Source organism: Bos indicus, chromosome 18, assembly GCF_029378745.1.
Source record: "Bos indicus isolate NIAB-ARS_2022 breed Sahiwal x Tharparkar chromosome 18, NIAB-ARS_B.indTharparkar_mat_pri_1.0, whole genome shotgun sequence".
Lineage (NCBI taxonomy): Eukaryota > Metazoa > Chordata > Mammalia > Artiodactyla > Bovidae > Bos > Bos indicus.
This window is the reverse complement of record NC_091777.1, coordinates 64,267,165-64,391,756: the sequence shown is the minus strand read 5'-3', so window position 1 is coordinate 64,391,756 and position 124,592 is coordinate 64,267,165. Positions and strand designations below refer to the sequence as shown.

At 42.4% G+C, this 124,592-nt stretch overlaps 5 protein-coding genes and 3 pseudogenes across 5 annotated transcripts; all 8 read right to left on the bottom strand.

The window, feature by feature from the left end:
- Positions 1-8,164: 8,164 nt before the first annotated feature.
- LOC109572054 (vomeronasal type-1 receptor 4-like) lies at positions 8,165-9,073 on the bottom strand. Its single transcript, XM_019978593.2, has one exon. It carries the CDS (start codon positions 9,071-9,073, stop codon positions 8,165-8,167), a length of 909 nt encoding a protein of 302 aa, XP_019834152.2.
- Positions 9,074-16,440: 7,367 nt separating this feature from the next.
- Positions 16,441-17,375, bottom strand: LOC109571866 (vomeronasal type-1 receptor 1-like). The gene has a single exon (XM_019978381.2). The coding sequence runs from the start codon at positions 17,365-17,367 to the stop codon at positions 16,441-16,443; it is 927 nt and encodes a 308-aa protein (XP_019833940.2). The 5' UTR covers positions 17,368-17,375.
- An 11,150-nt stretch (positions 17,376-28,525) lies between these two features.
- LOC109572055 (vomeronasal type-1 receptor 4-like) lies at positions 28,526-33,248 on the bottom strand. Its single transcript, XM_019978594.2, has 2 exons — positions 33,142-33,248; positions 28,526-29,420 (listed from the first exon to the last, which is right to left on the bottom strand). The coding sequence occupies exons 1-2, from the start codon at positions 33,246-33,248 to the stop codon at positions 28,526-28,528; spliced, it is 1,002 nt and encodes a 333-aa protein (XP_019834153.2).
- Positions 33,249-41,406: 8,158 nt separating this feature from the next.
- On the bottom strand, positions 41,407-46,575 carry LOC139177009 (vomeronasal type-1 receptor 4-like; annotated as a pseudogene).
- Positions 46,576-53,065: 6,490 nt separating this feature from the next.
- On the bottom strand, positions 53,066-54,467 carry LOC139177370 (vomeronasal type-1 receptor 4-like). The gene has a single exon (XM_070772458.1). It carries the CDS (start codon positions 54,254-54,256, stop codon positions 53,246-53,248), a length of 1,011 nt encoding a protein of 336 aa, XP_070628559.1. The 5' UTR covers positions 54,257-54,467; the 3' UTR covers positions 53,066-53,245.
- Positions 54,468-70,097: 15,630 nt separating this feature from the next.
- On the bottom strand, positions 70,098-71,078 carry LOC109571865 (vomeronasal type-1 receptor 4-like). The gene has a single exon (XM_019978380.2). It carries the CDS (start codon positions 71,076-71,078, stop codon positions 70,098-70,100), a length of 981 nt encoding a protein of 326 aa, XP_019833939.2.
- A 13,652-nt stretch (positions 71,079-84,730) lies between these two features.
- On the bottom strand, positions 84,731-85,638 carry LOC109571867 (vomeronasal type-1 receptor 4-like; annotated as a pseudogene).
- A 17,530-nt stretch (positions 85,639-103,168) lies between these two features.
- On the bottom strand, positions 103,169-109,631 carry LOC139177008 (vomeronasal type-1 receptor 4-like; annotated as a pseudogene).
- Between the last annotated feature and the right edge of the window lie 14,961 nt (positions 109,632-124,592).

The window sequence follows — 124,592 nt, the reverse complement described above, 5'->3', positions numbered from 1 at the left end:
TTTCATTGGAGGATAGTTGTGTTACAATGTTGTAACACATGTTTTTATTGGAGTATGGCTGTGTTGCATTGTGTGCTTTACAATATTATTTAGTTTCATCTGTACAACAAAGTGATTCACTTATATGTATACTTATCCCCTCTTTTCTTCACCTTTAGGTCACCACTGAGCATTGAGTAGAGTTCCCTGTGCTATACAGTAGGTTCTCATCAGCTATCTATTTTACACATCGTAGTGTATACAAGTCAAACTAATAGTATTACTCAAAAGTACGGAATCATTATTTTACCCATGAAACCGACATAACATTATATCAGTTGTATTCCAATTTGAAAAACTGCAAAAACAAAAGTTGGACACTATCTTATACAAAAATGATCTGAACTGGATCACCAGCGAGGTCCCCCAAACAAGTCTTAACAGATTTAAGACTGAAATCCCATCAAGTGTCTTTTCTAACCCCCTGATATGAAACTAGATGCCAATAACAGCAGGAAAGTCAGAAAATTCACAGATACGTGGAGATGAACAACCACCTCTACAGCAAACAGAGGTCAAAGAAAAATCCAAAAGGAAATAAAAGACCTTGAGACAAGAGTGAGTGGAAACATAGCAAACAGAAGGTTATGGGATTCAGCACAAGTTGTTCTAAGACGGACGTTTTCATAACAGATGACTGCATTAAGAAAAAAGATTCTAGTAATCAAGCTAACTTTTTACCACAAGGATCAATAGCAACCAAAAACCAGCAAAATATCACCACCACCCCTTCCCCCGCCCCCCAAAACCAAACCGAAAACTAAGGAAAAGTTAATGGATACAAGGAAATAAAAAAGAACAGAGTGGAAATAAATGAAATAGAGACCAGAAAAACAATAGAAAAGACCAAGGAAACCACCAGCTGGCGTTTGGAAAGATGAACATTCGCCTTGTCCCTGAGCACCTGCAGCAACGTGAGGAGAAACAGTGACTTTGGGCACCTAAGGCGTTTCTAACCTCACGGCCGACCTCGCTCCTTTTCCCACCACAGCGGCGGTATTACTTCCGCTCAAAGCAGGAAGCGCGTCCTGGCCTCCCCTCCCAGCTCCTAGTCGCCCCTCTTCCCGCCACTTCAACGGTCTGGTCCTTCAGGCTCAGCCTCCTGGCTCCACCTGCTGAGAATCACCTCAGGAGCCCCTTCAGTCACCATGACTGACTCGCTCTCTTCAAGATGAAATTCTTACCTTTTTGTTCCTTTCCTCCTCTCCCCTATCTCTTCCTGATAAATCGTGAGCTCTCAGAAACAAGAAATACTCTCCCGGCAGATGCAGCTGTCGCTGACGAGCACCGTGGCTCCCGGCCAGCCTCTCCTTCAGCTGTGGCTCGTGCTGGAGCTTCTGTGTGCAGGCACCACCTCCGATTTTGCTAGAGTTTACCCGGACAAGGACCTAAACACGTACCATGCTCTCGCGACAGTTCCGAGACTCTTACCCCTGCTCTCGCGACAGTTCCTGGAAAGAGGACTTGTGCACATGCTCCTGCTCTCGCGATAGTTCCTGAGGCACAGGCCTGTTCAGACACCTCTGATCTCGCTGTAGCTCCTGGGGCTTGGAGATGGACAAGTCCCCCTGATATCCCGGCAGCCTGAGGAAAGACCCCGGACAGGTGAGTGGACTGTGGGTCCTGCCCTGCACGACCGTACGGCGACTTCTACCTACGCTGTGTCCCGTCCAGCCTCCTTCAGGCTGTGGTGGCCCATCCTGGGGGTTCCCTGAACCTGGCCCTCCTAATGCGACTGCTCCGTGAGTCCTATGGAACTGTATCAGTAGAAGCCCTGACATGAATCTCAACGCACAGTAATTCCTCATAGGATCCTCCGGAAGCCCCCTCATGTCTCCCTACATCACAGCTCCCAGAGACTCCTGTTCGTGCCTGTCCTTTCATCCTCTTGCACCTCTCCTTCTACACACATGGCCCCTGACCTTCCTGTGAGGCTGGGTATTCTGGGGTGAGAGGTGTGGTCAAATCCACCGGATGTACATATCCTGGGAGACACAGAAATCAACCCCACAGGTGAGGTGCCTCCCTGACACCAACAGTCATGATCAGAAGGACACACCTTCCCCCACACAGTCCATGATCCCCAGCCCCACACGGTCACACACGGGGGACGCCACCACAGCCAGAGTCAGAAACTAACTCACAGCAGGTGCTGACAGGGCTCTGCTTTCAGGAAACACCATTAAAGGCAGTTCTGTCTCTTTTGCTCCTGAGCACTTTTTGCTACCCTAACTTTCTCATATAGGTTTTTTTTTTTTTTTTTACCTTCTGTGAGTAAAAATGCTTACAATGCAGTGGTAGCAGCAGGAATTAATTCTGTTGTGTTGACAGAGGAGTAGGTAACTCATCACAGGTGAGCCCTGAAATCAGAGCTGGTGTGTAGCCCAGTGCTGAGGGAGAGCTGGGAATGAGCTGCTTAGAGGCACAATCTGTGGCAACGGGACTCAAGGAGCCTGGAGTACGGTCCCAGGTGCAGATACACTGAGAAAGGGGGCAGGGGGACTCCTTCCCCTGCAAGCATAGGACTGTGAGGTCTGCTACAATGAGCAGTGAAAGTGGAAGTCACTCAGTCGTGTCCATCTCGTTTGGACCCCATGGACTATACAGCCTGTGAAATTCTCCAGGCCAGAGTACTGGAGTGGGTGACCATCCCTTCTCCAGGGCATCTTCCCAACCTAGGGATCGAATTCAGGTCTCCAACATTGCAGGCAGATTCTGTACCAGCTGAGCTAACAAGGGAGCCCACAATGAGCAGAGTACTTGTTAACAACAGGGAGGAGCTTGGTGATGGGATCATCCAAGGCTTGGCACACATTCCAGAGAGACCACATCCCTCCTCTCATCTTTAGAGACACCAGGGCACAGGGATCTGCGGTGGACCACCCAGCTCTGCTCTGGCCTGAGACACTCCTGGGCTCACAGCCACCCTCCTTCCAGCAGAGCATGGATGTGGACGCTCAAGTGAGGCCATGTTGCCCCTGTCCTGCCCACTGTGAGTTAAGTCTTAAATCCCTCTCCTGCTGGAGGCAACGTCTCTCCCAGTCTTTGCCCTGAGATTGAATAGAAGGATGCGCTCACCTGGCTGGTCTTTGCTTCAGAGCTCTGTGCAGGGACGTGTCACTCAAGATGAGCCCCAAGCACCTGAGGTCATGGTTATAGGGACGGTGTTTGTAGCCTTGGTCTCTCCACAGAGATTCCATTATCACGCCACCTGCTGTGTGGGTGACACTGACTGCATGGGGAGTCTGGGGCGTTCCCAGTGAGGAGCAAATGTTATCCCCAGTGTAAATCATCTTCCTTCTTGAGAGATTAAGGACAGCTTTTCGGAATCAATGAAAAGATCTGAATGGGCAGTCAAATAGCTGGCAGAAAACTTTTTTCTGAATTCCCTGTGGAAAATGGTAGTTCAGAATCACAGTTGTCATCGGGTACTATAGGATCGCTTGAAGGTGCATCAAACTTTTTTTTCTTTTACCACACTTCCAACTGGTCTTATTCCTCCAGGTATTTTCTTTATATATAGGCAGGTGTTTACCAATTCGGTTTTGGTACAGGGTCTTTGAGAAGCTTTAATTCACATACCATATAACTCACCCATTTAAAGTATACCGCTCAGTGGTCTTACTTTATTCATAGAGTGGTCTTGGCTGTTGTTTGGTCTCTAAGTCTTGTTGGACTCTTTGCGACCCCTCTGGTTGTAACCCTACAGGCCCTTCTGTCCATGGGATTTCCCAGACAAGAATACTGGAGTGGGTTGCCATTTCCTTCTCCAGGGGATCTTCCCTACCCAGGAGTAAAATCTATGTCTCCTAGTTTAGCTGGTGGATTCTTTACCACTGTGCCACCAGGGAAGCCTTTTGTGGTCTTTACCACACTCATTTTAGGAAATTTTTATCAACCTGGAAAAAAAGCCCAAATCCTATTTTATTCTTTTTTCAGATTTTTACAATTAAACTATATATTTTATATTGGAGTATAGCCAATTAACCATGTTGTCACTGTTTCAGGTGGACAGCAAAGGAGCTCAGGTGTATATATATATATATATATGTGTGTGTGTGTGTGTGTGTGTGTGTGTATATATAAATATATATATCCTTTTTCCTCCAAACTGCCCTCCCATTCAGCCCCCCATGTAACACTCAATGCATTTTCATGTCTCCAAAATAATGAGCATCATCACTGGATCCCGAGTCTAGTATTCCTATGACTTTCTATAAGAAATTTTGGGTGATCTCCTTGCAAGTCCAGTGGTTAGGATTCTACACTTCCAATGCAGAGGGTGCAGTTTCGATCCCTGGTTGGGCAACCAAGTTCCTACATGTCAAAGAGCCAAAAAATTTTTTTTTCTGGTCTAAGAAGTATTTATTACTCTCACGTACAGAAAGCTCAATAGCGTACATTTAGCCCAGTTTGGTGGCCTGTTCTTTGACCCTCGCCTTTTCTACCTTGCTAACGGGAGCCACTGATGTGGGACCCAGGACACGGCCTCCCCAGTGATGGTGGGTCTCATGATATCTGTCATTGTAACAGGTGCTGACAGCTTCCACCAGCTCAGCCAAAGTGGCCTTGTCGTCCAAGCTGACTTGTGTAAAGGCAACGGTAGTACAGGTCTTCTTGTGCACTAGACGCCCTGGCCTGGCCTTGCCTTGGACCACCATCTTTTTTTATTATTAATATTGTTAAAAATTTTAATTGGAGGATAATTGCTTAAAAATGTTGTGTTGGTTTCTGCCATATGACAACATGAATCAGCTATATGTATATATATATCCCCTCTGTCTTGAGCCTCCTTGCCCACCCCATCCCACCCCTCTATGTCCTCAAACAGCACCGAGTTTACCTCCCTGTGCTCTATAGCAGCTTCCAGCTAGCTATCTATTTACACATAGTGTTGTGTATATTTCAGTGCCACCCTTTCAATACATCCCATGCTGGCCTTCCCCCCACTGTATCTACAAGTCTGTTCTCTACCTCTGCGTCTCTATGCCTGCCTGGCAAATAGGTTCATATGGCATTTTTCTAGATTCCATATATTGCGTTAATATATGATATTTGTTGTTCTCTCTCTGATTAACTTCACTGTGTATAACAGGCTCTAGGTTCATCCACCTGAGTTCATCTGACTCACATTAGAGAGCCCCATTCTTACTGTGCCCAATGAGCAGGAGGGCCACCAGTTCTGGGCCACACAGTAGGTTATCTTGTTTATGTCTAGTAGTGTGAAAAATGAAGTAGAGTTGAAGTTACTTCTATTCAATTATTTTAAAGATAAAAATAGTTCATAGGCAGTTAATTCCTTATTGTTTAAGAGGAGGTTGTCTATCACTAAATATACTTCTACTATTGATCACATTTGATTACCTTTTATACACTTTAATAGGAAAACTAGGAAGTAAAGTTATGATATTTTTAGATAAATAGATATTGAAATAATCCACTCATAGTAGAACTACTTAAAAGTCAAAGGGCCTTCTTCACTCAGAAGACAAATTGTACCAAAGAAAAAAAAACACTTACAAAAAAGAACTGCAAGCATTGGAAAAGGCAATCACATTGACACTTGCATAAACTCTGCATTCTCTTCATTTCTTATTTTGTATAAGGCACAACTATCTCATGACAGCTAAAACCATAGCATTACTTGTCAGTAATAATGTATATAGATACAATACTGGGGGATCCTTACATGATGACCAAAAGATCACTGAAAGATAGTTATACATTAACACCTTAAATTTAAAAATAGGACTTAATAAATAACAGACTAAAAGGAAGGCAAAAAAATAGAAAAAAACAAATTAGACAAATAGAAACAAATCTCAAATTCACAAAATGCAATGATGAAAACTATATATGCAAGTGACGAATAAAAAAGAATGCAGCTACTAGTCTTTCCTTCAGCTCACACCATCCATCTAATCGACTAAATTTATTGAGAGTCTACCATGTAAACAATCCATATATAAAGGATAAGCAAGCCATTGACCAGCACTGATTTTCCGTGTAACACTACAGCATATTGGAGAAATAGAAGTGAAATAAAGTTACACAATAGAAAAACACAGTATAGAAAAACATATTCTCCATTTTCATGTGTATTACCTTTATCTCAGAAGTCAAATCTCCACCACACAGGAATAATATTTATGGAGATCAATATTGGATTATGTGCCAGTGTGTGTCCAGTATTAGCCGCAACACACAAGGATAAAATTTGGTGAAACTCTTGAAATGTTCCTAAAGAAAGCAGATTTTCTACAGACAGCTGCATTGGTCAAGGGTGAAATGGTTTCCTTAGTAATGCTTTGTACATTTCTCAAGCTGATAATTCGTGGAATGACTTTCAGATCTCCTAAGGCATCTCTGGAATTAAATGAACCTTCTCAGCTCATTGGGAATTATGTAGAAATTTGGTGTTGAGTCCAACCAGTCCATTCTGAAGGAGATCAGCCTTGGGATTTCTTTGGAAGGAATGATGCTAAAGCTGAAACTCCAGTACTCTGGCCACCTCATGCAAAGAGTTGACTCATTGGAAAAGACTCTGATGCTGGGAGGGATTGGGGGCAAGAGGAGAAGGGGACGCCAGAGGATGAGATGGCTGGATGGCATCACTGACTCCATGGACGTGAGTCTGGGTGAACTCCGGGAGTTGGTGATGGACAGGAAGGCCTGGCGTGCTGTGATTCATGGGGTCGCAAAGAGTCGGACACGACTGAGTGACTGGTCTGATCTGACAGACATCAAAAGGTATCAACTTCTAATTATAAAATAAGTCAAGGGGATGTGATGAACCACATGGTGAATATAATCAATTATATTTCATTGCATATGTCGCTTCAGTCATGTCCGACTCCTTCTCAATACTTTAGACCATAGCCTGCCAGGCTCCTTTGTCCTTCTAATTCTCCAGGCAACAATACTGGATTGGATTTCTGTACCCTCCTCCAGGGGATCTTCCTGACCCAGGGATTGATCCCACATCTCCTGCATTGGCAGGTGGGTTCTTTACCTGTAGCACCACCTGGGAAGCCCAGCATGTATGAGAATCAAACACTACAAAAAAACCAAGAACATGGCATCTGGTCCCATCACTTCATGGCAAATAGAAGGGGGAAAATGGAAACAGTGACAGATTTTATTTTCTTGGGCTCCAGAATCACTGTGTATGGTGACTGCAGCCATGAAATGAAAAGACTGAATGAAAAGCTATGATAGGTCAAGACAGTATATTAAAAAGCAGAGACATCACTTTGCTGACAAAGGTTCAGATCATCAAAGCTATGGTTTTTCCAGTAGTCATGTATGGATGTGAGAGCTAGACCAAAAAGAAGGCTGAGCAATTAAGAATTGATGCTTTTGAACTGTGGTGTTGGGACTTGAGAGTCCCTTGAACTGCAAGGGAATCTAATTATTCAATCCTAAAGGAAATCAACCCTGAGTATTCATTGGGAGGACTGATACTGAAGCTGAAGCTCCAATACTTTGGCACCTGATGCAAGGAGCCGAATCATTGGAAAAGACCTTGATGCTGGGAAACACTGAAGACAAAAGGAGAAGGGAGTGACAGAGGATGCAATGGTTTAATAGCATCACACTCAGTGGACTTGAATTTTGAGCAAACTCCGGGAGATGGTGAAGGACAGGGGAGCCTGGTGTGCTGCAGTCCATGGGGTCGCAAAGAGTTGGATACAACTTAATGACTGAAGAACAACAACAAGAGAGTCAACCTTCAAAGTTCTCATCACAGGGACTTCCCTGGTGGTTAACACTTGAATCTTCCACTGCAGGGGGTCCTGATGTGATCCTTGGTTTTGGAACGAAGATCCCGTGTGCCCCACAGCCAAATAATTAAAAAACTAAATAGAATCAATAAACATGGCAAAGTTCATATCACAAGAAAGAAAGTCGTATTGTCTGTGAAGGTGCAGGGATGTACTAGACTTACGATGATCATTCTGTAACATAAATAAATGCCCATTCTTTGTGTTGTCTATCTGAAACTAATGCAAGGTTATGTGTGAATCATACCTCAAAAAAATGGATACTGAGTGCTTACAGAATAATTTTGATTATTGAAAGTGACTACTAGATATTTAGCACTTTAACCATATATTCTAACAAGTCAAGAGCAGAACCTAGGAGTTCTAGGATCTCTAAGAAGCAGCAGGAAAGGGGAAATGGTGGGAAAACAGGAACCCAAAACATTAGAGGTCTGTATCAACCATAAACGAATATCAAAGAAGGCTGCAATATAAAAAGACAGAATAGAATTTAGGAAGTAGAAGGTGACGAAGGTGACCACCAGCATCAGGATGGTGTGGGCGGCTCTGGTCTCCGGGGTGCATCTGTGGTGCCCAGTGGGGGTGTGAATATACTGCACCCTCTGGCAGTGTCTGAGCAGGAGAAGCACCATGGAGCCACTGGACCAGACCATGAGGCCAATAAACATGGCATCAGAGATGGACCACAAATAGCTCGTACGTATTTCAGTAGGTAAGGGTGAACAGAACCACGTGTCTTTGGTATCAGTATAGTTGTGCATGTTCTGTGGACTAGTGATTTTCAGAGGAACAGGGATGTACATTAAGAAACTGAGCATCCAGCAGGTGCAGCAGGAAGGACCAATGACCTTGGGGGCCCTTCCTCTGAGCACCACCCACTCCAATCTCCTGGAGGTAAGAGTGAAGGACTGATATGTGCTCAGGACGCAGGTGGAGCACAGGGCGGTGCTGCGAGCCATTTTCTGTAAGTAATACACAAACTTACATCCAAGCCTGGACAGAGGATTCCTTGGAATAAAAGCTGCCATTGTGTGGGGAATGCCAGGGGACAGAAGAACCAAGAGATTGGCAACCGCCATGTGGGTATGAATCATGTCTGTGGGTCTCTGGCTTTGGCCAATCAAGACTGGAGAGATGCTGTGGAAGAAAAGGATGACATTGACCAGGGACCCTATCACCATCTGTATAAGATACGTGATTTGGAGAGCAGCCTCACTTGTGGTTCTCAGGGCGTCTTTGTGAAAAAACATGGAGAGGATGTCAAGAGTGTCCTGGAGCAGAAAGAAGGCTATGGCGGTGCTGGTGACATCAGCTGTCTTATAGAACTAGTACTGCACAAGGATTTCCATATTTTATTTTTCCTGGAAAAAAAAAAAAAGAACCTCACAGTCTAGAGAATTACTTTACCAGGATAAAATAATCCAGACACCAGTTAAAGCATTCACCATTATTTATTTGGTTTTGCTTTGTATTTACTTTTACATCCTGATGTTCACTCTCCATGCAGGGTCTACAAAGTGATGGTTATATCTATTTTGTTCAACAGCATTGTTGATTTAGTTCACCCATTTTTGTCATTATTCACAGAAATAGAAAAAAAAAATCCCCAAATTGTATGCAACCATAAAATACTCCCAAATACTCTAAACATCTTGTGAGAGAAGAACAAAACATCGAGCTTCCTCATTTCAAAATATATGTCAAATCTATGGTAACAGAAACAGTATGGTATAGGCATAAAAACAGATCAGTGGGACAGAATAGAGAGCGCAGAAATAAATGTATGCTCCTTTGGCTAATCAGTCACAAAGGCACTAAGGATACATAATTGTAAAAGGATAGTTTCTTTAATAAGTGATGTTTGGAAAATTGGAAATCCACATCTAAAGATACCTTAAAATTCTGACCAGAAGAAAAAAATTGTGACTATGTATATCATAGATTTTAATTAGACACACTGTGATCAACTGCAATACATGCAAACAGTGAATCATTATTTTGTACCCATAAAACTGACATAACGTTATGTCAATTATATCTCACTTTCAAACACTGAAAAAGACTGGGCGCTATTTTACATCACACACAGAAATGATCTGAACTGGATTAAGATTTGGATGTAAGATGTGAAGCCATGAAATTCCCAGAGGAAAGAAGTAAGCTCCCTGACATTAGTCTTGGTCACAATGGTTTGGATTTGACAACAACAGCAAAGGTAAGTGAGTGGTGCAGCACGTAAGAGCCTCCTCAGAGCAAAGGAAATCATGAAAATGCAGCTATACAATAGGAGACAATATTAGCAAACCACACACCCAGTAATGAGTGAATATCCAATCTGGGCAGATCCCCAAATAATCCAGTTTGAAACAGGCAGAGGAGGGTCAAAGGCTCAGAGTTTATACCCGGTAGTCACTTAATGGCTCACCAGCAAGGAATTCGCCTGCAATGCAGGAGCTGAGGAGACGCAGTTTCAAGCCCTGGTGCAGGAAGACCCCCTGGAGGAGGAAAGGGCCACACACTCCAGTACTCTTGCCTGGAAAAAATTCCATGGACAGAGGAGCCCTGTGAGATCATTTGTGACATGGCCTTAAGAGTGCTCCTTGGAACTTCCTTGGTGGTCTAGTGGTTAAGAATCTGCCTGACAAGGCAGAGGACATGAGTTTGATCCCTGGTTCGGGAGGATCCCACATGACTTGGGGCAACTAAGCCCGAGTGCCACAACTCTGAGCCCACACCCTAGAGCCGGGAGCTTGAACTACCAAAGCCCGCACACCCTAGAGCCCAAGCTCCACAACAAGAGAAGCCACCGCAGTGAGAAGCCTGTGCATTGCAGTTAGAGAGTAGCCTCTACTCGCAACGAGAGAAAGCCTGCACGCTGCAACAAAGACCCAGTGCAGACAAAAATAAATAAAGGAATCAACAAATATTTTTAAAAATTACAAAGGGCTCCATTATTGTCCCCAGGATTATTCTTCAAACCACTGACACCCATTCTCTTATGTGGACACTTTTCCATTTGATGAAGCCCATAAATTAGGTTTTTCCTCAATTATATACCTCAGCTAAATAGGATGGATTTCTTTTTAACAGCAAGGCCCTCAAACATGCTTTTAAGAACTGGACTTTACTGTTTTTTAATGGTATCTCAGATTGAACTTAGAGCTTTCCACTTACCTTTTTTTTTTTCAAGTCAGTTCTTGCAAGATACTTTTATATCTTTTTTTCTTTTCTTTTCAGGAGATAGTTTTGAAGGGTATAAAGGAAATGTAAAGGGGTCTGGTTGATGGCTGAAAGAGAGTGAGAATTTTAAAAAGTCACCAGAGCAGACTGAAGAGCTCTGAGGACTGGAATTTAATTCTACTGGCATGGGGAGTGCCACAATCATATATAACATTGAAAAGCATGAACTTGGGACTATGTGGACAGTGAGTGGGGAGGCAGAGATACCTGGGAAGATGCTGCGACCATGAGGCAAGAGGTAGCTGTGGTCTTTACCAGAGCAATGGCAGAGACATGGGGATAAAGGATGGACTAAATCTGGGGGATGTAATATACAGCAGAATGACTATAGTTAATAATACTGTTTTGCATATTTGAAAATTGTGAAGAAAGTACATTTTTAAATCCTCCTCACAAGAAAAACATTGTAATTGTATATGGTGATGGATATTAACTAGGCTTATATAGTGATCATTTCATAATGCATACAAATATTGAATGATTATGTTGTATACTTGAAACTAGCACATGTTATATATCAGGTATACCTCAATATAAAAAAATGGACTAGGAATGGCTTCAGAAAGTGGAAAGGGCAGGACATGGAGACTGGATGGGAGGATGAAGAGTCAAAGTGGGGGCCCAGATTTCCAGGCTAGGGGGATGGAGGCATCAACCCTAAGATGGCAGGCATAAGAAATATAGCTGGGGCAAGGGTGAGAAGTATATGTTAGTTTTTTGAATAAATTGTTTAATTATAGAATATATTATTATTGTACAAATGTCAACACAAAAGAATTAAAATTCCTCTATTCTCCCTCTCCCCCCCAAAATGGGCAAAGGACCTGAACAGACATTTTTCCAAAGAAGACATACAAAGAGTTAAAAGGTGCATGGACAGGAGTTCAGTATCTCTAGTCGTCAGATCAAAATTACAATGAGATAACATCTCTCACCTGTTAGTCTGTCTGTTCTCCAAAATCCAAAAGGCAACACACTGGCAAGGAGGTTGAGAGAAAAAAATACTTTACACACTGTTGGGAATGTAAACTGGTACATCCTCGTGGAAAACGTTATGGCAGTTCCTCAGAAGTTAAAACCAGAACTCCCATACCAGCCAGCAGTCACACTTCTAGGATAGATCGAAGGAAAAGAAACCACGATCAGGAAAAGACACCTGCACTCCATGTTCACTGGTACATTGTTATGACAGCCAAGACGTGGAAACACCCCAAGGGTGTACTGATAGGAGAATAGATAAGGAAGCTGTGGTGCATTATACAGTGGAATATTTTTTCATTCAAGTGTTGTTGCTTTACAATGTTACATTACATTCTCCTGTACAGCAACGTGAATCAGCTATACATATATACTTACCCACTCCTTATTAGATTTCCCTCCCATTTAGGTCACCACAGAGCACTGAGTAGAGTTCTCTGTGCTACACTGTAGCTTCTCATTGTCATTTTATACATAGGGGTTGGAGAAGGAAATGGCAACCCACTACAGTATTTTTGCCTGGGAAATCCCGTGGATGGAGGAACGTGGCGGGCTGCAGTCCATGGGGTAACAAAGAGTCAGACACGACTGAGCGACTGCACGGTAACAGCAGCTGCTCAAGTTAAAAAGGCTGAGGACGTTTTGCCATTCAGTTAGAGAGGGGAAGACATGAGCCACACTGACATACATAACACAAATGCAGAATCTCAATGGAATACCATGACAGAAATGCCGGAGCCAACTGCAGCCCATGAAGGAACATGTGAAGGTTGTTACAGGGCGGCCTTTCTCTCTGTGTTTCTGTTTGTGTGTGTATGTGTCTGTCACTGGATCTTATTTCAGGACTTTCAGGTTCTAACCGAAACCCTGCACATCAATTTATCTCACCTTACTCACATCCAGCACTAACCAATTAGGTTCGAGGACGTCACTAGAACCTTTTATACAAGATTGAGAAGCCTGGGGCTCTGCTCATACAGGGCTTGGCACAGATTCCACAGTGACCCCCTCCCTCTTCCCCTCATTGTCAGGGACCCCAGGACACAGGGATTTTCAGTGAACTCACAGCTCTGATCCCCCTCAGATACACACCAAAGCACATTCCCACCTTCCACTTGCCAGCCAGGGCATGGACAGGGCAGCTGAGGATAAGGCAGGGGAGCACCTATCCTGCCCAAGGCGCTGACCACACAGCTCTGAGCTCCTCTCCTGCTGAGAGCCGGCTCTCCTGTTTCCTGCCCTGAGACTGAACACAAGGGAGCACTCACCTGCCTGCACTTGGTGCCACACTCTGCAGGGAAGTGTCAGTCAGGATGGGCCCCAGTTATAGGGGTAGGGTCCCTGGGCCCGCTCTCCCCACAGAGGAGCCATTATCATGTCATCTGGAGCGGAGGTGACACTGTCTGCATGGAGAGTCTGGGGCGTCTCCAGTGAGGGGCAGATCTTACCCCCAGTGCTCGTCACCCTCACCCACGCCTGGGGACTACTGACAACTCCTGGCAATTACTGAGAAAGTCCACATGGGCAGCTGAGCAGAGGGCAGGGAGAGTTTTCTGAGTTCCCTGTGAGAGAACCCAAGTTTACAGTGAAAGTCATAGCTGGGGGAGGGACACTCACAGAGCACCTGGGCTGCCTTCACTGTGTCTCCCATTGGGCATTTTCCCTCATGGTCTCACTTTTCCAAACTCTTCCAAAATGTATTCTCACTGATCATCAGCATGGGATCTGGATGCTGGGCTTTCTCCTGAGTTTAAGTTTCACAACACTTTCTACATATGATCTTGGTCTGTTTAATCTGGAAAATAATCTCTTTGAAGCCGGTGTTTCACTCCTCACAGTCCTCGGGTCTCCCTCGTGTCCACATGACTCTATAAGGAGATTATAATTTATTCTAAGTCACCCATGGATCCCCCTCCTAGAGATTCTCACTGCACCACCAGCCTGTCTCTAGGTTCTGAGCCATTTGAATTGGATAGGAGATAAAATAGACTGTCAGGAGACAAAGAACACTACATAATGAACAGGGGACAAGTGATCAGTTGAAGAAAAAGATATAATAATTTTAAATATATATGCACCAACATTTATTGTTGTTCAGTTGCTATGTAGTGTTTGACTCTTTGCGACCCTATGAACTACAGCACATCAAGGCTTCCTTGTCCTTTGATATCTCCCAGAGTTTGCTCAAGTTCAAGTTCCATTGAGTTGGTGATGTCATCCAACTGTCTCATCCTCTGTTGTCCCCTTCTCCTCCTGCCCTCAATCTTTTGCAGCATCAGGGTCTTTTCCATTGAGTTGGCTCTTCCCATCAGGAGGACAAAGTATTGTACCTTCAGCTTCAGCATCAGTCCTTCTGATGAATATTCAGGGTTCATTTCCTTTAGGATGGACTGGTTTGCACTCTCTGCTGTCACAGGGACTCTCAAGAGTCTTCTTCAGCACAAGAATTCAAGCATCAGTTCTTCACAGGAGCACCTCAAAATATAAGTCAAATATTGATAGACATAAAAGGAGAAATCAACAGAAGCACAATCATAGGAGGGGATTTCAACTTTCCACTTACATCAGTAAATAGATCACCCAGGCAGAAAATGAAGGAAGCACAGACTGAAAATAACACATTAGACCTTAGAGTCTGTAGTTGGTAGATATTGAGCATCCATACAAAATCAGCAGATTACACAATGTCTTCAATGGCATGTAGGTTGTTCTACAGGAGGTTCACAGGCTGGGTCATAAAGCAAGCCTCAGTAAAGTTAAGGAAATGGAAATGATCTCAAAAGTCTTTTCCAATTGCAATGCTATGAGACAAGAATCAAATACAAGGAAAAACCTGAAGAAAAAAAAAAAAAAACACGTGGAGACTAAACAACATGCTAGTGAAAACCCAGTGGTTTGCTGAAGAAATCAAGGAGGAAATTAAAAATCCTAGAGACAAATGAAAATGAAAGCATCATGACTCAAAACCTGTGGGAAGCAGCAAAAACAGTTCTAAAAGGGAAGTTTATACAGATACTAGCCACAAAACTAGGGGAAAAAAACCTCAGCTAAACAACCTAATATTACACCTAATGCAACTTGAGAAAGAAGGACAGCAAAACCCAAAGTTAAAAAGAAAGAAATCATAAAGATCACAGCAGAAATAAATAAAATGGAGAGAAAAATAAGTGATAGAGGAGATCAGTGAAACTGAAAGCTTCTTCCTTGGAAAGATAAACAAAATGGATTACCTTTTAGCCAGACTCGTTACAAATAAAAGGGAGAGATCTCAATCAATAAAATCCAAAAAGAGAAATGAGAAAGTACAACCAACACCCCAGAAGTACACAAAATCTTAAGAGACCACTTGGGTCTATAAAATGGAAAACATGGAAGAAATGGACAAATCCTTAGAAAGGTACAACTTTCCAAGGCTGAACCAGGAAGAAATAGAAAATATAAACTGATCAAATACCACAACGTCCAAAGAAAAGGCAAAATAAAACACAGGAATAGTAAGATAAGACAAACAGAAAATAAACCCCAAGTTGCTGTTTGCAAGGATGAAAATGAAATATTCAAGGGACAAATATGGAGACGAAATCCTCTAGGCTGTCCTTCCAATTATTGTTCCGCCTAAACAATAAAATTTAATGACGGTTGACTATATAAAGAAAATCCAGGTTTAAAGCAGAAGGTAATATAGAAACGACCTTCTTCACTTTTCAGATTTCTTATCTTCACTAGGAATAACATCTCCTTGCACCATGGATTAATATTTAATGAGACCAATAACTGAATTATGGGCTAATATATGCCAGGTATTACCCACAACTAATGGCGATAAAGTTTGTGGAAACTCTTGAAATGATCCACAAGAAAGGAGTATTCTTTCAGAAAGCTGCCATGGTCAAGGGTGAATGGTTTCCTCAATAATGACCTGTGTCTTTTCTGAGCAGATACTTTCATGAATTGACTTTCAGATCCCCCAAGTTAGCACCTGCATTAAATTAACCTTCTTTGTTCATTGGATTTTACACACAAATGTCAACAGGCATCTACAGCTTGTTACAAAATAAATAAGTCATGGGAATGGGATGTCCAGCATGGTGACTACAGTTGATCATACAGAATGGCATTGTTGGAAAATGCTGAAGGATTCAAACTTTAAGTTCTCATCACAAGAAAGCATTTGTACCATGTATAGGGAGGGATGCATAGATGGTAAAGGAGAATTGTGGTGACGATTTTGCAACAAATACAAGTATCCATATGATGTAATATTACTTATTTATTATGACTAATGTTACTTATTCAATATGACTCAATTAAAAAACTTGGTACTGATTAGTTACAGGATAATTTCTGTTATAATTCAAACTGTCTGCTAAATACAATAAATTTAAAGTGAGAACTTTAGTCATACCTGCTGACAACTCAAAGAGCAGATCCTAGAAGTTCTAGGATCCCTGAGGAGCAGCAGGAAGGGAGAAACGGTGGGAAAACAGGAAAGCAAGACATCAGAGGTCTGTATCAACCATTGTCGAAAATCAAAAAAGGCATTGATATAAAAAGCAAGAATAGAAGTTGCCACATAGAAGGTGACAAAGGTGACCACCAGCATCAGGGTGGTGTGGGCGGCTCTGGTCTCCGGCGGGCGTCTGTGGTGCCCAGTGGGGGTGTGGATATACTGCACCCTCTGGCGGTGTCTGTGCAGGAGAAGCACCATGGAGCCACAAGACCAGATCATGAGACCAATAAACGCAGCATCCGAGGTGGACCACAGGACAACAATCTCTGCACTGGGACTTGAGGATGAGCAGAACCAATCGCCCTGTGCATCAGTATAATTGTGTCTTTTCGGTGATGCAGTGATTTTCACAGGGACATAAATGTACATTAAAACACTGAATATCCAACAGGTGCAGCAGAAAGAACGTGTGAGCCTGGGGGCTCTTCCCCTGAGCAGTGACCTCCCTTCTCTCCCAGGGGTGAGAATGAAGGACTGATAGGTGCTCAGGACACAGGTGGAGCACAGGGCGGTGCTGTGAGCCACTTTCTGTAAATAGTACACACATTTACACCCAAGAGGAGACAGGGGCTTCCTTGAAGTGAAAGCTGCCATTGTGTGGGGGATCCCCGAGGAGAGAAGAACCAAAAGGTTGGCCACAGCTATGTGGGTGAGAATCGTGTCTGTGGGTCTCTTCTTGTGTCCAAACAAGATAGGAGAGATGTGGTAGAAAAAAAGAAGGACATTGGCCAGAGACCCAACTCCCATCTGTAAAAGATACATGGTTTTCAGAGCTGCCTGGCTTGCAGTCACACGGACGTCTTTCTCAAAAGACATGGAGTGGCTGTCAGAGTGGCCTGGAGCAGAGGAGAGGCTGTGCGGCGATGACATCAACAGTCTTCTTACAGAACCAACTAGGAAAGGGGGTCTCACCCGTCAACTCTCTTGAGAAAAAAAGATGCTGTCATACTCCAGAGAAATTGTTTCACCTGGAGACCATACATTTGACATTAGTCATACCTTTCACCATCACAAACTTTTATTACTCCTATTGACTCATGTATTCCTGTTCTCCAGACGTGTGTGAGCAAGGTCCATGAAGATAGGGACCATGTCTGTCTCGCTCAACAACATTGTTGAGCCATAATAATTTTTAAAATATATAACAAGTATATGAATAAGTGACAGGAGATAAAGACAAACTCTACCCCTTTAGAAAGATGACCCCTTTTGCAAGATGACCCCTCCATGGTCATCTTGCATATTACAAGAATGTATCGGGTGATGCCACCAACATGGCAACACAGGAGGCTCCTTCCTCCCACGGACACAGCAAAAACACTTACACATGGATCAATTCCTTTGAGAGAAATGCAGAATGACTTGTACACATCGGATGACTTAGAAATCACCCCACGTCAAAATGGGTGGGAAATTCTGGGACACCTGCTCACGATGAACCCCACCCCCAGCACAGAGCCTCCAAACCACAATGAAACCCCCAATGCCTTGCTTCTCTATCAAGGATCTGAACCTCATACCAGCACCCTAACTTTTTTTTATTAATTTATCTTAATTGAAGGCTAATTACTTTACAATATTGTGGTGGTTTTTTGTATGCACTGACATGAATCAGCCCAGGGGGTACACGTGGTCCCATCCTGAACCCCCCTCCCCTCAGGCCTGTCCCAGTGCACCGGCTTTGAGTGCCCTGTTTCATGCATCGAACTTGGACTGGTCATGTCTTTCACATATGCTAATATCCATATTTCAATGCTATTCTCTCAAATCATCCCACCCTCGCCTTCTCCCACAGAGTCCAAAAGTCTGTTCTTTACATCTGTGTCTCTTTTGCTTTCTTGCATACAGGGTTGTTGTTACCATCTTTCTAAATTCCATATATATGTGTTAGTATACCGTATTGGTGTTTTTCTTTCTGACTTACTTCACTCTGTACAACAGGCTCCAGTTTCATCCACCTCATTAGAACTGATTCAAATGCGTTATTTTTAATAGCTGAGTAATATTGCATTCTGTGTATGTACCACAGCTTTCTTACCCATTCATCTGCCGATGGACATCTAGGTTGCTTCCATGTCCTACCTATTGTAAACAGTGCTGCAGTGAACTTCAAGGTACACGTGTCTCTTTCCCTTCTTGTTTCCTCAGTGTGTATACCCAGCAGTGGCATTGTTGGGTTTTATGGCAGTTCTATTTCCAGTTTTTTAAGGAATCACCACACTGTTCTCCATAGTGGCTGTACTAGTTTGCATTCCCACCAACAGTGTAAGAGGGTTCCCTTTTCTCCACACCCTCTCCAGCATTTATTGTTTGTAGACTTTTTGATAGCAGCCATTGACCGGCATGAGATGGTACCTCATTGTGGTTTTGATTTGCATTTCTCTGATAATGAGCAATGTTGAGCATTTTAACTTTAAGGCTGGCATCAGAGGAAGAGGCCCTCTGATCACTTAGTTCTGGTAGCCAATGCGGATGGGCATTGCTGAGACCCACAGGACCAAGAAAACAAAAGAGCAGTGGTGAAATGGACCTACTGGCCCTCCCCATGGCCTCATCCCAGGCTCAGTGCAGCAGGAATGGGCTGGGACACCCAGCACCTCATCTGAGCTGGATGGAACGCACTAGCCACTGCTGCCTGGAGCTCTGGCTTCTAACCCTGCATCCAGCGGCTGACTGGGATGCTCTTGGGGACTGAAGGAGCAAGTGGACACTGTTTCCACAGTCTCCCTCTGGCTTGATCCAAACATAAAACCAAACCTCCAGCATCTGCCTGGAAAGGGCCTATCCACACATCTTAGGCCCCAACCTTTGTGGCTGACCCCCAAAGTGTGGACCCTCCAATCACCTCGCCCCAACAATCAAGGGTACTCAGCCTACTGGAGTCCCACAGGACTATGTAATACAAAAAAATCAGTTTTCACTGGTCACACATAGATCTAAAGAGCAGGGATGGAAAAGACAGTTCAAGGAAATGGAAAAGAATGTAGGAGTAACTGTAGTCGTCTCAGATAAAATAGACTGTAAGCCAAAACATGTAACAAGAGACAAAGGAAGCCATTCCATAACCACAAACTTATCAATTCATCAAGGAAATAGAACACTGTAAATGTCTGTAAGCCCAAACTGGGAGCACTTCAATATATTAAGCACCTGTTAACAGAAATCAAAGGGAAAATAGACAATCATACAATAGTAATATGGACATCAATTCCATACTCTCAGCAATAGAACAATCGTATAGAAAGTCTATAAAGAATCATTGGATTTAAACTACATATGAGATCAGATGTACTTAACCATCCAACAGCAGCAGAAAACAGTCTTCTCAACTGTACGTGGACCATTCTCCGTGCGAGTCGTAACATATTTGAGAAGACTGAACTCATTTCAGGCATCTTTTCCAACCACACTGATATGAAACTTCAAAACAATTGTTAGATGGAAATAGGATAAATCACTAACATGTGGAGATTACACTTCATGGATGAAATGAAAAATCAAAAAGGAAAAAGTTTTCAGAGAAATCAAAGTGCAAATACAAGATAACAAAACTTGTGGAGAGCAGTTTAAGAGCTGAACTGATAGTGATGAATGTCTATATGAACAAGGAAGAAAGGTCTCAAATAAACAGAATAGCCTTGTGCCTCAAGGAAGTATAAAAAAACCATGAATTCAGCCCAAAGGAAAGAAAATGTGAGGTTCACAGCAGAAATATTGGCATAATTGAGAGGCGTTGTGAATTTGGTTCCAGACCACAGCAATAAAGTCAATGTCACAAAAAAGTGGATTGTACACATTTTTGGCTTCCCAGTGCACATAAAGCTTATATTTGAGATTGCAGTCACCATCTTGGTGCATGGACAAGCCTCCTATATAAGTTCTCACTCAACCTCAGAGCACCTAAATGATAAAGCAAACACTACCAGCCCAAAAGTGAGAAACACGGTCACCGTGGGGCACTGCAATACCTCCACTTTCATCAGACAGAAAATGAAAACATGAAAACGTTGGACCAAGCTACACATTAGAACAGTTGAAACTTATAACCTGACCCATCTACCTATGAGCAGCAAAATACACATTCTTCTCAAGAGCACAGAACATTCACCAGATCAGAGCATGTGTTCAAACCCAAACAGGTCTTTTTAAAAAAGCCTTTATTGAATTTCTTATAATATTGCTTCTTTTTTTTACGTTTTTTTTTTGGGGGGGGGCTGAGAGGCTTGGGGAATCGTAACTCCTCGATTGGGGGTCAAACCTGCATCCCCTGCATTGGAAGGTGAAGTCTTTTTTTTTTTTAATTTTATTTTATTTTTAAACTTTACAATATTGTATTAGTTTTGCCAAATATCGAAATGAATCTGCCACAGGTATACCTGTGTTCCCCATCCTGAACCCTCTAGTGGACCATCAGGGAAGTCCCCCAGACAAGTCTTTAACAGATTTAAGACTGAAATCACATAAAGTATCTTTTCCAAACACAGTGATATGAAACAAGTCGCCAATAACAGCAGGAGAGCTGGAACATTCACAGATAGGTGGAGATGAACAACCACTCCAGAGCAAACTGTGGTCACAGAAAAATCCAAAGACATTTTTGGACAACCATGAATGGAAGCACACAAACAAATTTCTGGGATTCAACACAAGCTTCTCTAAGAGAGATGTGTTCACAACAAATGCCTAGATTAAGGAAAAGGAGATTCTAATAATCAAGCTAACTTTTTACCACAAGGAACCAAACAAGACAAAACCCAAACTAAGGCAAAAGTTAGCAACTACAAGGAAATAAGAAAGAACGGAGTGGAAATAAAAGAAATAAGGGCCAGAAAAGCAATACACCCATGGCTGATTCATGTCAATGTATGGCAAAAACCACCACAATATTGTAAAGCAATTAGCCTTCAATTAAAATAAATACATTATTTAAAAAAGATTAAAGAGAAAAACAATAGAAAAGACCAAGGAAACCACGAGCTGGCGTTTGGAAAGATGAACATTCACCTTGTCACTGAGCACCAGCAGCAACGTGAGGAGGAAACAGTGACTTCAGGCACCTAAGGTGTTTCTAACCCCATGGCTGCCCTCGCTCCTTTTCCCACCAGAGTGGCGGCATTCCTTCCCCTCAAAGCAGGAAAAGTGTTCTGGCCTCACCTCCCAACTCCTAGTCGCCTGTCTTCCTGGAGCCCCTCTTCCCGCCGCCCCAGTGAATTAACTCCAGGCTCAGCCTCCTGGCTCCACTAGCTCAGAATCACCTCAGGAGCCTCTGCACCCACAGGTGCGTGGGGACTCGACTGGGAAGGTCACTCTCTCCATGTAACAGGACCAGCTGGAAGCAACCTTTCTTAGAAAAAAAGCAGAGAACGCTGAAGCCCTATTTTTCAGCCCCTTTTCTGATGACAGAGCTCTGCTTTCACAAAACATATTTTAAAGGCAGTTGTGTCTCTCTTTTGCTCCTGAGCACTCCTTGCTACACTGGTTTCCTTGTACTGTCTTGGTTTTCTTTCCTTTTTTTACTTCTGTGAATAAAAATGCTTACAATACAGTGGAAGCACCAGGAGTTAATTCTGTTGTGTTGACAGAGGAGTGTGTAACTCATCACAGGTGAGCCCTGAAGTCAGAGCTGGTGTGTAGCCCTGTGGTGAGGGAGAGTCGAGAATGAGCTGCTTAGAGGCATCATCATGAGCTGTGGGCAACGGGACTAAAGAAGCCTGATTAAGGTCCCGGGTGAAGATGATCTGAGAAAGGGGGCAGGGGGACTCCTTCCCCTGCAAGCATAGATCTGTGAGGTCTGCTACAATGACCAGAGTCTTTATTAACAACAGGGAGGAGCTCAGTGACTAGATCATCCAAGACTTGGCACACATTCCAGAGACCCCATCCCTCCTCTCATCTTTAGAGACTCCAGGGCACAGGGATCTGCAGTGGACAACTCGGCTGTGCTCCCAGCCTGAGACACTCCTGGGCTCACAGCCATGCTCCACCCGGCAGAGCATGGATGTGGATGCTCAAGTGAGGCCGTGTTGCCCCTGTCCTGCCCAGTGTGAGTTAAGTCTTAAGTCCCTCTCCTGCTGGAGGCAACATCTCTCCCAGTCTTTGCCCTGAGATTGAACAGAAGGAAGCACTCACCTGGCTGGCCTTTGCTTCAGAGCTCTGTGCAGGGACGTGTCACTCAATATGCGCGCCGAGCACCTGAGGTCACGGTTATAGGGATGGTGTTTGTAGCCTTGGTCTCTCCACAGAGATTCCATTATCATGTCACCTGCTGTGAGGGTGACTGACTGCATGGGGAGTCTGGAGCATTTCCAGCGAGGAGCGAATGTTATCCCCAGTGTAAATCATCCTTCTTCTTGGGTGATTAAGGACAACTTTTGGCGATCAGTGAAAAGACCAGATGGGAAGCCAAATATCTGGCAGAAAACTTTTCTGTATTCCTTGTGGGAAAAGGGAATTCAGAATCAAAGTTGTCATTGGGTATTATAGGGACACTTTAAGGTGCATCAATAACTTTTTTAAACTGTACTTGTAATTGGGGTTATTCCTCAAAGCATTATATATATTTGTTCTTTTGTCAGGCTTTAATAAATTTTATTTTGGCAACAGTTCTTTGAGATTTAATTCGCATCCCATATACCTTATCCATTTAAAGTATGCCATCAATGATCTTAGTTTATTCAGAGCTGTGGTCTCTGTTGTTGCTGTTTAGTGGCTAAGGCATGTTCGACTCTTTGAGACCCCATGGACTCTAGCCAGCCAGGCTCCTCTCCACGGGACTTCCCAGGCAAGAATACTGGAGTGGGTTGCCATTTCCTCCTCCAGGGGTTCTTCCCAACCCAGAGATCGAACCCACACGTCTTGCACTGCAGGCGGAATCTTACCATTGAGCCACCAGGGAAGCCCGTTGTGGTCTCTGCTGCACTCAGTTTTAGGAAATTTTCATCAATGTGAAAAGAAAGCCCATATCCATTTTTTTGTTTGTTTGTTTCAGATGTTTTATTAAACTGTTTATTTTGTATTGAAGTGTAGCCAGTTAACAGTGCTGTGACAGTTTCAGGTGGACAGCACAGGGATGCAGGCACACCTACTGCATTCATCAATTGTCCCTCAACTCCCCTCCCATCCAGGCTGCCGCATAACACGCAATGCATTTTCATGTCTCCACAATGATGAGCATCACCACTGGATCCTAGGTGTAGTGTGCCTATGACTTTACTTACAAAGTTCTGAGGGACTTCCCTGGCAATCCAGTGTTAGGACTCTGAGCTTCCAGTGCAGGAGGCCGAATTTCCATCCCCGCTTGGAGAGCTAAGATTCCATATGTCACGCAGCCAAAAAAAAGTTTCTTGGTTGGGGGTGGGGCAAAAGAAGTATTTATCACTCCCATGTATGGAAAATTCAATAGTGCACATTCAGCCCAGTTTGGGAACCTGTTTTTGACCCTCACCTTTTCCAGCCTGGCAGTGGGAGCCACTGATTTTGGACCCAGGACACGGCCTCCCCAGTGATGCAGTATGTGTCGCTGTAATTGATCCTGACAGCTTCCACCGGCTCAGCCAGAGCACCCTTGTGTTCCAAGCTGATGTGTGTGAAGGCGGCAGTGGTGCACGTCTTCCTGTAGACCAGACTTCCTAGCCTGACCTTCCCCTTCAGCCCCCATCTATTTTTCTTTAATTAATGTATTTATTTTAATTGGAGGCTAATTACAATATTGTACTGGTTTTGCTACACATTAACATGAATCAGCCATGGGTGTACATGTGTCCCCCATCCTGAATCCTCATCCCACCTCCCTCCCCATCCCATCCCTCAGGGTCATCCCAGTGCACCAGCCCTGAGCACCCTGTCTCATGCATTGAACCTGGACAGGCGTTCTGTTTCACATATAGTAATATACATGTTTCAATGCTGTTCTCTCAAATCACCCCACCCTTGCCTTCTCCCACAGAGTCCAAAAGTCTGTTCTTTACATCTGTGTCTCTTTTGCTGTCTTGCATATAGGGTCATCATTAACATCTTTCTAAATTCCGTATATATGTTTTAATATACTGTATTGGTGTTTTTCTTTCTGAATGACTTCACGCTGTATAACAGGCTCCAGTTTCATCCACCTGATTAGAACTGATTCAAATGCATTTTTAGTAGCGGAAATGGCAACCCACTCCAGTGTTCTTGCCTGGAGAATCCCAGGGATGGGAGAGCATGATGGGCTGCCATCTATTGGGTCACACAGAGTCGGACACGACTGAAGTGATTTAGCAGCAGTGGCAGCAGCAACAATAAACTGTGGAAAATTCTGAAAGAGATGGGAATACCAGACCAGCTGATTTGCCTCTTGAGAAATCTGTATGCAGGTCAGGAAGCAACAGTTAGAACTGGACATGGAACAGACTGGTTCCAAATAGGAAAAGGAGTACGTCAAGGCTGGATATTGTCACCCTGCTTATTTAACTTCTATGCAGAGTACATCATGAGAAACGCTGGGCTGGAAGAAGCACAAGCTGGAATCAAGATTGCCGGGAGAAATATCAATACCTCCAATATGCAGATGACACCACCCTTATGGAAGAAAGTGAAGAGAACTAAAAAACCTCTTGGTGAAAGAGGAGAGTGAAAAAGTTGGCTTAAAACTCAACATTCAGAAAACTAAGATCATGGCATCTGGTCCCATCAATTCACGGCAAATAGATGGGGAAACAGTGGAAACAGGATCAGACTTCATTTTGGGGGGTTCCAAAATCATGGCAGATGGTGACTGCAGCCATGAAATTAAAAGACGCTTACTCCTTGAAAGGAAAGTTATGAACAACCTAGATAGCATATTGAAAAGCAGAGACATTACTTTGCCAACAAAGGTCCGTCTAGTCAAGGCTATGGTTTTTCCTGTGGTCATGTATGAATGTGAGAGTTGGACTGTGAAGAAGGCTGAGCACCGAAGAATTGATGCTTTTGAACTGTGGTGTTGGAGAAGACTCTTGAGAGTCCCTTGGACTGCAAGGAGATCCAACCAGTTCATCTAAAGGAGGTCAGTCCTGGGTGTTTATTGGAAGGACTGATGCTGAAGCTGAAACTCAAGTAATTTGGCCAACTCATGCGAAGAGTTGATGTATTGGAAAAGACCCTGATGCTGGGAGGGATTGGGGGCAGGAGGAGAAGGGGACAACAGAGGATGAGATGGCTGGATGGCATCACCGACTCGATGGACTTGAGTTTGGGTGGACTCCAGGAGTTGGTGATGGACAGGGAGGCCTGGCGTGCTGCAGTTCATGGGGTTGCAAAGAGTCAGACACGACTGAGTGACTGAAGTGAACTGAACTGAACTGAATATCCCATTGTGTATATGTACCACAGCTTTCTCATCCATTCATCTGCCGCTGGACATCTAGGTTGCTTCCTTGGCCACTGAAGGATAAGTGCTTCATAGTGTTGTGTTGGTTTCTGCTGTACAGCAGTGTGAGTCAGACATAGGTATGTGTGTCCCTCCCTCGTGAGCCTCCTTCCCTCCTCCCCCTCCCCAACCCCGCTGCTCCGGGTCATCGCAGAGCACCAAGCTGAGCTCCCTGCGCTGTACAGCAGCTTTAGCCATCTGACACATGGGCATGCACAGATGTCTGTGCCACTCTCTCAGTCCGCCCACCTTCCCCATCCCCTGCTCGCCCACAAGTCTGCTCTCTACGTCTGCCACTCTATTCCTGCCCTGAAACAGGCTCATCTGTACCATGTTTCAAGATTCCATGTATATGTGTTAATACACGATGTTTCCTTCTCTCTTTCTGACTTACTTCACTCTGTACAACAGGCTCTAGGTTCATCCACCTCAGTTCAGCTGACTCACGTTCGGGAATCCCTATCTTACTGTACTTGGTGGGGAGGGCTACCGCCAGCTCTGCGCTATTTATACAGTAGGTCCTTATTAGTTATCTACTTGAATACAGCAGTGTGAAAAATGAAGTCGATTTGAAATTGCTTCCAATGAATTATATTAAAAATAAATATAAGTCAGAGGCATTTAACTCATTAATGTTTAAAAGGAGATTATCTATCACTAAGTATACTTTTATTATTGGTCACATTTTATTACCTTTTCATACACTTTAATAGGAAAAACGGTAAGTAAAATAATGGTACTTTTAGATAAACATTGAAATAATTCACTCATATTAAAACAAATTCCATAAAAGTTAAAGGAAATTCTTCACACAAAAGGTAAGTTACACCAAAGAGGAAAAAACTTAAAAAAAAAAAAAAAGAACTAGGAGCATTGGAAAGCATAATCATATAGATATATAATCATAAACTATACCTCCTCATTGCTTTTTTGTTATAAGACACAACCAGTTCATGACAGAAAACTCATAGCATTAATTGTCAATAACAACATATGCCTGCATGCTACGTTGCTTCAGTCATGTCCAACTCTTTGTGACCTACTGAACTGCAGCCCACCATGGGATTCTCCAGGCAAGAATACTGGAATGGGCTGTTGTGCCCTCCTCCAGGAGATCTTCCCCACCCAGCGATCGAACCTGCATCTCTTACATCTCTTGCATTGGCAGGTGGTTTTGAAATAGATACACTACTTGGGAATCCATACATGATGGCTGAAACATCACTGAAAAATAGCTATACCTTAAATTTTAAAAATGGGACTTAAATAATTACACTCTAAAAGGACGGCAAAAAAAAAAAAAAAAAAAAAAAAAAGGCAGAAAAAATAGATTGGACAAATAGAAACAAACCTCAGGTCGCAAAATGCAATCAAGAAAACTATATATTCAAGGAACAGAGTTTTTAAAAAAAAGCAACTTCTGGTCTGTCCTTCAGATTACATGATTCATCCAATCAATTAAGTTTATTGAGGCTCCATCATGTAAACAATCCAGGTTTAAAGGAGAAGCAAGCCATTGAACAACATGGATTTTCTGGGTAACACTACAGCATACTGGAGAGTCAACAGTGAAATAAAGTTACAGGTAATATGGAAGAACACATTCTCTATTTTCATGTGTGTTATCTTCATCTGAGAAGTCCAACCTCCACCCACGCAAGACTGATATTTACGGAGACCTATATTGGCTTGTGTGCCACTGTGTCAGGTATCAGCCACAACACATGGAGAGAAAGTTTGTGGAAACTCTTGAAATGATCCTGAGAAAGGAGGTTTCTTTCAGATGGCTGCATTGGTCAAGACGGAAATCGTTTCCTCAATAATGGTTTGTAGGTTTTTCGAGCAGTTAATTTCATGGATGGATTTTCAGCTCTCCTAAGGCATTGCTGGCATCCAGTGAACGTTCTCAATTCAATGGAGTTTATGTAGAAATGTGGTATTGAGTGCTCAGCTGCTCATGCGTGTCCGACTCTTTGCACTCCCACGGACAGAGGAGCCTGGTAGGCTACAGTCCATGGGATTTTTCAGGCAAGAATACTGGAGTGCATTGCCATTTCCTTCTCCAAGGTATTGAGTGGAAACATCAAAAGGTATCAACTTCTAGATATAGAATAAACAAGTCAAGGGAGTGTAGTGTACCTCATGGTGAATATAGTCAGTTATATTCATTGCATACTTGAAAAATTCTAAGAGACTTGACCTTCCAAGTTCTTCTGATGGGGACTTCCCTGGCAGTCCAGTGGTTAAGACTTCAGGCTTCCACGCAGGGGTACAGGTTCAATCCCTGGTCTGGGAACTAAGATCCCACATGTTGCCCAGCCAAGTAATAACCAAAAACTAACTAAATAAATGTGGCAAAATTCAGATGACAAGAAAATAATTTGTATCATCTGTGAAGGTGGAGAGATGGTAACTAGACTTCCTGTGATCATTTTGGATACAAATATCATTCATTATGTCCTCTATATGAAATTAATATAATTGTACATCAATTAACAGATTATAATACTGAGGACTTAGAGAATAGTTACAATTATTATGGAAGGTGTCTACTAGATATTTAACACTTTATCCGTTCATTCTAACAACTCAAGAGCAGAACCTTGGAGTTCTAGCATCCCTCAGAAGCAGCAGGAGTGGGGAAATAGTGGGGAAACAAGAAGACAAGACATGCGAGACCTGGAGCAACCACAGGCGAAAATCTAAAGAGGCACTGATATGGAAAACAAAACTGTAATTCAGCAGGTAGAAGACAACGAAGGTGACCATCAGCATCAGGATGGTGTGGGTGGCTCTGGTCTCTGGGGGGCATCTGTGGTGTCCAGTGGGGGTGTGGATATACTGCACCCTCTGGTGGTGTCTGTGCAGGAGAAGCACCATGGAGCCACTGGACCAGACCATGAGGGTAATAAACATGGCATCTGAGAAGGACCACAAGTAACCTAAGCCTATGACATTACCTGAGACTGAGCAGAACCAATTGTCTTGGGAATCAGTATAGTTATGTGTGTCCTGAGGACCAGTGATTTTCACAGGAAGGTAGATGTACATTAAGAGACTGAACATCCAGCAGGTGCAGCATGAAGGACCAGTGACCTTGGGGACCCTTCCTCTGAGCACCACCCACTGCGCTCTCCTGGGGGTGAGAGTGAAGGACTGATAGGTGCTCAGGACACAAGTGGAGCACAGGGTGGTGCCGAGAGCCACTCTCTGTACATAAAACACAAACTTACACCCGAGACCTGAAAGGGGCTTCCTCAAAACAAAAGCAGCCATTGTGTAGGCAACCCCAGAGGACAGAAGAAACAAAAGGTTGGACAGGGCCATGTGGCTGAGAATGGTGTGTGGAGGTCTCTGGTTGTGGCCCAGCAAGACTGGAGAGATGTTGTGGAACAAAAGGATGACATTGGCCAGAGACCCAACTCCTATCTGTGTCAGATACGTGGTTTTCAGGGCTGCCTGGATTATGGTTCTCAGGGCATCTCTGTGAAAAGACATGGACAGGACTTCAGAGTGGTCTGGAGCAGACAGGAGACTCTGCAGACAGAGACACGAGCAGTCTTCTTACGCAACTAACAATGGACAAGGATTCCCACATTTTATTTCTCCTGAAAAGAGAAGACACTGTCATAGTCCAGAGAAGTGACTTTAATGGGATAACATGTTCCTGATACCAGTTAAGCCTCCACCATTATTATTTTATATTTTTTAATTTACTTTTATTTAAATTTTTTAAATTGAGGGCTAATTGCTTTACAACGTTTTCATAGTTTCTGCTGTAGAACAATGTGAATCAGATATAAGTATACATATATATATATATATCTCCCCTCCCTCTTGAGCCTCCCCCATCTCCCAGGTGTGCCCCTCAAGGTCACGACAGAGCACCAAGCTGAGCTCCCCATGTTATACAACAGCTTTCTATTTGCCTTTATATCCTGATCTCCTATCTCCATGTAAGGTCTGTCTATCAACTTTGGAAACATGTCTTCCTTCTTTAGCAACATTGTTGGCTTAGTTCAACCATGTTCAATGTCATTATTCTCAGAAACAGAAAAAAAAGTCCACCCAAATTTGTAGTCAATCAAAAAATACCCAAACAGTACCATACTATCTTCATGACTGTGGCTTTGTAGTAGAGCCTGAAGTCAGGCAGCTTGATTTCTCCAGTTCCATTCTTCTTTCTCAAGATAGCTTTGGCTATTCGAGGTTTTTTGTATTTCCATACAAATTGTGAAATTATTTGTTTTAGTTCTGTGAAGAAAACCATTGGTAGCTTGATAGGGATTGCATTGAATCTATAAATTGCTTTGGGTAGTATACTCATTTTCACTGTATTGATTCTTGCAATCCATGAACATAGTATATTTCTCCATCTATTAGTGTCCGCTTTGATTTGTTTTACCAGTGTTTTATAGTTTGCTATATATAGGTCTTTAGTTTTTTAGGTAGATACATTCCTAAGTATTTTATTCTTTTCATTGCAATGGTGAATGGAATTGTTTCCTTAATGTCTCTTTCTGTTTTCTCATTATTAGTGTATAGGAATGCAAGGGATTTCTGTGTGTTGGTTTTATATCCTGCAACTTTACTATATTCATTTATTACTTCTAGTAGTTTTCTGGTGGAGTCTTTAGGGTTTTCTCTGTAGAGGATCATGTCATCTGCAAACAGTGAGAGTTTTACTTCTTCTTTTCCAATTTGGATTCCTTTTATTTCTTTTTCTGCTCTGATTGCTGTGGCCAGAACTTCCAAAACTATGTTGAATAGTAATGGTGAAAGTGGGCACCCTTGTCTTGTTCCTAACTTTAGAGGAAATGCTTTCAATTTTTCACCATTGAGGATAATGTTTGCTGTGGGTTTGTCGTATATAGCTTTTATTATGTTGAGGTATGTTCCTTCTATTCCTGCTTTCTGGAGAGATTTTATCATAAGTGGATGTTGAATTTTGTCAAAGGCTTTCTCTGCATCTATTGAGATAATCATATGGTTTTTATTTTTCAATTTGTTAATGTGGTGTATTACATAGATTGATTTGTGGATATTGAAGAATCCTTGCATCCCTGGGATAAAGCCCACTTGGTCATGGTGTATGATCTTTTTAATGTGTTGTTGGATTCTGATTGCTAGAATTTTGTTAAGGATTTTTGCATCTATGTTCATCAGTGATATTGGCCTCTAGTTTTCCTTTTTTGTGGCATCTTTGTCAGGTTTTGGTATTAGGGTGATGGTGGCTTCATATATAGATCAATGGAACAAAATAGAAAGCCCAGAGATAAATCCACATACATATGGACATCTTATCTTTGACAAAGGAGGCAAGAATATACAATGGATTAAAGACAGTCTCTTTAACAAGGGGTGCTGGGAAAACTGGTCAACCACTTGTAACAGAATGAAACTAGAGCACCTTCTAACACCATACACAAAAATAAACTCAAAACGGATTAAAGATCTAAACATAAGAACAGAAACTATAAAACTCCTAGAGGAGAACATAGGCAAAACACTCTCCAACATACATCACAGCAGGATCCTCTATGACCCACCTCGCAGAATATTCGAAATAAAAGCAATAATAAACAAATGGGACCTAATTAAACTTAAAAGCTTCTGCACAACAAAGGAAACTATAAGCAAGGTGAAAAGACAGCCTTCAGAATGGGAGAAAATAATAGCAAATGAAGCAACAGAAAAACAACTAATCTCAAAAATAGACAAGCAACTCCTACAGCTCAATTCCAGAAAAACAAATGACCCAATCAAAAAATGGGCCAAAGAACTAAATAGACATTTCTCCAAAGAAAACATACAGATGGCTAACAAACACATGAAAAGATGCTCAACATCACTCATTATCAGAGAAATGCAAATCCAAACGACTATGAGGTACCATTTTACACCAGTGAGAATGGCTGTGATCCAAAAGTCTACAAGTAATAAATGCTGGAGAGGGTGTGGAGAAAAGGGAACCCTCTTACACTGTTGGTGGGAATGCAAACTAGTACAGCCACTCTGGAGAACAGTGTGGAGATTCCTTAAAAAACTGGAAATAGAACTGCCTTATGATCCAGCAATCCCACTGCTGGGCATACACACTGAGGAAACCAGAAGGGAAAGAGACACGTGTACCCCAATGTTCATCGCAGCACTGTTTATAATAGCCAGGACATGGAAGCACCCTAGATGTCCATCAGCAGATGAATGGATAAGAAAGCTGTGGGACATATACACAATGGTCTATCACTCAGCCATTAAAAAGAATACATTTGAATCAGTTCTAATGAGGTGGATGAAACTGAAGCCTATTATACAGAGTGAAGTAAGCCAGAAAGAAAAACACCAATACAGTATACTAACGCATATATATGGAATTTAGAAAGATGGTAACAATAACCCTGTATACAAGACAGCAAAAGAGACACTGATGTATAGAACAGTCATTTGGACTCTGTGGGAGAGGAGAGGGTGGATGATGTGGGACAAAGGCATTGAAATATATATAATATCATATATGAAATGAGTCTCCAGTCCAGGTTCGATGCACGATACTGGATGCTTGGGGCTGGTGCACTGGGACGACCCAAAGGGATGGTATAGGGAGGAGTTGGGACGAGGGTTCAGGATGGGGAACACATGTATACCTGTGGCAGATTCATTTTGATATATGGCAAAACCAATACAATATTGTAAAGTTAAATAAAATTAAATTTAAAAAAAAAGAAAAAAAATACACAAACAGTGAAAGAATCTTGAGAAAGAACAACAAAGCATGAAACTTCTTTATTTCATATTGTATGTCAAATTTATAGTAAGAGAAACACATATGGGCATTTAAACAGACAGATCAATGGACCAGAATAAAGAGGCAGAAACAAACCCAAGCTCCAGTGGCTAATAAGTTTTGACAGTGGCACTAAGAATAATATAATAGAAAAAGGATAGTTTCTTCAACAAGTGCTATTTGGAAAACTGAACATCCACATCTAAAGACTGAAACTGGTAGTCACAAACCTTCCAAATTCTGACTGAATGAAAAAAATGTAATGCATGTATAATAGGTGTTAACAGATTAGAATTACTGTAACCACCTGGCAACATAGACAGACACTGAATCATTATTTTGTACACATGAAACTCATATAATGTTATATCAGTTATGTCTCAATTTTAAAAACTACAAGAAAAGCTGCAGACTACCTTACATCACACACAAAAATGGTCTCAACTGGGCTAAGACTGGAATGTAAGAGCTGAAACCATGAAACTCTGAGAGGAAAGAAGTGAGCTCCTTGACATCGGTCTTGGTCATGACGGCTTGAATTTAACAACAAAAGCAAAGGTAAGCGAATGGGAGTGTATCACATAAGACCTCTGCAGAGCAAAGGAAAGCATGAAGAGGCAGCTATGCAACAGGAGACAATATTAGCAATCCACACACCCAGTAATGAGTGAACATCCAAAATGTAAAAGGAATTTCTGGAAAACCCAAAACCCAGCTTAAAATGTACAAAGGACTCCAGTAGACATTTGTCCAAAGACAGCAAACCAAGGGCTAAAAAGGTTCATGGCCAGGTGCTCAGGATCTCTAGTCATCAGATCAAAATCCCAATGTGATAGCGTCTCTCACCTGTTCGTGTCTGTTCCCCAAAAGACAAGAGGGAGCAAATTGGCAGGGATGTTGAGAAAAAGGCACACTTATGCACTGTTGGTGGGAACATGAACAGGTACAGCCTCTGCAGAAAACGTTAAAATTCCTGAGAAACTAGAACCAGATGTGCCATGTGACCAGCAGTCCTGCTTCTAGTGTGTATACAAGGGGGTGAAATCAGATCTCGGAGCAATGTCTGGACCCCTATGTTCATTGCTGCCTGTTACCACAAGAGCCAAGACCCAGAAACAACCCAAGCGCTCACTGAAAGATGAATCGCTTAGGGAGCCAAGGAGCATCATACGGTGGAATATAACTCAGTTTTTCAAAGGTGGAAATCCTTCCTTTTGCAACAGCATGGATAAAACTCGAGGACACTTCGGTGTGTGAAATATCCAGACATAGATATTTGCCATTCCCTTCTCCATTTCTGTCAATTATAGGTAGAATTATAAAAAAAAAAAATTAGTCTCATAGAAACAGAGTCGAATGGTGGTTGCCTGGGAACTGGGGTTGGGGGAAATGGGAAAAGATGGTAAAGGGATACAGTCTTTCAGTTATAAGGTGAACAAGGTCTGAGGGCTAATGTAGAACCCGGTGACCACAGGTTATGACACCTAATATGTGAGGTGATGTATGCATAAGTTCATTCAACTGTGGACTCCTTCAGAAGGTGTACATGTATTAAATCATGATGCACATTTTAGATCCACTGCAATTTCAGTAATCAATTATGGTACATCACCTCTTTCCTCTTAGACTGAGCATTTGCTGGGGTGAGTGATGTGGTCATAGCTACTGTTTGTCCATTGTGTGGAACACACACAAAGATCACCCCACAGGGCAAGTGCCTCCCTGAAACCAACAGATATCACCCAGAATTGCAGGACACACCTGCCCCCACCCGACCCATGAGCACCAGCTGCAAACAGTCACACACGGGGGCTCACCACCATAGCTAGAGTCAGAAATGAACCCACAGAAGGGGCCCTTGTGATGAGACAGGGACACACATTCCAGTGCCTGCCACCCCCAGGGGCCTCTCTGCACCCACAGGTGTGGGTGGACCAGCCTGGGCATGGAAGTGTCCATGAATTTGGACAGGGACTGAAAAAAAGTTATGTCTGACTCTTGGTGACCCCATGAACTGTAGCCCTCCAGGGTCCTCTCTCCATGGCATTCTCCAGGCAAGAATTCTGGAGAGGGCAGCTATTTCCTTCTCCAGAGGACTTTCTTGACCCAGGGATGGAATCTGGGTCTCCTGCTTTGCGGGTAGTTTCTTTACCATCTGAGTCACCAGGGAAGCCCAATTTGGACAAGGTGGGAATCCTATTCACAAAGGGCCTCCCACTTAATATAAGCACCTCCAAAGGCTCTTCTCCTAACACCCTTGTCTTTAAGATATAAGATTTCAGCATATGAATATTTGTGGGACACAAACATCAATTTGTGGCATGGCCCAAGGTATATTTCAATGTATTTCTGAATATAAAACATTGAATTATCACAGAGGGTACTCCTTCAATTCCTAATTCCAATCTTTTAAAAATCTAACAATGCTTGTTTTCTAACATTTACATTACTATGCCAGATTGGAAAGTTAACTGAATTCCGTCTCAATACAAATTCTGTTTTCTTTTCCCTGCTGCTCATGGTAATAAGGCTGAGGGCATTTTGACATTCAGTTAGAGAGGGGAAGACATGAGCCACACTGACACACATAACATAAAACACAGAGAGAGTCATGAAAGGCAAATCATGGCAGAAAATACAGAGATGACCTCATCCAGTGAAGGAGAATGTCAGTATTGTTACAGGGCAGCTTTTCCCTCTGTATTTCTGTTTGTATGTGTATGTGTCTGTCACTGAATCTTATTTCAGGAATTTCAGTTTCTAATCCAAACTCTTGCACATCAACCTATTCCATGATATTCACACCCAACCCTAATCAATTAGGTCCAAGGTCAGTAGACACTTTTATGCAATATTGAGAAGCCCGCAGCTCTGGTCATACAGGACTTGGCAGAGATTCCACAGTGAACCCCTCCCTCTTGCCCTCATTGTTAGGGACGCCAGGACACACGGGTCTTCAGTGAACTCACAGCTCTGGTCCCACTCAGATACACACCCCAGTACATTCCCTGCTTCCACCTGCCATCCAGGGCATGGACGGGGCAGCTCAGGACAAGGCAGGGGAACACCTGTCCTGCCCAAGATGCTGACAACACAGTTCTGAGCCCCTCTCCTGCTGAGAACCAGCTCTCCTGTTTCCTGCGTTGAGACTGAACACAAGGGAGCACTCACCTGCCTGCACTTGGTGCCACACTCTGTGCAGGGAAGTGTCAGTCAGGATGGGCCCCAGTTATAGGGACAGGGTCCCTGGGCCCGCTGTCCCCACAGAGGAGCCATTATCATGTCATCTAGAGCGGAGGTGACACTGTCTGCATGGAGAGTCTGGGGCGTCTCCAGTGAGGGGCAGATCTTACCCCCAGTGCTCATCACCCTCACCCATGTCTGCGGACTAATGACAACTCCTGGCAATTACTGAGAAGGTCTACGTGAGCAGCTGAGCAGAGGGCAGGGAGAGTTTTCTGAGTTCCCTGTGGGAGAGCCCAAGTTTACAGTGAAAGTAATAGCTGGGGGAGGGACACTCACAGAGCACCGGGGCTCCCTTCACTGTGTCTCCCGTTGGGCATTTTCCCTCATGGTCTCACTTTTCCAAACTGTTCCAAATTGTGTTCACACTGATCATCAGCATGGGATCTGGAAGCTGGGCTTTCTCCTGAGTTGAAGTTCCACAGCCCTTTCTATTTATGGCCTCAGGTCTGTTTAACCTGGAAAATGCCCCCTTTGAAGCAGAGTTTCCCTTCTCAGAATCCTCATGTCTCCATTCTGTGCACATGACTCTGAAGGACTTTGTCATTTGCTCCGCGTCACCCACAGACCACCTCTTTGAGTCTGTCATTGGATCACAAGCCTGCCCTTGTGTTACAGTCCATTAGCTCTGGCAAGATGCACTCTGGGACATGCAGACAGGGGTTGGGGAAAAGAATTTATTAAAATTGTATTAGGGAGAAAATGTTAGAATTCTTTAATTTCATCTGTGGATGACCAATTGCTAGTTGGAAGTTTAACTTGATAATTGGATGTTTGATACCTGATCCATTAGGTAGGTAGTTGGCCTGGTGTTTCTCCTGGGGGACCATGGAGCAGAAGGGACACCATCCACCCTCCCCATCAGGTGCCTTCTCTGGAGAATTGGTGCATGAAGGCAGCGGACACGTCTGCATTTCATAAACAAGGGGTTTCCAAGATAACCCTGGTAGATAGAACATCTTCTGCTTCTTCAAAAAATAATATTTATTTTGGCTGCACGAGGCTTCTGGTGCTGTGCACAGCCCTTCTCTAATTGTGGAGAGCGGGGGCCACTGTCTAGTTGCAGTGCGTGGGCTCTTCATTCTGACTTCTCTTACTGGGGAGCCCGGGCTCTAGGACACAGTGGCTAAGTAGTTGTGGCACAAGGTTAGTTGCTTTGTGGCGTGTGGAATCCTCCCAGGCCAGAGATGGAACCCATGTCCCCTGCACTGGCAAGCGGATTCTTAACCACTGGACCACCAGGGAAATCCTACTGCTCCTATAACGCTGTATATTCGTGGCCTCTGTCTGGGACAATGTGCATAAAGGTTTTAATATATTGAATGATTATTTACTATGCGGACGTTGCTCAACACAAACACATACAGACAGTGTGGACCTACTATGTGCCATTCCTCAACTAGGTAATGAAGATACAGAGAGAGTCACTAACACTTCAGGTTCCCATATTTGAAACACGTGATTCGTCCCCAGACTTCCAGCTGAGTGGGTGAAAGCATCCAGATCTGATCCGTCCAGTGTGGAAGCGCCAGTCCCAAGGGGCCACCGAGCTCCTGACATGGGCTCATTTGGACTGAGGGGCTTGGGTGTAACACACACACCAGATTCGCCTTCTGTATTGAGGTGCTCCTATGTTGCCTGCATATATATTTACAATTGTTTCATCTTCTTCGTGGATTGATCCTTCAATCAATATGTAGTGTTATTCTTTGTCTCTTGTAATAGTCTTTATTTTCAAGTCTTTTTTGAATAAGTATTTGTCTGATTTTGTTTTGATTTGTGTAGAACAACCTTTTCCTTTCCATCACTTTCAGTCTATTCGTGTCTCTAGATGGAAAGTTTTTTGTAAATAGCAGGTATACGGGTCTGTTTCTTTATCTACTCAGCCTGTCTGTGTCCTTTGGTTGGAGCACTTCTATTCTGACATTATTTGAAACATTCATAATAAATCTAAGGAGAAAAATAGAACATTTGGAAGCTTATATGTAATTGATACAGCAATAAATACAAATAATTATACCTTCAGTTCAGTTCAGTTCAGTCACTCAGTCGTGTCTGACTATTTGCAACCCCATGAATCACAGCACGCCAGGCCTCCCTGTCCATCAGCAACTCCCGGAGTTCACTCAGACTCACATCCATCGAGTTGCTGATGCCATCCAGCCATCTCATCCTTTGTCGTCCCCTTCTCCTCCTGCTCCCAATCCCTCCCAGCATCAGAGTCTTTTCCAATGCGTCAACTCTTCACATGAGGTCGCCAGTGTACTGGAGTTTTAGCTTTAGCATCATTTCTTCCAAAGAAATCCCAGGGCTGATCTCCTTCAGAATGGACTGGTTGGATCTCCTTGCAGTCCAAGGGACTCTCAAGAGTCTTCTCCAACACCACAGTTCAAAAGCATCAAGTCTTCGGTGCTCAGCCTTCTTCACAGTTCAACTCTCACATCCATACATGATCACAGGAAAAACCATAGCCTTGACTAGATGACCTCTGTTGGCAAAGTAATGTCTCTGCTTTTGAATATGCTATCTAGGTTGGTCATAACTTTCCTTCCAAGGAGTAAGCATCTTTTAATTTCATGGCTGCAGTCACCATCTGCAGTGATTTTGGAGCCCCCCAAAATAAAGTCTGACACTGTTTCCACTGTTTCCCCATCTATTTCCCATGAAGTGATGGGACCGGATGCCATGATCTTTGTTTTCTGAATGTTGAGCTTTAAGCCAACTTTTTCACTCTCCACTTTCACTTTCATTAAGAGGCTTTTTAGTTCCTCTTCACTTTCTACCATAAGCGTGGTGTCATCTGCATATCTGAGATTACTGATATTTCTCCCAGCAATCTTGATTCCAGCTTGTGTTTCTTCCAGTCCAGCAGTTCTCATGATGTACTCTGCATATAAGTTAAATAAGCAGGGTGACAATATACAGCCTTGATGTACTCCTTTTCCTATTTGGAACCAGTCTGTTGTTCCATGTCCAGTTCTAACTGTTGCTGCCTCACCTGCATAAAGACTACTAAGTTCTACAATGGAATATTAAAAATGCCTCATTTTCCCAGAAAAAATATATTATGACAAAGCAACAGAGAAAACACTGATTACGATTAAATAGAAAACTAAGTCTCAATATTCTGTGTGTCAGTGACAAAGACTAAACATTTAAGTGAAAAATACGGAGCGGGAAGCTTCTCTTCCCTCCATCATATGACTTCATCTGTCTAATCAATCAAATATACTGACAGTCAGCTGTGACCAACCTATACAACATATTAAAAAGCAGAGACATTACTTTGCCGACAAAAGTTCATGTAGTCAAAGCTATGTTTTTTCCCGTAGTCATGTATGGATGTGAGAGTTGGACTATAAAGAAAGCTGAGCACTGAAGAATTGACGCTTTTGAACTGTGCTGCTGGAGAAGATTCTTGAGCGTCCCTCGGACTGCAAGGAGATCAAACCAGTCAATCCTAAAGGAAATCAGTCCTGAATATTCATTGGAAGGAGAAAGATGCTGAAGCTGAAACTCCAATACTTTGGCCACCTGATGCGAAGAAATTACTCACTTGAAAAGATTCTGAAGCTGGGAAAGATTGAAGGCAGGAGGAAAAGGGAACAACAGAGGATGAGATGGTTGGTTGGTATCACTAACTCAATGGACACGAGTTTGAACACGCTCTGGGAGTTGGTGATGGACAGGGAAGCCTGGCATGCTGCAGTCCATGGGGTCACAAAGAGTGGGACACGACTGAGTGACTGAACTGACTGAACTGAGCCATGTAAAGAAAATCCAATGTGAAAAATGATGTAACCCACTGAATAACATTGATTTTTGTGTTACACTACAGCATATCAGAGAAACACGAGTGAAAAAAAACCACAAACAAAAACATAACACCGTCTCCATTTCCCAGGATTCTTATCCTCACCTATGAAATAAAACGTCCACCCCCTCTGGAGTAACATAATGTAGAACAATACTGGATTATGTGTAAGCGTATATCAGATATGAGCTACAGCACAGGGAGATAAGCTTTGTGAAAACACTTCAGATGTTCCTGAAGAAAGGAGGCTCCTTCAGGCAGCTGCACTGGCCAAGGGGAAGACAGGTTTCCTTAGTAACGGCTGGAATCTTTTTCAAGTTGATAATCTCATGGGTTCACTTTCAGACCTCTCAAGGCAGCAAGCACATTTATCTATTTGATCTTCAAAGTTGTTTGGATTTTGTGTAAAAATTTGTACTCAGTACAAACATCAATGGTACCAAATTCTAATTATAAAATAAACTAGTCATGGGTATATAAACGTACAGCATGGAGACAGTAGTTAATAATACTGTATTGCATAATGAAAAGTGGTAAGAGAGTCGATCTTCAAACTTCTTGTCACAAGAAACTTTTTGTAGTACGTACAGAGGTGGAAATGGTGACAGATTATATTTTGGGGGCTCCAAAGTCACTGTGGATGGTGACTGCAGCCAGGAAATTAAAATACGCTTGCTCCTTGGATGAAAAGTAATGACAAATCTAGACAGTGTATTAAAAAGCAGAGAACATCACTTTGTCAACAAAGGTCCATAAAGTCAAAGCTATGTTTTTCCAGTATTCATGTATGGATGTGAGAGTTGGACCATAAAGAAGGCTGAGCAGTGAAGAACTGATGCCTTCAAACTGTGGTGCTGGAGAAGCCTCTTGAGAGTCCTTTCAACAGCAGGGAGATGAAACCAGTCCATCCTAAAGGAAATCAACCCTGAATATTCATTGGAAGGACTGATGCTGAAGCTCAGATACTTCACATCCACCTGATGTGAAGATCTGACTCACTGGAAAAGACCCTGACTGAGAGAGACTGAGGGCAGGAGGGGGAAGAGGGCAACAAGGATGAGATGGTTGGATGGCATCACCGACTCAATGGACATATGTTTGAGCAAACTCTGGGAGATGGTGAAGGACAGGGAGGCCTGGTGTGCTGCAGTGCACATGATCATGAAGAATCAGACAAGACAACACTGAAAACAATATGGAGGTAGATAGATATCAACTAGACTTATTTGACTGATTGTCTGCAACATATGCAAATATTCAATCATAATGTTGTAAGACCTGAAGTGATACTGTGTCATGTTATTTATGCTTCAGTAAAAGAGGGTATAAAATAAATATATAAATCATTGCAGAAGAAAGAAATTGGCTATTATTGAAGCTGTCTACTATGTATCTAAGGGGCTTCCCAGGGGGCACAGTGGTAGAGCCTGCCTGCCAATGCAGGAGATGCAGGAGACACAGGTTGAGCCCTGGTTTAGGGAAATCCCCTGGAGGAGGAAATGGCAACCTGATCCAATATCTTGCCTAGAAAATTCCATGGACAGAGGAGCCTGGGGTTGCAAAGAGTCAGACATGACTGAGAGATTGAACATGGATGCACTATATATTTAGCTATTTAACCATTTTTCTTCAAGAGCAGAACCTAGGAGTTCTAGGATCCATCAGGAGCAACTGGAAGGTGGGAACTGTGGGAAAACACGAAGCCAAGACACTAGAGGTCTGTATCAACCATAGACAAGAATCTAAAAAGGCACTGATACGAAAAGAAAAAATAGAATTCAGCAGGTAGAAGATGACGAAGGTGACCACCAGCAACAGGATGTTGTGGGCAGCTCTGGTCTCCAGGGGGCATCTGTGGTGTCCAGTGGCAGAGTGAATATGCTGCACCCTCTGGCGGTGTCTGAGCAGGAGAAGCACCATGGAGCCACTGGACCAGACCATGAGGGTAAGAAACACGGCATCAGAGATGGACCAAAAGTACATAAAAGCTGCCTAAGGAGCTGTGGGTGAGCAGAACCACTTCTCTTGATTGTCAGTATCATTTCTTGTGTTCTCTGGACTAGTAATCATCAAGGGAATGCAGATATTCATTAATATCTGAGCATCCAGATTCATTAACATCTGAGCTCATTAAACTGAGCATCCAGCAGGTGCAATGGGAAGGACCAATGAACTTGGGGGCCCTTCCTCTGAGCATCACTCACTTCGCTCTCCTGGGGGTGAGAGTGAAGGACTGATAGGTGCTCAGGACATAGGTGGAGCACAGGGCAGTGCTCCGAGCCATTCTCTGTATGTAATAGACAAACTTACACAAGAGACTGTTCAGGGGCTTTCTCAAAACAAAAACTGCCATTATACGGGGAATCCCAGAGAAGAGAATAATCAGGAGATTGGCCAGCACTGAGTGTGTGAGAATCACGTCCGTGCCTCTCTTTTTCTGGCCAAATAAGATTGGAGAGATGCTGTGGATAAAAAGGATGACATTACCCAGAGCCCCAACCACCACCTGGAACAGAAAGATGGTTGTCACAGCCGCCTCCTCTGGGTTTCTCAGGGCATCTCTGTGAATAGACATGGAGAGGATGTCAGTGTCCTGAAGGTGAAAGGAAGCTGTGAAGATGATGACAGGGTCAACACTGGGAAAGAATTCTGGATCTTTTCCTCTCCTGAGAAGGGAGAGACTGTCATAGTCCACATGTGGGGTTCAACCTGTAAGACACATGCATGACATCAGTTATACTTTCCACTATTAGTATATTAATTTCTACTATTTGGCATATCCTTATTCTCCACCAGCATGTAAGTTCCATGAAGTTAAGAACTACATCCGGACTTCCCTGGGGTCCAGGGGTTAAGAAACCGGCTTGCAACCCAAAGACAGAGGATCAAACACTTATCGGGGAACCAAGGTTCCATGTGCCGAGGAGCAAGTAAGCCTACATGCTGCACCTAAGATCCAAGGCAGCCAAATAAATAAATACATATTTTTTTAAAGGACCACATTTATCTTGTTTACCAACATGGTCGGTGCATAATAGAGATTACAAATATGTACTGAGTATATGACTATGTGACAGGAGACAGAAAAGCAGATACACTAAACCTCTTAGAGACATTCCTGCCTATTGTAAGAATGCATTAAGAAAAAAATCGCAAATTATGAAAGTATTGAACTTCTACGATTGTCCAGCTGATTTTAATACAGTTTCAATAGAGTCAGTTATCCACGTTTGAAACTCATATTTCATCAGAATTACCACACACAGCATAACTTAAAAATTCATTTGTGGATCTGCACTTTCTAGTTCCTCAGGTAAGGAGCTTGGGAGTCACGTCTCTGTCCTAACAAGGAAAATACCAAATAGACTGAAAATTCTCGAATCAGTAAGAGAGGTGAGAGACAGGGGACATCCCTGCCTCCACAAGGGAAGGGACAGCAGGTGAAGAGAAGGAACCAAGATTATACTGGAGCAAAGATTCATGAGCAGAAATCCCTCTGGAACAAGTCCTGGATAGGAAATCCTGCGTCATAATCAATGGACTGATGGGGACTCAGTGTGTAGGAGTCTGACAGAATCTCCAGGAGGACCACTCATCCCACAGTTCTGTGAGTCTGGTGATATTTCCCTCAGTTAATATCAGAGAAATCCACCAGATCATTTGGAGTTGTGTATCTGCTGTGACTAAACATGCACACAAGCCAGTAGAAGCAATAATAATTAATGTGATGCTGAATCAGCAGAGAAGTGTGTAACTCACCTCATCCCAGGTCAGCACAGAAGTCAGAGCTCGTCTGTGCGGGCCTCCTAAGAGAGGGAGAAGCCCTGCTGAGAGAGCTCGTCATGTGCCCAGGACCATGGACAGAGGAGTCAGGAACTCGGCTCTGGGCAGAGGGACAGCGGGGGGAGCTGTGGAGGGCAGAGCAGGCCGCGGCCAGTGCAGAATCACTAAGCCTTTTCTCAGAGATTGCCTCTGATGGCGCTCAGCCTTAGCCATGACAACCACCTGGGGTCCTTGTCAATACTGGCCTTAGAATGTCTGAACTGCTACAACAAAACATCACCCACTCAAGAGGATTATAAAAACAGAAATTTATTGCTCACAGTTCTGGAGGTTAGAAGTCCAAGATCAAGGCTGCAGCATGATTCCTGTCTGGGGAGAGCTGCCTTCTTGATTCATGACTGGTGCCTCTTGCCGTGCCCTCAGGTGATGGGAAGAGTCATGGAGCTCTCGAGGTCTCTTTTATAAGGGCACTTACATAGTTCATGAGGTCTCCACCTGGCCAAAGGCCCACATCCTGACACCATCATGTTTGGGATTATGATATCAATATATAAATTTTGGGACAGAAATACTCAGACAATTCCATGGTTCAAGGTACAGTCCACTGTATTTGAAAATATTAAATTCAGCATTGAATTACCACAAACAGTATTATTCTAATCCTATTACCATTTTTTTTAAATTTTATTTTGTACTGAGGTGTAGCTGATTGACAATGCTATGATACTTTCAGGTGAACAGTGAAGGGCCTCAGCCATACATGTACAGGTATCCATTCTCCACCAAACTCCCCTCCCATCCTGGCTGCCAGATCCAATTGAGCAGAGTTCCCTGTGCTATATAGTAGGTCATTTGTTGGGTTTCCATTTTAGTAGTTCCAATTCTTTAAAAAGGGCATACATTGCTTATTTTCTAGCATTTGCACTGTTTTCACAGTTGAAAATTCATTAGATTTCATCTCATTACAAAGTCTTTTTTCTTTCTTCTCCTGCTCCAGAATAAAATAGGAGGGGAGCATTTCCCCATTCAATCAGAGAGACAAAAATATGAGTAACATCTCTACACACAACTTAAAAACCTCCAGAACTCTGACAGAATGTCTTAGCAGAAATTATAACCTACAGTCTAACTTGTTAGGTCCTGAGAAGTCAGTAGACGTCTTTACACATGGTTGAGAAGCTCAGTGGCTCTGGTCATGCAGACTTGACAGATTCCACAGTGACCCCCTCTCTTTTTTCCTCATTGTCAGAGAACCCAGGGCACAGGGATTTGCAATGAACTCAGTGCCTTGGTCCCACTCAGATACATTGTTGTTGAATTATTAAAACATCTAAGACCTGGAAATAATCTAAGTGCCCACTGATAAATAAATAGATAAAGAAGCTGTGGTGTATTATACAATGGGATGTTTTTCATTGGAGGATAGTTGTGTTACAATATTGTAACATATGTTTTTATTGGAGTATGGCTGTGTTGCATTGTGTGCTTTACAATACTATTTAGTTTCTCCTGTACAGCAAAGTGATTCACTTATATGTATACTTATCCCCTCTTTTCTTCACCTTTAGGTCACCACTGAGCATTGAGTAGAGTTCCCTGTGCTATACAGTAGGTTCTCATTAGTTATCTATTTTACACATCATAATGTATACATGTCAAATTAATAGTATTACTCACAAGTACTGAATCATTATTTTACCCGTGAAACCAACATAACAATATATCAGTTGTATTCCAATTTTAAAAACTGCAAAAACAAAAGTTGGACACTATCTTATACAAAAATGATCTGAACTGGATCACCAGCAAGGTCCCCCAAACAAGTCTCAACATATTGAGACTGAAATCCCATGACGTGTCTTTTCTAACCCCCTGATATGGAACTAGATGCCAACAACAGCAGGAAAGTCGGAAAATTCACAGATACGTGGAGATGAACAACCACCTCTAGAGCAAACAGTGGTCAAAGAAAAATCCAAAAGGAAATAAAAGACCTTGAGACAAGAGTGAGTGGAAACATAGCAAACAGAAGGTTATGGGATTCAGCACAAGTTGTTCTAAGAGGGACGTTTTCACAACAGATGCCTACATAAAGAAAAAAGATTGTAGTAACCAAGGTAACTTTTTACCACAAGGATCAAAGCAACCAAAAACCACCAAAATATCACCAACACCCCCTCCTCGGTCCCCCAAAACCAAACCCCAAACTAAGGAAAAGTTAATGGATACAAGGAAATAAAAAAGAACGGATGGAAATAAATGAAATAGAGATCAGAAAAACAACAGAAAAGACCAAGGAAACCATGAGCTGGCGTTTGGAAAGATGAACATTCGCCTTGTCACTGAGCACCTGCAGCAAGGTGAGAAGGAAACAGTGACTTCGGGCACCTAAGGCGTTTCTAACCCCACGGCCGCCCTCGCTCCTTTTCCCACCACAGCTGCGGTATTACTTCCGCTCAAAGCAGGAAGCGCGTCCTGGCCTCCCCTCCCAACTCCTAGTCGCCCCTCTTTCCGCCACTTCAACGGTCTGGTCCTTCAGGCTCAGCCTCCTGGCTCCACCTTCTCAGAGTCACCTCAGGAGCCCCCTCAATCAGTATGACTGACTCGCTCTCTTCACCTCAAGATGAGCTTCATACCTTTTTGTTCGTTTGCTCCTCTCCGCTCTCTCTCCCTGATAAATTGAGATCTCACAGAAACAAGAAATACTGCCCTGGCAGATGCAGCGGTCGCCTGACAAGCACCATGGCTCCCGGCCAGCCTCTCCCTCAGCTGTGGCTCGTGCTGGAGCTGCTGTGTGCAGGCACCACTTCCGGTTTTACTAGAGTTTACTGGGACAAGGACCTAAACACTTATCCTGCTCTCGTGACAGTTCCTAGACTCTTACCCCTGCTCTCGCGACAGCTCCTGGAAAGAGGACTTGGACATATGCTCCTGCTCTTGTGACAGTTCCTGAGGCACAGGCCTGTTCAGGTACCTCTGATCTCGCTGTAGCTCCTGGGGCTCGAAGATGGACATGTACCCCTGATCTCCCGGCAGCCCCCGAGGAAAGGTCCCAGACAGGTGAGTGGACTGTGGGTCCTGCCCTGCAAGGCTGTACGGCAACTTCTACCTGCGCTGCGTCCTGTCCAGCCTATTTCAGGCTGCTCTGGCCCATCCTGGGGGTGCCCTGAGCCTGGCCCTCCTAATGCGGCTGCTCCATGAGTCCGATGGAACTGTATCAGTAGAAGCCCTGACATGAATGTCAATGCACAGTAACTCTTTATAGGATCCTCAGGAAGCCCCCTCGTGTCTCCCTACATCACAGCTCCCAGAGACTCCTGTTCATGCCTGTCCTTTCATCCTCTTGCACCTCTCCTCCCACACACATGGCCCACGACCTTCCTGTGAGGCTGGGTATTCTGGGGTGAGAGGTGTGGTCAAATCCACCGGATGTACATATCCTGAGAGACACAGAAATCAACCCCACAGGTGAGGTGCCTCCCTGACACCAACAGTCACAATCAGAAGGACACACCTGCCCCCACACAGTCCATGATCCCCAGCCCCACACGGTCACACACGGGGGACGCCACCACAGCCAGAGTCAGAAACTAACTCACAGCAGGTGCTGACAGGGCTCTTCTTTCAGGAAACGCCATTAAAGGCAGTTCTGTCTCTTTTGCTCCTGAGCACTTTTTCTACCCTAACTTTCTCATACAGTTTAGTTTAGTTTTTTTTTTTTTTAACTTCTGTGAGTAAAAATGCTTACAATACAGTGGAAGCAGCAGGAATTAATCCTGTTGCATTAACGGAGGAGTAGGTAACTCATCACAGGTGAGCCCTGAATCAGAGCTGGTGTGTAGCCCAGTGCTGAGGGAATGCTGAGAATGAGCTGCTTAGAGGCATCGTCAGGAGCTGTGGGCAACGGGACTCAAGGAGCCTGAGTAGGATCAGGTTGAGACACACTGACAAAGGGGGGAGGGGGACTCCTTCCCCTGCAAGCATAGATGGGTGAGGTCTGCTACAGTGAGCAGTGAAAGTGGAAGTTGCTCAGTCATGTCCAACTCTCTTTGACCCCATGGACTATAGAGCCCGTGAAATTCTACAGGCCAGAGTACTGGAGTGGGTAACCTTTCCCTTCTCCAGCGGATCTTCCCAACCTAGGGATCGAATCCAGGTCTCCAGCATTGCAGGCAGATTCTGTACCAGCTGAGCTACCAGGGAAGCTCACAGTGAGCAGAGTCCTTGTTAACAACAGGGAGGAGCTCGGTGACAGGATCATCCAAGGCTTAGCACACATTCCAGAGAGACCACATCCCTCCTCCCATCTTTAGAAACTCCAGGGCACAGGGATCTACAGTGGACCACCCAGCTCTGCTCCCAGCCTAAGACACTCCTGGGCTCACAGCCACCCTCCACCCAGCAGAGCATGGATGTGAGTGCTCAAGTGAGGCCATGTTGCCCCTGTCCTGCCCAGTCTGAGTTAAGTCTTAAGTCCCTCTCCTGCTGGAGGCAACGTCTCTCCAAGTCTTTGCCCTGAGATTGAACAGAAGGAAGCACTCACATGGCTGGTCTTTGCTTCAGAGCTCTGTGCAGGGACGTGTCACTCAGGATGAGCGCCGAGCACCTGAGGTCATGGTTATAGGGACGGTGTTTGTAGCCTTGGTCTCTCCACAGAGATTCCATTATCACGCCACCTGCTGTGTGGGTGACACTGACTGCATGGGGAGTCTGGGGCGTTTCCAGCGAGGAGCAAATGTTATCCCCAGTGTAAATCATCATCTTCCTTCTTGGGAGATTAAGGACAGCTTTTGGGAATCAATGAAAAGATCTGAATGGGCAGTCAAATAGCTGGCAGAAAACTTTTTTCTGAATTCCCTGTGGAAAATGGTAGTTCAGAATCAAGTTGTCATCGGGTACTATAGGATCGCTTGAAGGTGCATCAAAGTTTTTTTTCTTTTACCACACTTCCAACTGGGCTTATTCCTCCAGGTATTTTCTTTATATATAGGCAGGTGTTTACCAATTCGGTTTTGGTAACAGTGTCTTTGAGAAGCTTTAATTCACATACCATATAACTCACCCATCTAAAGTACACCACTCAGTGGTCTTACTTTATTCAGAGAGCGGTCTTGGCTGTTGTTTGGTCTCTAAGTCTTGTCGGACTCTTTGCGACCCAACTGGCTGTAACCCTCCAGGCCCTTCTGTCCATGGGATTTCCCAGAGAAGAATACTGGAGGGGGTTGCCATTTCCTTCTCCAGGGGATCTTCCCCACCCAGGAGTAAAATCCACGTCTCCTAGTTTAGCCGGTGGATTCTTTACCACTGTGCCACCAGGGAAGCTTGTTGTGGTCTTTACCACACTCATTTTAGGAAATGTTCATCAACCTGGGACAAAAGCCCAGATCCTTTTTTTGTTTTGTTTTGTTTTTCAGATTTTTACAATTAAACTATATATTTTGTATTGGAGTATAGCCAATTAACCATGTTGTGACTGTTTCAGGTGGACAGCAAAGGAGCTCAGCTATATATATACATGTATCCATTCTCCTCCGAACTGCCCTCCCATTCAGCCCCCCATGTAACATTCAATGCATTTTCATGTCTCCAAAATAATGAGCATCATCACTGGATCCTGAGTCTAGCATTCCTATGACTTTCTATAAGAAATTTTGGGTGATCTCCTTGGAAGTCCAGTGGTTAGGACTCCACACTTCCAATGCAGAGGGTGCAGTTTTGATCCCTGGTTGGGGAATCAAGTTCCTACATGTCAAACAGCCAAAAAATTTTTTTTCTGGTCTACGAAGTATTTATTACTCTCTCGAACAGAAAGCTCAATAGTGTACATTTAGCCCAGTTTGGTGGCCTGTTCTTTGACCCTCACCTTTTCTACCTTGGCACCGAGAGCCACCGATTTGGGACCCCGGACACGGCCTCCCCAGTGATGGTGGATCTCATGATATCTGTCGTTGTAACAGGTGCTGACAGCTTCCACCAGCTCAGCGGAAGTGGCCTTGTCGTCCAAGCTGACTTGTGTAAAGGCAATGGTAGTACAGGTCTTCTTGTGCACTAGACGCCCTGGCTTGGCCTTCCTTGGACCGCCATCTTTTTTTATTATTAATATTTAAAAAAAATTTTAATTGGAGGATAGTTGCTTAAAGAATCTCCATGGACAGAGGAGCCTTGTGGGCTATCATCCACAGGGTTGCAAAGAGTTGGACATGAAGAGTCAGACAAGAAGCAACTTAGTACACACATGAGGTACCCAGAGTAGTCAAATTCATAGGTGGTTACCAGAGGCTGGAAGGTTCAAGAAATGGAGAGGTATTATTTAAAGGATACAGAATTTCAGTCTGGGATAATAAAAATATCTGGAGGTGAACAGTGGTAATAGTTGCACAACAATGTGGATGTATGCTGCTGAACTGTATACTTAAAAGTTGCTAAAATACTAAAGTTTGTTATGTATTTTTACCAAAACCTAAAATTTTTTAACAGTTAAATGGAAAACTCTATGTTAAATGTGTTTTACCACAATTTCAAAAACTACAACTAATTCATTAAATAAATAAGCTACTGTGTTTAAGCCCTCAAAAAAAAAAAAATGTTGTGTTGGTTTCTGCCATATGACAACATGAATCAGCTGTAAGTATATATACATCCCCTCTGTCCAGAGCCTCCCTGCCCACCCCATCCCACCCCTCTATGTCCTCAAACAGCACTGAGTTAACCTGCCTGTGTTCTGCAGCAGCTTTCCGCTAGCTATCTATTTACACATGGTGTTGTGTATATTTCAATGCCACCCTTTCTATTCATTCCATGCTCGCCTTCCCCCCGCTGTGTCTACAAGTCTGTTCTCTACCTCTACGTCTCTATGCCTGCCTGGCAAATAGGTTCATATGCCATTTTTATAGATTCCGTATGTGTGCATTAATATATGGTATTTGTTATTCTCTCTCTGATTTACTTCACTCTGTATAACAGGCTCTATGTTCATCCACCTCAGTTCATCTGACTCACATTAGAGAGCCCCATTCTTACTGTGCCCGATGAGCAGGAGGGCTGCCAGTTCTGGGCCACACAGTAGGTTATCTTGTTTATATCTAGTAGTGTGAAAAATGAAGTAGGGTTGAAATTACTTCTATTCAATTATTTTAAAGATAAAAATAATTCATAGGCAGTTAATTTCTTATTGTTTAAGAGGAGGTTGTCTATCACTAAATATATTTCTACTATTGACCACATTTTATTAGCTTTAATACACTTTAATAGGAAAAACAAGAAGTAAAATTATGATATTTTTAGATATATAGATATTGAAACAATCCACTCATAGTAGAACTAACTCCTTAAAAGTTAAAGGGACTTCTTCACTCAGAAGACAATTGTATCAAAGAAAACAACATTTACAAAAAAGAAGTACAAGCATTGGAAAAGGCAATCACATTGACACTTGCATAAACTCTACTTTCTCTTCATTTCTTATTTTGTATAAGGTACAACTATCTCATGACAGCTAAAACCATAGCATTACTTGTCAGTAATAATGTATATAGATACACTACTGGGGGATCCTTACATGATGACCAAAAGATCACTGAAAGATAGTTACCCATTAACACCTTAAATTTAAAAATAGGACTTTATAAATAACACACTAAAAGGAAGGCAAAAAACAGAAAAAAAAGAAATTAGACAAATAGAAACAAATCTCAAATTTACAAAATGCAATGATGAAAACTATATATGCAAGTGACAAATAAAAAAGAAGGCAGCTACTACTCTTTCCTTCAGCTCACACCATCCATCTAATCGACTACATTTATTGAGAGTCTACCATGTAAACAATCCAGGTTTAAAGGACAAGCAAGCCATTGAACAGCACTGATTTTCCATGTAACACTACAGCATTTTGGAGAAATAGAAGTGAAATAAAGTTACACAATAGAAAAACACAGTATAGAAAAACATATTCTCCATTTTCATGTGTATTACCTTTATCTCAGAAATTAAATCTCCACCCACACAAGAATAATATTCATGGAGATCAATATTGGATTATGCCAGTGTGTATCCAGTATTAGGCACAACACACAAGGATAAAATTTGGTGAAACTCTTGAAATGTTCCTAAAGAAAGGAGATCTTCTTCAGACAGCTGCGTTGGTCAAGGTGAAATGGTTTCTTAGTAATGGTTTGTACACTTCTCAAGCTGATAATTCATGGATTGACTTTCAGATCTCCTAAGGCATCTCTGGAATTAAATGAACCTTCTCAGGTCATTGGAAATTATGTAGAAATTTGGTGTTGAGTACGGACATCAAAAGGTATCCACTTCTAGTTATAAAATAAGCAAGTCAAGGGGATGTGATGAACCACATGGTGAATATAATCAATTATATTTCATTGCATATGTCACTTCAGTCATGTCCGACTCTTTCTTTGTGACCCTACGGACCATAGCCTGCCAGGCTCCTCTGTCCTTCTAATTCTCCAGGCAAGAATACTGGACTAGATTTCTGTACCCTCCTCCAGGGGATCTTCCTGACCCAGGGATTGACCCACGTCTCCTGCACTGGCAGGTGGGTTCTTTACCTATAGCACCACCTGGGAAGCCCAGCATGTGTGAGAGTCAAACACTACAAAAAAAACCAAGAACATGGCATCTGGTCCCATCACTTCACGGCAAATAGAAGGGGGAAAGTGGACAGTGATAGATTTTATTTTCTTGGGCTCCAGAATCACTGCGGATGGTGACTGAAGCCATGAAATGAAAAGACTGGATGAAAAGCTATGATAAGCCTTGACAGTATATTAAAAAGCAGAGACATCACTTTGCTGACAACAGTTCAGATCGTCAAAGCTATGGTTTTTCCAGTAGTCATGTATGGATGTGAGAGCTAGACCAAAAAAAGGCTGAGCAATGAAGGATTGATGCTTTTGAACTGTGGTGTTGAGACTTGAGAGTCCCTTGAACTGCAAGGAGATCTAATTAGTCAATCCTAAAGGAAATCAACCCTGAGTATTCATTAGGAGGATTGATACTGAAGCTGAAACTTCAATACTTTGGCACCTGATGCAAGGAGCCGACTCATTGGTAAAGACCTTGATGCTGGGAATGACTGAAGGCAAAAGGAGAAGGGAGTGACAGAGGATGCAACGGTTTAATAGCATCACGCTCAGTGGACTTGAATTTTGAGCAAACTCCCGGAGATGGTGAAGGACAGGGGAGCCTGGTGTGCTGCAGTCCATGGGGTCGCAAAGAGTTGGATACAACTTAATGACTGAAGAACAACAAGAGAGTCAACCTTCAAAGTTCTCATCACAGGGACTTCCCTGGTGGTTAAGACTTGGATCTTCCACTGCAGGGGGTGGTGATTTGATCCTTGGTTTTGGAACTAAGATCCCATGTGCCCCACAGCTAAATAATAAAACAACTAACTAAATAAAATCAATAAACATGGCAAAGTTCATATCACAAGAAAGAAAATCGTATCATCTGTGAAGGTGCGGGGATCGTACTAGACTTATGATGATCATTCTGAAACATAAATAAATGCCCATTCTTTGTGTTGTCTATCTGAACTAATGCAAGGTTATGTGTGAATCGTACCTCAAAAAAATGGATACTGAGTGCTTACAGAATAATTGCGGTTATTGAAAGTGACTGCTAGATATTTAGCACTTTACCCATACATTCTAACAAGTCAAGAGCAGAACCTAGGAGTTCTAGGATATCTAAGAAGCAGCAGGAAAGGGGAAATGGTGGGAAAACAGGAACCCAGTACATTAGAGGTCTGTATCAACCATAGACGAATATCAAAGAAGGCTGCAATATAAAAAGACACAACAGAATTTAGGAAGTAGAAGGTGATGAAGGTGACCACCAGCATCAGGATGGTGTGGGCGGCTCTGGTCTCCGGGGGGCATCTGTGGTGCCCAGTGGGGGTGTGAATATACTGCACCCTCTGGCGGTGTCTGAGCAGGAGAAGCACCATGGAGCCACTGGACCAGAGCATGACGCCAAAAAGCATGGCATCAGAGATGGACCACAAATAGCTCATACCTATTTCAGTAGGTGAGGATGAACAGAACCACGTGCCTTTGGTATCAGTATAGTTGTGCATGTTCTGTGGACCAGTGAGTTTGAGAGGAACACGGATGTACATTAAGAAGCTGAGCATCCAGCAGGTGCAGCAGGAAGGACCAATGACCTTGGGGGCCCTTCCTCTGAGCACCAGCCACTCCAATCTCCTGGAGGTAAGAGTGAAGGACTGATATGTGCTCAGGACGCAGGTGGAGCACAGGGCGGTGCTGCGAGCCATTTTCTGTAAGTAATACACAAACTTACATCCAAGCCTGGACAGAGGATTCCTTGGAATAAAAGCTGCCATTGTGTGGGGAATGCCAGGGGACAGAAGAACCAAGAGATTGGCAACTGCCATGTGGGTATGAATCATGTCTGTGGGTCTCTGGCTTTGGCCAATCAAGACTGGAGAGATGCTGTGGAAGAAAAGGATGACATTGACCAGGGACCCTATCACCATCTGTATAAGATACGTGATTTGGAGAGCAGCCTGACTTGTGGTTCTCAGGGCATCTTTGTGAAAAAACATGGAGAGGATGTCAAGAGTGTCCTGGAGCAGAAAGCAGGCTGTGGTGGTGGTGGTGACATCAGCTGTCTTCTTATAGAACCAGTACTGCACAAGGATTTCCATATTTTATTTTTCCTGGGGAAAAAAAAAAAAAAAGAGAGTCTCACAGTCTAGAGAATTACTTTACCAGGATAAAATAATCCAGACACCAGTTAAAGCATTCACCATTATTTATTTGGTTTTGCTTTGTATTTACTTTTACATCCTGATGTTCACTCTCCATGCAGGGTCTACAAAGTGATGGTTATATCTATTTTGTTCAACAGCATTGTTGATTTAGTTCACCAATTTTTGTCATTATTCACAGAAATAGAAAAAAAAATCCCCAAATTGTATGCAACCATAAAATACTCCCAAATACTCTAAACATCTTGTGAGAGAAGAACAAAACATCGAGCTTCCTCATTTCTAAATATATGTCAAATCTATGGTAACAGAAACAGTATGGTATAGGCATAAAAACAGATCAGTGGGACAGAATAGAGAGCGCAGAAATAAATGTATGCTCCTTTGGCTAATCAGTCACAAAGGCACTAAGGATACATAATTGTAAAAGGATAGTTTCTTTAATAAATGATGTTTGGAAAATTGGAAATCCACATCTAAAGATACCTTAAAATTCTGACCAGAAGAAAAAAATTGTGACTATGTATATCATAGATTTTAATTAGACACACTGTGATCAACTGCAATACATGCAAACAGTGAATCATTATTTTGTACCCAGAAAACTGACATAACGTTATGTCAATTATATCTCACTTTCAAACACTGAAAAAGACTGGGCGCTATTTTACATCACACACAGAAATGATCTGAACTGGATTAAGATTTGGATGTAAGATGTGAAGCCATGAAATTCCCAGAGGAAAGAAGTAAGCTCCCTGACATTAGTCTTGGTCACAATGGTTTGGATTTGACAACAAAAGCAAAGGTAAGTGAGTGGTGCAGCACGTAAGAGCCTCCTCAGAGCAAAGGAAATCATGAAAATGCAGCTGTACAATAGGAGACAATATTAGCAAACCACACACCCAGTAATGAGTGAATATCCAATTTGGGCAGATCCCCAAATAATCCAGTTTGAAACAGGCAAAGGAGGGTCAAAGGCTCAGAGTTTACACCCGGTAGTCACTTAATGGCTCACCAGCAAGGAATTCGCCTGCAATGCAGGAGCTGAGGAGACGCAGTTTCAAGCCCTGGTGCAGGAAGACCCCCTGGAGGAGGAAAGGGCCACACACTCCAGTACTCTTGCCTGGAAAAAATTCCATGGACAGAGGAGCCCTGTGAGATCATTTGTGACATGGCCTTAAGAGTGCTCCTTGGAACTTCCTTGGTGGTCTAGTGGTTAAGAATCTGCCTGACAAGGCAGAAGACATGAGTTTGATCCCTGGTTCAGGAGGATCCCACATGACTTGGGGCAACTAAGCCCGAGTGCCACAACTCTGAGCCCACACCCTAGAGCCGGGAGCTTGAACTACCAAAGCCCACACACCCTAGAGCCCGAGCTCCGCAACAAGAGAAGCCACCGCAGTGAGAAGCCTGTGCATTGCAGTTAGAAAGTAGCCTCTACTCGCAACGAGAGAAAGCCTGCACACCGCAACGAAGACCCAGTGCAGACAAAAATAAATAAAGGAATGAACAAATATTTTTAAAAATTACAAAGGGCTCCATTATTGTCCCCAGGATTATACTTCAAACCACTGACACCCATTCTCTTATGTGGACACTTTTCCATTTGATGAAGTCCATAAATTAGGTTTTTCCTCAATTATATACCTCAGCTAAATAGGATGGATTTCTTTTTAACAGCAAGGCCCTCAAACATGCTTTTAAGAACTGGACTTTTCTGTTTTTTAACGGTATCTCAGATTGAACTTAGAGCTTTCCACTTACCTTTTTTTTTTTTTTCTTCAAGTCAGTTCTTGCAAGATACTTTTATATCTTTTTTTTCTTTTCTTTTCAGGAGATAGTTTTGAAGGGTATAAAGGAAATGTAAAGGGGTCTGGTTGATGGCTGAAAGAGAGTGAGAATTTTAAAAAGTCACCAGAGCAGACTGAAGAGCTCTGAGGACTGGAATTTAATTCTACTGGCATGGGGAGTGCCACAATCATATATAACATTGAAAAGCATGAACTTGGGACTATGTGGACAGTGAGTGGGGAGGCAGAGATACCTGGGAAGATGCTGCGACCATGAGGCAAGAGGTAGCTGTGGTCTTTACCAGAGCAATGGCAGAGACATGGGGATAAAGGATGGACTAAATCTGGGGGATGTAATATACAGCAGAATGACTATAGTTAATAATACTGTTTTGCATATTTGAAAATTGTGAAGAAAGTACATTTTTAAATCCTCCTCACAAGAAAAACATTGTAATTGTATATGGTGATGGATATTAACTAGGCTTATATAGTGATCATTTCATAATGCATACAAATATTGAATGATTATGTTGTATACTTGAAACTAGCACATGTTATATATCAGGTATACCTCAATATAAAAAAATGGACTAGGAATGGCTTCAGAAAGTGGAAAGGGCAGGACATGGAGACTGGATGGGAGGATGAAGAGTCAAAGTGGGGGCCCAGATTTCCAGGCTAGGGGGATGAAGGCATCAACCCTAAGATGGCAGGCATAAGAAATATAGCTGGGGCAAGGGTGAGAAGTATATGTTAGTTTTTTGAATAAATTGTTTAATTATAGAATATATTATTATTGTACAAATGTCAACACAAAAGAATTAAAATTCCTCTATTCTCCCTCTCCCCCCCAAAATGGGCAAAGTACCTGAACAGACATTTTTCCAAAGAAGACATACAAAGAGTTAAAAGGTGCATGGACAGGAGTTCAGTATCTCTAGTCGTCAGATCAAAATTACAATGAGATAACATCTCTCACCTGTTAGTCTGTCTGTTCTCCAAAATCCAAAAGGCAGAGGGGAGGAGCCAAGATGGCGGAGGAGTAGGACGGGGAGAACACTTTCTCCCCCACAAATTCATCAAAAGAGCATTTAAACGTCGAGTAAATTCCACAAAACAACTTCTGAATGCCGGCAGAGGACATCAGGCACCCAGAAAAGCAACCCAACTCTTCGAAAGGAGGTAGGAAAAAATATTAAAAACAAAAAAAAAGAGACAAAAGAGGGAGGGACGGAGTTCCGTCCCGGGAAGGGAATCTTAAAAAGAGAGAAGTTTCCAAACATCAGGAAACCTTCTCACTGCCGAATCTGTGCCGAGCTTTGGAAGCACAGAGGGCAACATAACAGGGAGAAAAAATAAATAAACAATTTAAAACTCGCAGATTGCGAGCCCTACGGTAACTCCCCCAGCAGAGAAGCAGCGCAGACGCCTGCATCCACCATTAGCAAACCGGGGCTGGGCAGGGAGGCGCGGCGTGGGCTGCATCGCTGAGAGTAAGAATCTGGCCTGAATACCCTGAGCGCTATCTGAGCGAAATAATTTGGGCTAGCAAACCAGACTGTGGGATACCTACCACGCGAAAAGCCAGCCCTAACCTAAGACCGCCAGGCCCGCGCACGGAACAAAGGACTGAACAGAGATAGCCAGCTGCAGACCTTCCCCCTCCGGTGACAGGCAGCCAGAGCCGGAAGGGGGCAATCGCAGCCCCAGAGAGACATTATCTATAAAATTGTAAGCAGGCTTCTTTGCTAACTAAAACTTCTTGGGGGTCTGGACGGTCAACATCTGCCTGAGAAGGTGCGCCGGTTTTACATCCAGATAACCGAGTGGCGGGGAGGCGATAAGTCGCAGCATTGGCGCTCGCCTAGGAAGAGCAAATTGGCGCTCGGACCTGGGAAGAGCACAAAACGCAGGCCCAACTGAGTCTGCGCCTCTGAGGACTACCCGAGTGCCTGAACCTGAGCGGCTTGGACCTGGGAGGTGCATGCAGCCCAGGGCCAGCCTCGGATTGTTCCCGGCGGAACAACCTAGAGTCTGAGCAGTGTGGACAGGGAGGCTACACGCGCCGTGAGCGGGGGCAGACCCAGGGTGGCTGAGGCACTGCGAGCCCACGCCAGTGTTATTTGTTTGCAGCATCCCTCCCTCCCTCCCTCCCCACAGCGCGACTGAACAAGTAAGCCTAAAAAAAAAAAAAAAAAAGTGTCCTCCACCGTGCCCTTTGAGTCAGGGCGGAAACCAGATACTGAAGAGACTAGCAAACAGAAGAAGATATAACAGAGGGAAACGCCTTGGAAGCTACAGGCAATAGATCAAAACCCTGTGGTTACTACGGACTACATAGGAAGGGGCCTATAGATCTTGAGAAATATAAATCTGACCAAGGAACTAGCCAAAAATGAACTGAACCCACAACACCCACCAAAAAAAAAAAAAAAAGTCCTAGATATATTTTTATTATTTTTACAATCATTCTTTCTTTTTTTTTTAATTAAAAAAAAAAATTTTAAGTCCTCTATTGTTCCTTTAATTTTCACTTTTATAACCTATTACTTTGCAAAAAAAAAAAAAGACCCTATTTTTTTCTTCTTCAGCAAACTTCATATATATATATTTTATAATTTTTTGACCTTGTTTTTTTTTGTTTGTTTGTTTTTGTTTTTTTTCTTCTTTTCTTTAACATTGTATTTTTGAAATTCCAAACTCTACTCTAGATTTTTAATTTTCGCTTTTTGGTATATGTTATCAATTTTGTACCTATAGTTTTTTTTTTATATAATTTCTGTGACTTTTTTTTTTTTTCTTCTTCTCTGTTTCTTTCTCTTCTTCTTTTATATAACATTGTATATCTGAAATTCCAAACTTTACTCTAGATTTTTAATTTATGCTTTTTGGTATTTGATATCAATTTTGTACCTGTATTTTCTGTATAATTTTTGTGACACTGTTCGTATTTGTTTGTTTGTTTTCTCTCTTTATTTTTCTAATTCTTTTTTTTTTTTTTTTTTAACATTGTATTTTTGAAATTCCAAACTCTACTCTAGATTTTTAATTTTTGCTTTCTGGTATTAGTTATCAATTTTGTACCTGTACTTTCTTTATAATTTTCGCGACCTTGTTTGTTTTTGTTTGTTCGTTTTTTCTCTCTTTCTTTTCCTTCTTCTTTTCTTTAACATCGTATTTTTGAAATTCCAAACTCTACTCTAGATTTTTAATTTTCGCTTTCTGGTATTAGTTATCAATTTTGTACCTGTACTTTCTTTATAATTTTCGCGACCTTGTTTGTTTTTGTTTGTTTGTTCTTTCTCTCTTTCTTTTCCTTCTTCTTTTCTTTAACATCGTATTTTTGAAATTCCAAACTCTACTCTAGATTTTTAATTTTTGCTTTTATGTATTTGTTACCAATTTTGTACCTTTAAGGACCCAATCTTCAGGACCCATTTTTCACTAGGGAGTGAGATTACTGGCTTGACTGCTCTCTCTCCCTTTGGACCCTCCTTTTTCTCCACCAGGTCGCCTGTGTCTCCTCCCTAACCCCTCTCTACTCTACCCAACTCTGTGAATTTCTGTGTGTTCCAGACGGTGGAGAACACTTAGGGAACTGATTACTGGCTGGATCTGTCTCCCTCCTTTTCATTCCCCCCTTTTATCCTTCTGGCCACCTCTGTTACCTTCCTCCTTCTTCTCTTCTCTGTATAACCCCGTGAACATCTCTGAGTGGTCTAGTTGTGGAGTGCACATAAGGAAGTGACTACTGGCTAGCCCACTCTCTCCACTATTGATTCACCTCATCTCATTTGGGTCACCTCTAACTCCCTCCTCCCTCTTCTCTTCTCCATGTAACCCTGTGAACCTCTCTGAGTGACCCTCACTGTAGAGAAACTTATCATCTTTAATGTAGATGTTTTATCAATGGTGCTGTATAGAAGGAGAAGTTTTGAAAGTACTGTAAAAATAAGACCGATAATCGGAATCAGGAGACTTAAGTCCAAACCCTGACTCCAGGGAACTCCTGACTGCAAGGAACATTCATTCACAGGAGCTCATCAAATGCCTCCATACCGACACTGAAACCAAGCACCACACAAGGACCAATAAGTTCCAGGGCAAGACATACCAAGCAAATTCTCTAGCAACAAAGGAACACAGCCCTGAGCTTAAAGATACAGGCTGCCCAAAGTCACCCTAAAACTATAGACATCTCATAACTCATTACTGGACATTTCATTGCACTCCAGAGAGAAGAAATACAGCTCCACCCACCAGAACACCGACACAAGCTTCCCTAACCAGGAAACCTTGACAAGCCACCTGTACAAACCCACACACAGCGAGGAAACACCACAATAAATAGAACTCCACAAACTGCCAGAATACAGAAAGGACACCCCAAACTCAGCAATTTAAACAAGATGAAGAGACAGAGGAATACTCAGCAGATAAAGGAACAGGATAAATGCCCACCAAACCAAACAAAAGAGGAAGACATAGGGAATCTACCTGATAAAGAATTCCGAATAATGATAGTGAAATTGATCCAAAATCTTGAAACTAAAATGGAATCACAGATAAATAGCCTGGAGACAAGGATTGAGAAGATGCAAGAAAGGTTTAACAAGGACCTAGAAGAAATAAAAAAGAGTCAATATATAATGAATAATGCAATAAGTGAAATTAAAAACACTCTGGAGGCAACAAATAGTAGAATAACAGAGGCAGAAGACAGGATTAGTGAATTAGAAGATAGAATGGTAGAAATAAATGAATCAGAGAGGATAAAAGAAAAACGAATTAAAAGAAATGAGGACAATCTCAGAGACCTCCAGGACAATATTAAACGCTACAACATTCGAATCATAGGGGTTCCAGAAGAAGAAGACAAAAAGAAAGACCATGAGAAAATACTTGAGGAGATAATAGTGGAAAACTTCCCTAAAATGGGGAAGGAAATAATCACCCAAGTCCAAGAAACCCAGAGAGTACCAAACAGGATAAACCCAAGGAGAAACACCCCAAGACACATATTAATCAAATTAACAAAGATCAAACACAAAGAACAAATATTAAAAGCAGCAAGGGAAAACCAACAAATAACACACAAGGGAATTCCCATAAGGATAACAGCTGATCTTTCAATAGAAACTCTTCAAGCCAGGAGGGAATGGCAAGACATACTTAAAATGATGAAAGAAAATAACCTACAGCCCAGATTATTGTACCCAGCAAGGATCTCATTCAAGTATGAAGGAGAAATCAAAAGCTTTTCAGACAAGCAAAAGCTGAGAGAATTCTGCACCACCAAACCAGCTCTCCAACAAATACTAAAGGATATTCTCTAGACAGGAAACACAAAAACGGTGTATAAACTCGAACCCAAAACAATAAAGTAAATGGCAACGGGAACATACTTATCAGTAATTACCTTAAACGTAAATGGGTTGAATGCCCCAACCAAAAGACAAAGACTGGCTGAATGGATACAAAAACAAGACCCCTACATATGTTGTCTACAAGAGACCCACCTCAAAACAGGGGACACATACAGACTGAAAGTGAAGGGCTGGAAAAAGATTTTCCATGCAAATAGGGACCAAAAGAAAGCAGGAGTAGCAATACTCATATCAGATAAAATAGACTTTAAAACAAAGGCTGTGAAAAGAGACAAAGAAGGTCACTACATAATGATCAAAGGATCAATCCAAGAAGAAGATATAACAATTATAAATATATATGCACCCAACACAGGAGCACCACAGTACGTAAGACAAATGCTAACAAGTATGAAAGGAGAAATTAACAATAACACAATAATAGTGGGAGACTTTAATACCCCACTTACACCTATGGATAGATCAACTAAACAGAAAATTAACAAGGAAACACAAACTTTAAACGATACAATAGACCAGTTAGACCTAATTGATATCTATAGGTCATTTCATCCCAAAACAATGAATTTCACCTTTTTCTCAAGCGCACATGGAACCTTCTCCAGGATAGATCACATCCTGGGCCATAAAGCTAGCCTTGGTAAATTCAAAAAGATAGAAATCATTCCAAGCATTTTTTCTGACCACAATGCAGTAAGATTAGATCTCAATTACAGGAGAAAAACTATTAAAAATTCCAACATATGGAGGCTGAACAACACGCTGCTGAATAACCAACAAATCACAGAAGAAATCAAAAAAGAAATCAAAATTTGCATAGAAACGAATGAAAATGAAAACACAACAACCCAAAACCTGTGGGACACGGTAAAAGCAGTCCTAAGGGGAAAGTTCATAGCAATACAGGCACACCTCAAGAAACAAGAAAAAAGTCAAATAAATAACCTAACTCTACACCTAAAGCAACTAGAAAAGGAAGAAATGAAGAACCCCAGGGTTAGTAGAAGGAAAGAAATCTTAAAAATTAGAGCAGAAATAAATGCAAAAGAAACAAAAGAGACCATAGCAAAAATCAACAAAACCAAAAGCTGGTTCTTTGAAAGGATAAATAAAATTGACAAACCATTAGCCAGACTCATCAAGAAACAAAGGGAGAAAAATCAAATCAACAAAATTAGAAACGAAAATGGAGAGATCACAACAGACAACACAGAAATACAAAGGATCATAAGAGACTACTATCAACAATTATATGCCAATAAAATGGACAACGTGGAAGAAATGGACAAATTCTTAGAAAAGTACAACTTTCCAAAACTGGACCAGGAAGAAATAGAAAATCTTAACAGACCCATCACAACCACGGAAATTGAAACTGTAATCAAAAATCTTCCAGCAAACAAAAGCCCCGGTCCAGACGGCTTCACAGCTGAATTCTACCAAAAATTTAGAGAAGAGCTAACACCTATCCTGCTCAAACTCTTCCAGAAAATTGCAGAGGAAGGTAAACTTCCAAACTCATTCTATGAGGCCACCATCACCCTAATACCAAAACCTGACAAAGATCCCACAAAAAAAGAAAACTACAGGCCAATATCACTGATGAACATAGATGCAAAAATCCTTAACAAAATTCTAGCAATCAGAATCCAACAACACATTAAAAAGATCATACACCATGATCAAGTGGGCTTTATCCCAGGGATGCAAGGATTCTTCAATATCCGCAAATCAATCAATGTAATACACCACATTAACAAATTGAAAAATAAAAACCATATGATTATCTCAATAGATGCAGAGAAAGCCTTTGACAAAATTCAACATCCATTTATGATAAAAACTCTCCAGAAAGCAGGAATAGAAGGAACATACCTCAACATAATAAAAGCTATATATGACAAACCCACTGCAAACATTATCCTCAATGGTGAAAAATTGAAAGCATTTCCTCTAAAGTCAGGAACAAGACAAGGGTGCCCACTTTCACCATTACTATTCAACATAGTTTTGGAAGTTTTGGCCACAGCAATCAGAGCAGAAAAAGAAATAAAAGGAATCCAAATTGGAAAAGAAGAAGTAAAACTCTCACTATTTGCAGATGACATGATCCTCTACATAGAAAACCCTAAAGACTCCACCAGAAAATTACTAGAAATAATCAATGACTACAGTAAAGTTGCAGGATATAAAATCAACACACAGAAATCCCTTGCATTCCTATACACTAATAATGAGAAAACAGAAAGAGAAATTAAGGAAACAATTCCATTCACCATTGCAACAGAAAGAATAAAATACTTAGGAATATATCTACCTAAAGAAACTAAAGACCTATATATAGAAAACTATAAAACACTGGTGAAAGAAATCAAAGAGGACACTAATAGATGGAGAAATATACCATGTTCATGGATTGGAAGAATCAATATAGTGAAAATGAGTATACTACCCAAAGCAATTTATAGATTCAACGCAATCCCTATCAAGCTACCAACAGTATTCTTCACAGAGCTAGAACAAATAATTTCACAATTTGTATGGAAATACAAAAAACCTCGAATAGCCAAAGCGATCTTGAGAAAGAAGAATGGAACTGGAGGAATCAACCTACCTGACTTCAGGCTCTACTACAAAGCCACAGTTATCAAGACAGTATGGTACTGGCACAAAGACAGAAATATTGATCAATGGAATAAAATAGAAAGCCCAGAGATAAATCCACGCACATATGGACACCTTATCTTCGACAAAGGAGGCAAGAATATACAATGGATTAAAGACAATCTCTTTAACAAGTGGTGCTGGGAAATCTGGTCAACCACTTGTAAAAGAATGAAACTGGACCACTTTCTAACACCATACACAAAAATAAACTCAAAATGGATTAAAGATCTAAACGTAAGACCAGAAACTATAAAACTCCTAGAGGAGAACATAGGCAAAACACTCTCCGACATACATCACAGCAGGATCCTCTATGACCCACCTCCCAGAATATTGGAAATAAAAGCAAAAATAAACAAATGGGACCTAATTAACCTTAAAAGCTTCTGCACATCAAAGGAAACTATTAGCAAGGTGAAAAGACAGCCTTCAGAATGGGAGAAAATAATAGCAAATGAAGCAACCGACAAACAACTAATCTCAAAAATATACAAGCAACTCCTACAGCTCAACTCCAGAAAAATAAACGACCCAATCAAAAAATGGGCCAAAGAACTAAATAGACATTTCTCCAAAAAAGACATACAGATGGCTAACAAACACATGAAAAGATGCTCAACATCACTCATTATCAGAGAAATGCAAATCAAAACCACTATGAGGTACCATTTCACACCAGTCAGAATGGCTGCGATCCAAAAGTCTACAAATAATAAATGCTGGAGAGGGTGTGGAGAAAAGGGAACCCTCTTACACTGTTGGTGGGAATGCAAACTAGTACAGCCACTATGGAGAACAGTGTGGAGATTCCTTAAAAAACTGGAAATAGAACTGCCTTATGATCCAGCAACCCCACTGCTGGGCATACACACTGAGGAAACCAGAAGGGAAAGAGACACGTGTACCCCAATGTTCATCGCAGCACTGTTTATAATAGCCAAGACATGGAAGCAACCTAGATGTCCATCAGCAGATGAATGGATAAGAAAGCTGTGGTACATATACACAATGGAGTATTACTCAGCCATTAAAAAGAATACATTTGAATCAGTTCTAATGAGGTGGATGAAACTGGAGCCTATTATACAGAGTGAAGTAAGCCAGAAGGAAAAACATAAATACAGTATTCTAACGCATATATATGGAATTTAGAAAGATGGTAACAATAACCCTGTGTACGAGACAGCAAAAGAGACACTGATGTATAGAACAGTCTTATGGACTCTGTGGGAGAGGGAGAGGGTGGGAAGATTTGGGAGAATGACATTGTAACATGTAAAATATCATGTAAGAAACGAGTTGCCAGTCCAGGTTCGATGCACGATACTGGATGCTTGGGGCTAGTGCACTGGGACGACCCAGAGGGATGGTATGGGGAGGGAGGAGGGAGGAGGGTTCAGGATGGGGAACACATGTATACCTGTGGTGGATTCATTTTGATGTTTGGCAAAACTAATACAATTATGTAAAGTTTAAAAATAAAATAAAATTAAAAAAAAAAAAAAATCCAAAAGGCAACACACTGGCAAGGAGGTTGAGAGAAAAAAATACTTTACACACTGTTGGGAATGTAAACTGGTACATCCTCGTGGAAAACGTTATGGCAGTTCCTCAGAAGTTAAAACCAGAACTCCCATACCAGCCAGCAGTCACACTTCTAGGATAGATCGAAGGAAAAGAAACCACGATCAGGAAAAGACACCTGCACTCCGTGTTCACTGGTACATTGTTATGACAGCCAAGACGTGGAAATACCCCAAGGGTGTACTGATAGGAGAATAGATAAGGAAGCTGTGGTGCATTATACAGTGGAATATTTTTTCATTCAAGTGTTGTTGCTTTACAATGTTACATTATATTCTCCTGTACAGCAACGTGAATCAGCTATACATATATACTTACCCACTCCTTATTAGATTTCCCTCCCATTTAGGTCACCAGAGAGCACTGAGTAGAGTTCTCTGTGCTACACTGTAGCTTCTCATTGTCATTTTATACATAGGGGTTGGAGAAGGAAATGGCAACCCACTACAGTATTTTTGCCTGGGAAATCCCGTGGATGGAGGAACATGGCAGGCTGCAGTCCATGGGGTCGCAAAGAATCAGACACGACTGAGCGACTGCACGGTAACAGCAGCTGCTCAAGTTAAAAAGGCTGAGGGCGTTTTGCCATTCAGTTAGAGAGGGGAAGACATGAGCCACACTGACATACATAACACAAATGCAGAATCTCAATGGAATACCATGACAGAAATGCCTGAGCCAACTGCAGCCCGTGAAGGGACATGTGAAGGTTGTTACAGGGCGGCCTTTCTCTCTGTGTTTCTGTTTGTGTGTGTATGTGTCTGTCACTGGATCTTATTTCAGGACTTTCAGGTTCTAACCGAAACTCTGCACATCAATTTATCTCACCTTACTCACATCCAGCACTAACCAATTAGGTTCGAGGACGTCACTAGGACCTTTTATACAAGATTGAGAAGCCTGGGGCTCTGCTCATACAGGGCTTGGCACAGATTCCACAGTGACCCCCTCCCTCTTCCCCTCATTGTAAGGGACCCCAGGACACAGAGATTTTCAGTGAACTCACAGCTCTGGTCCCCCTCAGATACACACCCCAGCACATTCCCCACTTCCACCTGCCAGCCAGGGCATGGACGGGGCAGCTCAGGACAAGGCAGGGGAGCACCTATCCTGCCCAAGGCGCTGACAACACAGCTCTGAGCTCCTCTCCTGATGAGAGCCAGCTCTCCTGTTTCCTGCCCTGAGACTGAACACAAGGGAGCACTCACCTGCCTGCACTTGGTGCCACACTCTGCAGGGAAGTGTCAGTCAGGATGGGCCCCAGTTATAGGGACAGGGTCCCTGGGCCCGCTCTCCCCACAGAGGAGCCATTATCATGTCATCTGGAGCGGAGGTGACACTGTCTGCATGGAGAGTCTGGGGCGTCTCCAGTGAGGGGCAGATCTTATGCCCAGTGCTCCTCACCCTCACCCACGCCTGGGGACTACTGACAACTCCTGGCAATTACTGAGAAGGTCCCCGTGAGCACCTGAGCAGAGGGCAGGGAGAGTTTTCTGAGTTCCCTGTGAGAGAACCCAAGTTTACAGTGAAAGTCATAGCTGGGGGAGGGACACTCACAGAGCACCTGGGCTGCCTTCACTGTGTCTCCCATTGGGCATTTTCCCTCATGGTCTCACTTTTCCAAACTCTTCCAAAATGTATTCTCACTGATCATCAGCATGGGATCTGGATGCTGGGCTTTCTCCTGAGTTTAAGTTTCACAACACTTTCTATATATGATCTTGGTCTGTTTAATCTGAAAATAATCTCTTTGAAGCCGGTGTTCCCCTCCTCACAGTCCTCAGGTCTCCCTCGTGTCCACATGACTCTATAAGCAGATTATAATTTATTCTAAGTCATCCATGGAGCCCCCTCCTAGAGATTCTCACTGGACCACCAGCCTGTCTCTAGGTTCTGAGCCATTTGAGTTGGATAGGAGATAAAATAGACTGTCAAGAGACAAAGAACACTACATAATGAACAGGGGACAAGTGATCAGTTGAAGAAAAAGATGTAATAATTTTAAATGTATATGCACCAACATTTATTGTTGTTCAGTTGCTATGTAGTGTTTGACTCTTTGCGACCCTATGAACTACAGCACATCAAGGCTTCCTTGTCCTTTGATATCTCCCAGAGTTTGCTCAAGTTCAAGTTCCATTGAGTTGGTGATGTCATCCAACCGTCTCATCCTCTGTTGTCCCCTTCTCCTCCTGCCCTCAATCTTTTGCAGCATCAGGGTCTTTTCCATTGAGTTGGCTCTTCCCATCAGGAGGACAAAGTATTGTACCTTCAGCTTCCGCATCAGTCCTTCTGATGAATATTCAGGGTTCATTTTCTTTAGGATGGACTGGTTTGCACTCTCTGCTGTCACAGGGACTCTCAAGAGTCTTCTTCAGCACAAGAATTCAAGCATCAGTTCTTCACAGGAGCACCTCAAAATATAAGTCAAATATTGATAGACATAAAAGGAGAAATCAACAGAAGCACAATCATAGGAGGAGATTTCAACTTTCCACTTACATCAGTAAATAGATCACCCAGGCAGAAAATGAAGGAAGCACAGACTGAAAATAACACATTAGACCTTAGAGTCTGTAGTTGGTAGATATTGAGCATCCATACAAAAGCAGCAGATTACACAATGTCTTCAATGGCATGTAGGTTGTTCTACAGGAGGTTCACAGGCTGGGTCATAAAGCAAGCCTCAGTAAAGTTAAGGAAATGGAAATGATCTCAAAAGTCTTTTCCAATTGCAATGCTATGAGACAAGAATCAAATACAAGGAAAAACCTGAAGGAAAAAAAAAAAAAAAACACGTGGAGACTAAACAACATGCTAGTGAAAACCCAGTGGTTTGCTGAAGAAATCAAGGAGGAAATTAAAAATCCTAGAGACAAATGAAAATGAAAGCATCATGACTCAAAACCTGTGGGAAGCAGCAAAAACAGTTCTAAAAGGGAAGTTTATACAGATACTAGCCACAAAACTAGGGGAAAAAAACCTCAGCTAAACAACCTAATATTACACCTAAAGCAACTTGAGAAAGAAGAACAGCAAAACCCAAAGTTAAAAAGAAGAAATCATAAAGATCACAGCAGAAATAAATAAAATGGAGAGAAAAATAAGTGATAGAGGAGATCAGTGAAACTGAAAGCTGCTTCCTTGGAAAGATAAACAAAATGGATTACCTTTTAGCCAGAGTCGTTACGAATAAAAGGGAGAGATCTCAATCAATAAAATCCAAAAAGAGAAATGAGAAAGTACAACCAACACCCCAGAAGTACACAAAATCTTAAGAGACCACTTGAGTCTATAAAATGGAAAACATGGAAGAAATGGACAAATTCTTAGAAAGGTACAACTTTCCAAGGCTGAACCAGGAAGAAATCGAAAATATGAACTGATCAAATACCACAACGTCCAAAGAAAAGGCAAAATAAAACACAGGAATAGTAAGATAAGACAAACAGAAAAGAAACCCCAAGTTGCTGTTTGCAAGGATGAGAATGAAATATTCAAGGGACAAACATGGAGAGGAAATCCTCTAGGCTGTCCTTCCAATTATTGTTCCACCTAAACAATAAAATTTAATGACGGTCGACTATATAAAGAAAATCCAGGTTTAAAGCAGAAGGTAATATAGAAACGACCTTCTTCACTTTTCAGATTTCTTATCTTCACTAGGAATAACATCTCCATGCACCATGGATGAATATTTAATGAGATGAATAACTGAATTATGGGCTAATATATGCCAGGTATTACCCACAACTAATGGAGATAAAGTTTGTGGAAACTCTTGAAATGATCCACAAGAAAGGAGTATTCTTTCAGAAAGCTGCCATGGTCAAGGGTGAATGGCTTCCTCAATAATGACCTGTGTCTTTTCTGAGCAGATACTTTCATGGATTGACTTTCAGATCCCCCAAGTTAGCACCTGCATTAAATTAACCTTCTTTGTTCATTGGATTTTACACACAAATGTCAACAGGCATCTACAGCTTGTTACAAAATAAATAAGTCATGGGAATGGGATGTCCAGCATGGTGACTACAGTTGATCATACAGAATTGCATTGTTGGAAAATGCTGAGGGATTCAAACTTTAAGTTCTCTTCACAAGAAAGCCTTTGTACCATGTATAGGGAGGGATGCATAGATGGTAAAGGAGAATTGTGGTGACGATTTTGCAACAAATACAAGTATCCATATGATGTAATATTACTTATTTATTATGACTAATGTAACGTTACTTATTCAATATGACTCAATTAAAAAACTTGGTACTGATTAGTTACAGGATAATTTCTGTTATAATTCAAACTGTCTGCTAAATACAATAAATTTAAAGTGAGAACTTTAGTCATACCTGCTGACAACTCAAAGAGCAGATCCTAGCAGTTCTAGGATCCCTGAGGAGCAGCAGGAAGGGAGAAATGGTGGGAAAACAGGAAAGCAAGACATCAGAGGTCTGTATCAACCATTGTCGAAAATCAAAAAAGGCAGTGATATAAAAAGCAAGAATAGAAGTTGCCACATAGAAGGTGACAAAGGTGACCACCAGCATCAGGGTAGTGTGGGCGGCTCTGGTCTCCGGCGGGCGTCTGTGGGGCCCAGTTGAGGTGTGGATATACTGCACCCTCTGATGGTGTCTGTGCAGGAGAAGCACCATGGAGCCACTGGACCAGATCATGAGACCAATAAACATAGCATCCGAGGTGGACCACAGGATGACAATCTCTGCACTGGGACTTGAGGATATGCAGAACCAATCGCCCTGCATATCAGTATAATTGTGTCTGTTTGGTGAAGCAGTGATTTTCATAGGAACATAAATGTACATTAAAACACTGAATATCCAACAGGTGCAGCAGAAAGAACCTGTGAGACTGGGGGCTCTTCCCCTGAGCAGTGACCTCCCTTCTCTCCCAGGGGTGAGAATGAAGGACTGATAGGTGGTCAGGACACAGGTGGAGCACAGGGAGGTGCTGTGAGCCACTTTCTGTAAATAGTACACACATTTACACCCAAGAGGAGACAGGGGCTTCCTTGAAGTGAAAGCTGCCATTGTGTGGGGGATCCCCGAGGAGAGAAGAACCAAAAGGTTGGCCACAGCTATGTGGGTGAGAATCGTGTCTGTGGGTCTCCTCTTGTGTCCAAACAAGATAGGAGAGATGTGGTAGAAAAAAAGAAGGACATTGGCCAGAGACCCAACTCCCATCTGTAAAAGATACATGGTTTTCAGAGATGTCTGGCTTGCAGTCACACAGACATTTTTCTCAAAAGACGTGGAGTGGCTGTCAGAGTGGCCTGGAGCAGAGGAGAGGCTGTGCGGTGATGCCATCAGCAGTCTTCTTATGGAACCAACTAGGAAAGGGGGTCTCACACATCAACTCTCTTGAGAAAAAAAGATGCTGTCATACTCCAGAGAAATGGTTTCACCTGGAGACCATACATTTGATATTAGTCATACCTTTCACCATCACAAACTTTTATTACTCCTATTGACTCATGTATTCCTGTTCTCCACACGTGTGTGAGCAAGGTCCATGAACATAGGGACCATGTCTGTCTCGTTCAACAACATTGTTGAGCCATAATTTTTTTAAATTTTTTAAAAAATTTTATTTTATTTTTAAACTTTACAATATTGTATTAGTTTTGCCAAATATCAAAATGAATCCACCACAGGTATACCCGCATTCCCTATCCTGAACCCTCCAATGTATAACAAGTGTATGAATAAGTGACAGGAGATAAAGACAAACTCTACCCCTTTAGAAAGATGACCCCTTTAGAAGATGACCCCTCTACGGCCATCTTGCTTATTACAAGAATGTATCGGGTGATGCCACCAACATGGCAACACAGGAGGTTCCTTCCTCCCACGGTCACAGCAAAAACACTTACGCATGGATCAATTCCTTTGAGAGAAATGCAGAATGACTTGTACACATCGGATGACTTAGAAATCACCCCACGTCAAAATGGGTGGGAAATTCTGGGACACCTGCCAACCATGAACCCCACCCCCAGCACAGAGCCTCCCAACCACACTGAAACCCCCAATGCCTCTTCTCTGTCAAGGATCTGAACCTCATACCAGCACCCTAACTTTTTTTTATCAATTTATTTTCATTAGAGGCTAATTACTTCACAATATTGTGGTGGATTTTGTATGCATTGACATAAATCAGCCACGGGTGTACATGTGTTCCCCATCCTGAACCCCCCCCCCTCCCCTCAGGCCTGTCCCAGTGCAGCGGCTTTGAGTTCCCTGTTTCACGCATCAAACTTGGACTCGTCGTGTCTTTCACATATGGTAATATCCATGTTTCAATGCTATTCTCTCAAATCATCCCACCCTCGCCTTCTCCCACAGAGTCCAAAAGTCTGTTCTTTACATCTGTGTCTCTTTGCTGTCTCACATATAGGGTCATTGTTGCCATCTTTCTAAATTCCATATATATGCGTTAGTATACTGTATTGGTTTTTTTCTTTCTGACTTCCTTCACTCTGTATAACAGGCTCCAGTTTCATCCACCTCATTAGAACTGATTCAAATGCATTGTTTTTAATAGCTGAGTAATATTCCATTCTGTATATGTACCACAGCTTTCTTATCCATTCGTCTGCTGATGGACATCTAGGTAGCTTCCATGTCCTCCCTATTGTAAACAGTGCTGCGATGAACACTGGGGTACACGTGTTTCTTTCAATTCTGGTTTCCTCGGTGTGTATACCCATCCGTGGCATTGCTGGGTCATATGGCAGTTCTATTTCCAGTTTTTTAAGGAATCTCCACACTGTTCTCCATAGTGGCTGTACTAGCTTGCATTCCCACCAACAGTGTAAGAGGGTTTCCTTTTCTGCACACCCTCTCCAGCATTTATTGTTTGTAGACTTTTTGATAGCAGCCATTGTGGCATGAGATGGTACCTCATTGTGGTTTTGATTTGCATTTCTCTGATAATGCGTGATGTTGAGCATGTTAACTTTAAGGCTGGCATCAGAGGAAGAGGCCCTCAGATTACTTAGTTCTGGTAGCCAATGCGGATGGGCATTGCTGAGACCCACCGGACCAAGAAAATAAAAGAGCAGTGGTGAAATGGACCTACTGGCCCTCACCATGGCCTCATCCCAGGCTCAGTGCAGCAGGAATGGGCTGGGACACCCAGCACCTCATCTGAGCTGGACGGCACAGTCTATCCACTGCTGCCTGGAGCTCTGGTGTCTAACCCTTCATCCAGCGGCTGACTGGGATGCTCTTGGGAGCAAGTGGACACTGTTTCCACAATCTCCCTCTGGCTTGATCCAAACATAAAATCAAGCCTCCAGCATCTGCCTGGAAAGGGCCTATCCACACATCTTAGGCCCCAACCTTTGTTGCTGACCCCCAAAGGGGGGACCCTCCAATCACCTCGCCCCAACTATCAAGGTACTCAGCCTACTTGAGTCCCTCAGGACTATGTAATACAAAAAAATCAGTTTTCACTGGTCACACATAGACCTAAAGAGAAGGGATGGAAAAGACAGTCCAGGGAAATAGAAAAGAATGTAGGAGTAACTGTAGTCATCTCAGACAAAATAGACTGTAAGCCAAAACATGTAACAAGAGACAAAGGAGGCCATTCCATAACCACAAACAATTCATCAAGGAAATAGAACACTGTAAATTTCTGTAAGCCCAAACTTGGAGCACTTCAATATATTAAGCACCTGTTAACAGAAATCAAGGGGAAAATAGACAATCATACAATAGTAATATGGACATCAATTCCATACTCTCAGCAATAGAACAATCATATAGAAAGTCTATAAAGAATCATTGGATTTGAATTACATATGAGATCAGATGTACTTAACCATCCAACAGCAGCAGAAAATAGTCTTCTCAAGTGTACATGGACCATTCTCCGTGCAAGTCATAACACATTTGAGAAGACTGAACTCATTTCAGGCATCTTTTCCAACCACACTGATATGAAACTTCAAAACAATTGTTAGATGGAAATAGGATAAATCACTAATATGTGGAGATTAAACTTCATGGATGAAATGAAAAATCAAAAAGGAAAAAGTTTTCAGAGAAATCAAAGTGCAAATACAAGATAACAAAACTTGTGGAGAGCAGTTTAAGAGCTGAACTGATAGTGATGAATGTCTATATGAACAAGGAAGAAAGGTCTCAAATAAACAGAATAGCCTTATGCCTCAAGGAACTATGAAAAAAAAAAAAAACAACAATGAATTCAGCTCAAAGGAAAGAAAATGTGAGGTTCACAGCAGAAATATTGGCATAATTGAGAGGCATTGTGAATTTGGTTCCAGACCACAGCAATAAAGTCAATGTCACAAAAAAGTGGATTGTACACATTTTTGGCTTCCCAGTGCACATAAAGCTTATATTTGAGATTGCAGTCATCATCTTGGTGCATGGACAAGCCTGCTATATAAGTTCTCACTCAACCTCAGAGCACCTAAATGATAAAGCAAACATTACCAGCCCAAAAGTGAGAAACACTTTCACCATGGGCACTGCAATACCTCCACTTTCATCAGACAGAAAATGAAAACATGAAAACGTTGGACCGGGCTACACATTAGAACAGTTGAAACTTATAGACATAACCTGATCCATCTACCCATCAGCAGCAAAATACACATTCTTCTCAAGAGCACAGAACATTCACCAGATCAGAGCACGTGTTCAGACCCAAACAGGTCTTTTTTTTAAAAGCCTTTATTGAATCTCTTATAATATTGCTTCTTTTTTTATGTTTTTTTTTTTTGTTTTTTTTTTTTTTGGCTGAGAGGCATGTGGGATCGTAACTCCTCGACCGGGGGTCAAACCCGCATCCCCTGCATTGGAAGGTGAAGTCTTAACTAGTGGACCAGAAAGGAAGTCCCCCAAACAAGTCTGTAACAGATTTAAGACTGAAATCACATAAAGCATCTTTTCCAAACACAGTGATATGAAACAAGTCGCCAATAACAGCAGGAGAGCTGGAACATTCACAGATAGGTGGAGATGAACAACCACTCCAGAGCAAACTGTGGTCACAGAAAAATCCAAAGACATTTTTGGACAACCATGAATGGAAGCACACAAACAAATTTCTGGGATTCAACACAAGCTTCTCTAAGAGAGATGTGTTCACAACAAATGCCTAGATTAAGGAAAAGGAGATTCTAATAATCAAGCTAACTTTTTACCACAAGGAACCAAACAAGACAAAACCCAAACTAAGGCAAAAGTTAGCAACTACAAGGAAATAAGAAAGAACAGAGTGGAAATAAAAGAAATAAGGGCCAGAAAAATAATACACCCCTGGCTGATTCATGTCAATGTATGGCAAAAACCATCACAATATTGTAAAGTAATTAGCCTCCAATTAAAATAAATACATTATTTAAAAAAGATTAAAGAGAAAAACAATAGAAAAGACCAAGGAAACCACGAGCTGGTGTATGGAAAGATGAACATTCGCCTTGTCACTGAGCACCAGCAGCAACGTGAGGAGGAATCAGTGACTTCAGGCACCTAAGGTGTTTCTAACCCCACGGCCGCCCTCGCTCCTTTTCCCACCAGAGTGGCTGCATTCCTTCCCCTCAAAGCAGGAAAAGCGTCCTGGCCTCACCTCCCAGCTCCTAGTCGCCCCTCTTCCTGGAGCCCCTCTTCCTGCCACCCCAGTGAATTAAATCCAGGCTCAGCCTCCTGGCTGCACTAGCTCAGAGTCACCTCAGGAGCCTCTGCACCCACAGGTGCGTGGGGACTCGACTGGGAAGGTCACTCTCTCTATGTAACAGGACCAGCTGGAAGCAATCTTTCTTAGAAAAAAAGCAGAGAACCCTGAAGCCCTATTTTCCAGCCCCTTTTCTGATGACACAGCTCTGCTTTCACAAAACATATTTTAAAGGCAGTTGTGTCTCTCTTTTGCTCCTGAGCACTTCTTGCTACACTGGTTTCCTTGTACTGTCTTGGTTTTCTTTCCTTTTTTTACTTCTGTGAAGAAAAATGCTTACAATACAGTAGAAGCAACAGGAGTTAATTCTGTTGTGTTGACAGAGGAGTGTGTAACTCATCAGAGGTGAGCCCTGAAGTTAGAGCTGGTGTGTAGCCCAGTGCTGAGGGAGAGCTGAGAGTGAGCTGTTTAGAGGCATAGTCATGAGCTGTGGGTAACGGGACTAAAGGAGCCTGGAATAAGGTCCTGGGTGGAGATGATCTGAGAAAGGGGGCAGGGGACTCCTTCCCCTGCAAGCATAGATCTGTGAGGTCTGCTACAATGAGCAGAGTCTTTGTTACCAACAGGGAGGAGCTCAGTGACTGGATCATCCAAGACTTGGCACACATTCCAGAGACCCCATCCCTCCTCTCATCTTTAGAGACTCCAGGGCACAGGGATCTGCAGTGGACCACTCGGCTGTGCTCCCGGCCTGAGACACTCCCGGGCTCACAGCCACCCTCCACCCAGCAGAGCATGGAAGGAATGCTCAAGTGAGGCCGTGTTGCCCCTGTCCTGCCCAGTGTGAATTAAGTCTTAAGTCCCTCTCCTGCTGGAGGCAACATCTCTCCCAGTCTTTGCCCTGAGATTGAACAGAAGGAAGCACTCACCTGGCTGGCCTTTGCTTCAGAGCGCTATGCAGGGACGTGTCACTCAGGATGAGCGTGGAGCACCTGAGGTCACGGTTATAGGGACGGTGTTTGTAGCCTTGGTCTCTCCACAGAGATTCCATTATCATGTCACCTGCTGTGTGGGTGGCACTGACTGCACAGGGAGTCTGGGGCGTTTCCAGTGAGGAGCCAATGTTATCCCCAGTGTAAATCCCCTTCCTTCTTGGGTGATTAAGGACACCTTTTGGCAATCAGTGAAAAGACCGGATGGGAAGCCAAATAGCTGGCAGAAAACTTTTCTGTATTCATGTGGGAAAAGGGAATTCAAAATCAAAGTTGTCATTGGGTATTATAGGGACACTTTAAGGTGCATCAATAAATTTTTAAAACTATACTTGTAATTGGGGTTATTCCTCAAAGCATTATATATATTTGCTCTTTTGTCAGGTTTAATACATTTTATTTTGGCAACAGTTCTTTGAGATTTGATTCACATCCCATATACCTTATCCATTTAAAGTATGCCATTCAATGATCTAAGTTTATTCAGAGCTGTGGTCTCTGTTGTTCCTCTTTAGTGGCTAAGGCGTGTTCGACTCTTTGAGACTCCATGGACTCTAGCCCGCCAGGCTCCTCCGTCCATGGGACTTCCCAGGCGAGAATACTGGAGTGGGTTGCCATTTCCTCTTCCAGGAATTCTTCCCAACCCAGGGATTGAACCCACATCTCCTGCACTGCAGGCGGAATCTTACCATTGAGCCACCAGGGAAGCCTGTTTTTGTCTCTGCTGCACTCAGTTTTAGGAAATTTTTATCAATGTGGAAAGAAAGGCCATATCCTTCATTTTTTGTTTGTTTCAGATGTTTTTTAAACTGTTTATTTTGTATTGAAGTGTAGCCAGTTAACAGTGCTGTGACAGTTTCAGGTGGACAGCACAGGGACTCAGGCACACCTACTGCACGCATCCCTTGTCCCTCAACTCCCCTCCCATCCAGGCTGCCGCATAACACGCAATGCATTTTCATGTCTCCACAATAATGACCATCACCGTTGGATCCCAGGTCTAGTGTGCCTATGACTTTATTTACAAAGTTCTGAGGGACTTCCCTGGCAGTCCAGTGTTAGGACTCTGAGCTTCCAGTGCAGGAGGCCGAATTTCCATCCCCGGTGGGAGAACTAAGATTCCATATGTCACGCAGCCAAAAAAATGTTTCTTGGTGGGAGGGGGGTGGCAAAAGAAGTATTTATCACTCCCATGTATGGAAAATCCAATAGTGCACATTCAGCCCAGTTTGGTGCCCTGTTTGTGACCCTCGCCTTCTCCAGCCTGGCAGTGGGAGCCACTGATTTTGGACCCAGGACACGGCCTCCCCAGTGATGCAGTATGTGTCACTGTAATTGATCCTGACAGCTTCCACCAGCTCAGCCAGAGCACCCGTGTGTTCCAAGCTGATGTGTGTGAAGGCAGCGGTGGTGCACGTCTTCCTGTGGACCAGATGTCCTAGCCTGACCTTCCCCTTGAGCCCCCATCTATTTTTTTAAAATAATGTATTTATTTTAATTGGAGGCTAACTACTTTACAATATTGTAGTGGTTTTGCTATATATTGACATGAATCAGCCATGGGTGTACAAATGTCCCCCATCCTGAACCCCCATCCCTCCTCCCTCCCTATCCCATCCTCAGGACCATCCCAGTGCACAGCCCCAAGCACCCTGTCTCATGCATCGAACCTGGACTGGCGATCTGTTTCACATATAGTAATATACATGTTTCAATGCTGTTCTCTCAAATCATCCCACCCTCGCCTTCTCCCACAGAGTCCAAAAGTCTGTGCTTTACATCTGTGTCTCTTTTGCTGTCTCGCATATAGGGTCATTGTTACCATCTTTCTAAATTCCATATATATGTGTTAATATACTGTATAGGTGTTTTTCTTTCTGACTTATTTCACTCTGTATAACAGGCTCCAGGTTCATCCACCTTATTAGAATGGATTCAAATGCATTTTTAATAGCTGAGTAACAATAAACTGTGGAAAATTCTGAAAGAGATGGGAATACCAGACCACCTGACCTGCCTCTTGAGAAACCTCTATGCAGGTCAGGAAGCAACAGTTAGAACTGGACATGGGACAACAGACTGATTCCAAATAGGAAAAGGAGTACGTTAAGGCTGTATGTATTTTCACCCTGCTTATTTAACTTATGTGCAGAGTACATCATGAGAAACGCTGGGCTTGAAGAAGCACAAGCTGGAATCAAGATTGCCGGGAGAAATATCAATAACCTCAGATATGCAGATGACACCACCCTTATGGCAGAAAGTCAAGAGGAACTAAAAAGCCTCTTGATGAAAGTGAAAGAGGAGAGTGAAAAAGTTGGCTTAAAGCTCAACATTCAGAAAACGAGGATCGTGGCATCTGGTCCCATCACTTCATGGCAAATAGATGGGGAAACAGGGGAAACAGGGTCAGACTTTATTTTTTGGGCTCCAAAATCACTGCAGATGGTGATTGCAGCCATGAAATTAAAAGACGCCTACTCCTTGGAAGGAAAGTTATGACCAACCTAGATAGCATATTCAGAAGCAGAGATAGTACTTTGCCAACAGAGGTCCATCTAGTCAAGGCAATGGTTTTTCCAGTGGTCATGTAAGGATGTGAGAGTTGGTCTGTGAAGAAAGCTGAGCGCTGAAGAATTGATGCTTTTGAACTGTGGTGTTGCAGAAGACTCCTGAGAGTCCCTTGGATTGCAAGGAGATCCAACCAGTCCATCCTAATGGAGATCACTCCTGGGTGTTCATTGGAAGGACTGATGCTGAAACTGAAACTACAATACTTTGGCCACCTCATGTGAAGAGTTGACTCATTGGAAAAGACCCTGATGCTGGGAGGGATCGGGGGCAGGAGGAGAAGGGGATGACAGAGGATGAGATGGCTGGATGGCATCACCGACTCGATGGACATGAGTTTGTGTAAACTCCGGGAGTTGGTGATGGACAGGGAGACCTGGCGTACTGCAATTCATGGGGTCGCAAAGAGTCAGACACGACTGAGTGACTGAACTGAAGTGAACTGAACTGAACAGAATGTTCCATTGTGTACATGTACCACAGCTTTCTGATCCATTCGTCTGCTGATGGACATCTAGGTTGCTTCCTTGGCCATTAGAGGATAAGTGCTTTATTGTGCTGTGTTGGTTTCTGCTGTACAGCAGTGTGAGTCAGACATAGGTATGTGTGTCCAGTCCCTGGTGAGCCTCCTTCCCTCCTCCCCCTCCCCACCCCCCTGCTCTGGGTCATCGCAGAGCACCGAGCTGAGCTCCCTGCGCCGCACAGCAGCTTTCCACTGCCATCTGATACATGGGCGTGCACAGATGTCAGTGCCGCTGTCTCAGTCCGCCCACCTTCCCCTTCCCCTACTTGCCCACAAGTCTGTGCTCTATGTCTGCCACTCTATTCCTGCCCTGAAACAGGCTCATCTCTACCATGTTTCAAAATTCCTGTATATGTATTAATATGCGATGTTTCTTTCTCTCTTTCTGACTTACTTCACTCTGTACAACAGGCTCTAGGTTCATCCACCTCAGTTCAACTGACTCACGGGAATCCCTATCTTACTGTACCGGGTGGGGAGGGCGACCACCACCTCTGTGCTATTTATTATTAGATCAGTTCATTTCAGTTCAGTCACTCAGTCGTGTCTGACTATTTGCGATCCCATGAATCGCAGCATGCCAGGCCTCCCTGTCCATCACCAACTCCTGGACTTCACTCAGACTCACGTCCATCGAGTCAGTGATGCCATCCAGCCATCTCATCCTCTGTCGTCCCCTTCTCCTCCTGCCCCCAATCCCTCCCAGCATCAGAGTCTTTCCAATGAGTCAACTCTTCACATGAGGTGGCCAAAGTACTGGGGTTTCAGCTTTAGCATCATTCCTTCCAAGGAAATCCCAGGGCTGATCTCCTTCAGAATGGACTGGTTGGATCTCTTTGCAGTCCAAGGGACTTTCAAGAGTCTTCTCCAACACCAAAGTTCAAAAGCATCAATTCTTCGGTGCTCAGCCTTCTTTACAGTACAACTCTCACATCCATATATGACCACAGGAAAAACCATAGCCTTGACTAGACGGACCTTTTTTGGCAAAGTGATTTCTCTGCTTTTGAATAGGCTATCTAGGTTGGACATAACTTTCCTTCCAAGGAGTAAGTGTCTTTTAATTTCGTGGCTGCAGTCACCATCTGCAGTGATTTTGGAGTCCCCAAAAATGAAGTCTGACCATGTTTCCCCTGTTTCCCCATCTATTTGCCATGAAGTGATGGGACCAGATGCCATGATCCTCGTTTTCTGAATGTTGAGCTTTAAGCCAACTTTTTCACTCTCCACTTTCACTTTCATCAAGAGGCTTTTTAGTTCCTCTTCACTTTCTGCCATAAGGTGGTGTCATCTGCATATCTGAGGTTATTGGTATTTCTCCCGGCAATCTTGATTCCAGCTTGTGCTTCTTCAAGCCCAGAGTTTCTCATGATGTACTCTGCATATAAGCTAAATAATCTCCTTATATATAGCAGTGTGAAAAATGAAGTTGATTTGAAATTGCTTCTAATCAATTATATTAAAAATAAAAATAGGTCAGAGGCATTTAACTTATTAGTATTTAAAAGGAGATTATCTATCGCTAAGGAGGTCCATCTAGTCAAGGCTATGGTTTTTCCAGTGGTCAAATATGGATGTGAGAGTTGGACTGTGAAGAAAGCTGAGCACCAAAAAATTGATGCTTTTGAACTGTGGTGTTCGAGAAGACTCTTGAGAGTCCCTTGGACTGCAAGGAGATCTAACCAGTTCATTCTGAAGGAGATCAGCCCTGGGTGTTCTTTGGAAGGAATGATGCTAAAGTTGAAACTCCAATACTTTGGCCACCTCATGCAAAGAGTTGACTCATTGGAAAAGACTCTGATGCTGGGAGGGATTGGGGGCAGGAGGAGAAGTGGAGGACAGAGGATGAGATGGCTGGATGGCATCACTGACTCGATGTACATGAGTCTGAGTGAACTCTAGGAGTTGGCGATGGACAGGGAAGCCTGGCGTGCTGCGATTCATGGGGTCACAAAGAGTCGGACACGACTGAGCAACTGAACTGAACTGAAGTATACTTTTATTATTGGTCACCTTTTCATATACTTTAATAGGAAAAACAGTAAGTAAAATAATGGTAGTTTTAGATAAACATTGAAATATTCCACTCATGTTAAAACAAATTCCATAAAAGTTAAAGGAAATTCTTTCACAAGGTAAGTAACACCAAAGAGGAAAAAACTTTATAAAAAAGAACTATGACCATTGGAAAACGTAGTCATATTGATACATGCATAAACTATACCTCTTCATTGCTTTTTTGGTATAAGACACAACCAGTTCATGACAGAAAACTCATAGCATTAATTGTCAATAATTACGTATGCCTGCATGCTAAGTTGCTTCAGTCATGTCCAACTCTTTGTGACCTACTGAACTGCAGCCCACCATGGGATTCTCCAGGCAAGAATACTGGAGTGGGCTGTTGTGCCCTCCTCGAAGAGATCTTCCCCACCCAGCGATTAAACCTGCGTCTCTTACATCTCTTGCATTGGCAGGTGGGTTTGAAACAGATACACTACTTGGGAATCCATACATGATGGCTGAAACATCACTGAAAAATAGCTATACCTTAAATTTTTAAAATGGGACTTAAATAATTGCACTCCCATAAGAGGGCAAAAAAACAAAACAAAACAAACAAACAGAAAAAATAGATTGCACAAATAGAAACAAACCTCAGGTCGCAAAATGCAATCAAGAAAACTATATATTCAAGGAACAGATTTTTTAAAAAAAGCAACTTCTGGTCTGCCCTTCAGATTACATGATTCATCCAATCAATTAAGTTTATTGAGGGTCCACCATGTAAACAATCCAGGTTTAAAGGAGAAGCAAGCCATTGAACAACATGGATTTTCTGGGTAACACTACAGCATACTGGAGAATTAACAGCAAAATAAAGTTATAGGTAATATAGAAGAACACATTCTCTATTTTCATGTGTGTTATCTTCATCTCAGAAGTCCAATCTCCACCCACGCAAGACTGATATTTACGGCGACCTATATTGGCTTGTGTGCCACTGTGTCAGGTATCAGCCACAACACATGGAGAGAAAGTTTATGGAAACTCTTGAAATGTTCCTGAGAAAGGAGGTTTCTTTCAGACGGCTGCATTGGTCAAGACGGAAATAATTTCCTCAATAATGGTTGGTAGGTTTTTTGAGCAGATAATTTCATGCATGGATTTTCAGCTCTCCTAAGGCATCACTGGCATCCAGTGAACCTTCTCAATTCAATGGAGTTTATGTAGAAATGTGGTATTGAGTGCTCAGCTGCTCATTTGTGTCTGACTCTTTGCACTGTCATGGACAGAGGAGCCTGGTAGGCTACAGTCCATGGGATTTTTCAGGCAAGGATAATGGAGTGGGTTGCCTTTTCCTACTCCAGGGTATTGAGTGGAAATATCAAAAAGTATCAACTTCTAGTTATAAAATAAACTAGTCAAGGGGGTGTAGTGTACCTCATGGTGAATATAGTAAATTATATTCATTGCATACTTGAAAGATGCTAAGAGACTTGACCATCAAAGTTCTTCTGATGGAGACTTCCCTGGCAGTCCATTGGTTAAGACTTCAAGCTTCCACTGCACAGTTACAGGTTCAATCCCTGGTCTGGGAACTAAGATCCCACATGTTGCACAGCCAAATAATAACCAAAAACTAACTGCCGGGGTCCAGCCCCGGTGGATCCAGGGAACTCAAAGTGGGGATGTTGTCGGCGACCAGGAAACAATAGATCAATTAAGTGTTAATTAAAGATATAAAAAGTGGTTAAATAAGGGTAGCTCAGTAGGAAAATTCACTGGACAAAAGAGGCTGAATAACTTGCTTTACGTGGAAAGCCAATAAAATTCCAAGACAAGGAATTTGCATCACCTACGTAGGCCGCAGGCGTCCTCCCATTTTCTCGAAGGAGAAGGCCTCCCCGGTCAGATCTTAGAAGCCCAGGCAAAATTAGTAGGCTTGACATGCCTCCACGCTCCAGATGGGAATTCAGCCAGAAAGTGAGAGAAAGAACAACATGGGGAGACCAGTCTTTCCAGGAACTGATCCGTTTCTTTATTTTTCCAGGTCCACTTTTATACTTTCAGTTATACATAGAGATAAATGGAAAATACAAAGTCACACGGGGTCAGCAGTCCTGACCCTTATTGAAACCATGCTTTTTTTCTGCATTCCTTCTGATATACAAAGTTCTCATGTGATTTATATCATCTTCTGGCCAAGAGGCCTGCTAACATTTTATGACCCTTTCTGATGATGATTAGTCAACCAGAAAACTCATTTTCTCCAAAGGTGACTTTTCTTAAGTCAGGCACCACCCTCTGAAGGCACCAGATAAATGTGCATTCCTACAGGGCAAAGGTGCAGTGAGCTATAATCAAGAAAAGAATTTACTTAGCCTAAGGTCCAACGTGATTAATATCAAGGTTAATACTTATTTCTCTTATATGTTAGTTATATTCATTAATGTGTATAAGGGGAAGGGATATGGAGATGTAGCAGCAAATATTGGCTTAACAATGAAAGCCTCCACCGGTATAATTCCTAACTAGCCCACTAATACTATACTAATAATTTCTGACTTCTCAAAAGAATCTGTTTTTAGAAAGTTTAGAGCATCTAGTGCTTCTCACGGTTGGGAGGGTGTGAACAATCACATGTGGCCGGACAAGCCTTTCAGGCAGGCTAGAGAACCTTTAGAGGAGTTTGTAGGTTGAAACACTCTTGTCACGCCCAGGAATTTTTATTAACTGGAGCTCTAAGTTAACTCCTTCTCTGAGACAGGTGGTGGGGGACAGCCCCCCATAAAGTCAGAGGTGTAAGTGAGAGCACAAAGCAGTAAAGTAAGCAGACTCTGGTTTTGGGGGTAGATGCTTGAGAATTTCCAGGGGGACTCCTGAGGCTCGGTCCTGCCTTTCCCTATGCCTAGTCTCCTTCCTCATGACCTTTGCCATGGGCGGAGTTCCTCATGCTGGCTCCTGGCAACTAACTAAATAAATGTGGCAAAATTCTGATCACAAGATAATAATTCATATCATCTGGGAAGGTGGAGGGATGGCAACTAGACTTACTGTGATCATTTTGGATACAAATATCCATTCATTATGTCATCTATCGGAAATTAATAAATTGTACATCGATTAACAGGAAATGATACTGAGGACTTAGAGAATAGTTACAATTATTATTGAAGGTGTCTACTAGATATTTAGCACTTTATCCATTCATTCTAACAACTCAAGAGCAGAACCTTGGAGTTCTAGCATCCCTCAGGAGCAGCAGGAGTGGGGAAATAGTGGGGAAACAAGAAGCCAAGACATGCGATACCTGGAACAACCGCAGGCGAAAATCTGAAAAGGCACTGATATGGAAAACAAAACTGTAATTCAGCAGGTAGAAGACAACGAAGGTGACCATGAGCATCAGGATGGTGTGGGCGGCTCTGGTCTCTGGGGAGCATCTGTGGTGTCCAGTGTGGGTGTGGATATACTGCACCCTCTGGCAGTGTCTGAGCAGGAAAAGCACCATGGAGCCACTGGACCAGACCATGAGGCCAATAAACATGGCATCAGAGACGGACCACAAGTAACCTAAGCCTATGACATTACCTGAGACTGAGCAGAACCAATTGTGTTGGGAATCAGTATAGTTGTGTGTGTCCTGAGGACCAGTGATTTTCACAGGAATGTAGATGTACATTAAGAGACTGACCATCCAGCAGGTGCAGCAGGAAGGACCAGTTACCTTGGGGCCCTTCCTCTGAGCATCACCCACTCTGCTGTCCTGGGGGTGAGAGTGAAGGACTGATAGGTGCTCAGGATGCAGGTGGAGCACAGGGTGGTGCCGAGAGCCACCCTCTGTATGTAATACACAAACTTACACCCGAGACCTGACAGGGGCTTCCTCAAAACAAAAGCAGCCATTGTGTAGGGAACCCCAGAGGACAGAAGAAACAAAAGGTTGGACAGGGCCATGTGGCTGAGAATAGTGTGTGGAGGTCTCTGCTTGTGGCCGAGCAAGACTGGAGAGATGTTGTGGAACAAAAGGATGACATTGGCCAGAGACCCAACTCCTATCTGTGTCAGATGTGTGGTTTGCAGGGCTACCTGGCTTATGGTTCTCAGGGCATCTCTGTGAAAAGACATGGAGAGGACTTTGGAGCAGCCTGGAGCAGACAGGAGACTCTGCAGAGAGAGATACCAGCAGTCTTCTTATGCAACTAACAATGGACAAGGATTCCCACATTTTTTTTCTCCTGAAAAGAGAAGACACTGTCATAGTCCAGAGAAGTGACTTTAATGGGATAACATGTGCCTGATACCAGTTAAAGCATCCACCATTATTATTTTATATTTTAAAATTTACTTTTATTTAAATTTTTTAAATTGAGGACTAATTGCTTTACAACATTTTGATAGTTTCTGCTGTAGAACAATGTGAATCAGATATAAATATAAATAGATACATATATATATCTCCCCTTCCTCTTGAGCCTCCCCCATCTCCCAGTTGTGCCCCTTGAGGTCATGACAGGGCACTGAGCTGAGCTCCCCGTGTTATACAACAGCTTTCTATTTGCTTTTATATCCTGATCTATCTCCATTTAAGGTCTGTCTATCAACTTTGGAAACATGTCCACCTTCTTTAACAACATTGTTGGCTTAGTTCAACCATTTTCAATGTCATTATTCTCAGAAACAGAAAAAAAAAAAAAAACCCACCCAAATTTGTAGTCAATCAAAAAATACCCAAACAGTGAAAGAATCTTGAGAAAGAAAAACAAAGCATGAAACGTCTGTATTTCAAATTGTATGTCAAATTTATAGTAACAGAAACACATATGGGTGTTTAAACAGACAGATCAATGGAACAGAATAAAGAGGCAGAAACAAACCCAAGCTCCAGTGGTTAATTAAGTTTTGACAGAGGCACTAAGAATATATAATAGAAAAAGGATAGTTTCTTCAACAAGTGCTATTTGGAAAGCTGAACATCCACATCTAAAGACTGAAACTGGTAGTCACAAACCTACCAAATTCTGACTGAATGAAAAAAATGTAATGCATATTTAATAGATGTTAATTAGACTTACTGTAACCACCTGGCAACATAGACAAACATGGAATCATTATTTTGTACACATGAAACTCATATAATGTTATGTCAGTTATGTCCCAATTTTAAAGACTACAAGAAAAGCTGCAGACTATCTTACATCACACACAAAAATGGTCTCAGACTAAGACTGGAATGTAAGAGCTGAAACCATGAAACTCTGAGAGGAAAGAAGTGAGCTCCTTGACCTTGGTCTTGGTCATGACGGCTTGAATTTAACAACAAAAGCAAAGGTAAACGAATGGGAGTGCATCACATAAGACCTCTGCAGAGCGAAGGAAAGCATGAAGAGGCAGCTATGCAACAGGAGACAATATTAGCAATCCGCACACCCAGTAATGAGTGAACATCCAAAATGTAAAAGGAATTTCTGGAAAAACCCAAAACCCAGCTTAAAATGTACAAAGGACTCAAGTAGACATTTGTCCAAAGACAGCAAACAGAGGGCTAAAAAGGTACATGGCCAGGTGCTCAATATCTCTAGTCATCAGATCAAAATCCCAATGTGATAGCGTCTCTCACCTGTTAGTGTCGGTTCCCCAGAAGACAAGAGGGAGCAAATTGGCAGGGGTGTTGAGAAAAAGGCACACTTAGGCACTGTTGGTGGGAACGTAGACGGGTACAGCCTCTGCGGAAAACGTTAAAATTCCTTGGAAACTAGAACCGGATGTGTCATGTGACCAGCAGTCCTGCTTCTAGTGTATGTACAAGGGGGTGAAATCAGATCTCGGAGCAATGTCTGGACCCCTGTGTTCATTGCTGCTTGTTACCACAAGAGCCAAGACACGGAAACAACCCAAGCACCCACTGACAGATGAATGCTTAGGGAGCTGAGGTGCATTATACAGCGGAGTATAACTCATCTTTCAAAGGTGGAAATCCTTCCTTTTGCAACAGCATGGATAAAATTCAAGGACACTTTGGTGTGTGAAATATCCAGACATAGATATTTGCCATTCCCTTCTCCATTTCTGTCAATTATAGGTAGAGTTATTTAAAAAAAATCAATCTCATAGAGTCGAATGGTGGTTGCCTGGGAACTGGGGTTGGGGAAAAGGGGAGAAGATGGTAAAGGGATACAGTCTTTCAGTTATAAGGTGAACAAGGTCTGAGGGCTAATGTAGAACCTGGTGACGACAGGTGATGACACCTAATATGTGAGGCGATGGATGCATCAGTTCAGTCAACTGTGGACTCCTTTAGAAGGTGTACATGTATCAAATCATGATGTACATTTTAGATCCACTGCAATTTCAGTAATCAGTTATGGTCCATCACCTCTTTCCTCTTGGGCTGAGCATTTGCTGGGGTGAGTGATGTGGTCATAGCTACTGTTTGTCCATTTTGTGGGACACACACAAAAATCACCCCACAGGGCAAGTGCCTCCCTGAAACCAACAGTTATTACCCGGAATTTGTAGGACACACCTGCCCCCACCCGACTTGTGACTCCCAGCCGCAAACAGTCAAACGCGGGGGCATACAACCACAGCAAGAGTCAGAAATGAACCCACAGAAGGGGTCCCTGTGCTGAGACAGGAACACACATTCCAGTGCCTGCCACCCCCAGGGGCCTCTCTGCACCCACAGGTGTGGGTGGAGCAGCCTGGGCATGGAAGTGTCCATGAATCTGGACAGGGACTGAAAAAAAGTTATGTCTGACTCTTGGCGACCCCATGAACTGTAGCCCTCCAGGGTCCTCTGTCCATGGCATTCTCCAGGCAAGAATTCTGGAGAGGGCAACTATTTCCTTCTCCAGAGGGTTTTCCTGACCCAGGGATGGAATCTGTGTCTCCTGCTTTGCGGGCAGTTTCTTTACCATCTGAGTCACCAGGGAAGCCCAATTTGGACAAGGTGGGAATCCTATTCACAAAGGGCCTCCCACTTAATATAAGCATCTCCAAAGGCTCTTCTCCTAACACCCTTGTCTTTAAGATACAGGATTTCAGCATATGAGTATTTGTGGGACACAAACATCAATTTGTGGCATGGCGCAAGGTATATTTCAATGTATTTCTGAATATAAAACATTGAATTATCACAGAGGGTACTCCTTCAATTCCTAATTCCAATCTTTTAAAAATCTAATGATGCTTGTTTTCTAACATTTACACTACTATGTCAAGTGGGAAAGTTAACTGAATTCCATCTCAATACATATTCTGTTTTCTTTTCCCTGCTGCTCATGGTAATAAGGCTGAGGGCATTTTGACATTCCGTTAGAGAGGGGAAGACATGAGCCACACTGACCTACATCACATAAAACACAGAGAGAGTCAAGAAAGGCAAATCATGGCAGAAAATACAGAGACCACTTCATACAGTGAGGGAGAATGTCAGTATTGTTACAGGGCAGCCTTTTTCTCTGTATTTCTGTTTGTATGTGTATATGTCTGTCACTGGATCTTATTTCAGGACTTTCAGGTTCTAACCCAAACTCTTACACATCAACCTATTCCATGATATTCGAACCCAACCCTAATCAATTAGGTCGGAGGTCAGTAGACACTTTTATGCAATATTGAGAAGCCTGCAGCTCTGGTCATACAGGACTTGGCAGAGATTCCACAGTCCCCCCTCCCTCTTCCCCTCATTGTCAGGGACCCCAGGACACAGGGGTCTGCAGTGAACTCACAGCTCTGGTCCCACTCAGATACACACCCCAGCACATTCCCCACTTCCACCTGCCAGCCAGGGCATGGACGGGGCAGCTCAGGACAAGACAGGGGAGCACCTGTCCTGCCCAAGGTGCTGACAATACAGCTCTGAGCCCCTCTCCTGCTAAGAACCAGCTCTCCTGTTTCCTTCCTTGAGACTGAACAAAAGGGAGCACTCACCTGCCTGCACTCGGCTCCACACTCTGTGCAGAGAAGTGTCAGTCAGGATGGGCCCCAGTTATAGGGACAGGGTCCCTGGGTCCATTGTCCCCACAGAGGAGCCATTATCATGTCATCTGGAGCGGAGGTGACACTGTCTGCATGGAGAATCTCGGGCATCTCCAGTGAGGGGCAGATCTTACCCCCAGTGCTCCTCACCCTCATCCACGCCTGGGGACTAGTGACAACTCCTGGCAATTACTGAGAAGGTCCCCATGAGCAGCTGAGCAGAGGGCAGGGAGAGTTTTCTGAGTTCCCTGTGGGAGAACCCAAGTTTACAGTGAAAGTCACAGCTGGGGGAGGGACACTCACAGAGCACCAGGGCTCCCTTCACTGTGTCTCCCATTGGGCATTTTCCCTCATGGTCTCACTTTTCCAAACTGTTCCAAAGTGTGTTCACACTGATCATCAGCATGGGATCTGGAAGCTGGGCTTCCCCCTGAGGTTAAGTTGCACAGCCCTTTCTATTTATGGCCTCTGGTCTGTTTAACCTGGAAAATGCCCCCTTTGAAGCCAGAGTTTCCCTTCTCAGAATCCTCAGGTCTCCATTCTGTCCACATGACTCTGCAAGGACTTTGTCATTTTCTCCAGGTCACCCACAGACCACCTCTTTGAGTCTGTTTGGATCACAAGCCTGCCCTTGTGTTACAGTCCATTAGCTCTGGCAAGATGCACTCTGGGACATGCAGACAGCAGTTGGGGAAAAGAATTTATCTAAAATTATATTAGGGAGAAAATGTTAGAATTCTTTAATTTCATCTGTGGATGATCAATTGCTAGTTGGAAGTTTAACTTGATAATTGGATGTTTGATACCTGAGCCATTAGGTAGGAAGTTGGCCTGGTGTTTCTCCTGGGGGACCATGGAGAGAAGGGACACCATCCACCCTCCCCATCAGGCGCCTTCTATGGAGACTGGTGCATGAAGGCAGCAGACACATCCGCATTTCATAAACAAGGGGTTTCCAAGATAACCCTGGTAGATAGAACATCTTCCGCCTCTTCAAAAAATAGTATTTATTTTGGCTGCACGAGGCTTCTGGTGCTGTGCACAGCCTTTCTCTAATTGTGGAGAGCGGGGGCTACTCTCTAGTTGCAGTGTGTGGGCTCCTTATTGTGACTTCTCTTACTGCATAGCTCGGGCTCTAGGGCACAGTGGCTCAGTAATTGTGGCACAAGGTTAGTTGCTTTGTGGCATGTGGAATCCTCCCAGGCCAGAGATGGAACCCATGTCCCCTGCACTGGCAAGTGGATTCTTAACCACTGGACCACGAGGGAAGTCCTACTGCTCCTATAAAGTTGTACATTCGTGGCCTCTGTCTCGGACAATGTGCATAAAGGTTTTAATATATTGAATGATTATTCACTATGGGGAGGTGGCTCAACACAAACACATACAGACAGTTTGGACCTACTATGTGCCATTCCTCAACTAGGTAATGAAGATACAAAGAGCCACTAACACTTCAGGTTCCCATATTTGAAACACATGATTCATCCCAGACTTCTAGCTGAGTGGGTGAAAGCATCCAGATCTGAGCCATCCAGTGTGGAAGCGCCAGTCCCAGGGGGTTGACATGGGCTCCTGACATGGGAGCCCATGACATGGGCTCCTGACATGGGAGCTCCTGACATGGGCTCATTTGGACTGAGGGGCTTGGGTGTAACACACACACCCGATTCGCCTTCTGTATTGAGGTGCTCCTATGTTGGGTGCATATATATTTACAATTGTTACATCTTCTTCATGGGTTGATCCTTCAATCAATATGTAGTGTTATTCTTTGTCTCTTGTAATAGTCTTTATCTTCAAGTCTTTTTTGAATAAGTATTTCTCTGATTTTGTTTTGATTTGTGTGGAACAACCTTTTCCACTCAATCACTTTCAGTCTATTCGTGTCTCTAGATGGAAAGTTTTTTGTAAATAGCAGGTATACGGGTCTGGTTCTTTATTTAATCATCCTGTCTGTGTCCTTTGGTTGGAGCACTTCTATTCTGACATTATTTGAAACAGTCGTAATAATCTAAGGAGAATAATAGAAAATTTGGAAGCTCATATGTAATTGATACAGCAATAAATACAAATAATTATACCTTCGGTTCAGTTCAGTCGCTCAGTCCTGTCTGACCCTTTGCGACCCCATGAATCACAGCACGCCAGGCCTCCCTGTCCATCACCAACTCCCGGAGTTCACTCAGACTCACGTCCATCAAGTCAGTGATCCCATCCAGCCATCTCATCCTTTGTCGTCCCCTTCTCCTCCTGCTCCCAATCCCTCCCAGCATCAGAGTCTTTTCCAATGAGTCAACTCTTCACATGAGGTGGCCAGTGTACTGGAGTTTCAGCTTTACCATCATTCCTTCCAAGGAAATCCCAGGGCTGATCTCCTTCAGAATGGACTGGTTGGATCTCCTTGCAGTCCAAGGGACTCTCAAGAGTCTTCTCCAACACCACAGTTCAGAAGCATCAATTCTCCGGTGCTCAGCCTTCTTCACAGTCCAACTCTCACATTCATACATGACCACAGGAAAAACCATAACCTTGACTAGATGACCTTTGTTGGCAAAGTAATGTCTCTGCTTTTGAATATGGTATCTAGGTTGGTTATAACTTTCCTTCCAAGGAGTAAGCGTCTTTTAATTTCATGGCTGCAATCACCATCTGCAGTGATTTTGGGGCCCCCCAAAATAAACTCTGACCCTGTTTCCCCCGTTTCCCCATCTATTTCCCATGAAGTAATCGGACCGGATGCCATGATCTTAGTTTTCTGAATGTTGAGCTTTAAGCCAACTTTTTCACTCTCCTCTTTCACTTTCATCAAGAGGCTTTTTAGTTCCTCTTCACTTTCTGCCATAAGGGTGGTATCATCTGCATATCTGAGGTTACTGATATTTCTCCCGGCAATCTTGATTCCAGCTAGTGTTTTTTCCAGTCCAGCAGTTCTCATGATGTACTCTGAAAATATGTTAAATAAGCAGGGTGACAATATACAGCCTTGGCGTACTTCTTTACCTATTTGGAACCAGTCTGTTGTTCCATGTCCAGTTCTAACTGTTGCTTCCTGACCTGCATAAAGACTACTAAGTTCTACAATGGAATATTAAAAACGCCACATTTTCCCAGAAAAATATATTATGACAAAGCAACACAGAAAACAGTGATTAGGATAAAATATAAAATTAAGTCTCAATATTTTGTGTTTCAGTGACAAAGACTAAACTTTTTTTTTATTTTATACCAGCCAGAGTGGCAAAACAATTTATTTATTTATTTTTAAATTTTATTTTGTTTTTAAACTTTACAAATTGTATTATTTTTTCCAAATATCAAAATGAATCTGCCACAGGTATACATGTGTTCCCCATCCTGAACCCTCCTCCCTCCTCCCTCCCCATACCATCCCTCTGGGTCGTCCCAGTGTACTAGCCCCAAGCATCCAGTATCGTGCACCATACATGGACTGGCGAATCGTTTCATACATGATATTATATATGTTTCAGTGCCATTCTCCCAAATCTTCCACCCTCTCCCTCTGCAACAGAGTCCATAAGACTGTTCTATACATCAGTGTCTCTTTTGCTGTCTCGTACACAGGGTTATTGTTAGCATCTTTCTAAATTTCATATATATCCGTTAGTATACTGTATTGGTGTTTTTCCTTCTGGCTTATTTCACTCTGTATAATAGGCTCCAGTTTCATCCACCTCATTAGAACTGATTCAAATGTATTCTTTTTAATGGCTGAGTAATACTCCATTGTGCATATGTACCACAGCTTTCTTATCCATTCATCTGCTGATGGACATCTAGGTTGCTTCCATGTCCTGGCTATTATAAACAGTGCGGCAATGAACACTGGGGTACACGTGTCTCTTTCCCTTCTGGTTTCCTCAGTGTGTATGCCCAGCAGTGGGATTGCTGGATCATAAGGCAGTTCTATTTCCAGTTTTTTAAGGAATCTCCACACTGTTCTCCATAGTGGCTGTACTAGTTTGCATTCCCACCAACAGTGTAAGAGGGTTCCCTTTTCTCCACACCCTCTCCAGCATTTATTGCTTGTAGACTTTTGGATCACAGCCATTCTGACTGGTGTGAAATGGTACCTCATAGTGGTCTTGATTTGCATTTCTCTGATAATGAGTGATGTTGAGCATCTTTTCATGTGTTTGTTAGCCATCTGTATGTCTTCTTTGGAGAAATGTCTCTTTAGTTCTTTGGCCCATTTTTTGATTGGGTCATTTATTTTTCTGGAATTGAGCTATAGGAGTTGCTTGTCTATTTTTGAGATTAGTTGTTTGTCAGTTGCTTCATTTGCTATTATTTTCTCCCATCCTGAAGGCTGTCTTTTCACCTTGCTAAATTTCCTTTGATGTGCAGAAGCTTTTAAGTTTAATTAGGTCCCATTTGTTTATTTTTGCTTTTATTTCCAATATTCTGGGAGGTGGGTCATAGAGGATCCTTCTGTGATGTATGTCAGAGAGTGTTTTGCCTATGTTCTCCTCTAGGAGTTTTATAGTTTCTGGTCTTATGTTGAGATCTTTGATCCATTTTGAGTTTATTTTTGTGTATGGTGTTAGAAAGTATTCTAGTTTCATTCTTTTACATGTGGTTGACCAGATTTCCCAGCACCACTTGTTAAAGAGATTGTCTTTAATCCATTGTATATTCTTGCCTCCTTTGTCAAAGATAAGGTGTCCATAGGTGTATGGATTTATCTCTGGGCTTTCTATTTTGTTCCATTGATCTATATTTCTGTCTTTGTGCCAGTACCATACTGTCTTGATAACTGTGGCTTTGTAGTAGAGCCTGAAGTCAGGTAGGTTGATTCCTCCAGTTTCATTCTTCTTTCTCAAGATAGCTTTGGCTATTCGAGGTTTTTTGTATTTTCATACAAATTGTGAAATTATTTGTCCTAGCTCTGTGAAGAATACCCTTGGTAGCTTGATAGGGATTGCATTGAATCTATAAATTGCTTTGGTAGTATAATCATTTTCACTATATTGATTCTTCCAATCCGTGAACATGGTATATTTCTCCATCTTTTAGTGTCCTCTTTCATTTCTTTCACCAGTGTTTTATAATTTTCTATGTATAGGTCTTTAGTTTCTCTAGGTAGATATATTCCTAAGTTTTTTATTCTTTCCGTTGCAATGGTGAATGGAATTGTTTCCTTAATTTCTCTTTCTGTTTTCTCATTATTAGTGTATAGGAATGCAAGGGATTTCTGTGTGTTGATTTTATACCCTGCAACTTTACTATAATCATTGATTACTTCTAGTAGTTTTCTGGTGGAGTCTTTAGGGTTTTCTATGTAGAGGATCATGTCATCTGCACACAGTGAGAGTTTTACTTCTTCTTTTCCAATTTGGATTCCTTTTATTTCTTTTTCTGCTCTGACTGCTGTGGCCAACACTTCCAAAACTATGTTGAATAGTAATGGTGAAAGTGGGCACCCTTGTCTTGTTCCTGACTTTAGAGGGAATGCTTTCAATTTTTCACCATTGAGGATAATGTTTGCTGTAGGTTTGTCATACATAGCTTTTATTATGTTGAGGTATGTTCCTTCTATTCCTGCTTTCTGGAGAGTTTTTATCATAAATGGATGTTGAATTTTGTCAAAGGCTTTCTCTGCATCTATTGAGATAATCATATGGTTTTTATTTTTCAAATTGTTAATGTGGTGTATTACATAGATTGATTTGCGGATATTGAAGAATCCTTGCATCCCTGGGATAAAGCCCACTTGGTCATGGTGTATGATCTTTTAATATGTTGTTGGATTCTGACTGCTAGAAGTTTGTTAAGGATTTTTGCATCTATGTTCATCAGTGTTATTGGCCTGTAGTTTTCTTTTTTTGTGGGATCTTTGTCAGGTTTTGGTATTAGGGCGATGGTGGCCTCATAGAATGAGTTTGGAAGTTTACCTTCCTCTGCAATTTTCTGGAAGAGTTTGAGCAGGATAGGTGTTAGCTGTTCTGTAAATTTTTGGTAGAATTCAGCTGTGAAGCCGTCTGGACCTGGGCTTTCGTTTGCTGGAAGATTTTTGATTACAGTTTCAATTTCCGTGCTTGTGATGGGTCTGTTAAGATTTTCTATTTCTTCCTGGTCGAGTTTTGGAAAGTTGTACTTTTCTAAGAATTTGTCCATTTCTTCCACGTTGTCCATTTTATTGGCATATAATTGTTGATAGTAGTCTCTTATGATCCTTTGTACTTGTGTGTTGTCTGTTGTGATCTCTCCATTTTCATTTCTAATTTTATTGATTTGATTTTTCTCCCTTTGTTTCTTGATGAGTCTGGCTAATGGTTTGTCACTTTTATTTATCCTTTCAAAGAACCAGCTTTTGGCTTTGTTGATTTTTGCTATGGTCTCTTTTGTTTCTTTTGCATTTATTTCTGCCCTAATTTTTAAGATTTCTTTCCTTCTACTAACCCTGGGGTTCTTCATTTCTTCTTTTTCTAGTTGCTTTAGGTGTAGAGTTAGGTTATTTATTTGGCTTTTTTCTTGTTTCTTGAGGTATGCCTGTATTGCTATGAACTTTCCTCTTAGGACTGCTTTTATAGTGTCCCACAGGTTTTGGGTTGTTGTGTTTTCATTTTCATTCGTTTCTATGCAAATTTTGATTTCTTTTTTGATTTCTTCTGTGATTTGTTGGTTATTCAGTAGCGTGTTGTTCAGCCTCCATATGTTGGAATTTTTAATCGTTTTTCTCCTGTAATTGAGATCTAATCTTACTGCATTGTGGTCAGAAAAGATGCTTGGAATGATTTCTATTTTTTTGAATTTACCAAGGCTAGATTTATGGCCCAGAATGTGATCTATCCTGGAGAAGGTTCCATTTGCGCATGAGAAAAAGGTGAAATTCATTGTTTTGGGATGAAATGTCCTGTAGATATCAATTAGGTCTAACTGGTCTATTGTATCATTTAAAGTTTGTGTTTCCTTGTTAATTTTCTGTTTAGTTGATCTATCCATAGGTGTGAGTGGGGTATTAAAGTCTCCCACTATTATTGTGTTATTGTTAATTTCTCCTTTCATACTTGTTAGCATTTGTCTTACATACTGTGGTGCTCCTGTGTTGGGTGCATATATATTTATAATTGTTATATCTTCTTCTTGGATTGATCCTTTGATCATTATGTAGTGACCATCTTTGTCTCTTTTCACAGCCTTTGTTTTAAAGTCTATTTTATCTGATATGAGTATTGCTACTCCTGCTTTCTTTTGGTCCCTATTTGCATGGAAAATCTTTTTCCAGCCCCTCCCTTTCAGTGTGTATGTGTCCCCTGTTTTGAGGTGGGTCTCTTGTAGACAACATATGTAGGGGTCTTGTTTTTGTATCCATTCAGCCAGTCTTTGTCTTTTGGTTGGGGTATTCAACCCATTTACGTTTAAGGTAATTACTGATAAGTATGATCCCATTGCCATTTACTTTATTGTTTTGGGTTCGAATTTATACACTATTTTTGTCTTTCCTGTCTAGAGAATATCCTTTAGTATTTGTTGGAGAGCTGGTTTGGTGGTGCAGAATTCTCTCAGCTTTTGCTTGTCTGAAAAGCTTTTGATTTCTCCTTCATATTTGAATGAGATCCTTGCTGGGTACAATAATCTGGGCTATAGGTTATTTTCTTTCATCATTTTAAGTATGTCTTGCCATTCCCTCCTGGCTTGAAGAGTTTCTATTGAAAGATCAGCTGTTATCCTTATGGGAATTCCCTTGTGTGTTATTTGTTGTTTTTCCCTTGCTGCTTTTAACATTTGTTCTTTGTGTTTGATTTTTGTTAATTTGATTAATATGTGTCTTGGGGTGTTTTGCCTTGGGTTTATCCTATTTGGGACTCTCTGGGTTTCCTGGACTTGGGTGATTATTTCCTTCTCCATTTTAGGGAAGTTTTTAACTATTACCTCCTGAAGTATTTTCTCATGGTCTTTCTTTTTGTCTTCTTCTTCTGGGACCCTTATGATTTGAATGTTATAGCGTTTAATATTGTCCTGGAGGTTTCTGAGATTGTCCTCATTTCTTTTAATTTGTTTTTCTTTTATCCTCTCTGATTCATTTACTTCTGCCATTCTATCTTCTAATTCACTAATCCTATCTTCTGCCTCTGTTATTCTACTATTTGTTGCCTCCAGAGTGTTTTTAATTTCATTTATTGCATTATTCATTATATATTGAGTCTTTTTTATTTCTTCTAGGTCCTTGTTAAACCTTTCTTGCATCTTCTCAATCCTTGTCTCCAGGCTATTTATCTGTGATTCCATTTTGATTTCAAGATTTTGGATCAATTTCACTATCATTATTCGGAGTTCTTTATCAGGTAGATTCCCTATCTCTTCCTCTTTGGTTTGGTTTGGTGGGCATTTATCCTGTTCCTTTATCTGCTGGGTATTCCTCTGTCTCTTCATCTTGTTTAAATTGCTGATTTTGGGGTATCCTTTCTGTATTCTGGCAGTTTGTGGAGTTCTCTTTATTGTGGCATTTCCTCACTGTGTGTGGGTTTGTACAGGTGGCTTGTCAAGGTTTCTTGGTTAGGGAAGCTTGTGTCGGTGTTCTGGTGGGTGGAGCTGTATTTCTTCTCTCTGGAGTGCAATGAAGTGTCCAGTAATGAGTTATGAGATGTCTATGTTTTTGGGGCGACTTTGGGCAGCCTGTATCTTGAAGCTCAGGGCTGTGTTCCTTTGTTGCTGGAGAATTTGTTTGGTATGTCTTGTCCTGGAACTTGTTGGCCCTTGTGTGGTGCTTGGTTTCAGTGTGGGTATGGAGGCGTTTGATGAGCTCCTGTCAATTAATGTTCCTTGGAGTCAGGAGTTCCCTGGAATCAGGGTTTGGATTTAAGCCTCCTGCTTCCAGTTATTGGTCTTATTTTTACAGTAGTTTCAAATTTTCTCCTTCTATACAGCACCATTGGTAAAACATCTACGTTAAAGATGAAAAGTTTCTACCGTCAGGGTCACCCAGAGAGGTTCACAGCATTACATGGAGAAGAGAAGAGGGAGGAGGGAGTTAGAGGTGACCCGAATGAGATGAGGTGGAACCAATAGTGGAGAGAGTGGACTAGCCAATAATCACTTCCTTATGTGCACTCCACAACTGGACCGCTCAGAGATGTTCACGGAGTTATACAGAGAAGAGAAGAAGGAGGAAGGAGACACAGGTGGCCAGAAGGATAAAAGGGGGGAATGAAAAGGAGGGAGACAGATCCAGCCAGTAATCAGTTCCCTAAGTGTTCTCCACCGTCTGGAACACACAGAAATTCACAGAGTTGGGTAGAGTAGAGAGGGGTTAGGGAGGAGACACAGGCGACCTGGTGGAGAAAAAGGAGAGTCCTAAGGGAGAGAGAGCAGTCAAGCCAGTAATCTCGTTCCCTAGTGAAAAATGGGTACTGAAGATTGGGTTCTTAAAGGTACAAAATTGGTAACAAATACATAAAAGCAAAAATTAAAAATCTAGAGTAGAGTTTGGAATTTTAAAAATACGATGTTAAAGAAAAGAAGGAAAAGAAAGAGAAAAAACGAACAAACAAAAACAAACAAGGTCATGAAAATTACAAAGAAAATATAGGCACAAAATTGATAACTAATACCAAAAAGCAAAAGTTAAAAATCTAGAGTAGAGTTTGGAATTTCAAAAATACAATGTTAAAAAAAGAAGAAGAAAAAGAGAGAGAGAGAAAACAAAAACAAAAACAATGTCGCAAAAATTATAAAGAAAATACAGGTACAAAATTGATACCAAATACCAAAAAGCATAAATTAAAAATCTAGAGTAGAGGTTGGAATTTCAGATATACAATGTTATATAAAAGAAGAGAAAGAAACAGGGAAAAAAAAAGTCACAGAAATTATAAAAAAAACTATAGTACAAAATTGATAACAAATACCAAAAAGCTGAAATTAAAAATCTAGAGTAAAGTTTGGAATTTCAAAAATACAATGTTAAAGAAAAGAAAAAGAAGAAAAAAAAACAAGGTCAAAAATTTTTAAATATATATATATATGAAGTTTGCTGAAGAAAAAAAAATAGGGTCTTTTTTTTTTTTTTGCAAAGTAATAGGTTATAGAAGTGAAAATTAAAGGAATAATAGAGGACTTAAAATTTTTTTAAAAAATTAAAAAAAAAAAGAAAGAATGATCGTAAAAATAGTAAAAATATATCGAGGACTTTCTCTGGTTTTGTTGTGAGTATTGTGGGTTCAGCTCATTTTTGGCTAGTTCCTTGGTCTGACTTTTATTTCTCAAGATCTATAGGCCCCTTCCTATGTAGTCGGTAGTAACCACAGGGTTTTAATCTATTGCCTGTAGCTTCCAAGGCAGTTCCCTCTGTTATAGCTTCTTCTGTTTGCTGGACTCTTCAGTGTCTGGTTTCCACCCTGACACAAAGGGGACGGGGAAGGAAACATTTTTTTTTTCATTTTAGGCTCACTTGTTCAGTCATGCTATGGGGAGGGAGGGAGGGAGGGAGAGAGGGATGCTGCAAACAAGTAACACTGGCGTGTGCTCGCAGTGCCTCAGCCACACTGGGTCTGCCCCACTCACGGCGCGTGTAGCCTCCCTGCCCACACTGCTCAGGCTCTAGGTTGTTCCGCCGGGAACCATCCGTGGCCGGCCCTGGGCTGCCTGCACCTCCCAAGCCTCTCAGGTTCAGGCACTCGGGTAGTCCTCAGAGGCGCAGACTCGGTTGGGCCTGCGTTTTGTGCCCTTCCCAGGTCCGAGCAGCTCAGGTGATGAGGTGTTTAGCGAGCGCGATTGCTGCGACTTATCGCATCCCCGCCGCTCAGTTATCTAGGTGTACAACCGGCGCACCTTCTCAGGGAGATGTTGACCATCCAGACCCCCAAGAAGTTTTAGTTAGCAAAGAAGCCTGCTTACAGTTTTATAGATAATGTCTCTCTGGGGCTGCGATTGCCCCCTTCCGACTCTGGCTGCGTGTCACCGGAGGGGGAAGGTCTGCAGCTGGCTATCTCTGTTCAGTCCTTTGTTCCATGCGCGGGCCTGGCAGTGTCTTAGGTTAGGGCTGGCTTTTTGCGTGATAGATATCCCACAGTCTGGTTTGCTAACCCAGATTATTTCACTCAGATAGCACTCAGGGTATTCAGGCCAGGTCGTTACTCTAAGCGATACAGCCCATGCCGCGCCTCCCTGCCCAGCCCCCACTTGCTAATGGCGTGTGCAGGTGTCTGCGCTGCTTCTCCGCTGGGGGAGTTACCGTAGGGCTCGCACTCTCCTTTCGAAGACTTGGTTTGCTTTTCTGGGTGCCTGATGTCCTCTGCTGGCATTCAGAAGTTGTTTTGTGGAATTTACTTGGCTTTTAAATGCTCTTTTGATGAATTTGTGGGGGAGAAAGTGTTCTCCCCATCCTACTCCTCCACCATCTTGGCTCCTCCCGTGGCCAACACTAAACGTTTAAGTGAAAAATATGGAGCGGGAAGATTCTCTTCCCTCCATCATATGACTTCATATGTCTAATCAATCAAATTTACTGACAGTCAGCCATGACCAACCTATACAACATATTAAAAAGAGTAGACGTTACTTTGCCGACAAAAGTTCATCAAGTCAAAGCTATAGTTTTTCCAGTAGTCATGTATGGATGTGAGAGTTGGAGTATAAAGAAAGCTGAGCACTGAAGAATTGATGCTTTTGAACTGTGCTGCTGGAGAAGATTCTTGAGAGTCCCTCGGACTGCAAGGAGATCAAACCAGTCAATCCTAAAGGAAATCAGTCCTGAATATTCATTGGAAGGAGAAAGATGCTGAAGCTGAAACTCCAATACTTTGGCCACCTGATGCAAAGAACTGACTCACTAGAAAAGATTCTGAACCTGGGAAAGACTGAAGGCAGGAGGAAAAGGGGACAACAGAGGATGAGATGGTTGGTTGGTATCACTAACTCAATGGACACGAGTTTGAACAAGCTCCGGGAGTTGGTGATGGACAGGGAAGCCTGGCGTGCTGCAGTCCATGGGGTCACAAAGACTCGGACACGACTGAGCGACTGAACTGAGCCATGTAAAGAAAATCCAATGTGAAAAATGATGTAACCCACTGAATAACATTGATTTTTGTGTAACACTACAGCATATCAGAGAAACACGAGTGAAAAAAAAAAAACACAAACAAAAACATAACACCGTCTCCATTTCCCAGGATTCTTATCCTCACCTATGAAATAAAACGTCCACCCCCTCTGGAGTAACATAATGTAGAGCAATACTGGATTATGTGTAAGTGTATATCGGATATGAGCTACAGCACAGGGAGATAAACTTTTTGAAAACACTTCAGATGTTCCGGAAGAAAGGATGCTTCTTTCAGGCAGCTGCACTGGCCAAGGGGAAGACGGTTTCCTTAGTAATGGCTGGAATCTTTTTCAAGTTGATAATCTCATGGATTCACTTTCAGACCTCTCAAGGTAGCAAGCCCATTTATCTATTTGACCTTCAAAGTTGTTTGGATTTGTGTAAAAATTTGTACTGAGTACAAACATCAGTGGTAACAAATTCTAATTACAAAATAAATTAGTCATGGGTATATAAATGTACAGCATGGAGACAGTAGTTAATAATAGTGTATTGCATAATGAAAAGTGGTAAGACAGTCGATCTTCAAAGTTCTTGTCAAAAGAAAGTTTTTGTAGTACGTACAGAGGTGGAAATGGTGACAGATTTTATTTTGGGGGCTCCAAAGTCACTGTGGATGGTGACTGCAGCCAGGAAATTAAAATATGCTTGCTCCTTGGATGAAAAGCTATGACAAATCTAGACAGTGTATTAAAAAGCAGAGAACATCACTTTATCAACAAAGGTCCATAAAGTCAAAGCTATGTTTTTCCAGTAGTCATGTATGGATGTGAGAAGTGGACCATAAAGAAGGCTGAGCACTGAAGAACTGATGCCTTCAAACTGTGGTGCTGGAGAAGCCTCTTGAGAGTCCCTCCAACAGCAAGGAGATGAAACCAGTCCATGCTAAAGGAAATCAACCCTGAATATTCATTGGAAGGACTGATGCTGAAGCTCAGATACTTCACATCCACCTGATGTGAAGAACTGACTCACTGGAAAAGACCCTGACTGAGAGAGACTGAGGGCAGGAGGGGCAAGAGGGCAACAAGGATGAGATGGTTGGATGGCATCACCGACTCAATGGACATATGTTTGAGCAAACTCTGGGAGATGGTGAAGGACAGGGAGGCCTGGTGTGCTGCAGTGCACATGATCATGAAGGATCAGACAAGACAACACTGAAAACAATATGGAGGTAGATAGATATCAACTAGACTTATTTGACTGATTGTCTGTAACATATGCAAATATTCAATCATAATGTTGTAAGACCTGAAGTGATACTGTGTCATGTTATTTATGCTTCAGTAAAAGTGGGTATAAAATAAATATATAAATCATTGCAGAAGAAAGAAATTGGCTATTATTGAAGCTGTCTACTATGTATCTAAGGGGCTTCCCAGGGGGCACAGTGGTAGAGCCTGCCTGACAATGCAGGAGATACAGGAGACACAGGTTGAGCCCTGGTTTAGGGAAATCCCCCAGAAGAGGAAATGGCAACCTGCTCCAATATCTTGCCTAGAAAATTCCATGGACAGAGGAGCCTGGGGTTGCAAAGAGTCAGACATGACTGAGAGATTGAACATGGATGCACTATATATTTAGCTATTTAACCATTTTTCTTCAAGAGCAGAACCTAGGAGTTCTAGGACCCATCAGGAGCAACTGGAAGGTGGAATCTGTGGGAAAACATGAAGCCAAGACACTAAAGGTCTGTATCAACCATAGACAAGAATCTAAAAATGCTGGGGACCAGCCCCAGCTGATCCAGGGTATTCGAAGGAGAGACGGCCTAGGCGACTATTTATATGCTAATTAGAGATATAGAGAACAATAGAATGAGGATAGCTCAGTAGGAAAATTCAGTGGAGAAAAGAGGCTGAGTAGCTTGGTTTACGTGGGAGACCAATAAAACTTCAAGACAAGAAGTTTGCACCACTTACGTAGGCCGCAGGCGCCCTCTCGAATAGCGGAAGGTGCCTCACCCTAGACACCTTCTCGAGTGGGTCTTAGAAGCCTAGGCATAATTAGTAAGCGTGGTGGGTTCCGCGCTTCAGATGGAGACTCAGCTGGAAGTTAAAGGGAAGAATGACATGGGGAGACCAAGCATTGGTGAACAAGGCCCGTAGCTTTATTTTTAACAGGGGCTTTTATACCCTAAGTTACACATAGAGGATAATAGGGGATGCAAAGTCAGCAGTCTTTGATTCTTATCAAAAACCAAGGTTTCTTTCCTGCAAATTTATCGTATACAAATGGTTTAGGTGATTTACATCATCTTCTGGCCAGAAGGCCTACTAACATTTTATGACTCTTGACAAGGACTTATCAACAAAGACTTATTTTCTCTAAGAGTAATTATTTTAAGGTTTGGCACCATCTTCCAAAGACAAAATTGCATTCCTATAGGGCGGATGTGTAATGGGTTTACAACAAAGAAAAGAATTTATTACCTTAAGGGTCTAAAGTTACTAACACCAAGGCCACTACTTATTTTTTTTCTATATACCAACTATTAATTAATACACATTCAAGGATACAATTCAGGGGATGTGAAAACTTGGCAACAAGCATTGACTCATCAATGAAATCCTTTACTAGTTTATTCTGACAGTTTTTAACTCTCTGAGAGGCTCTAAGCTATTTGAATATCTTAAGCTTCCCGTGCCTCTGGAGGCTAGGAGACTGTAAACAATCGTATGCATAGCTGCAGGAGTTTGGGTACACTTGTCAGGCGAGTTAGAGAGCCATCTGAGGGGTTTGGATTTAAACACTCCTAATTGCCCAGGAACTTTATTAATTGGAGCTGTAAGTTAACACTTTGACAGAGAGAGAGAGATGGTGGTAGGGGACAGCCCCCAGTAAAGTCAGAGGTGAGAGCACAAAGCAATAAGGTAGGCAGACTCTGGTTTTTTGGGGGAAAATGCTCGAGAATATCCGGGCAGACTCCTGAGGCTCGATCCCGCCTTTGCGTATGCCGAGCCTCCTTCCTCATGACCTTTGTCACGAGTGGAATGCCTCACCGGCTCCCGGCATAAAAAGCACTGATACGAAAAGAAAAAATAGAATTCAGCAGGTAGAAGATGACGAAGGTGACCACCAGCATCAGGATGTTGTGGGCGGCTCTGGTCTCCAGGGGGCATCTGTGGTGTCCAGTGGCAGAGTGAATATGCTGCACCCTCTGGCGGTGTCTGAGCAGGAGAAGCACCATGGAGCCACTGGACCAGACCATGAGGGTAAGAAACACGGCATCAGAGATGGACCAAAAGTACATAAAAGCTGCCTAAGGAGCTGTGGGTGAGCAGAACCACTTCTCTTGATTGTCAGTATCATTTCTTGTGTTCTCTGGACTAGTAATCATCAAGGGAATGCAGATATTCATTAATATCTGAGCATCCAGATTCATTAACATCTGAGCTCATTAAACTGAGCATCCAGCAGGTGCAATGGGAAGGACCAATGAACTTGGGGGCCCTTCCTCTGAGCATCACCCACTTCGCTCTCCTGGGGGTGAGAGTGAAGGACTGATAGGTGCTCAGGACGTAGGTGGAGCACAGGGCAGTGCTCCGAGCCATTCTCTGTATGTAATACACAAACTTACACAAGAGACTGTTCAGGGGCTTTCTCAAAACAAAAACTGCCATTATACAGGGAATCCCAGAGAAGAGAATAATCAGGAGATTGGCCAGCACTGAGTGTGTGAGAATCACGTCCGTGCCTCTCTTTTTCTGGCCAAATAAGATTGGAGAGATGCTGTGGATAAAAAGGATGACATTACCCAGAGCCCCAACCACCACCTGGAACAGAAAGATGGTTGTCACAGCCGCCTCCCCTGGGTTTCTCAGGGCATCTCTGTGAATAGACATGGAGAGGACGTCAGTGTCCTGAAGGTGAAAGGAAGCTGTGAAGATGATGACAGGGTCAACACTGGGAAAGAATTCTGGATCTTTTCCTCTCCTGAGAAGGGAGAGACTGTCATAGTCCACATGTGGGGTTCAACCTGTAGGATACATGCATGACATCAGTTATATTTTTCACTATTAGTATATTAATTTCTACTATTTGGCATATCCTTATTCTCCACCAGCATGTAAGTTCCATGAAGTTAAGAACTACATCCGGACTTCCCTGGGATCCAGGGGTTAAGAAACCGGCTTGCAACGCAAAGACAGAGGATCAAACACTTATCAGGGAACCAAGGTTCCATGTGCCGAGGAGCAAGTAAGCCTACGTGCTGCACCTAAGACCCAAGGCAGCCAAATAAATAAATACATATTTTTTTAAAGGACCACATTTATCTTGTTTACCAACATGGTCGATGCATAATAGAGATTACAAATATGTACTGAGTATATGACTATGTGACAGGAGACAGAAAAGCAGATACACTAAACCTCTTAGAGACATTCCTGCCTATTGTAAGAATGCATTAAGAAAAAATCACGAATTGCGAAAGTATTGAACTTATACGATTGTCCAGCTGATTTTAATACAGTTTCAACAGAGTCAGTTATCCACGTTTGAAACTCATATTTCATCAGAATTACCACACACAGCATAACTTAAAAATTCATTTGTGGATCTGCACTTTCTAGTTCCTCAGGTAAGAAGCTTGGGAGTCACGTCTCTGTCCTAACAAGGAAAACACCAAATAGACTGAAAATTCTCGAATCAGTAAGAGAGGTGAGAGACAGGGGACATCACTGCCTCCACAAGGGAAGGGACAGCAGGTGAAGAGAAGGAACCAAGATTATACTGGAGCAAAGATTAGTGAGCAGAAATCCCTCTGGAACAAGTCCTGGAGAGGAAATCCTGCATCATAATCAATGGACTGATGGGGACTCAGTGTGGAGGAGTCTGACAGAATCTCCAGGATGACCACTCATCTCACAGTTCTGTGAGTCTGGTGATATTTCCCTCAGTTAATATCAGAGAAATCCACCAGATCATTTGGAGTTGTGTATCTGCTGTGACTAAACATGCACACAAGCCAGTAGAAGCAATAATAATTAATGTGACACTCAATCAGCAGAGAAGTGTGTAACTCACCTCATCCCAGCTCAGCACAGAAGTCAGAGCTGGTCTGTGCATGCCTCCTAAGAGAGGGAGAAGCCCTGCTGAGAGAGCTCATCATGTGCCCAGGACCATGGACAGAGGAGTCAGGAACTCAGCTCTTGGCAGAGGGACACTGGGGGAGCTATGGAGGGCGGAGCAGGCCGCGTCCAGTGCAGAATCACTAAGCCTTTTCTCAGAGATTGCCTCTGATGGCGCTAAGCCTTAGCCATGACAACCACCTGGGGTCCTGGTCAATACTGGCCTTAGAATGTCTGAACTGCTACAAAAAAACATCACCCACTTGAGAGGATTATAAACAGAAATTTATTGCCCACAGTTCTGGAGGTTAGAAGTCCAAGATCAAGGCTGCAGCATGGTTCCTGTCTAGGGAGAGCTGCCTTCTTGATTCATGACTGGTGCCTCTTGCTGTGTCCTCAGGTGATGGGGAGAGTCATGGAGCTCTCGAGGTCTCTTTTATAAGGGCACTTATATAGTTCATGAGGTCTCCACCTGGCCAAAGGCCCACATCCTGACACCATCATGTTTGGGATTATGATATCAATATATGAATTTTGGGACAGAAATACTCAGACAATTCCATGGTGCAAGGTAGAGTCCACTGTATTTGAAAATATTAAATTCAGCATTGAATTACCACAAACAGTATTATTCTAATCCTATTACCATTTTTTTTTAAAAATTTTATTTTGTACTGAGGTATAGGTGATTGACAATGCTATGATAGTTTCAGGTGAACAGTGAAGGGCCTCAGCCATACATGTACAGGTATCCATTCTCCACCAAACTCCCCTCCCATCCTGGCTGCCAGATCCAATTGAGCAGAGTTCCATGTGCTATATAGTAGGTCATTTGTTGAGTTTCCATTTTAGTAGTTCCAATTCTTTAAAAAGGGCATACATTGCTTATTTTCTAGCATTTGCACTGTTTTCACAGAGTTGAAAATTCATTAGATTTCATCTCATTACAAAGTCTTTTTTCTTTCTTCTCCTGCTCCAGAATAAAATAGCGGGGGGAGCATTTCCCCATTCAATCAGAGAGACAAAAATATGAGTAACATCTCTACACACAACTTAAAAACATCCAGAACTCTGACAGAATGTCTTAGCAGAAATTATAACCCACAGTCTAACTTGTTAGGTCCTGAGAAGTCAGTAGACGTCTTTACACATGGTTGAGAAGCTCAGTGGCTCTGGTCATGCAGACTTGACAGATTCCACAGTGACCCCCTCTTTTTTCCTCATTGTCAGAGAACCCAGGGCACAGGGATTTGCAGTGAACTCAGCGCCTTGGTCCCACTCAGATACATTGTTGTTGAATTATTAAAACATCTAAGACCTGGAAATAATCTAAGTGTCCACTGATAAATAAATACATAAAGAAGCTGTGGTGTATTATACAATGGGATGTTTTTCATTGGAGGATAGTTGTGTTACAATGTTGTAACATATGTTTTTATTGGAGTATGGCTGTGTTGCATTGTGTGCTTTACAATACTATTTAGTTTCTGCTGTACAGCAAAGTGATTCACTTATATGTATACTTATCCCCTCTTTTCTTCACCTTTAGGTCACCACTGAGCATTGAGTAGAGTTCCCTGAGCTATACAGTAGGTTCTCATTAGTTATCTATTTTACACATCATAATGTATACATGTCAAATTAATAGTATTACTCACAAGTACTGAATCATTGTTTTACCCGTGAAACCGACATAACAATATATCAGTTGTATTCCAATTTTAAAAACTGCAAAAACAAAAGTTGGACACTATCTTATACAAAAATGATCTGAACTGGATCACCAGCGAGGTCCCCCAAACAAGTCTCAACATATTGAGGCTGAAATCCCATGAAGTGTCTTTTCTAACCCCCTGATATGAAACTAGATGCCAATAACAGCAGGAAAGTCGGAAAATTCAGATACGTGGAGATGAACAACCACCTCTAGAGCAAACAGTGGTCAAAGAAAAATCCAAGAGGAAATAAAAGACCTTGAGACAAGAGTGAGTGGAAACATAGCAAACAGAAGGTCATGGGATTCAGCACAAGTTGTTCTAAGAGGGACGTTTTCACAACAGATGCCTACATAAAGAAAAAAGATTCTAGTAACCAAGGTAACTTTTTACCACAAGGATCAAAGCGACCAAAAACCACCAAAAATCACCAACACCCCCTCTTCAGTCCCCCAAAACCAAACCCCAAACTAAGGAAAAGTTAATGGATACAAGGAAATAAAAAAGAACGGATGGAAATAAATGAAATAGAGACCAGAAAAACAATAGAAAAGGCCAGGGAAACCACAAGCTGGCGTTTGGAAAGATGAACATTCGCCTTGTCACTGAGCACCTGCAGCAACGTGAGAAGGAAACAGTGACTTCGGGCATCTAAGGCGTTTGTAACCCCATGGCCGCCCTCGCTCCTTTTCCTACCACAGCTGCGGTATTACTTCCCCTCAAAGCAGGAAGCGCGTCCTGGCCTCCCCTCCCAGCTCCTAGTCGCCCCTCTTCCCGCCACTTCAACGGTCTGGTCCTTCAGGCTCAGCCTCCTGGCTCCACCTTCTCAGAGTCACCTCAGGAGCCCCCTCAATCAGTATGACTGACTCGCTCTCTTCACCTCAAGATTAGATTCACACCTTTTTGTTCGTTTGCTCCTCTCCGCTCTCTCTCCCTGATAAATTGAGATCTCACAGAAACAAGAAATACTGCCCCGGCAGATGCAGCGGTCGCCTGACAAGCACCATGGCTCCCGGCCAGCCTCTCCCTCAGCTGTGGCTCGTGCTGGAGCTGCTGTGTGCAGGCACCACTTCCGGTTTTGCTAGAGTTTACTGGGACGAGGACCTAAACACTGATCCTGCTCTCGTGACAGTTCCTAGACTCTTACCCCTGCTCTCGCGACAGCTCCTGGAAAGAGGACTTGGACATATGCTCCTGCTCTTGTGACAGTTCCTGAGGCACAGGCCTGTTCAGGTACCTCTGATCTCGCTGTAGCTCCTGGGGCTCGAAGATGGACATGTACCCCTGATCTCCCGGCAGCCCCCGAGGAAAGGTCCCAGACAGGTGAGTGGACTGTGGGTCCTGCCCTGCAAGGCTGTACGGCAACTTCTACCTACATTGCGTCCTGTCCAGCCTATTTCAGGCTGCTCTGGCCCATCCTGGGGGTGCCCTGAGCCTGGCCCTCCTAATGCGGCTGCTCCATGAGTCCGATGGAACTGTATCAGTAGAAGCCCTGACATGAATGTCAATGCACAGTAACTCTTTATAGGATCCTCAGGAAGCCCCCTCGTGTCTCCCTACATCACAGCTCCCAGAGACTCCTGTTCATGCCTGTCCTTTCATCCTCTTGCACCTCTCCTCCCACACACATGGCCCACGACCTTCCTGTGAGGCTGGGTATTCACTGGGGTGAGAGGTGTGGTCAAACCCACTGGATGTACATATCCTGGGAGACACAGAAATCAACCCCACAGGTGAGGTGCCTCCCTGACACCAACAGTCACAATCAGAAGGACACACCTTCCCCCACACAGTCCATGATCCCCAGCCCCACACGGTCACACACGGGGGACGCCACCACAGCCAGAGTCAGAAACTAACTCACAGCAGGTGCTGACAGGGCTCTTCTTTCAGGAAACACCATTAAAGGCAGTTCTGTCTCTTTTGCTCCTGAGCACTTTTGCTACCCTAACTTTCTCATACAGTTTAGTTTAGTTTTTTTTTTTTTTTAACTTCTGTGAGTAAAAATGCTTACAATACAGTGGAAGCAGCAGGAATTAATTCTGTTGCATTAACAGAGGAGTAGGTAACTCATCACAGGTGAGCCCTGAATCAGAGCTGGTGTGTAGCCCAGTGCTGAGGGAATGCTGAGAATGAGCTGCTTAGAGGCATCGTCATGAGCTGTGGGCAACGGGACTCAAGGAGCCTGAGTAGGATCAGGTTGAGACACACTGACAAAGGGGGGAGGGGGACTCCTTCCCCTGCAAGCATAGATGGGTGAGGTCTGCTACAGTGAGCAGTGAAAGTGGAAGTCGCTCAGTCATGTCCAACTCTCTTCGACCCCATGGACTATAGAGCCCGTGAAATTCTACAGGCCAGAGTACTGGAGTGGGTAACCTTTCCCTTCTCCAGCGGATCTTCCCAACCTAGGGATCGAATCCAGGTCTCCAGCATTGCAGGCAGATTCTGTACCAGCTGAGCTACCAGGGAAGCTCACAGTGAGCAGAGTCCTTGTTAACAACAGGGAGGAGCTCGGTGACAGGATCATCCAAGGCTTAGCACACATTCCAGAGAGACCACATCCCTCCTCCCATCTTTAGAAACTCCAGGGCACAGGGATCTACAGTGGACCACCCAGCTCTGCTCCCAGCCTAAGACACTCCTGGGCTCACAGCCACCCTCCACCCAGCAGAGCATGGATGTGAGTGCTCAAGTGAGGCCATGTTGCCCCTGTCCTGCCCAGTCTGAGTTAAGTCTTAAGTCCCTCTCCTGCTGGAGGCAACGTCTCTCCAAGTCTTTGCCCTGAGATTGAACAGAAGGAAGCACTCACATGGCTGGTCTTTGCTTCAGAGCTCTGTGCAGGGACGTGTCACTCAGGATGAGCGCCGAGCACCTGAGGTCATGGTTATAGGGACGGTGTTTGTAGCCTTGGTCTCTCCACAGAGATTCCATTATCACGCCACCTGCTGTGTGGGTGACACTGACTGCATGGGGAGTCTGGGGCGTTTCCAGCGAGCAGCAAATGTTATCCCCAGTGTAAATCATCATCTTCCTTCTTGGGAGATTAAGGACAGCTTTTGGGAATCAATGAAAAGATCTGAATGGGCAGTCAAATAGCTGGCAGAAAACTTTTTTCTGAATTCCCTGTGGAAAATGGTAGTTCAGAATCACAGTTGTCATCGGGTACTATAGGATCGCTTGAAGGTGCATCAAAGTTTTTTTTCTTTTACCACACTTCCAACTGGGCTTATTCCTCCAGGTATTTTCTTTATATATAGGCAGGTGTTTACCAATTCGGTTTTGGTAACAGTGTCTTTGAGAAGGTTTAATTCACATACCATATAACTCACCCATCTAAAGTACACCACTCAGTGGTCTTACTTTATTCAGAGAGCGGTCTTGGCTGTTGTTTGGTCTCTAAGTCTTGTCGGACTCTTTGCGACCCCACTGGCTGTAACCCTCCAGGCCCTTCTGTCCATGGGATTTCCCAGAGAAGAATACTGGAGGGGGTTGCCATTTCCTTCTCCAGGGGATCTTCCCCACCCAGGAGTAAAATCCACGTCTCCTAGTTTAGCCGGTGGATTCTTTACCACTGTGCCACCAGGGAAGCCTCTTGTGGTCTTTACCACACTCATTTTAGGAAATGTTCATCAACCTGGGACAAAAGCCCAGATCCTTTTTTTGTTTTGTTTTGTTTTTCAGATTTTTACAATTAAACTATATATTTTGTATTGGAGTATAGCCAATTAACCATGTTGTGACTGTTTCAGGTGGACAGCAAAGGAGCTCAGCTATATATATACATGTATCCATTCTCCTCCAAACTGCCCTCCCATTCAGCCCCCCATGTAACACTCAATGCATTTTCATGTCTCCAAAATAATGAGCATCATCACTGGATCCTGAGTCTAGCATTCCTATGACTTTCTATAAGAAATTTTGGGTGATCTCCTTGGAAGTCCAGTGGTTAGGACTCCACACTTCCAATGCAGAGGGTGCAGTTTTGATCCCTGGTTGGGGAATCAAGTTCCTACATGTCAAACAGCCAAAAAAATTTTTTTCTGGTCTACGAAGTATTTATTACTCTCTCGAACAGAAAGCTCAATAGTGTACATTTAGCCCAGTTTGGTGGCCTGTTCTTTGACCCTCACCTTTTCTACCTTGGCACCGAGAGCCACTGATTTGGGACCCAGGACACGGCCTCCCCAGTGATGGTGGATCTCATGATATCTGTCGTTGTAACAGGTGCTGACAGCTTCCACCAGCTCAGCGGAAGTGGCCTTGTCGTCCAAGCTGACTTGTGTAAAGGCAATGGTAGTACAGGTCTTCTTGTGCACTAGACGCCCTGGCTTGGCCTTCCTTGGACCGCCATCTTTTTTTATTATTAATATTTTAAAAAATTTTTAATTGGAGGATAATTGCTTAAAGAATCTCCATGGACAGAGGAGCCTTGTGGGCTATCGTCCACAGGGTTGCAAAGAGTTGGACATGAAGAGTCAGACAAGAAGCAACTTAGTACACACATGAGGTACCCAGAGTAGTCAAATTCATAGGTGGTTACCAGAGGCTGGAAGGTTCAAGAAATGGAGAGGTATTATTTAAAGGATACAGAATTTCAGTCTGGGATAATAAAAATATCTGGAGGTGAACAGTGGTAATAGTTGCACAACAGTGTGGATGTATGCTGCTGAACTGTATACTTAAAAGTTGCTAAAATACTAAAGTTTGTTATGTATTTTTACCAAAACCTAAAATTTTTTAACAGTTAAATGGAAAACTCTATGTTAAATGTGTTTTACCACAATTTCAAAAACTACAACTAATTCATTAAATAAATAAGCTACTGTGTTTAAGCCCTCAAAAAAAAAAAAAAATGTTGTGTTGGTTTCTGCCATATGACAACATGAATCAGCTGTAAGTATATATACATCCCCTCTGTCCAGAGCCTCCCTGCCCACCCCATCCCACCCCTCTATGTCCTCAAACAGCACTGAGTTAACCTGCCTGTGTTCTGCAGCAGCTTTCCGCTAGCTATCTATTTACACATGGTGTTGTGTATATTTCAATGCCACCCTTTCTATTCATTCCATGCTCGCCTTCCCCCTGCTGTGTCTACAAGTCTGTTCTCTACCTCTACGTCTCTATGCCTGCCTGGCAAATAGGTTCATATGCCATTTTTATAGATTCCGTATGTGTGCATTAATATATGGTATTTGTTATTCTCTCTCTGATTTACTTCACTCTGTATAACAGGCTCTATGTTCATCCACCTCAGTTCATCTGACTCACATTAGAGAGCCCCATTCTTACTGTGCCCGATGAGCAGGAGGGCTGCCAGTTCTGGGCCACACAGTAGGTTATCTTGTTTATATCTAGTAGTGTGAAAAATGAAGTAGGGTTGAAATTACTTCTATTCAATTATTTTAAAGATAAAAATAATTCATAGGCAGTTAATTTCTTATTGTTTAAGAGGAGGTTGTCTATCACTAAATATATTTCTACTATTGACCACATTTTATTAGCTTTAATACACTTTAATAGGAAAAACAAGAAGTAAAATTATGATATTTTTAGATATATAGATATTGAAACAATCCACTCATAGTAGAACTAACTCCTTAAAAGTTAAAGGGACTTCTTCACTCAGAAGACAATTGTATCAAAGAAAACAACATTTACAAAAAAGAAGTACAAGCATTGGAAAAGGCAATCACATTGACACTTGCATAAACTCTACTTTCTCTTCATTTCTTATTTTGTATAAGGTACAACTATCTCATGACAGCTAAAACCATAGCATTACTTGTCAGTAATAATGTATATAGATACACTACTGGGAGATCCTTACATGATGAACAAAAGATCACTGAAAGATAGTTATCCATTAACACCTTAAATTTAAAAATAGGAGTTTATAAATAACACACTAAAAGGAAGGCAAAAAACAGAAAAAAAAGAAATTAGACAAATAGAAACAAATCTCAAATTTACAAAATGCAATGATGAAAACTATATATGCAAGTGACAAATAAAAAAGAAGGCAAAGGGGAGGAGCCAAGATGGCGGAGGAGTAGGACGGGGAGAACGCTTTCTCCCCCACAAATTCATCAAAAGAGCATTTAAACGTCGAGTAAATTCCACAAAACAACTTCTGAATGCCGGCAGAGGACATCAGGCACCCAGAAAAGCAACCCAACTCTTCGAAAGGAGGTAGGAAAAAATATTAAAAACAAAAAAAAGAGACAAAAGAGGGAGGGACGGAGTCCCGTCCCGGGAAGGGAATCTTAAAAAGAGAGAAGTTTCCAAACATCAGGAAACCTTCTCACTGCCGAATCTGTGCCGAGCTTTGGAAGCACAGAGGGCAACATAACAGGGAGAAAAAATAAATAAACAATTTAAAACTCGCAGATTGCGAGCCCTACGGTAACTCCCCCAGCAGAGAAGCAGCGCAGACGCCTGCATCCGCCATTAGCAAACCGGGGCTGGGCAGGGAGGCGCGGCGTGGGCTGCATCGCTGAGAGTAAGAATCTGGCCTGAATACCCTGAGCGCTATCTGAGCGAAATAATTTGGGCTAGCAAACCAGACTGTGGGATACCTATCACGCGAAAAGCCAGCCCTAACCTAAGACCGCCAGGCCTGCGCACAGAACAAAGGACTGAACAGAGATAGCCGGCTGCAGACCTTCCCCCTCCGGTGACAGGCAGCCGGAGCCGGAAGGGGGCAATCGCAGCCCCAGAGAGACATTATCTATAAAACTGTAAGCAGGCTTCTTTGCTAACTAAAACTTCTTGGGGGTCTGGACGGTCAACATCTGCCTGAGAAGGTGCGCCGGTTTTACATCCAGATAACCGAGTGGCGGGGAGGCGATAAGTCGCAGCATTGGCGCTCGCCTGGGAAGAGCAAATTGGCGCTCGGACCTGTTCCGAGCACAAAACGCAGGCCCAACTGAGTCTGCGCCTCTGAGGACTACCCGAGTGCCTGAACCTGAGCGGCTTGGACCTGGGAGGTGCATGCAGCCCAGGGCCAGCCTCGGATTGTTCCCGGCGGAACAACCTAGAGTCCGAGCAGTGTGGACAGGGAGGCTACACGCGCCGTGAGCAGGGGCAGACCCAGGGTGGCTGAGGCACTGCGAGCCCACGCCAGTGTTATTTGTTTGCAGCATCCCTCCCTCCCTCCCCACAGCGCGACTGAACAAGTAAGCCTAAAAAAAAAAAAAAAAAGTGTCCGCCACCGTGCCCTTTGAGTCAGGGCGGAAACCAGATACTGAAGAGACTAGCAAACAGAAGAAGATATAACAGAGGGAAACGCCTTGGAAGCTACAGGCAATAGATCAAAACCCTGTGGTTACTACGGACTACATAGGAAGGGGCCTATAGATCTTGAGAAATATAAAACTGACCAAGGAACTAGCCAAAAATGAACTGAACCCACAACACCCACAAAAAAAAAAAAAAAAAAGTCCTAGATATATTTTTATTATTTTTACGATCATTCTTTCTTTTTTTTTTTTTAATTAAAAAAAAAAAAATTTTAAGTCCTCTATTGTTCCTTTAATTTTCACTTTTATAACCTATTACTTTGCAAAAAAAAAAAAAAAAAAAAGACCCTATTTTTTTCTTCTTCAGCAAACTTCATATATATATATTTTATAATTTTTTGACCTTGTTTTTTTTGTTTGTTTGTTTTTGTTTTTTTCTTCTTTTCTTTAACATTGTATTTTTGAAATTCCAAACTTTACTCTAGATTTTTAATTTTTGCTTTTTGGTATATGTTATCAATTTTGTACCTATAGTTTTTTTTTATATAATTTCTGTGACTTTTTTTTTTTTTTCTTCTTCTCTGTTTCTTTCTCTTCTTCCTTTATATAACATTGTATATCTGAAATTCCAAAATGTACTCTAGATTTTTAATTTATGCTTTTTGGTATTTGATATCAATTTTGTACCTGTATTTTCTGTATAATTTTTGTGACATTGTTCGTATTTGTTTGTTTGTTTTCTCTCTTTATTTTTCTTCTTCTTTTTTTTTTTTTTTTTTAACATTGTATTTTTGAAATTCCAAACTCTACTCTAGATTTTTAATTTTTGCTTTCTGGTATTAGTTATCAATTTTGTACCTGTACTTTCTTTATAATTTTCGCGACCTTCTTTGTTTTTGTTTGTTCGTTCTTTCTCTCTTTCTTTTCCTTCTTCTTTTCTTTAACATCGTATTTTTGAAATTCCAAACTCTACTCTAGATTTTTAATTTTCGCTTTCTGGTATTAGTTATCAATTTTGTACCTGTACTTTCTTTATAATTTTCGCGACCTTCTTTGTTTTTGTTTGTTCGTTCTTTCTCTCTTTCTTTTCCTTCTTCTTTTCTTTAACATCGTATTTTTGAAATTCCAAAATCTACTCTAGATTTTTAATTTTTGCTTTTATGTATTTGTTACCAATTTTGTACCTTTAAGGACCCAATCTTCAGGACCCATTTTTCACTAGGGAGTAAGATTACTGGCTTGACTACTCTCTCTCCCTTTGGACCCTCCTTTTTCTCCACCAGGTCGCCTGTGTCTCCTCCCTAACCCCTCTCTACTCTACCCAACTCTGTGAATTTCTGTGTGTTCCAGACGGTGGAGAACACTTAGGGAACTGATTACTGGCTGGATCTGTCTCCCTCCTTTTCATTCCCCCCTTTTATCCTTCTGGCCACCTCTGTTACCTTCCTCCTTCTTCTCTTCTCTGTATAACCCCGTGAACATCTCTGAGTGGTCCAGTTGTGGAGTGCACATAAGGAAGTGACTACTGGCTAGCCCACTCTCTCCACTATTGATTCACCTCATCTCATTTGGGTCACCTCTAACTCCCTCCTCCCTCTTCTCTTCTCCATGTAACCCTGTGAACCTCTCTGAGTGACCCTCACTGTAGAGAAACTTATCATCTTTAATGTAGATGTTTTATCAATGGTGCTGTATAGAAGGAGAAGTGTTGAAACTACTGTAAAAAATAAGACCGATAATCGGAAGCAGGAGACTTAAGTCCAAACCCTGACTCCAGGGAACTCCTGACTCCAAGGAACATTCATTCACAGGAGCTCATCAAATGCCTCCATACCGACACTGAAACCAAGCACCACACAAGGCCCAATAAGTTCCAGGGCAAGACATACCAAGCAAATTCTCCAGCAACAAAGGAACACAGCCCTGAGCTTCAAGATACAGGCTGCCCAAAGTCACCCCAAAACTATAGACATCTCATAACTCATTACTGGACATTTCATTGCACTCCAGAGAGAAGAAATACAGCTCCACCCACCAGAACACCGACACAAGCTTCCCTAACCAGGAAACCTTGACAAGCCACCTGTACAAACCCACACACAGCGAGGAAACACCACAATAAAGAGAACTCCACAAACTACCAGAATACAGAAAGGACACCCCAAACTCAGCAATTTAAACAAGATGAAGAGACAGAGGAATACTCAGCAGATAAAGGAACAGGATAAATGTCCACCAAACCAAACAAAAGAGGAAGAGATAGGGAATCTACCTGATAAAGAATTCCGAATAATGATAGTGAAATTGATCCAAAATCTTGAAACTAAAATGGAATCACAGATAAATAGCCTGGAGACAAGGATTGAGAAGATGCAAGAAAGGTTTAACAAGGACCTAGAAGAAATAAAAAAGAGTCAATATATAATGAATAATGCAATAAGTGAAATTAAAAACACTCTGGAGGCAACAAATAGTAGAATAACAGAGGCAGAAGACAGGATTAGTGAATTAGAAGATAGAATGGTAGAAATAAATGAATCAGAGAGGATAAAAGAAAAACGAATTAAAAGAAATGAGGACAATCTCAGAGACCTCCAGGACAATATTAAACGCTACAACATTCGAATCATAGGGGTTCCAGAAGAAGAAGACAAAAAGAAAGACCATGAGAAAATACTTGAGGAGATAATAGTGGAAAACTTCCCTAAAATGGGGAAGGAAATAATCACCCAAGTCCAAGAAACCCAGAGAGTACCAAACAGGATAAACCCAAGGAGAAACACCCCAAGACACATATTAATCAAATTAACAAAGATCAAACACAAAGAACAAATATTAAAAGCAGCAAGGGAAAAACAACAAATAACACACAAGGGAATTCCCATAAGGATAACAGCTGATCTTTCAATAGAAACTCTTCAAGCCAGGAGGGAATGGCAAGACATACTTAAAATGATGAAAGAAAATAACCTACAGCCCAGATTATTGTACCCAGCAAGGATCTCATTCAAGTATGAAGGAGAAATCAAAAGCTTTTCAGACAAGCAAAAGCTGAGAGAATTCTGCACCACCAAACCAGCTCTCCAACAAATACTAAAGGATATTCTCTAGACAGGAAACACAAAAACGGTGTATAAACTCGAACCCAAAACAATAAAGTACATGGCAACGGGAACATACTTATCAGTAATTACCTTAAACGTAAATGGGTTGAATGCCCCAACCAAAAGACAAAGACTGGCTGAATGGATACAAAAACAAGACCCCTACATATGTTGTCTACAAGAGACCCACCTCAAAACAGGGGACACATACAGACTGAAAGTGAAGGGCTGGAAAAAGATTTTCCATGCAAATAGGGACCAAAAGAAAGCAGGAGTAGCAATACTCATATCAGATAAAATAGACTTTAAAACAAAGGCTGTGAAAAGAGACAAAGAAGGTCACTACATAATGATCAAAGGATCAATCCAAGAAGAAGATATAACAATTATAAATATATATGCACCCAACACGGGAGCACCACAGTACGTAAGACAAATGCTAACAAGTTTGAAAGGAGAAATTAACAATAACACAATAATAGTGGGAGACTTTAATACCCCACTTACACCTATGGATAGATCAACTAAACAGAAAATTAACAAGGAAACACAAACTTTAAACGATACAATAGACCAGTTAGACCTAATTGATATCTATAGGTCATTTCATCCCCAAACAATGAATTTCACCTTTTTCTCAAGCGCGCATGGAACCTTCTCGAGGATAGATCACATCCTGGGCCATAAAGCTAGCCTTGGTAAATTCAAAAAGATAGAAATCATTCCAAGCATTTTTTCTGACCACAATGCAGTAAGATTAGATCTCAATTACAGGAGAAAAACTATTAAAAATTCCAACATATGGAGGCTGAACAACACGCTGCTGAATAACCAACAAATCACAGAAGAAATCAAAAAAGAAATCAAAATTTGCATAGAAACGAATGAAAATGAAAACACAACAACCCAAAACCTGTGGGACACGGTAAAAGCAGTCCTAAGGGGAAAGTTCATAGCAATACAGGCACACCTCAAGAAACAAGAAAAAAGTCAAATAAATAACCTAACTCTACACCTAAAGCAACTAGAAAAGGAAGAAATGAAGAACCCCAGGGTTAGTAGAAGGAAAGAAATCTTAAAAATTAGAGCAGAAATAAATGCAAAAGAAACAAAAGAGACCATAGCAAAAATCAACAAAACCAAAAGCTGGTTCTTTGAAAGGATAAATAAAATTGACAAACCATTAGCCAGACTCATCAAGAAACAAAGGGAGAAAAATCAAATCAACAAAATTAGAAACGAAAATGGAGAGATCACAACAGACAACACAGAAATACAAAGGATCATAAGAGACTACTATCAACAATTATATGCCAATAAAATGGACAACGTGGAAGAAATGGACAAATTCTTAGAAAAGTACAACTTTCCAAAACTGGACCAGGAAGAGATAGAAAATCTTAACAGACCCATCACAAGCACGGAAATTGAAACTGTAATCAAAAATCTTCCAACAAACAAAAGCCCCGGTCCAGACGGCTTCACAGCTGAATTCTACCAAAAATTTAGAGAAGAGCTAACACCTCTCCTGCTCAAACTCTTCCAGAAGATTGCAGAGGAAGGTAAACTTCCAAACTCATTCTATGAGGCCACCATCACCCTAATACCAAAACCTGACAAAGATCCCACAAAAAAAGAAAACTACAGGCCAATATCACTGATGAACATAGATGCAAAAATCCTTAACAAAATTCTAGCAATCAGAATCCAACAACACATTAAAAAGATCATACACCATGATCAAGTGGGCTTTATCCCAGGGATGCAAGGATTCTTCAATATCCGCAAATCAATCAATGTAATACACCACATTAACAAATTGAAAAATAAAAACCATATGATTATCTCAATAGATGCAGAGAAAGCCTTTGACAAAATTCAACATCCATTTATGATAAAAACTCTCCAGAAAGCAGGAATAGAAGGAACATACCTCAACATAATAAAAGCTATATATGACAAACCCACTGCAAACATTATCCTCAATGGTGAAAAATTGAAAGCATTTCCTCTAAAGTCAGGAACAAGACAAGGGTGCCCACTTTCACCATTACTATTCAACATAGTTTTGGAAGTTTTGGCCACAGCAATCAGAGCAGAAAAAGAAATAAAAGGAATCCAAATTGGAAAAGAAGAAGTAAAACTCTCACTATTTGCAGATGACATGATCCTCTACATAGAAAACCCTAAAGAGTCCACCAGAAAATTACTAGAAATAATCAATGACTATAGTAAAGTTGCAGGATATAAAATCAACACACAGAAATCCCTTGCATTCCTATACACTAATAATGAGAAAACAGAGAGAGAAATTAAGGAAACAATTCCATTCACCATTGCAACAGAAAGAATAAAATACTTAGGAATATATCTACCTAAAGAAACTAAAGACCTATATATAGAAAACTATAAAACACTGGTGAAAGAAATCAAAGAGGACACTAATAGATGGAGAAATATACCATGTTCATGGATTGGAAGAATCAATATAGTGAAAATGAGTATACTACCCAAAGCAATTTATAGATTCAATGCAATCCCTATCAAGCTACCAACAGTATTCTTCACAGAGCTAGAACAAATAATTTCACAATTTGTATGGAAATACAAAAAACCTCGAATAGCCAAAGCGATCTTGAGAAAGAAGAATGGAACTGGAGGAATCAACCTACCTGACTTCAGGCTCTACTACAAAGCCACAGTTATCAAGACAGTATGGTACTGGCACAAAGACAGAAATATTGATCAATGGAATAAAATAGAAAGCCCAGAGATAAATCCACGCACATATGGACACCTTATCTTCGACAAAGGAGGCAAGAATATACAATGGATTAAAGACAATCTCTTTAACAAGTGGTGCTGGGAAATCTGGTCAACCACTTGTAAAAGAATGAAACTGGACCACTTTCTAACACCATACACAAAAATAAACTCAAAATGGATTAAAGATCTAAACGTAAGACCAGAAACTATAAAACTCCTAGAGGAGAACATAGGCAAAACACTCTCCGACATACATCACAGCAGGATCCTCTATGACCCACCTCCCAGAATATTGGAAATAAAAGCAAAAATAAACAAATGGGACCTAATTAACCTTAAAAGCTTCTGCACATCAAAGGAAACTATTAGCAAGGTGAAAAGACAGCCTTCAGAATGGGAGAAAATAATAGCAAATGAAGCAACCGACAAACAACTAATCTCAAAAATATACAAGCAACTCCTACAGCTCAACTCCAGAAAAATAAACGACCCAATCAAAAAATGGGCCAAAGAACTAAATAGACATTTCTCCAAAAAAGACATACAGATGGCTAACAAACACATGAAAAGATGCTCAACATCACTCATTATCAGAGAAATGCAAATCAAAACCACTATGAGGTACCATTTCACACCAGTCAGAATGGCTGCGATCCAAAAGTCTACAAATAATAAATGCTGGAGAGGGTGTGGAGAAAAGGGAACCCTCTTACACTGTTGGTGGGAATGCAAACTAGTACAGCCACTATGGAGAACAGTGTGGAGATTCCTTAAAAAACTGGAAATAGAACTGCCTTATGATCCAGCAATCCCACTGCTGGGCATACACACTGAGGAAACCAGAAGGGAAAGAGACACGTGTACCCCAATGTTCATCGCAGCACTGTTTATAATAGCCAAGACATGGAAGCAACCTAGATGTCCATCAGCAGATGAATGGATAAGAAAGCTGTGGTACATATACACAATGGAGTATTACTCAGCCATTAAAAAGAATACATTTGAATCAGTTCTAATGAGGTGGATGAAACTGGAGCCTATTATACAGAGTGAAGTAAGCCAGAAGGAAAAACATAAATACAGTATACTAACGCATATATATGGAATTTAGAAAGATGGTAACAATAACCCTGTGTATGAGACAGCAAAAGAGACACTGATGTATAGAACAGTCTTATGGACTCTGTGGGAGAGGGAGAGGGTGGGAAGATTTGGGAGAATGACATTGTAACATGTAAAATATCATGTAAGAAATGAGTTGCCAGTCCAGGTTCGATGCACGATACTGGATGCTTGGGGCTGGTGCACTGGGACGACCCAGAGGGATGGTATGGGGAGGGAGGAGGGAGGAGGGTTCAGGATGGGGAACACATGTATACCTGTGGTGGATTCATTTTGATGTTCGGCAAAACTAATACAATTATGTAAAGTTTAAAAATAAAATAAAATTAAAACCAAAAAAAAAAAAAAAAAAAAAAAAAAGAAGGCAGCTACTACTCTTTCCTTCAGCTCACACCATCCATCTAATCGACTACATTTATTGAGAGTCTACCATGTAAACAATCCAGGTTTAAAGGACAAGCAAGCCATTGAACAGCACTGATTTTCCATGTAACACTACAGCATTTTGGAGAAATAGAAGTGAAATAAAGTTACACAATAGAAAAACACAGTATAGAAAAACATATTCTCCATTTTCATTTGTATTACCTTTATCTCAGAAATTAAATCTCCACCCACACAAGAATAATATTCATGGAGATCAATATTGGATTATGCCAGTGTGTATCCAGTATTAGCCACAACACACAAGGATAAAATTTGGTGAAACTCTTGAAATGTTCCTAAAGAAAGGAGATCTTCTTCAGACAGCTGCGTTGGTCAAGGTGAAATGGTTTCTTAGTAATGGTTTGTACACTTCTCAAGCTGATAATTCATGGATTGACTTTCAGATCTCCTAAGGCATCTCTGGAATTAAATGAACCTTCTCAGGTCTTGGAAATTATGTAGAAATTTGGTGTTGAGTACGGACATCAAAAGGTATCCACTTCTAGTTATAAAATAAGCAAGTCAAGGGGATGTGATGAACCACATGGTGAATATAATCAATTATATTTCATTGCATATGTCACTTCAGTCATGTCCGACTCTTTCTTTGTGACCCTATGGACCATAGCCTGCCAGGCTCCTCTGTCCTTCTAATTCTCCAGGCAAGAATACTGGACTAGATTTCTGTACCCTCCTCCAGGGGATCTTCCTGACCCAGGGACTGACCCCACGTCTTCTGCCCTGGCAGGTGGGTTCTTTACCTGTAGCACCACCTGGGAAGCCCAGCCTGTGTGAGAGTCAAACACTACAAAAAACCTAAGAACATGGCATCTGGTCCCATCACTTCACGGCAAATAGAAGGGGGAAAGTGGACAGTGATAGATTTTATTTTCTTGGGCTCCAGAATCACTGCGGATGGTGACTGAAGCCATGAAATGAAAAGACTGGATGAAAAGCTATGATAAGCCTTGACAGTATATTAAAAAGCAGAGACATCACTTTGCTGACAACAGTTCAGATCGTCAAAGCTATGGTTTTTCCAGTAGTCATGTATGGATGTGAGAGCTAGACCAAAAAAAGGCTGAGCAATGAAGGATTGATGCTTTTGAACTGTGGTGTTGAGACTAGAGAGTCCCTTGAACTGCAAGGAGATCTAATTAGTCAGTCCTAAAGGAAATCAACCCTGAGTATTCATTAGGAGGATTGATACTGAAGCTGAAACTCCAATACTTTGGCACCTGATGCAAGGAGCCGACTCATTGGTAAAGACCTTGATGCTGGGAATGACTGAAGGCAAAAGGAGAAGTGAGTGACAGAGGATGCAACGGTTTAATAGCATCAGACTCAGTGGACTTGAATTTTGAGCAAACTCCAGGAGATGGTGAAGGACAGGGGAGCCTGGTGTGCTGCAGTCCATGGGGTCACAAAGAGTTGGATACAACTTAATGACTGAAGAACTACAAGAGAGTCAACCTTCAAAGTTCTCATCACAGGGACTTCCCTGGTGGTTAAGACTTGGATCTGCCACTGCAGGGGGTGCTGATTTGATCCTTGGTTTTGGAACGAAGATCCCATGTGCCCCA

Bases quoted from the DNA above. Each gene is read 5' to 3' on its own strand.
- LOC109572054 (XM_019978593.2), bottom strand. From the start codon at position 9,073: ATGTTTTTTCACAAAGACGCCCTGAGAACCACAAGTGAGGCTGCTCTC.
- LOC139177370 (XM_070772458.1), bottom strand. From the start codon at position 54,256: ATGGAAATCCTTGTGCAGTACTGGTTCTATAAGAAGACAGCTGATGTC.
- LOC109572055 (XM_019978594.2), bottom strand. From the start codon at position 33,248: ATGACCAAGACCGATGTCAAGGAGCTCACTTCTTTCCTCTCAGAGTTT. The intron at 29,421-33,141 runs GTAAGGTAGTCT...GTCTTTTCACAG, and splicing joins AGACCATTTTTGTGTGTGAT to AGATGCCCTGAGAACCATAA.
- LOC109571866 (XM_019978381.2), bottom strand. From the start codon at position 17,367: ATGTCTTTTGAGAAAGACGTCCGTGTGACTGCAAGCCAGGCAGCTCTG.
- LOC109571865 (XM_019978380.2), bottom strand. From the start codon at position 71,078: ATGGCATCACCGCACAGCCTCTCCTCTGCTCCAGGCCACTCTGACAGC.